Source organism: Poecile atricapillus, chromosome 1 (genome assembly GCF_030490865.1).
Source record: "Poecile atricapillus isolate bPoeAtr1 chromosome 1, bPoeAtr1.hap1, whole genome shotgun sequence".
Classification (NCBI taxonomy): domain Eukaryota; kingdom Metazoa; phylum Chordata; class Aves; order Passeriformes; family Paridae; genus Poecile; species Poecile atricapillus.
The window spans coordinates 170,611,176-170,755,354 of record NC_081249.1 but is presented as its reverse complement, the minus strand read 5'-3'; the positions used below and the strand labels follow the sequence as shown (position 1 = coordinate 170,755,354).

General features: G+C 40.1%; 5 protein-coding genes across 15 annotated transcripts in view; 3 read left to right on the top strand and 2 right to left on the bottom strand.

Annotated features, from left to right (window-relative positions):
* The window catches only part of MOK (MOK protein kinase), a 17,564-nt gene extending 6,969 nt beyond the window's left edge, over window positions 1–10,595 (top strand). Inside the window, 7 exon segments of the mRNA XM_058853218.1 lie at window positions 250–289; window positions 775–835; window positions 1,700–1,869; window positions 4,182–4,195; window positions 4,198–4,280; window positions 8,257–8,341; window positions 8,465–10,595. Of these exon segments, the coding sequence (XP_058709201.1) occupies window positions 250–289; window positions 775–835; window positions 1,700–1,869; window positions 4,182–4,195; window positions 4,198–4,280; window positions 8,257–8,328 (440 nt within the window). The 3' untranslated portion in view covers window positions 8,329–8,341; window positions 8,465–10,595.
* Window positions 10,596–11,592: 997 nt separating this feature from the next.
* Window positions 11,593–57,779, bottom strand: WDR20 (WD repeat domain 20). Of its 11 annotated transcripts, XR_009279557.1 has the most exons (6): window positions 57,466–57,777; window positions 29,534–29,716; window positions 23,691–24,968; window positions 18,659–18,789; window positions 13,976–14,352; window positions 11,593–12,578 (listed from the first exon to the last, which is right to left on the bottom strand). XR_009279557.1 is itself a non-coding variant. In XM_058857190.1 (5 exons), exons 1-4 carry the CDS (start codon window positions 57,712–57,714, stop codon window positions 18,700–18,702), a joined length of 1,800 nt encoding a protein of 599 aa, XP_058713173.1. In that variant the 5' UTR covers window positions 57,715–57,777; the 3' UTR covers window positions 11,593–12,578; window positions 18,659–18,699. The 11 variants fall into 11 exon arrangements, 5 of the variants coding, with proteins under 5 accessions (XP_058713173.1, XP_058713514.1, XP_058713292.1 ...); XR_009279576.1 differs by lacking the exon at window positions 18,659–18,789; XR_009279605.1 differs by lacking the exons at window positions 13,976–14,352; window positions 18,659–18,789 and adding an exon at window positions 21,889–21,955 and having other exon boundaries at window positions 57,466–57,776.
* A 20,196-nt stretch (window positions 57,780–77,975) lies between these two features.
* On the top strand, window positions 77,976–84,883 carry HSP90AA1 (heat shock protein 90 alpha family class A member 1). Its single transcript, XM_058857022.1, has 11 exons — window positions 77,976–78,172; window positions 79,899–80,057; window positions 80,151–80,517; window positions 80,965–81,098; window positions 81,594–81,902; window positions 82,006–82,171; window positions 82,429–82,619; window positions 82,754–82,901; window positions 83,254–83,522; window positions 83,644–83,977; window positions 84,137–84,883. The coding sequence occupies exons 2-11, from the start codon at window positions 79,899–79,901 to the stop codon at window positions 84,244–84,246; spliced, it is 2,187 nt and encodes a 728-aa protein (XP_058713005.1). The 5' UTR covers window positions 77,976–78,172; the 3' UTR covers window positions 84,247–84,883.
* A 1,877-nt stretch (window positions 84,884–86,760) lies between these two features.
* On the top strand, window positions 86,761–92,800 carry LOC131588918 (uncharacterized). Its single transcript, XM_058858023.1, has 5 exons — window positions 86,761–88,272; window positions 88,766–88,836; window positions 89,488–89,541; window positions 91,083–91,142; window positions 91,337–92,800. The coding sequence occupies exons 1-5, from the start codon at window positions 88,212–88,214 to the stop codon at window positions 91,793–91,795; spliced, it is 705 nt and encodes a 234-aa protein (XP_058714006.1). The 5' UTR covers window positions 86,761–88,211; the 3' UTR covers window positions 91,796–92,800.
* A 1,965-nt stretch (window positions 92,801–94,765) lies between these two features.
* Window positions 94,766–139,954, bottom strand: DYNC1H1 (dynein cytoplasmic 1 heavy chain 1). The gene is made up of 78 exons (XM_058856889.1): window positions 139,609–139,954; window positions 136,889–136,976; window positions 136,112–136,285; window positions 135,645–135,900; window positions 134,538–134,724; window positions 134,091–134,362; window positions 133,754–133,981; window positions 132,220–133,296; window positions 131,734–131,913; window positions 130,658–130,807; window positions 130,263–130,409; window positions 129,982–130,122; window positions 129,673–129,849; window positions 129,461–129,571; window positions 129,259–129,378; window positions 128,787–129,026; window positions 128,100–128,255; window positions 127,629–127,742; window positions 126,905–127,015; window positions 126,616–126,825; window positions 126,075–126,221; window positions 125,689–125,855; window positions 124,812–124,985; window positions 123,954–124,119; window positions 123,685–123,873; window positions 123,415–123,603; window positions 122,453–122,735; window positions 121,024–121,124; window positions 119,358–119,517; window positions 118,848–119,091; window positions 118,486–118,669; window positions 117,798–118,010; window positions 117,391–117,629; window positions 117,124–117,280; window positions 116,503–116,730; window positions 116,034–116,264; window positions 115,782–115,922; window positions 115,304–115,537; window positions 114,525–114,731; window positions 114,308–114,429; window positions 113,793–113,958; window positions 113,390–113,553; window positions 112,998–113,127; window positions 112,091–112,224; window positions 111,718–111,832; window positions 111,432–111,593; window positions 111,141–111,355; window positions 110,850–111,054; window positions 110,540–110,713; window positions 110,319–110,438; window positions 110,071–110,191; window positions 109,270–109,465; window positions 108,509–108,626; window positions 107,353–107,568; window positions 106,592–106,804; window positions 106,281–106,408; window positions 105,719–105,872; window positions 104,857–105,003; window positions 104,623–104,773; window positions 104,199–104,452; window positions 103,915–104,049; window positions 103,726–103,820; window positions 103,459–103,633; window positions 102,562–102,637; window positions 101,339–101,499; window positions 100,976–101,087; window positions 100,833–100,893; window positions 100,346–100,469; window positions 99,903–100,016; window positions 99,449–99,619; window positions 99,085–99,302; window positions 98,791–98,894; window positions 98,204–98,415; window positions 97,578–97,731; window positions 96,593–96,735; window positions 96,040–96,208; window positions 95,553–95,680; window positions 94,766–95,146 (listed from the first exon to the last, which is right to left on the bottom strand). The coding sequence occupies exons 1-78, from the start codon at window positions 139,877–139,879 to the stop codon at window positions 95,018–95,020; spliced, it is 13,950 nt and encodes a 4,649-aa protein (XP_058712872.1). The 5' UTR covers window positions 139,880–139,954; the 3' UTR covers window positions 94,766–95,017.
* Window positions 139,955–144,179: the final 4,225 nt, after the last annotated feature.

The following is a 144,179-nucleotide window of genomic DNA, read 5'->3' as shown; positions in this document are numbered from 1 at the left end:
TGAGCTGTTCTGGTTGAAATATAAATTATGTCAGAATTTGAGTGGAAAATGAATTACAAAGCTAGCTATAAATGACAGAAGTAGTATAATTGAAAAAGGTGATATCAATGCACCTCTGGAAGCTGAAGACTATGGTATTTGTATTTTATTTGTTCTTTACTAAAAAGGACTCACACAACTTGAAATTTTATTCTAGGAAGGAGAAAGTCATTGCCTGAAAAAAAAAAAATCAGGAACAACATGTACCAGACATGGAAGAGATATGGAAGTCTCTAGATTGCATACATAGGTAAAAGACCTGGTTCAGCAACAGCTTTACAGCAAATGTAGCATACATTTATTTCAGGATCTTTTCTAGGCAGAAACAGAATTGTCTGGGGCAGCAGCTGACTGCTGCAGGGAGAGAAAAGGCCATGGCCCAGATAAATCTTTGCCTGCAGCAAAGCCCTGGGAGAGCAGAGGCAGAGCTGCTGCCAGCACCCCAAAGGAGCTCTAGTACCTGCTGCAGGAAGCCCTCCTGCGAGGGGATGGCCCTTGCAACCCTCTGGTAGCCCTGGTGATAGCAGAAGCAGAAAGCCTGGCCTCTCCTTTCTGGACTTGCCCATTCCCCATTCCCATATCTGTAGCTGTTGTCTCACCATGATGGCAAAATTTAATTTTTTACTATTCTGTTGATAAGTTTGGAAAAAGTGCTGGTTTCTTTAAGTATTTTTTTTACAAATAACTGGAAGCACTGGTAATGTTTATCTTTTTGCTGTGTTTGTATTAGTACAGAAATGTGATCTTTCAGAGAGATGAGCAACAAGAAAACATAATAATAAAGGAAATTAATTCTGTGTGAGGATATTTAACTAGAAGTGAAGTATATAAGTAATTTTCTCTTTACACTGAGAAGGTAATGAATATTTCTTCATGAATAAAAGTACATTTTCTTAAGAAATACATAGACAGTTATTGTATTCCTGATCTAAGGAAATGAGCAAACAATCTTTCTACTTGCTAAAACCTGAAATGACTGAGATGCCTTACACCCTGCATGTGTTCCCCCAACCTAAAAACCTGCTCTTTAGCCTCTTTTAATATATATTTCCCTTTCTGTGTTAATCTAGATACAGGAAATAGGGTTCAGTTTTGCAGCTCTTTCTTTCTACATTCAATTCCTACATTTAGTGGAAGTTACACATACAAAAGAGAGCAGAAGATGGTGGCTTCAGAAGATTTAATTGTAACCATCTCTCCTGACAGTTCTGGAAAGTTATTTTGCTAATGTTTGAAAAGCAAGGAATTTTAAATTCAGTTTATGAAATTTTATTTTCTGAAGATAATTTTTTCTTTTGAGTCATAGAAGTGTACAGGAGAAGCCAAAGACACATATTATATCACTGCTAAACAGAAGAACTCTAATAACTTAATCTAGATGTCCTATTTAGCAGCCTTTTCTCCTGTGATAGTCCCTATGCTCTTATACCTTTCTTTTCATGATGTACAGAACAGTATTTGCAGGACACAGGTATCTTCATGCCTGGAGCTACTTACTATTTTAATGCAGCTTTACTGCTGTGATACTTCTACCCTTGATTTTGTAAAGTTTCTTCTTAAATAAATCTGTGATTTCTTTTACGATGACTATTTTACAGTCATTACTTGAATATTTTACTGCTTGTAATTTGTGGAAACACTTTATTTATTTTTGCAGCAGAACACCCTGAAGTTAAGAGATTTTGGATCTTGTAGGAGTATCTATTCTCAGCAGGCACACAGTACTTCCCCACGCTGGTACTGAGCACCTGAATGTTTGCTTACAAATGGGCTCTAGAGTTACAAAATTGGCATGTGGAGTCCTGGCTGTGTTTTCTATGAAATCACAGGGTACTGTGTTCAGTGGAGGGTTTTGCTTATCATTAATCAAGATAACCAAAGGTAAAAAACTCAAATTATGAGCATGTGATTTGGGTAATATGATCTTCATTTCCAAAGATTTGTAGAAGAAGCTTCTGTGCTTGGTCTGCAGGGTTCATGAGGCAGTAAGTCTGTCTGGTCCAGCACTCTCTTCACCCTGTGGTAGGTTAGTAGTAAAGCAGTTCAAGAGAACACAGTACAAATAAAAGTGATTTACAAAGAAACCTTTTTGAACATTTTTGCCCCAATGGCTTCGTATTTAGTAAAAATCTATTTTCTCTGCTTTATCTCTGTGTAGAGTATGGCTCATTTCCTCTCATGAGCATCACAAACTATCCTTAGTCTTGTTAATGCACTTAATGGTAAAATATTTCTCACTTTTTTTGGACTTACTAATACATTCTGCAAAAACAGAGGAGATTGGAGAATACACTCCCTCTGATTTACAACTTCGATTTATAGTACAGGGTGTCCAAGACCCCTGTGCCCTTAAGATCTTGTGTGCTGTTATATTTTGAAATCAGGTTCTGATGAAGGAAGATTTCAGGAAAACACTAATTAACATTTTTGGTGATGATCAAACTATAACTCAAAAAATTTGTCACTGGTCTTCAAGAAAAAAGGAAAAATAGCCACCATGAGTATTTCTCCAATATCTTTGTGCCCTAGCAACAGCAGCAGTTCGTTATTCTCCTCCCACACTGCTGTCTCTGATATGCAACCAGGACTGATAACATTTGCTTTGCTTTTTTTCCTCCTCCACATGGCAAGTGCAGCTGCTGCCATCACCATCACATTAAATGACAACCATTATGCTTTGCCTGCTAACTTGTAGAAACATTTCTACTTCTCTAGCCAGAAAATGTTAAAAGAAAAATCCCAAGTGTGGCAGTACTCTTGCAAAGTAAATTGGGACAAAAAGCTTTAAGAATGCTTAGTTTTCTAATTTCAGCTTGAATCAGCTGGGCTTTGTAGCTTTGTAAGAAAATTACATACTGCAGACTTAAGTTTTCTTAGGGAAGACACCCAAACCTTGAAGATATTTCCTTGTAGTTTCAGCTTAATGTGAAAAACTTCACTCTGCAACCACTGAACATTTTGAGAGACCTTCTAGGTGTGTTCAGAGAAAGTTTATGTTTATTGGATGTTTATTGGAATATAATGAATTTAAAGAGATACAGTCTTGCCAAACCAAAGGCAATTATGGACAGGTTTGTTTCTTTTTCAGTGCCTCCTACAGTTGTTGCTGTTGAATGGTTGCATAAGCCTTTATGCTTTACAACACATTGTATAAGAACTTTTAGTCTTTTACTCGGCCATGCTGATCTTTCAAATCTTGTTTCCCTTTCTGTTCCCTATAAATCATGGTTCCTGGATTGCACTTTTCAGTGGATTGCAGTTGCTTTCGACTTAGTTACAGTTTTACATTTGACGACAGCACGTTTTTCAGTTCACACAGAAGCTAGTCCCAGCTGCATGTCTTGATGCAGCTGCACAATGTGAATCAGATCTTTTCTCTCCTTCCTCTACTCTAAGCTTTCTGAAGACACTCAGAGCAGTGTGCAGCCAGCTGTTTCATTGAATTTGCAAACAGTTAAAAAGAAGTTTCTCACATCTACAAAGGGGATGAGTGTTTTGCTTTCAAGAGTCATGTGCTACTGAAGTGTTTCTTAAATTATAAGCCCAAGGAAAAAAGCAACAAGTGCAGGAAATAAATGTTAGTGGAACTGACTAAAGTCAGATTGCTCTAATATGATAACAATGTTTTCAAGGACTCTGCGCAAGTGAGGATCAAGCTCAGGAATGCAGTTCAAATTATCATCTTTCCAGTGTTGCTGGTTTTAAAGAACCTGTTTGTTAGGAATGGAGTATTAAAAATATATTTCAATGTGTGCATGCACAACAAGAGGGACTGCTTGATTCTTGTCTTAAAATGAGGAGAACACATGGTCTTCTAGGGTGTTCCACTTTACTAGAAGCAAACACAATTCCAGATCCATTGCCCTTCACAAGGGATGATCTCTTTACATATTTTGCCCCAAACCAGCAGAGGAGGGCAGCTACAGATTTCTCTTTAACAACCCAAGCTACTCCTTCAATCCAAACCAGCAGCTGTGTTGCTCTGCTGCTCACATTATCCTCCAGTTGTTGAAAGGTATTAAACTGTGCACAAATGAATAATTCTAACATGTTCTCTTCCTCATAAAAGGGTTTTTTTTAATCAAAAGTGACAGTTAAACTGTGCCTCTTCTCTATTACTAATAACATTTCTTACCTTGCAGTTTCCAGCCTCTTTTCTTGGATCTAATGAGCTGGACCACATTTCAAAAATCCATGAAGTGATAGGCACTTCTGGTAACAAAACTCCAGAAGTTCAAGCAGTAAGTATGCACTCCCATAGTTATTAATCTCATTGTTTCAATATCCACAATAGAGCTGTACAGCTATGTGCAATTTCTGCTCAGGGAGCCACCACAAAAACCTAAATCTGTGGTGACTCAAGACGGTGTCTTCTATCCCTACCCAGAGACATTCACCCATTCATGAGCCTTACAGGCAGAGTAAAGGATATTTGAGCCTATCTTGATCTTATTTGGCCTTTTAATTCCATAGTATCTTTAAGGCCAGGGACATACATTTTTAGGAAAGTAATGGGTTTTTTTTCAAGTACTGCTTACTTTTCCCTAATGAATGATTACCTAAATCAAGTGAATGCTTTCTTTTTAGTAAACTGAAATCCTCTCTGAATATGCATGACTAAATGTTTTTCTCAGCTTGCTTAACAAGGTCAAAGAATTTTGAGTTTTGAATCCTCCCTTTAAAGAAAGGAAAAGGAAAGTCTTCTCTTGTGTACAAATTGCCTTTCAAAGGTTTCTATTTCCTGTATGCAATGATAAAATATGACCCCTGTGAGAGAACTGCTCCCCATCAAACCTTATAGCACCCTTATTTTCAAGAACTCTGGCAAGTAACTTCAAATCATTTCCATTTTGAAGACTAAAGTCAAAAGGTGAGGGGAATATTGTGTCTATGTTTCAAGTGGCGTGAAATTAAATTTGTTTCCAGTGCTAGTCCTTGTTTTGTCAACCATGAACATAATTCAGCCAACACAGTTCTTTGCATTGAGTCCAAACCTTACCTAAAACACTACTGATGCTTGTCTCTAGTATTCTTTTTGCCCCAACCTTTTTAAGACAGCCAATACATGAGCTTTAACCATGTACAGAAAATTAAGACTAGTAGAAAATACATCAGGGCAAATACCTCAGTATTTGTGGTAAATTTCAAAGGCAAGTCCAAGACAGGTAGTATTTAAGTGGAAGAACTGTCACCCTATTTAGAGAAAGTAATTTGTAGCACTAAGCTTGTTAGCTAGAAACAAATGTTTTAACTTAAGCTGATTACTTGGGTTTATTCTGTCTGCCTAAACACAGATCTTTATTTGGTCTGATGCAGTTCCCCCTCCCCCCAAATCCCTGACATACACGAGTTAGAATTAGAAGCTCTGATACATCATAATCCCCTTGGTAGACTCTTGTTAGAGTTGCTGTTACTTAAAGGGTCAGCTCCACCTTTGTTTTTAAATATCATCATCCTGTTTTTGATATCAGCCTTGAGTTAAAAAGTTTTCCAGATGAAGTGTGGCAGAGACAGAAACTATGCTTTTGTCTTTTCAAGGCTTCAGTCTACAATTTGAGCAAATAAAAATATATATAGTTTTTTTAAACTTAATTATCCTGTATATAGATGATATCAGGGAAAATTCTAAATGTGTATTTGACATGAAATAAAAAATAATATCTGATTAAAAATTCTGGCAGGGTAAAACCCTGTTTACATATCAGCTATGTGAAAAATACTCTATGTATTCACTTGCTGTATCAACGAAGTGAGGTAGAAGTTAATACCACATAGAAAACTTTCAAATACAGGTTTTTCTCAAAAAAACCCCCTCAAAAACCTCCACAAACTAGCAAAGAACAATTATAAATTATTTTCTGCTGTGCATTCAGCTTTGAAAGCATTAACTCTCCTTCTACAGGAGAAACCACTTTTCCCACAAATTTAGTTCTGGGGTTCATCAGTGTAGGTTTTCTAAAATGTTCCTTTAGGCAAGATTTCAAGAAACATCAAGTAAGACAAGTAATTTTTAAAAAGGAACGAGGTGAAGCTGTAATTGGCTGAGGGCTTTTTAATTTCTGATTATTTGGGTTTTCTCTTCTAATTGTATTCCTTAAGATGTTCTCAGAAAGAAATTGAATCTTGTTTATGTATTTTAAAAACATTCTCTTAGGAAAGTCCAGGAGAAAAACCAAATCAACAACATGGGCCTCCACTGGGAGAATTACCAAAATTAAATTTTTCTGGAGCAGCCAAATTGATTTCCTGTCCTACTCCTACATTGCATTCCATTTTCTGGGGACCTAAGGAAGATGGTGGAACCCCTATGTTCCAGTCTGTCAGATTTATTGGATCAAACATTGAGGTGTAGTCTCTCACTTTCCCACTAAAGCACATTTGAAACTTCTGTTGTTTCTTCAACAGTCTGAGAAACAGAAGGCACTTGAGTCTTCCCTGAAACATTTCCATTTGCCTGCTACAGAAGGAATAGAAGTGAGGAAAAGGCTGGCTATGCAGTGAGAGAGACCCAGTCATGCTTCTGTTAGAGATCTAACAAGAACAGCAGTGCCTGACTTTACCTGACAATTTGTAGGAAAACCCCACAAGGTTTGAGGGCTGCTTTCCTACCATTTTGATACTCTGTTCCTGAAGGGGGTCAATATTTAATTAAAGCATTGTTCTGGCAGAGCACAGAGAGTGTTCTGCATTGAACTTCCTAAGTACTTGTTCTTTAGAATCTGGTGGAGGAGGAGGTTGGTTAAAAATAACATGAAAGGATTCTTTTGAGCTCAAGTATTAGGAATGGAATGTTATCTACAGAATTTAAGTTTTCAAATTGTATTACAAATGACAGCTAACTGCTGTATTATTTTTTAGACTTAAGGGTTTGGCTTTTTTTGGGTTTTTTTTTTTCAGTTAGCTTTGGAAATTATTCCCCTCCTGTATTCAGTAATTTCCACCTTAGGTTTTACTGAGAATGTGCAAATTGTGCAGTCATATGAGATACTTTATTTTGATGCAGTTTCTGTGACTGCTGAGTATTTTTATGTAACTATAATCTAACTCAAAGCTAAACCAACTTTTTAGCTTATTCAAAAGCAAGTAAAACTTAGTTTCCAACTAAAAAATAGTTTGCTTCAAGCATTAACATTAAATAAGATCTTAACATTAATTGAAAGTCTTAACAGGGACTGATATTACAGCCAGTTGCTTAAAAGAGCAGTAAAAGCACATAGTTCATCGTGCTTCAGAAATCTGGCAAGGAGATCATCAGTAAAAATTCAACAGAATATTTCCTATTGCTAAATAGGATCATCTTTATCTTACTAGGAAAGAGTCTTTATTCCAAATTGATACTATTGATTTTCAAATTCCTGTGATCAAAAAATGTGCATTAATTAATTTGCAATACTTAAATTTGGTGATGTGCTATAGAACAGTTTTGTTATTTAGAAAACAAAAGTCTGTGCAAGTCATACTTGGCTGGGGGTTAAAAATCTTCTGCCTACCAAGTGTGCAGGCAGGACAGGTTTGGCAAATAACTTTTTTGGAGGTTTTAATAGTTGTAAGAGTTACTCTGCTTATAATTGGGAAGTGATCATAATTTTTTTTCCATAACCAAGCACTGGTGCTGCTGTTGGAAAACCCAGCCATAAGCAGGAGGGAAAGGGCATTTTGTGTGAGAGGTACTGCTGTAGGGAGGCACCATAGAAAATCGGGCACTGGGGAGAGGCACATCACATCCAAGTCACTTAGCCAGCCCTTAGGCGTCAATTTGAGATCTGTGCTCTAGATCCAGACTATTTATTCTAACCAATTAAGATGCACAATGCAGTAAAATCCAGGTTAACATAAAGATCTTGTAAGAGTAAAAATTATACCTGTTATGTTCTCGTCTCTCCTTCTGAGATTCCACAAAATGTGCATTTGTGAAAATTATTCTTCTCACTCACTTTGAGGTCTTCCATTAAGTGGATGCTTTGCTGTGGTTTGTTGATTGGCAGATTGTTTTTGTAAGAGGCATCTCAACACTTGTAGGGTTCTGTTGTGACTGGAATAGTTCCTAATCCTTGTTCAGGTCAACTTTGGACATTTTTGACAACTTTGAGCATGCCCAAATTCCACACTGTAGCTTTTCCGTGCAGAGAAACTTACAAGACTCAAGTTCTTTATTAATCCTTTGACATCTACTGCTTAAAAAACACTTGTCTAACTTATGTTTGTCTTCATGTTTAGAAGATGGTATTATTATCACGCACTGTACTGAGGATCAACGTGACATTTGTAAGAAGATTCTTGAAAATGTGAAAATAATCTCAAGGTAATAGTGGTGCAGATTGTGGGAGTATTAGATATTGATTCGAATTTGACTATCCAAGTATCATGCACCTGCATCATGTACAATGCACTGTTTACATGCTCAATTTATGTCATTTCTTCCTAGCAAACTTTCAGAATCTCAACAGCAAGAATGGAAAAACATCTCAGCCCTGGCAAGAATTTTTATAGAATAAGACTAAAGCACTTGAACAAGGCTCTGCAGGGAAACCTCTACTGCTGTTACTTGCACTAGGTGTGCTAAAAGAAGAGAAGATTTCTCTTAGTAGGACTGAACAAATACATGACCCAAGTTTTAGTGGAGGAAGTGCTTTCTACCAGTAGAGTGAGAACACTCTAACAAAGGGAAACAGCAGAACACATTGGTACAGCTAACTACTTCTTGTCATTTTAGTGAACCTCCTGCTGCATGGATGCTGCTTTCCTCCAGTTCCAAGCAAAGAGTGTTCTCCTGAACATAGTATCTCAAAGTGCAGTGAAGGTATGCAAAACCACAGTGACTGGCTGAGTTTTCCTGTTCTATTTCAGTTAATCATCTCCCCACGTCTGTATGCTTTCATGTTAGCAGCTCTTACTGACAGAACTTCAACAAGGCAGTACAGTATTTGTCTGAATACATAACATAGGGGTTTTTTTTATAGACAGACAGACAAAGATATGTGAAAGGTGTGATGCTACACTTAGAAAATGAAATTAAGGACTGCAGGTCTATAGGCAGGCAATGCCATGCAACAGTAACCTCCAAGTTCTTACCTTTGGAACACTAAGCAAACAGTCCCATCAGCTTATCCAGTGCTTTTTGCAGAGAGGAAGATGGTGAGTTGCTTAGTGCTGATATATTTAGAGTTGAGCATAATGAGTAGCATTAAAATTGATGGTCTAAAAATAGGTAACTAACTGGATCCATGGGAGCTTACTCTCCACTGTTTATTTCTTACCAAAAAAGAAGACAAATCCTACTACCCACATTTGATGGATTGTTCTGACTCAGATCTCTTGCCTAGCACTGTACAGGAGGTCAAAGCTCAGATTATCAAAACTATATTTCTGATGAGATACATTAATTGTATTGGTTGCTTCCTGTAATCTGTTTCTGGAAGCCTCAAACCACAGATGCTGAAGTTTAAGTATTTTGACTAAAAAATATAAAATTCCATTAAACTATGTTTTCACAAGGTACCTCTCTGATTTCAAAAGTGTTACTGCCACTGTTTGCTTCCCTAAGTAATATATCAGGTAGGTGTATTCATATACCAGGAAAAATATGAAGTCAGAATTTTTGTAAGTTTTAACCAGGAGAGAAAAGGCTGCCAGAATAACATCTTGTGTATTATCACATTCTCTGTATCTGGGGCAGTCAGTTATAATGAGAATGGCAATTTCATGTTCAAGAGATCATTTTTGTTGTAAAATTGCAAATTCAAAGTGAAGAACCACATTAGATTCTTCTTCCATTTTTTTTATGCTTTCAGGTGGATCTTACTCAGTTTGGCACATACAGTACCTCAAGAATATTTATTTCCTAACAAGTTCTTTGCTGTTAGACCTCTGTAGACAACTTACACTTCTCTGGCTGTTGGATGAATAGGCAAACTTGAGTTTTTCCACCTGCTTTATAGTTAAAATACACCCAATTTAAACTATGAACTGGCAAATATAGTTCCTAAAGTTCCATACTGAGATGATCTGTGTTCTGCTCACTTTTAATTATTTTTTTAATGTAGTAGGAAAAATATTTTTATTAAAAGCTGTATCTACAGTAGAGGTCTTAAGTTCCTTCCAGGTAAGTTATTAGTATACTGTTTCTTACTAAAAGAATTTTTTTTCCATATGGAATAGAGTGTGGTGTGGGCAGTTCAAGCTTCTAGATGACTGCCCTAATAGTAAAGAAGAAGCTGAAAAAAGAAAACACACACACATTCCTTGTGTGCTGCTGGACTATGGTTTGTGGCAGGGACATACTCTGCCAACACGGATGTGAGTAGCTGCTGTTGTTCCCCTGATGTTGGATATTGAAATTCTTTCCCCACTGGTTTTGTATTTTTCTGGCTAAAGGAAAAAATTCTTTTAAAGTTATTGCATATTTTCTCAACTGTTTCATTTTGACTGAGACCATATGAAGCACTTACACAGAAGAAGTCTACGGGGAGATAACTACACTAGTTTTCAGTGATGAGGTTTATCTGTATTTTAACAGTTAAACCCACTATGTTAATAAAACAACTTCTGAAAAACAATCCTGCTCAGTTTCAGTATTTTCCCCATACCTTGTATTTTAGAAGAAGACAGATAAGAATTAAAAAGCACAGCTCCATCTTGAATAAAGTAGGGAACTAATTCCCGGCTTATAAATGGATCTGGCAGTTCTCTACACGCTGTCTGCATTGCAAGGATAAGACTTAGTTACAAGCTGCTGCAGTTGCTTCTGCCCAAATGTTCATTCATTTCCTGAAAACAAATCACTGCTCATGCCAGAATATGTCTTAAGTTTACTTTAATTAAAAAAATACTACCCAGCTTTACTGCTGGAGAGCAGGAAGGACATGATCATGTGCCCAGATACAGTATGTGCACCCTCAGGCAAGTTCATGGTCCTGGGCAAGCAGCCTCTGTTCTACTCTGCCTGCAGGATTCTGCAAATCCCAATTGTGAACATTGCTACATAAGATAAAGGGAAACATATGATGGATGCTTCTCTTTTCTGTCATTCCAGGGCTGGACATAGAGGGTTAATCTTTGCAAGAACTACTGAAAACAAGTTCAGTGGTGTGTTGACTGATTAAAAATGACAAGTGTTTAGACAAGCAGCATTAACCTCTGCAAATCCATGGATGTGTCTATCCCAATCACATTTACCAGTTTAAGACCACTGAATTATAAATGAGATGCCTGATGTAAGACAAATGAGTCTCAGAAATGCTACTCCAATATGTTAACCCAGTTTCTGATTGACAAGTCAGAAAGTGTGTACAGCTGCTGCTGTGGGATCTTCCACTTCCCAGCTCCAAATGCAGGGGACTACACGATAACAAAATCCTTACCCCATGAAGTTGCCTGTCTGTGAGATTGCTGCCAATGACGTATTTAAACTGCAGGATGTGTTTGGAGATAAGCCATTAAGAACAAGAACAGAACAATTGTCTTTCACTTTCCTAATTGAAATTAAATTCTATTAAATATGAAGCAATGTTCTAGGTGAGATATTTTTGAAAGGAATTTGTTCTACAAAGTATAGATAGTATTTCTGTACCAAACATTTAATTCAACAAAGAATTGGTTACATCAAAAGTGATTGGATTTGAACAGAAAGTAAACAAAAATGCATATTCAAGATAGTTTAATATGTATTTTCTGAATTAGAAATATCACTTTCTTAAATGAATGAGAATTTCTAGTGTAATGATCCATTACTCCCCTTTCCCATCACTGAATTACATTATTTATACATATAATACAGAGCCGATTGCAGTTGGAAACAACAATATTAAAATAAATGTTTAATAGATACAAAGGATCTTTTTTCCACAACATAGTTTTTCTGGTGTCTGGACACCAATTTTAAAGTAATTCTCTATAAGCATTAAACTATTTAAGTGCAAAACAATTTTGTTTTAAAAAAATCTATGATTGCAGCATCCATCTTCCTGAAAAACATTTTGAAGCCAGAAAGTAATGACTTTCATTTTCCATGAGTGCATTCCAGGCTGTCTTCTAGCCATCTCTGGTTAAAAAAATCAGTGCAAAATAAACAATGGTGAAGTACTAGTTTAACCATTGAACTTACTTGAATTTAAGAAACATATCTTATTTTACACTATATATATATATATATATATCTTATATATTTATAGAGAGATTAAATTACACTGGACTTGAAAAGTATAAAGAAAACAAAAATGTTACTACTTTTTCCTGCAGCACTAAAGGAAGCTTTTTGCTTTTTCTCCAATGCAAACTCTTCCTTGGGTGAGCAGCCTAGCAGGATCAGCTGTAGTGAGAACTCCTTACATTTGTCCTTTCCAAGTCACTATGTGATTCACATAATTCCATCTTTACACTCTGCCACATTATAATTTGTGATGCTCTTTGCCTGAAGAACAGCTCCTGGTTCCACTGTCATTACTTCTTGTCCTGCGTTCAGAGATTTGCTAGCAGTAGTGTGATGGCTATACTACAGTTCCACTTGGAGAATTGGCCTGGTTTTGGGATGACAATAAACCCTGCAAACAAAGCAGTTTACATTAATCCAGCAAGAGAACCTGACATGAATTTTATAAAGTTCTTAAACTGAACCTACAATGAGTACAGTTGATTTTTACCAACACCTGCTTACTTCAGACATCAGCACCTTCTCGCCTACAAAGGCTCTAAGTCACCACGGTCTCAGTCAAGCAGCACACAAAGAGCTCTCAGACGGGAAGAAACGTGTGCGTTTATGACACAGAATGGATCTGATCCCAGCATTTGGTTTAATCTACCTTGCACTCAAGAGTCATAGTGAACTGTGAAACTTTAATAATCATACACCAAAAAAGTGATCAGCATTTTACTGGAGTGGTGTCAAACAAACCTATTCCAGTATCAGTATGTTTGACACCTGACGATACAGGGAAACGGTCCATCTCTTCTATGTGATTGAGTATTACAAGCGTTGAATAGAAAAATAGATTGTCTAACCAAATATTTGTTTTGGTAATTTGAAAACAGAATGAAACGCTGACGAGAGTTCAGTAAAGATTTCCTATTACAATTTAAGTTCACACTTGGGAAAACTTGGTACCAGCTCTTCTAACTACCCTGCCATTCAAATCAAAAGACTTATTTCACACACTGCCCCATGACTGTACAGTGCCCCTCACTACACAGAGGCTGCTTCTCTGGATTAAGGCAACCACACCTTATGGATTAAACCTATGGATACCAATGGGCAGATTTCATTTCAGCTTTATGCACAGTAGCCCCTTTTTAATCATTCACATAAAAGTAACTTTATCAGGCTTATTTAGGAAAAGCTTATTGTCAAAATACAATTTAGCCTTCTTATAAGGTCATTAGTTCTACTGAGTGCCAGCATGCCAAGGAGCATGCTGGCAGCTGGAAGCACACTGGAAGCTGGAAGCACACCAGCAAGTATCCCCATGCAACTCCTCACCTCATAGGTATGATAAATGCACTTTCAGCAAGTCCTCTAAGCAGCTCCCAGCTTATGGTCTTACCTCAAAATTAAGATCATGGGACTCAGATCCATCAAACTAGACAAGATCAGGCAGCAATTAGAATACAGACAGAAGACAGAATTATGTCACTTCTTCAGAATCTACAGGAGCTCTTTCACACTTGGATCCAAGAACTGAGAGGTCATGATGCGGGAAGTAAACCCGGACCTCAGAAGAGGTGGAAAGATGGGAAAGAGGGCCAAACTGACTGGATTGAAGTAATCAAACTTCTGTTAAAACCAAAGCCGTTTTTAAAAAAATCATCTGATCATTTCAGACACGTCATGAACCTGGATAGTCTGGAGGATTTATGGCAGACTGTGTATTTGCATATGGTCCATATGATATTTAGATATAACAAAGCACGTGGCACTTTTCTTGGTGCCTTCCACAGACCTCACCTGAAAGAATGTGAACGCCTTTATTTGTTTATGCAGGGAATATCTGATTCAAACACTGATGAGGTAGACTGAAGTGGGTTGTTCTTTACACTTGACATTCAGGATGTGCAAAGATCCTGCATATTTCATGAGAACAAAAGGTTTCCTAGTTGCTACTTAAGGACTAAATGGTGAAAGAAGGCAGAACTTTAGAGCAAACAAGCCACTGAAGCACTTCTGAAATTTTTACCAGGGAAGCTTTGTTGGAAAGTGATATGGTTCAATCAGAATTCACTAGTTCATTACTGAAGCATTCTTCACAAGTCTATTAAATCCAGCAGCAACTGGAAGGTCTTTCTTGTCAGAAGATTACATCCACTAAGCAACTTTGAAGTACCCTGGAAAAAGACATCCAAAGGTATTATTTTCAGTCTTAATTAAATCAGCAATCCAAACTGTTCATATGCAAATATGTGCTTTATAAGCACACAGGAAACTCTAGGGATGGCATAATGTCAAGTCTTTTTCAGCAGGCTCATAACCACCCTATACAGGAGAAATTAGCCTTATTCTAGCATTGGATTTACATTGTAACACAACCAATTGTTGGGAAACAAAACAAAGAGTTACTTTCCTAGGACTCCTCTAGAAACTGGCAGCACATACTGAAATTCAGTGCAGAGCCTTATTCCCTGTGAATTACCAGCCACTCTAGAATGCAAGTTCCAAGACTAGGAACAAGGAGTCAGTCCTGGTTACATTTCAGAGGCAGTGAATGCTCCCTGCTTTGAAGACCAGCAGCTCAGTGCAGATGGCTTTCAGTGAGTACTAGGAATTCCTTGTATTTCAGTCCTTGCTCTGAATTAATTCTGCAACTCTGAGCAGGCAAGCCAGAGGAACACCAAAGTGGAAATAACCTCAAGACCAGTATCCTTTCCTCATGCAGATGGAACAAATGTATGCAAGTACTGCCTTAAAACTTGGACTAGGCTGTGATGCCATTCAGAAATTCACTCCCAGGGGAGAGACCATAAAGTTTGTGAGTTCTTCCAAGTGCTTTACTTCAGAAGATATCTTAGATGTTCATACAAGAAAAGCAAGAGTATGAATTTGTTTTTTAGGCATGTTTCACCAAAGTGGAGAATTCTCAGTGGGTCCTGATTAAAACAAAAATTCTACAGAATTTTGCCATTGTATCAGTGTTCCAAGCAAGGCTATTCAGAAGGTTGTGTTTGGTGTAACACAGGAGACATGGGAAAATAACCTAAGAAAAGCAAGTGAGGGCTCAAATAAAGTTACTGCTTTGATTCACAAACTCACACTTAAGTCTCATCTGTGATACAAAGGGTATGGGATTGGAACATCGTAATTACATCCTCCGCAAGAATATGATGGGTAAGGCAATGAAAAAATATAAAAAGCTCTTGCCTGTAAATAAAGAAGAAAGCCATTAGAGTATTGTGCTTTCTGTGACAGAACCACCCAGTCTGGTCAATCAGGTGGGAAAAGATGGAACAAAAGCTGCAGCAAATTATTAGAGCAACAGCCAAGTCAGCCCATTTAACAGCTGTGACAGGAAACATGGAAGAGCAGAGCTACAACAGCTGCAGCTCTGCCGCATGGTGTAGCAGCTTCAGGCTTAAGCACAAATAAATCCCACTGAGCAAGCAACAGGAACAAATTAAGACATTGCTCAAAGTTTTGTAAATAAATGTAGTGTTTTATTAGCAGTAGTATTTTGTCAGCATATGAGGCTAGCAGGTGTGGGAAATGGAAGAGTTACGCGAACCAAGACAAGAATTTAGTAAAGCAATATTCGTCCCAACCTCAGAGAGGGAGCTGCTGTCCCATCTGCCATCTTAATAGGACATTCCACAGCTGAGCCATGCAGCTTTCAGAGGATGGGGTCATTTTTCTTAAGTCAATTAGTGCTGTGAGTATTTAACACAGGCTGCTTCAGCACTAGCTGCTAGGGCTATCCTGTTTATCCGTGCTTTCTCTGACTTCCTGAAACACAAAGGACTTTGCATATCTGGTAAAAATATGCTGGCTTGGGTAGGAATGAAAAGCCATGACAAATACAACCAGGAAGGCCATTTGCACCCGAAGTTCACAGCACTCATTGCTGGGATCTGTTTGCTGCAGCAGCATGAACACAAACCCTCCTCCCCATTTAAGGGGTTGTGAGGAAAGGGGTATATTTTTAAAAATTCCACATATAATCCAGGCAAAAGTCTGGGGCTCTTTTGCAAAGACATGAAACATAAGGTTTCGGAAGAGAAACTAAATCTATGAATGATCAGCATGTAATTGCTGTATTAAAAAATAAATAAAAAAATAAAAAAATCAGGAAGATACTGCAATACCAAGTAAGCAAAAAGTCAACAGTAGACACTGAGTTAATATTTTCTTAATTTAAATTAGAAGAGATTTAATTGGAGCCAAAGGTACAATCATACATAATTTCACTAATCTGGATAATAAATGGCAAGTTTGGACACGCAAGCAGGATACAGAAAGTGCATGTCTCCTTCAGGGAAACAGTTCCACTGGCACTCAGAACACACTGCATGTCAAATTCTGCTCATCTTTCTACTTTCTGGTTTGAAATTGAAAGGCAGAAAAAATAAAGCAAAGGGTCCAACGTAACAAGCAATTAAATGTAAAAAAAGAAGTCTCATAGTACACTTCACTAATAAAATTAAACTAATTAATGTATGGCTGAATTAACAAATGCCCATACAAGAATGTTACTGGTTTGTTAAACCATTTGTACTATTGCCAGTATATAAAATAATGGGAAATTATTATTTGAAAAATATTCCAGGATAGTTTATTCTTGACCAGAACTGTGATATTCCTGGAGTAATTAGGGTTATTAGGCAACTGGGGTTACAAAGTAATCTGGACCAACAGCTTTGCTTGAGAAAAGAGCCCATGGTCCATTATGGTGTTTGAGCAATAATATGGCAAAAGCAAAGTGAGATTTCTCACATTTGTTTAAAATTCTGTAGTTAAATCAGCTGAATTGGTTTTAAGATTTGGATGAACAAAATCTTCACGTTTCTCATCCAAATGAATAAGTGTTTAACACCAAAGGTTTTTGAACTGCATATGCTCAATAAATTAGATATTAATCTCTCATGGAGTAATAAAATTAACTAACTGAAACTGCTAAGGAAAGCACATGCTGTTCATTCATATAACATGCTACAGAAATATTTTGTATGTGATTTAGGGGGATACAGCAAAGCTGATACCTGTCTTTACACAGTTTGTGTGTTCACTAAATGGTCTTTTAAATTCCATTTGCCTTTTTCTTTTTTCTTCTCTGTTCTGATAACATTACACAAAAGTATAAATACATAAACCATTTGACACCAGATCTGTAGCACCAGGACTGTAGCACCTTTAGGGTTTCACTTGCAACTTCTCCTCTGCATATATAAAGGGGTTTTCTCTTAACAGAGGTCACTGTCAACCAAATTCAAGGCTGGCAGAAAACCATCAGTAGCTAAAAATCTGTCCAGTGGCACCAGGTGAATGGAAGATACGCAGGTCCAAGAGAGGAAAAAAAAAATTAAGATGCAACTACCTGGGTGCTTGAAAATGCACAAAACGCTTTTGCCAGCAGAAACCTGACCTGGCTTGAAAAATAGGACCTTAAGCTTCATTCAAGTAGTAAGGGCTTACATGCTTTAAAACTGTTGTTTCTCTACTTTCCTCAAACTACAAAATTCAGTAAGATGTAAAATTTTCAGTTTAGAAAATAATGAAATTGAGATAAACCAGGGAAAACCTCAGGGAAAAGCATATGACTTAAGGCAACCCCATGTGAGTTAGCTGTAAAGTGACTGTAGTCTTAACAGAAGAAAGGAGCTAAATGAATTTGTTAAGATTGAGCAGCACCTACCTAAAATCCAGCTTAAAAACCCAGAAAATAATATGATCTTGCAAGTTATTTCCTTGACAAGTTTGTGCAACATTATTAAAGGCAAGTAAAATGAAACCTTCACATTTCAAGGCATATTTTGCCAAATATCTTCTCTGACCACAAAACCGGTGGAAGTTTCAGGCTCACAATGACTAACTATTGAGAGTCAATAACCAGTTCTTGCATCATTTGATATAACTGGATATTCCAGAAGCGTTCAAGCAGATTACATTTTTGTTCCTTCACTAGCCTCTGTTCTTAAATATGCATCTATATTCTATGTATAGATCGTCACAATGGTTAATCAATACCTTTGAAGTACCACAAAGTTCTCAAGTTTACGTAAGATGATTGCTTCAGCTTCAGAGTATTTTTGCATAAGACACAAACAAGAGTCCTCCCTGTCAGACTGGACTCGAAGTAACTCACTTTTACACTGAAATTCCACAAAAATGCCTCTGAAACACTAGTAAATAGCATTTGTTTGGCTCCTTCTTTGTTAACAAAGAATCACTGCTGCAAAGGTGAGACAATCCCTAACCCCTCAAATGGAAGGGCAACATCTGAAATCTTCACCTAAATTTGCTCCCAGAAATTTTGCAGCCAAAGTTTTAGACTAGTTTATTTTAGTTCAGATGAGTTTCATTCTAGACTATTTTTTTTCCAGACAGAAAATGCTTGAATCATTTGTATGCACCATATCCTCAGGGCTGTAAATTCAACAACCATTAGGTAGACACCAAGATCTAAAGCTGGAATAAAGAACATACCCTGCACCAGAGTCCACAGAGGAAAGAGCTCCTGTAGAGTCCTAGAAGGAATGACGACACTCTGCCCCAGCTCCTACCGGACAGGTGTGCAGAGAGAATCTAGATACAGCCATGTCTGTGTTCTGCTGAATCTGAGTTTAAACAAGGTTTGAAAAGTGGTTTGGTAAGTATTCTGTTTAATGTTACTCTAGCTCTAAAAAAAATAGCTACCATAAGTCATGACCTTATCATCAAGATTTAAACATCAAAACATCTGCACAGTCTTGAGATGAATTGAAACATTTTCTCAGAGCAGGTTACAGATGTGATCAACTTCTTAAAGCATGGCAAGTTAACAGTTTCATTGTGGCTATTTGTTCAGCACAGTGTGAGAACGTAAGACCACCTAAGCACTGCAAGATAAATTAAAACTCAAATGTGGAAAGGACTATTGAAAGTTATCTACATTTACAGTTCAATCACACATTTTTATTTAACATCAGTATACAGAGGACAACCCCAGCAAGTTATTTTGTAATGTCAAGTATTTAGTAAAGTTCTTCAGCTGTAACAGTGACAATAGAACAGCTAAAAATAAGCAGTATGAAACAAACATGATCTTCTTAAAATTATAAATATACCAACAATACTTCTTAAAGCTTAATTATTGCAACAGTTAAATTAACAATAGTTCATGTTAGAAAGGCTCTATGAAATTTATTCAAGTTGTCAAGAAATTAGATGGAAGTGTAAAAAGGAAATACATATGAATTTTACTTTTGATTTTCACTAAAGGTAGTCAATACAATTTTGTACAGTATCACCTAACATGTCAATCTTTAACAAACTCCAGTATACAGAATCATAAAATGCAGAAAAAATAGTTTAATCTTTACATGTAAATTGACAGTAAATTAACTGACACAAATTTTATTATTGTAACATAAGCAGGCCAGCATTTTAAATATGAATTTAGTAGTTTTATGTTGTTAAAGGGGCAGACAAATACAGTCATTCCAGGTACATACTCAAATTTTAAGAGGTGATAATTCAGAACATGGGTTTTCTAGAAAGTGTTTAGTAAAAGTCATGTTATTTCCTAATCCAGACATATCCTCATCATAAAGCCTTTACAGGGTTATGATCTCTCCTGGCTTTACTGGAGCCACTTGTCACACCTCCTCACACACGCGCACACACACATACCTTGCTATAAATATCACACCAGTGTACTCTAGGTTTAATTTACCCTGATAATGTGGGTATGCCATGTGCAACTTTGCTACTGTGCACATTACAGAAAGCTTCAAATTTTAGCATGGTAACCTGAAGTCGTATAGCTGTGTTTCAGTTTAACTATAATCATCCCTGAAGTTTATACAGATACCGTATCACGTTGAAAGAAATCTATTTGATAGTACTTAAATACCAGCAATTGAACTTCAATTGTAATGATGAAATGCTCCTTTCCACTGAGGAAGAATTAGTATGTATAGCTGCTCGTCTCACTCAAATATAGTACATGAATGTGTAAGTACTTTCACTAAAACAGAAGTCATACTAAAACATGATACTGTACTACAATTGTAGTTAACTAGAAAATTCAAGGATGTTATAATTTAAGTCTAACTTTTCCTGTACAATAAATCAAATAAATAAATTTCATGTGCATTTGTTTTACAAAGTGGTAGGATGCTTCTCTTGCTAGGTTATACACTGCCATTTCACCTGGGGGTACTTCTGGCCAATCTTACCTTGAGCTTTCTGACACAGGGAACTCACCAGCGACTTTCATTCACATAAAATGGAATCGCTGTACAGACAGTGGTCAGTTCTAAAGTCCAACACAGAAATCACAGAAGTAGTTACTCTGACCACCGAGTTCAGAGAAGACTTATTTTGCATATCCAAGTACCACTTTGGTGTTTTGTGGGTTGGTTTTGTTGGGGTTTTTTAATTGTTTCTGCAGATATTGTAATTCAGTTTGACATAGCTATAAAGATAGCAAATGAAGTTTACTTTTGTTCCTTCCAAATTCTGTTTCTAAATTTCCAGATTAATCCAACAATTCTGTAATCCCATTTAGACTTCCCATCAGGGCCTGGGAAAGACAGGGGTGAGAGATGACAGCTAATTGTCACCATGTTGAGAAGAAAAGCTCATACTCTTGTTAAGGCAACCTATTTTTCTGACCGCCCTGAACCTTCTCTCACAGAAACCAGCTCACAAAAAGGAAAAAAAAAAATAAAAAAATTGAAACTAATGAACCCTGAGCCTCATCCAACTTGTTTCTAATTGAATTTTGCCATTCACTTCGCTTCACTGACTGGGAGTTGGCAGAGCAGTTCTGGAAGTGCAGTGCAAGAATGGTACATCCTGTGAGGAAGCTCAAGGTATGATTTTGTACACACCGAAACAGTAATTTGGAAAGTTTATAAACAAACTGTCAGGACACTGTCAGCATTGTACAGACTATCAGCTATCACAGGGATCATGGCTGAAGAGACACTTCTGGATTTGTTTTCCACTCAGGGCAGCACAAGCCAAACCAGAAAAATAAACAGAACTTGTCATACACTGTCCAATTATCCAGCCTATGTTTTGATGGCTGTTGGAAATGAGAGGGAAATGTAGCACTGGCTCAATGGAAATTACATTAGACACTGCAAGCCTCCTTTGCTTTTCCATCCAATTCTTTCTTTAGGCTGGCAGTGGCATCAATTTAATGAAGGCCTTTTGAGGCAATGATGGAAACAGCAGCAAGATTCAGAAGCTTTCACTCTATAGAGTTGGCAGACAAAAAAGTGACAGAGCTTTAAGATCACTTGGGGAGCCATATGTCAAAGGAAGACTAGAAATAGCAACTTTTAACCCCAGAACAATGGGACATCCTAGGATAAAACAGCTGGTGAAACAGAAATGATGGTATATAACCCAGTAAGAAAGACATCACCATGAGTGTTTTATACTTTGACAATTCTCATTAAATAAAATTAAGTGCTTTCCTATAAACAAAAAGGATGCCCATAATGTCCTTCTGGCACAAGTATTTTCCTAACAAAGCCCTGTAAACATGCCACCAAAATTTAGTTTTTACCAGCAGAGTGAGCTCACTAAAAATGCAAGTGAAATCAGAAAAACAAATTAATTTGAAAATTTCTAAGTAAATACATCCTAAAGAAAATGGCATTTACATCAGTGTGCAATATATTAATTTTGAAAGTGATAACTTCAGCATGAAAATTACTTACCTGTAGTTAAAGTTTTCCATATTGGCCAATACATAAATCCTGATTTTTGGTACTGCATACTTTATCTCTGAAATATTTGAAATGTCATATTCCAAATCAAAGTCAATACACGAAAATATTTAAGTTATACTTAGTCTAACAAAACCCACCTCAGCCACTGAAAATAAACGTGACAGAGTAGTGTTTAATAGTATGCAAAGGAGTTTTAGTACAAAAAGAAAATGTAGCTCACAATAGCAATCTGAGGCACTGCTGTAATTAGTAAGATGTGAAGTGCACTGAGTCACAAAAGTATAATTGCTTTAATACTTTCATTTTGAGCAAACATTTTAAATAATTTAGTGTTTTAAGGGAGTGCTTTTTTTTTTTTTTTTTAATTAATGCTGGATTTGTAGTTCTCAGGCAAAAAATACTTTTAGGTAACACTTTCCTCCCTTCTCTGATAAAGGAGCTTTCAATTTTAAGTTTTTAGATTCAACCTTAAATATGCATAAAGATGCAGAACAGACACAGATTCTTATGCATACCTACATTGTGACAAATTTGGTAAGATCTCAAAAAAGCCTACATTATACAAACAATTTTAAGAAAAATTATTGAGTTTTACTTGCGAGTTTATAGTAATGAAGATGTGGTATCTAAATATATACAGTACCTCTACTTCAAAAGTCAGATTTATGAACCAAATGGTTAAAATCTAACAAACAACAGATTTTCATTTAAGCTGCCCAACATGGCATTATTTGGGTATTACCAGATAATTTCTTTTACTTCAGGTGATAATCTACATTCCCTTTCAGAAATTTTCACAAAAATAATGGTTCTTTTCCTCAATTCAGCTCTGGAAATGTTTTCATAGCTGTATTCCTTTGAACTGTTACTGGCTGGCAGAGTTATTGTAGCACAAAGTACTTTTTAATGTAAGAATCACCACATTCAGCTTCAGTCAAAATTTAGCTATCTATACATTGGAGAGAAGAAAAATAAAATATAGGTGTTCAAGTGCATCAACATCAAGAGTGAAAACTAGTAATAGACTAATGTAGGTTCAGCTGATGGAACAGGTGCCATCAAAAACACGAGCTTGTAGTGGTTTAACTGCCTAACAAACCTGACAGGAACAGAATACTGAAACTACTGAGAGAAAGCTTGCAGGATTATCCCTAACTTAAATACATAAATCAAAACCTGGCTAAAATTAGAGTTCCTTGATAATACTGATTCACAATTCAAGAGCATAAACTACAGTCAGTACAGGGCTCACAAATCTGTGCATAAAATGGCTGATGTTTTAATAAGAAATGGTTTCACATTAATGGCAGGCCACCACAGAGAAGTATGGAGGAATAAAACACTTTGGTTTTCATTTTTTCAGAGGCTCACGTTTCTCATTAGACTTAGAAGCAGCAGCTTTTCATAAGCTACTCTCATTGGGAGTGCTTATTTTGTAGAAAGCATTAGAAGGATTATGATTATTTTAGTGTTTGACAGGTTTTACTTCAATTTTTACATAAATAGCTTTCACCATATTGTGGTTATGCTTAAGTATAAGAACACTGATCAATAGTTTAGATGCACAGTATTTATTTCTTCTGCTGGAAGGCAACTATATTTAATAATTGTATCCAAGACACTTCAAATCATTCAGAAATATGGCATGCAGTATCCAAAAGTATGGCTCTGAGGATATTTTTTTTACATTAAGCATAAAGAAATTTTATATTCAACATTCATTATATTTCAAGAAAACTATCTATTCAGAGTTCTAGTTCTTTGATGCAGCATTAAGGATTAAAACTTACCACTTTACCAGGCCTTGCCCATGTGCAAATAAATCCCTCCTGACAAGCAGTGACTATACAGTCTTCAAGAAAAATTAACACAGTCAGTCTTTCATGTGCTATCTTTTTACAGATAAGAGGCTCTAACAAGGGAACATCTTCCATTCGGGGACAGAGAGGTGTTCCCAAAGTTTTAGCTGGGTCCGTTTTGGTTTTAGTAACTAGGTTCAGTTTGTCACTGCTCTTGCTAGATATATGTCCCATGCTATGGTTTCTCTTGTGATCTTTTTCATGGTGTCTTTCCTTCCGATCGTGTAGCGATAAGGTTGCAAATTTACTAACGCCAGAAGCAATGGCACCATCCATGACACTGCTTTTACTGCCAGCGTTTGAGACTGCAGAGTGTGGAAGGCTGTTTGACCGTGGAAGAGGAGGGGGTACAGAGTTTCCAGGTGTTGTGATACTGTTTCCATTACTTCCTGGGTTAGTTCCACCACTTCCTGCAGGTGGACTTGTGGCATTCATGACATTTGTATGTGTCCTTGCTCTTGAGAGAGGTTGGTGGGGGAAGAGGATATCTTCTGTAAGATCCCACAAACAGAGCTGTGTGTCCTGGCCTACTGAACCAAATCTGTATGTAACACTTACTGGACGACTGTCTGTAGAGTTCCTTTTGGATAGTCTAGATTGCGTGCTATTTGCTCGATCTCTGCCAAAATGAAGGTCTTGGAAATCCTCATCACTTCCGCTAAATTCCATCGGGTCACTCTCTTCTACACTAGTGGTATATGGATCAAACGCAACAACACTGACCCACGATTTATGTCCGTGGCCTCTCGCTATAACTCGACAGTCCACGAAAGACCAAACTGTCACCAAGTCATCCTCTCCGCCTGTCACTATGTATTTCCCATCGGGGCTCCAACACACACATAGCAATCCTCCAAAGTAGCTTTTCATTGTACCATGCAATTCCACTGAATCAAAGTTAAACACGCGAAGAAAACCATCCTGGCTCACACACGCCAAGAACTTCCCATCAGGGGAAAAGGCAAATTCATTCAGGGCCCCCTCACCTACTGTCCATTTAAGCAGAGGGTTTCTTGTGGATTTACTCTTGCAAGTATGCACTGCAAAACTCTCTCCTTGTTTAAGTAGCTGGTAGTGCGGGGCTGTGGTACCACAAGTGTGCTCCACGTTATACAAGTACATATTGCCACTGGAATGAGCTACTAGGAAAAGGCTTTCCGAACCTGGTACCCATTTTACACAGGTTACTCGGGACTTGTCTATTAGTCTCTGTGAAAAACAAAGAAAATACACATCAGAAACTCTGAAAATTAAAGTTTTCATTATTACCTGTAAATCTGAGCTTTCTGGGGGATTAGGAGCAATACTTAAATAAACTTAACTTTTTAGACAAGAACTATGTTACTGTATTTGCAAATATTTATCAGGCAGTAAAGAGGGAATTATTTTCAGACAGTGCTTTCAAAGGTTACTATTATGGCCCAGTCACATTCCACAAAGACCATACTTCAGTTGAGCCAATCTGTTACAAATCTAAAGGCAGTGCTCTTTGGTTTACTTTTCCCTGTGTAGGTTGAAGAGCATGAGACGGAAACAAGAAAACCTTGAATAAGCTAAAGGGAAAAAAGGCAGTTACTCATCTGTATTATACAGCAAACAGGTTACAAATCAACAGCAATAAATTTAGGGCTCTGATTTTATCTGAAATCACAAATAAAATCCAACCTCTGAAAAAACTCTACTAGCTTTTACTGATTCAGGGAGCAAAGGCTGCATACACAGTGACCCTGTAATCATGTGGCTGGAAAGTCAGTAGGTAAATGCAAGGGGCTGGGTGAATTCACAGGGCACCACAAACTTTTCACCTTGGAATCCCCAACCTCCCATTATTTTTCTTTCAATAGCCAAGGACCTGTCAATACTCTGTTACCACTTGATTAAGCACTTTCCTTAAAACAAAACATTTTAATAGAATTCATCACTGCAAAAGAATGCAGACACATTAAACAAACATTCCTGGTCATAATGTCTTCAATGATCTAAGAACTGAGAGCTAAAGTTTGACTCCTTTGAATACTGTAGTTATGGTGGACTTCCACAACTTACCATGTTCTCCATGGCACCACTCAACTGCAACTTGCAGACAAGTAATTCTTTACAAGCACATTCAAGATTTGTATTTGGCATATTGATTGTAAGCAGAAAGAAGAGCTGAGCTACACAAAAGGTAAGAGTGCAAATATAAAGAGCCTAAGGAATACCAGAAAAAGTTACAAATGCCCTAAAACAAAGAAGAAAAAAGAACTCACCCAAAACTTTGCTATGCTGTTTACACACAAAAACCTCAAATTAATGGCTAATGCATTAACTGTAATCTGTTGTGGAACTGTCACTGGAAAGCAGGAACTGGCCATTTTAGATTACACTTCTGCTACTCTCAACCTTGATGTAAAACCAGAAAGCCTCTCTCTTGCAATTTCTCATTGGTTAAAACAGCTATGGTGTATTTGAGAGATGTAACTAAACATGGCAACGTTCCTTCAAATTGAATAGTTATAAAATAATACAGTCTGTGGTTCTGTTGTGATATTTTAACTAGTTTGTCATGTATTCACTGATATATATCACGCATGTCTCAATAATGATGGTATCAGAAACATCAGAGAGAAAATGACCTGGCACATACCAGGAGAACATGGGCAGGGAACACCAGCCCAGATGGTTTCCCATAGGCACCAGTCTTCTCATTGCCAATGTGGCAACAAAAGCAAAACTTGCTCTCTACCGAAGCAGCTCAATCTGACATACAACCTCTACTTAAGAGCACCTGCTCAACTTCTATACCAGAAATGGCACTTTATGTCCATAACCATGCTGGGCTACATGATCCTAAGTACTGCAGAGAAACCTGCAAACCTGATCTTTACTTCAAGGAGGCTATGAAAAATGGAAGATTACAATTTGCAATGAGAACAGATCAGCTAATGGGAGACAAGATGCAGAGACACTTTAACCTGACATGCACAAGTAACTACAATGCCTCCCCTTCTCAAGATAAAAATTCTGAAGTTATGATTTTTGGGAGTTTTAGAAGCTTTCAACTGGGTTCACAAAGTTCTGCAGCACAACAAAGCCAGACCTGCAGTCAGTAGGAGTAGCAGATGCATTACAAGAATGGCAGTGTCAGCAAATCAGTGAAGGATGTGAGATAAAGAGCTTATGTTCAGTTTGACAGAAAAATAGTAAGTGAAGAAGCTTCACTCAGCAGTCAGGAACATGAGCCAAGATTATCTTGGTCATGTTTTGAAGAACTTGAAGGGACAGAATTACAGGCACAGGCCACAAAGGACTGAAAAACCTGAGGCAACCAACTACAACCTGGAAACAACTGAATCTGCGTGGTATTTTCTTACTCCCCAAACGAGTCAAATATATCAGTGGTTTAATTTTGACACAGCTGGAAGGAGTACCACTGTGGATACACACGGATTTAGGCAGGCAGCCACAAGCTGCACAGGATCTATCACTCACCTCAGCCTTTTAAGTCCCTATCATCTTCTACATCAATAGAATTTTTTAAAAAATTAATAACAAGTTAAGACTATGCTAGGGCTATTGCATTTTATGTTCAACATAACCTATCATAACAGGTTGATTTATTTAATGTATCATATATATTCTGATTGCTATTCTGTTTGCTCTACCACAGCTGAACTGTGGCTAGTCAAAGCAGAACTTTGGGCTACCTGAAGCACCAAATTGCTCACAGGATAGGTGGTGAATTCTATTACCTCTAGCATGACAATGTAGAACAATGTTAACACTCATTTAGACCATCCTGTACCTACAGTTATTCTGACTATCTAAATTCAAAATATATTCAAAATCCAAAAGGCACCTTCATCTTGAAGCAAATGAGCTGGTTCAAACATCAGTGCTCACTAATGTTTCTCTGAAAGGGGTTTTGAATACAAGCCAGAACTTACAAACACATCTAAGGCAAACTTCAATACTGTAATTGACAGAATAAAAACATATATATAAGTTTTAGAGTTGGTTGTAACTGCAGATAAGGTCAGCGAATTTGTCATTTAACTGTAGCCTACTGTGTGTGTAGTTTTGGTAGCACTGAGCAAATCCTTACATTAGCTTGGCAGAAGAAAAATCACCTCACTTACATTTCCACTGAACTGTCAAAGGGCGTAGTTCCATCATACTGAAGTAATCTGCCTATAGTACAGACAAAAAGCAATACTGGCTGATGGAAGTGACTTCAATGCTTCCAACATTTGGGGAATACCACAGGAACTATTCAGCCTGCAACACAGCTTTGCACTGTAGTCACCAGACAGTAAATGCCATCAAAGCCTGGAAACGTGCACTGTGCCTTGATGTAAGTATCCCACCAGAAGGTTCTTTAAAGGAACCGCAGCTCAGGTACAGGTGTGGGAACTACTCTGTGATATGAAACCAGCTGTTTAGAGTATGTCTGCTACCCTTCTTAATAGTTAGAATATTATCATACAAGAATAAATAAGACACTTTTTGGGGCGGCTGGATGGGGGTGGTAGGACAATGCTAAAATGAACATTTCAACTACTTACACAGAGGTTTCTACCAACAGACAAAAGATTCATTAAAAGATTCTCCAGCACTATTTCCCACTCAAGCAGAGACACAGCATTTGGGACAAGGCCAGGTAGGAAGAAAAACGCCCCTCTTCTGATCTACATGTAGCTACTTTTAGAAAGCTGAGGAGGAATTAGATCTAATTATAAAACATCCCCAGTGAGAACAATACTTCAATCTTCTTTGCACAAGAAAGGAGCAAGGCAACACATCTCTCTGAGGTGGGAAAGGTATACTTTGAAAGCTGAGCAAGGCTTAACTTCATCTGTAACGTTCTAATCCAGTTTTGAAATCTCAAAAAAGAAAAGAAAAACAAACAACAAACAAGAGACATGCAAACCTCTCTACAGAGCTGGATTAAAACAAAAAAAGGAGCAAAAGAATAGTTCTTCCCTTCCCCCCCCCCCCCAAAAAAAAAACCACCTCCACCAGACCACCCAAATTCCCACAGCTTATCCTCTGCAGAAAATGCTATCACAAGTTACTGGACTTCTTTCCTTATTAGCATCTGGACACACTCCTCTAAGAATGTCAGTGCTACCAGATACTCAGAGCCAGTCATCCTGTAACTTGGCATTAGTGCTCCCCATAGTACTCTTTCTATCTTTCCATCTGCTTTTTCTGCTACTATGCAATATGGAGAGTTTCCTTCCAAACATCACATGGCCAAGACCTCACAAACCCTCAGCATTCCTGTGCATTCAGCTTTATATCCTACTCTTATCCAAGCAAGCCTTTAGGAATATTTGATATAGGCAGTTTCTGCTGTAATGTCCCAACCATAAAAATTTGTATTTTTAACTTATCATAAGTTAAAAAGACTGAGTTGAATAGTGGCTTAACATTTTCTTCTTCATTGGCAACCTGAAGCCCCAGAAGCAACTGAATTCAGACCACATGCAGCAACATTTAGATTTGTAGACCTTATTTCCATCTCTAAACTGTTCTCAACTCTAGTTACAGTTTTACCCAAACTAGAAAATCCTAATTTTTAATCTTAAACCCCACAAGATGCCTTTATCTTTTCACAATGAATAACATTTTAATGTAAGTACTCCAAGCCAACAGAACAGCTGAAAAACAAAGGCAGTGACTGAACAATAAGCTACACAGGCAAATAGAGCCAGATCTACTGAACTTTGAAAATCTAGGAACTTCAATATCACAGATACATTGCATGCAACAATATTAAGATTTCTACTTACTTCCTCATTAAATAATTTGCTAGTTTCTTTTTTAATAGGGTCTATAAGTTGGACCTGGCCTGCAGAGAAGCCCACTAGTAGAGACACACTTTCTGCTGTGGCTGTTAAGTGATTGAAGTCATGGCATGTAGGCTGTGTTCCTTTGTATATCCTTTTGTCTATTGGTTTACTCAAGTCCGCAGCCTGCAAAGAGAGCAAACAGAATTCAGACAGTTTATCACAATGTGTGCACATAACCACATCTATTTGAAAGTAACGTTTATACCACACAACAATTTATGCAGTCACAAAACCCTACTTTAAAAAGCATTTATGAGACCTCCAAGATCTTATCAAAGTATTTCTCTCTATTACACAAGTACACGAACTACACCTGCCCTTGCACATACAGCACATGACAAACCAATGACAAGCACTCAGTAGCACCAAGGCTCCTGTGAGTCCTCAAGATACCAGAAGGCTTCTCCTGTCACAAAAGCCATCACAGAGACAAAGTATCTTCTAATTTTCTAGTAGCACATTCTCAGTACTGAGTACAACCAATTTTGCATTAAAAATACCATATTCTCAATCACACAATTCTTGAACTGTAAGTCTATCCTTTAACAACAGGTAAACAAATGATATTATTCTCCTAATCACAAAAAATTATCAACCAGCTCTAAAGAGAGCATTTTCTAGGAAGTGACTGAAGATACTGATACTTTGATTATAAAATACATTTTACACTGCTGAGCTACAAAGTAATTTGCTTCTGAAAACAAAATTCAAATATAGCTCAGACAAAATAAGTGCTAACAAAACTGAGGAATTTCAATATAAACAAATTAAGATATAGCACTAAGCGTCAGAATAATCAAAAGGAACAGAAAAGCAATTTTAAAGGCTCCCTCGCTTGTGTCACCCCTGTTTATCCCCATATCATTTCTGAACAGACAACTAAATCTTTCATCATCCAGAGATTAAACCCCACACATTTAATATGCAAGATCATACATCAGGTTCAACCTTGTTTTTTAACCTCCCTATTTACTAGGTTCAGAGTCTGTAATTAGAAATCTGCAGATACTCAACAACATTACAGGCCTCAGATGTAGCTGTGATTTGGGGCTCAGATTCTAATTTTGATATATACTTTTTCAGTATATTTAGTCAGAGGAAATCAGGCCAGCAATTAAAATAAACAAGCTTCACATAAAACAGAATTGCTCCAGAGCATTAAACCTTGGAGGATGAGGTCTGAAGAGCAGCAGATCTTTGGTATTCATAGAGCTACACCAAGAGAAACTAGACCTGTCAGTAGGGAAAAATTCTAACCAGCTACACAGGTGAGCCATTTCCAAGGCAAATTTAACTACAGGATATGCATGACAAGCATTTATACACAACAATATTAAAGTTGCACTTATGTTTTGCAGCATATATTATAAACCAGTTTAATCAGGTATACGGTCTCCTGGTTAAAAACTCCAAAATGAGATGATGTATTACAATTTCTAAAGTCAGCAGACAAAAAAGTTACTCCCCAGAGTCCTGAGATCCATTATAAGCTAAAAGAGAATATTACCAATGCCTCTTCAAGGAGAAATTAAATAGAATACTAGCTCTACTGGGAGATGGCAGGATAATGTGCATGCCTGCCACAGAGCATTCACAGGCTGATTGTAAATTTGTGATCTGAATCTGAAAGATCAAACACTAAAGGCCTTAAAGTTACGTCTTAGACTGTGCAACATTCCCTTAGCCTGTATCACTACAAACAAGTGATGACAAGAGAGAACTCCCAGAACTGGGGTAGCATTTCTGTCTGGAAGAGCAAGCTACACAAACACATAGCCATACCTCAAATAAATGCAGAACTAAAGCAAGCCTATCAGACTTGAAGTTCTTTCCTCTGGACAGACGTTACAGGAGGACTCAATGCCTAAGAACAAAGATCCATTCTAAAGTAAATACAACTTGGCCTGAATCATGCTGAATGACCAGAGCACCACAGACTCTCCCAGCCAGCAGAGGATACAGGCATTACCACCTTCTTTTGAATCCTCACTGTCCCTTTAAGCAGGAAAGAACCAATAGCTGGCTATGTTCAAACTATACCTTGCTCTTTTGTCTGGGCAAGGTTTTACATCACTAGCTTTTGTTTTTGTTGTCCAACAACTTTGGTGTGACTGAAGTTCCCCATCTCTTGAAATTGTGTGGTAACAGACCTAGCAACACATGAAATTCTGATAAATTAAATCTAAGCACATACTTCACTGTGCTTATTCTAGCTGTTCTCTGGGAACCAGATGGCACTGAGAATCTGTCTGAACTTAAATGAAGTATAAATAAACTAATTCAACCCAGAATTAACCAGGCTTCTGCTGACAGGGATGCCCCGCCTTTTATTTACATGCAGCTACTGCTTTCAGTTACAGCATAGTTGTCTCATGGAGGTAAGTCAAATTTACAAGCACTAAAGTACTGCTTCGGTCTAGATCTCTCTTACTTGAAAGAGAGTAGAATCAATGGGCACAGGAACTAGGAGACATTTTCTTTATTTCTGCATGGAGGTTGCTATTGGATTGTGCTAAGAACAAGGAAAGTGCATACTCATAAAGTTCAATCATGCCTGGGACGCAGTGTTTCATCAGCTCACCACTAAACCCATTTGCTATTTTGTGAAAGATGTGATTGTCAGAGAAAAGCTTTTACATGAGATCTGTGTCCATAAAAAACTGTCAAATCCTCGGATCTGACACGCTACTGAACAAGGTGATACGAACTGCCCCCCACTTAGAAGTGGTGATGTACTTTGAAAAAACCCAGAAAACTCCTGGGATTAAGTATGACCAGGCATGGAGGTTAAAAGCACAGGAGCAGACACCCTCAACCACAGCAGCTGGCAGCAAGCTATTTGCACATTTCCTGTACCAATGCCTTTAAAATTTTCTTCTGAAAAACACTCAGCACTATTCCAGCCTGTCCACTCTGAGAAACTTCCTCAATTGTGGATGATTCATGATGAGAGCAACACTTTCAGTAATCACGAATGAAAGCAGAGTGGGGCAGCTGATGCAAGGCAAGGAATATCAAGGCCATCCTTACCTGTGCAATCCTTCATCTTGCTAATCAAGACTGGGACCAGCACCTTGGCCAACTGACACCTGTGCTAAAAGTCTGTTCCTTCCAATATACAGAGGTACTGTACCCCTGGGCTAAGAGACATGGAGTAACAGCTTTTAGACAACAGAAACCTCACACACCTGTATAAAGCCAGCAACACAGCTGAACAAAATTGCTGTACCTTGAGCATCAGCAGCTTCCAAGTCCTGTCCCTGAACTGATTAAAACTCTACCTTAACAGAACCTCACACTTGCTCACAGAAGAAAAATTGAACATTTAGGTTTGTGTGATGAATTCATATTCTAGAAATAAAACATGAACCATGTAACTGTTTGGGGGACTTCCTACTCTCATTTAGTTAACTCTCAAAGTACACTATTTTAGCAAAATTATTCCCACTCCGCTGGGGGGGGGGGGGGGGGGGAGGGAGGGAGGGAAGAAAAATAATATAACAGTCTAACAGTAGCCCATTCACCCTGGATTCACGACTTCCAGTAGAAGGGCAGTCAAATGGAACATATTAATCACAGCTTTAACTACGTTAAGAAAAAAATGACAGAAAAAAGCCAACAAAAAACACTTGGTTTAGTCTGAAGCAAATATTTAAGTATTCAGAGTCTGATGTCTGAAATGTCTGATTAGAATGAGCATCAATAACCTTGGTTCTGTAGCTGTACGTAATTCTAAGGTCAAACCCAAAGATTAATATCTACCCAAGATTTATTTTATTGATCCAAGACTTAGAGCTTTCATAATAAGATTGCCTAAACAGTAAATCATATTATTTTAAGTCAGCATTTAATCACACTCCTTGACAGATGCTATTTCTTTTCTTTTCCTAACTAACAGCTAATTGCAGCTTTCTGAAATTTTACTTGAATGAAATGTGTCATACATGTTACAATTCTTTCCAAGCTGAAAACATTGCCACAATATTAAATTAATTGCTTTGTTAATTTATTCCAGGTAATTTCAACTGTATTCATCAAAAGGTTTCCATTAGATACTTAACAATATTTAATATTGCATTTACCAGGAGACTGGCTTTCAATGGGTCATAGCTGCTAGTGAGATTGAGACAGAATAGTGAAGTATTTAATAAAAATTTTACTGCCAAAAATCCTCTTAAGGAAATCTCTCTTGTCCAGAGAATTAATTGATTTTGAACATCAGATCACAGATTGGGTATATATGTACAGCTCTAGTGCACAATAAAAGAGAAGACACGCAGAACCAAGACAGTGTACTTTTGAAAAAACAATTTCCTCTGTATTTCTGGAGCTTGGAATTCCTAACTGATTACCTGTAACTTGCTATCTCTTCCACACCTTGCTGTCCAGGGATTTAATAGTCCCTGGTCTAGAAACAGAACAATTTGAGAAAGCTGTGCTTGTTACAATGCTGTACAAGTAACAGAAGAAATCGACTCTTAGAATTATTACTAAGTGAGTTTCTTTGAACTTCACAGCTGCTCTTTAAAACTTAGCTGCAAAAAGAGGCAAGGCAACCTTGCTGAAGTCCTCTGCTTTACAGCATCTCCTGTGAACAGGACAGAACCCTCCCTGACTTGCTCACTGCATTAGTAAGGACAGGAAAAACTAAACTTGTTTATTCTTCCTCCTTGTCTGTGTTGGTCTCCTTCTCCTTCCTGCAGAGCTAGCTGAAGGAGAGAGAACACTGAGAAACACGGGAAAGCTGAGTTATCCCAGGCACTTCTGTAGAATTTTCTGGCCAACTCCATTCCTTGTTTATGTACACAAATTTCTGACAGAAATACCAGTGTCAATACTTCACACTGGAAATCTCTCTATTACCACAGGAGTAAATGTCTGGATTTTTTTGTTTTATAGCCCAAATACAGGTCACTTAACATCATCAACAAAATAATTTGTAGTTACATCACTGTTGTTTCAAGCTGATCTGATCTCACAGCTGACCCTGCTTGGGGCAGGTTAGACTGGAGACTCTCAGAGGCTCCTTCCAACCTGAATAGCCCTGGAATCATAAGCTTAGGATCAACCAAAGCAGCAGCAACAGGGCCACTCCCAGCTTACTTAACAGGTCTGGTTTGCATCCTAAAGGAACTTCAGGAAGCAAGAAATCTCCAGGAATAAGTTGGTTGTCTTTCCCTCTAAAGACCACTGATGTAGGGCAAAAGTTCTGCTTAGTTTATATAAAATACACAACAGAAAATCCAGGCAACACTTCCTGCAAGTACAAAGCCCTAACAAAACACTCTTCAGTGCAGCTGACAGTGCCACAGCCTGTCAGAAGCAAACTGGCTGCTACAAATATAACTGCATGTAAGCTGACAGACTGCTGATTTGGCTTTCTCAGTAGAAAGTTTAAAGTCTGGCAAGAACTCACATCATCCCTTCAGGTTCACAAATCTTTCAGGTAGTGTACAGGTCAACACATGTTCAGTTCAGAGGCCCCCTCAAAAACTTAAAATAGTTTAAAAAGCTTCTCAGCTTTCACTTAAAAACCAAAAGGAAAGAAGAAAAAAAAAAGGTAAAAATACTCATTAAGATTCAATAAAAAGCCAGCAGACAATCACCACTTGTAAAGCTTCCCTATTTATAGCCACAATAGGTTTCTTAAAGGTAAGGACAGTTTCTTAAATAAATGAGAGCTGCTTTTTCCATACCTGAGTGATGTGCTTAGTTTCAAGGGTTGCATAATAGGTGTTGTGTGTACACAGAGTAGCTCTAAATGTCTCCTGAGCCTTGCAAAGCCATTAATGCTAAGGGAATTTTAGGTCTTTATATTGCATTCAATGTACCTGCTTTATATTAAAGTCACATTTCCAAACTTCAATAACAATATTATTTTTAGTTTTGCACTTAAAATTCGGCTGAACTTTCAACTCCATGAATTGAAGCATCAGTAGCTTGCCACTTATAATAGTTTCTCATAAATGGGTTCCTGTATCTTTGCAGAAGGTTTTTTGTAAGTTACAAAGCACTTGATTAAATGCTGAACAGGAACACTTAAGACATGTGACAGTTTCTAGGATACTCTGTAAGAACAGCTCTGCTAGTGAAACAGGGACACCAAGTAATTTTATTTAACCTAATTTTTTTTCAGTGTTCCACACAATTCATCCATAACAAAGTCTTAAAGATCAATTTTGTACAAAGCCGCTTGCAAATTTGTGAAGCTACTTGATATTCTTCTCCCTTCTAGATTTAATTCCCACTTGGGGCCATACAAGACATACATGACTTTTGAAAGGAGAAAAACATTACTTAATAAGATTTAATCATTTATTCATACAGCAGACAACTATGATCATCTACATTCAGAGAAAAGCTCTAGACCAGATAACTGGAAATAAATCCATGTTTAGGCAGAGATCAGTGCGGTTTTCTGAAGGATTCAATAAAATAATCATATTCTGTTTCCAGAAGAATTACTCTAAGCACTCAAATAGAGCAAAGAGCACACACTGGTTTGAAATAAATATATGTCATATTAACTGAACTGATGGTTATATAATTGGCAAGATCAAGAAAGTAGATGTGAACACGACAAAGAATGCACATAAAGGACTGCGATTTACAGCTTATCGTAACAATGTTAACTCCACTTTAGTAAGGCCATAAACCAAATCATTTCTGTGGCTACAGTATAGATCAGCACATTATTTTGGAAGTTGTCTAAGGTAAAAGTACCAGGCTATCAATAACCCTAGAAAAAGGTAGATACTTTTATTTTTAAGAAGTGTTCAAAACCTCAGAAAAGCAGACTCAAATAAAAAAATTGTTTGCAAGTCCCCACTCACTTCACAGGTGTATACAGCATCAACTCACTTTTTGTTTATAAGACTGAGCAAAGGGCATTAAACAGGAATATTAACACATTTGAACTGCTGCAGGCCAAGGAGGCTAAGGGAAGTTGAAACAAGGTTTTGAACCCCTCCACACAAAAATCCGTCTGTCTTCTGAGCACAGAATGTTGCTGCTGCCTCCTCCTGTCATAACCTAAGAGAGGTCTGAAGTCCCTGAAACTGTTCCTTTAGAAACTTAAAGCATCTTCAATTCAAGGTGTTATTACCTGGTAAAATTTTCACCCATGCTAACATTGCTTCTTTAGAGTGGAAGACCAAAACACACAACTTGTGACGGTGCTGTTCCAAGAGCCAGGTCAGACCCAAATTGTTCTAATGAAATGACCATGACACAGCTCTCCAGAGCACATTCTGGTCAGTCCTGACAAGGTCTGAGAGTTTAATATCTCCAAAAGAAACCAAATGGTTTTCTCCCACTCCACAAAGTTGACCAGAAGCACTTCAAGCAACTCCAGTAATCTTCAGCTGCACTGCAATCAAGCCATTAAAACTTCAGGCAAGTGACAGGACACTGTAACTTTTCTAAAGGTGTTTGTTTCTCCATGTTTAACAAAGCAAATTTTTTATTATACCTGCAGAAGAAAACCTGCTCCTTTTGGTCACTAAAAGCACTTGAATTACACACTTACAACACTGATTTACTATGCGACAAAAAGAATATGTGAGCTCTTATTTGCTCTTGAGCCTCTAAATTACCCCTCAGAAACCCACACCGAAGAGCTAACAAAAGAGGTATTCCACAGCTCCTTTTGCAAAGTTCTGCTCATCATGGGTGCCAGTTAATGACATGATCAACTCAAAAATTGAGACGATGAATTCAGTGTTATGTGTCTGGTCACAATAAATCTGTAAACAGGTTGGTTAAACAACTCTGAATAAAGTCACTGTATCACACATTCCCAAAAGACATGAACTGAATTAGATGTTCTATTTTGGTTTAAGCAATTACTTGCCTTCTTTTTTAATGGGAAGAAGGGAGAAGAAGCTCTGATATCAGCATTATTGTCTCTTCCCAGTGCCTGGTATGCAGAACTTTGGCTCTACTCTAACTCAGCCTGCTGGCTAAAAACCTCTCCAGCAGAACCCTGATTCAGAATCACGTATGTTGTGCATGTGATGCAAACACCTTCCTCCTCTTCTCCCCCTACTCAGCTCTTTTTAAGAGCATATGTAAGAAAGAGATCTCACTGTGAAGTTTTAAGTTCAAAATAATGATCTCTTGGGGCTATTTATAAACCATGGGTGACAGGTCACATTTTTACACTGGTCTCCCCCTCGTTGGCTTAACAATTAAGACACAGATTTAACAAGTCATAGCACATACATACTTCATAATCATGGACTCTAAACTGGACTTTTTTGGCAGGACTTTTCACTTCAGTACCATTTCTTCAAAAGTGGATAGATACATGTTCCCGAAGTTAACTTATGAAGTCAGCTGCACTAATGGATTATTTTCCATCCTAGATTTCTTTCATGAAGCCATTTAAATTGCAAATGTGGAAGTTTAATAACCGTTAGAGGATTTTATTTTTTTTGCATTAACTACTGTATGGAATTGAAAAAATTGCCAGATTTTAACTCCCACTTCCTATTCATTATTCACTTATATTAGAGAAGCAAGGTACCTGATGAGTTAATATGTGGAAAAAAGTGTCAGTTCTGAATTTTGTTCCCCTCTGATTTTACTGAACACCGTCTTGTTCCCAAGGAAGAGACAATGATGTCTAACATTCCTCATATACACAGCACATATATTTATTACTAGAGTAAGCAGTCCTGTCCTCAGTATTTACACAAAAGTTTTCAGATGTCACAATTTTCACCACTTCTCTGAATATCTCTGTAATAATACATCTTTATAGACCTGCAAGAAGAGATGGACCTACTGATTTATAAAATCCTGTATTCTTGTTCCTAATATTCTTCTTCGCTCCATTTCTTAAAGAAAGAAGTATTTATAAGAACTCAAGTACCAATCAGTTATGGCAATCTCCAATATCAATCCCCTCTTTTTGTGTAGGGGCTCCAAACTGAGTCATCTTTTCCTCCACTTGTACCACCAAGAGATTAGTGGGAACACATACTGCTGCTCATTCAAGTAGCCTAACTGCATCTCCCAAGTTTCTTACAGTTGCCTCTTGCCAGCTAGTCAGCTAAATCAGTCTGTCTTCAACTTCTGCTGCTCTTCCCATTTTACTTTTTTTCCTGAAGTTACAGATATACCACATAACTATAAATCACCATATGTTACATTTAATGGGAGGAAACATTTTATTTACTGAGGCTAATCAGTGGCACATCTTTTTCTGTGGCCTCTAAATTCTTACTTTCCTTTGAGTTAAGCCCTAGTATAATCTTCCAGATGTTTTCATGTTCCACTTTTGTTTTAATTAAAAAAGTGCTCTGTAAGTCCTTTTTAAAGAGGTCAACAAAAAGCAGATCAACCTGTAATTCAATATAACCATTACTGTTCACAACAAGAACTCCTGAACACCATTTCATAAACCGTTTGTTCCATCACCTCCAACATTTCATGTTCCAGTAACACTACTTCCCAGTTATAACCACAGCAAGCCTCCCTTTCCAAGAGACCATGTATTATAAAGACACAGGCAAATTCATCATAGTTTCTCAATAATAACCTAAACTGCTTTCCCTGAGCCTCCAACTGCCTACCATAATCTCCAATCCATGTTATGCAATGCATAAAGTGATGAGGTAGAGTCACATGTTAGGGTAGGTGCTCACGATCACAATGCCCAACTCCAGCTCTAACCTTGATCTTCAGGAAGTCTTTAAAAGTAGCATCTCCCTCAAGCCACAGATTGGCTTTCTGTGGAATGGCTTCCCTTTGGGGAATGAGACTTCAGAAAAGATACGTGGAAATATACATAGTAATCATTTACATTGAGAAAGAGAAAAATATCTGCATGATTTGCATGTGACCACACCTATGGAAAACTGTACAGCAAGTCACATGCAAAAGGATCAGATTTTGCCACAACATCCTGACAGGACTACAATACTAAATACTGTGCTCACAGTAAGCTGATTACACACGGAACTTATCAAACTGAAAATCACTACATTAAAATACTCACATAAAAATCTTGGTTACAGGTAGCAAGCCTTAAGACAAACAACAGTAAGAAAGTGAATTAAATATGGCAAGATATTTAATATAAACAAGGAATTAAAGGATATATATGCAATTTGGAACATAGACAAACCATTAAACACAGAGAGATCATACATATATACACACACATCACATATGTGATCTAACATACATATAATCATTAACACAGGCAAATTTTAGAGAGATAAAACTGAGTCATCTGTGAAACAAAGCACTGCACACTGAAAATATGTCAACCTTGATTACAGTACTTAAGCAATGCAATTCCTCTGTCTTCAAGAGGCTACTGTATTCACTCAGTGCCCTTACAGTTAGAGGGCAAGCCAACAAAGAATCTCACTCTTCCGTGCTTGTGAATATTGCCTCTTTTGTGCAAAACTCTGGACTGGCAATTAAGATTTGCTTAATAAAATAGGATTTTAAAATTCTATTATTTGGGAAACAGACTCTAATAAATTATAAACAAGTATATTTGCTCTCTATAGTGATTACTTCAGTTCACAAGTTTTCTTTTGTGTGTCTTAGTTTCCAAACTTTGGCATGAATTTCCTACTGTGTTTGCCATGGTAACCAAGCAGCCCAAGCCTCTACTTGAAATTCTACTTGAAACTGTTTAGCATTGCATATTGATTGATACATTAATATCATAAAGTACTCCAAAGAGTAAAGCAGACATTCTCATACTGGAGAACCACCTTGAGAACAAACCTCAAAGGATTTTTGCTGCAGTTTAAAATGGCAGGGTAGTAGGGAAACTTCTTTGGCAAAGATGTACATAAAAAGCTAGCAAATAAAGAGAATACACTCACATGAGAGAAAAGGAGTATATTCAATTTATAAGGAGCTACATTAGAACAGCAGTCTCTATCTGACATTATCTTCTCCCCGTGAAAGAAGAGTTTGAATTCATGTCAGAAAGGAGAATTTGCTCCAGGAGTGCATTTGAATGAGAAAAGACTGTTTCCTGTATTAAAGCTTGTTCCCGTGGTGGAAAACTGTTCTGTTCCAGTGCAAGAGGGGCCAGGTAACTGGCTAACTTGAAGTTCAAGGATTAACACTAGCAGGGCAAAGCCAAAGCACAGTTGCTTGCTTCTTTTAGTTTCCATTTTTAAGAAAGATCTTTCTTCAAACATATCTCTCAATCACAGGATCACAAGAAAACATCTGTTTTAAGCACACAGAACCTCTTCCAATTCCTACAAAACCTACCAAATACCTCAGCATAGTAAAATTTTATATAAAAGTAAGTACAAAACAGATTAGGAAAACCTGAAAAAAAACCAGACTTAATGCTCATATTTTTCAGTCTCACTACACCATATGATTAAAAAAAAAAATAAGGGCTGGCTGGTCAGCAGTTAAAATCTCATCCTTTACTCTGCTCATGGTTTACAACAGGGTGAATAGTTATGACCTTCAACACTGCTGTATAAATGGAGACTTGGAATACAGAAAACTACCTCCAAGAATATACAAAATACAAAATCCGCTCCTAAACCTTCCCCACAAAATTACTGAGATACTCCAGTATCCATTTAGCTACCATTAAATATCTCCTGCTCTTTCCATGCTATCTGCCAAGTGAGCTGTACATCCCCTTTTTCACTGAACATTACTGCCTCCAGCTCCTCAGTCTCTTACAGTCCTTTCCTCTCCTGATCTGAAAGCCAGTAAGGTGGCCTCACTGGGTACCACACAGAGAGTTGGATTTGTATCACTAAAAATAAATTGCCTTCACTCTGTTCATCTGGCTCAGCCCTAAGAAGCTTCTGGAGGAAACGTTCTGCCTCTTGCTAAAACCTATTCTGTACCTCCCTTAGGGACTGCAGCCTTTCACACCACAGTATTTTTGTTCTGCAGTTCAACTATTAGTAATTGCTTACAGCAGGGCTGGTCAAAAAGCAGGATTCTTCTAAATTAATAGTAAATTTTGAATGATTTGGATTTGTGGGAGATCTGGTAATGTCTCATATATCCAGGGAAGGTTTCATATTATATATTCTCTCCTTTCCTCTCTTCTTCCTTTTAGTGGGACAAAAAGGATATTTAGTGACTGCTTTGCTCAGAAAATTAAAATTCCACACTTCTTTCTCCAGTTTTACATTAGACACCATCCTCTTCTAGTAGCAGGAGTTAAAAATCACCTAACACAAGCAACCAGAATTTCATACAATATTAAAGCCATCTTCTCAATGCCTAGTACAATGGCACTAAAGACATTCTTTATTTCTATTGGTAAACCTCATTTGGTACATCTTTGAATAGCATTTATGTCCTCCAGCCTTCAACAGCTGTATCAAAAGCTGGCTCAGCTTGTAATCAACACTACACTATGTTTATCATCTTTTCAAAGTTTTATTGCTGAAGCAAAAATTCCCTATGGATTTTTTTCAATGAATTTTCACTTCATCTTTGGTTGAGATATGAGCTTGTTTCTCCTTATAAAGTAACTCTGATTATGAACAGTGATGCATCCCGAAGTTAATATGAGCACCATGTATGTGCTCTTGTTTCTCTGTATCAGCATCTCAACAATTAAATTATTTCCAAAACCAGTCCTAGAAGACCTTAGCTTGAAGGTCTCCTCCCAATGGTTGTCTCAGATATAAAGAACTAAGCTTGTAATTCTCTGATCATTTTGCAACAGAATTTCCAAGTTCTAAAATTCCCTCATTTTAAATATTTAATATATGGATGTGAATTTCCACTTCATTCAAGGATATGAACTTAGTAAGTTACAACTCTCCTTTACTACCAAAGTGTTACACTACAAAGGCTGAGCACCTGAACTTCAAATAAAGCTGTCTATATATACACACGTTATACATTAATGTTTTCCCACCACAGGGAGACAACATTTTACTTTCAGCAAAATAATAAAGAATCCCTAACAGAGAAATCTATAATGTAAGAATTTCAAAAGCTAAAACTGAAAGGGGATTTTTTTGTTGTTGTTGTTGTGGTGGGGTATGTGCTCAATATGCACTCCTGCAAGTTCTTCTCTATCAGAATACAATCCAGGATAAGCCTTGCAAAAATACCTGCTTGTCACTCAGCCAAAGGCAGCCAGAAGGTTTTTAACAGGAATTTTCACTGTTCGGAATAGAGTGAATTAAAAAGCAGCTGATTTCAGAATAGCACAGAGCACTCCAAATATTCACAGACACTAAATAAAGTTCATGCTGGAATACTACTTATGGACTGTCACAAGCTGTGTAAAGAACACATCACCTTCTGTAAAGGCTGGAAGGCATTGAAGCACACATTTTAGTCTCTTCACTTTTGAGGAACTGAGAAAATGAAGTATACTGTAACAATTCTCTCTTTCCTTCACTACACTTCATAATTAAGTTCTTCAAGTCTCACTTAAAATTTATGCTTTGTTAACTATAATTCATTTCTCAATAGTTACAATTTAGTACCTTATAAGAGATTCATAGCTCTTAAGTAAAAAAGTAATAGTTACCTTTCTGATCTTTTTCTTGCTCCTTATTCTCCAGTGGATCCCTTTACTTCCTCCTACTCCTACAGTCTAGTCACACTGTTGCCTACAATCATAATCAGTCCTTTCTCACCTGTTTTTAACACTGAGTGAGGCATAATTCAGATGAGCTTACCAGAGTTAAAAATACATGTACTAGATGTAAGAAACAAATTAAAATAAGGAAAATATGTATGTAAATATCAAATGGATTTCAAGTAAAACCACACATTCTGGCACAATTCAGCAGCTGTTCTCATTCAGTTCACACACTCAGTTGCAATACTCATTAAACACTAAGTAAGTTACTTTCACTGGGAATTTGTTTAAATTGGCCCAGCTCTGCAAGTAAAACTGGTTAAAAAATCATACCTGTTAAAGGCAACACTTATTTAAATTAGAGCTGGCAGACTGCTTTTAGATGGCACCCAAAACATGGAACAAACTGGAAACGTTGCATGACTTAATGGTAGCGTCATCTCTGAGCTGATCACCTGCTCCCCATGCACACACACAAAAGTTACCTGACCTGTTGGACCTGTGTTCTTGTCAGTCACACTCAAAGCCATTACTTTCACTTTACCTTTGAATCCTATTCTTTTCTTTTCTAAAACATTGGTATGGTTTTGTTAGAATATTGTAAAAATGCACTTGTGCAATACCTATCAACAGCAAACATTGAGGCTGACTGACAAAAGCAAAAGCTGATTTTGTTTTTCTTTCACGTGATCAGACATCTGAGGTATCTTTAAAATACTTAACACAAAATTAAGTGTCCTATTAAAAAACACTCTTGTAGCTTCATCACTTAAGTCGTTAAAGTAAGTATTTAAACAAAAAACCAAAAGACTTTAAACATGAAAAGAAAAGGGAAAAAAAAATCTGTCTGATTCAGGGAATCAGCATTACAACTTATCTAAATTGATTTACTTGAAGTTTGCAAGCTATTGTATGTTTACAATTATTATTTAATTAGAACAGATTCAGTTCCATATACACTTGTCAACAGGCAGAAGTGGAATAGAAATTCATACTGCATAACAATATATTCAATATAACTCCATTCATTATACTAATAACATACAGGCAAATAGTTGCAGGTTGAGTTTCCACCAGTCTACCACACCGCTATCCATCTCAGAAAGTTTCTCCCATTCCGTTTTCAGCTCATAAGAAGAAAAGCTATTTCTTTAGGAAGAAAAAAAAATTAAAAGGCAAGAGCAGCAAAAGCTGAGGATTATCCGTTGCTATAACAAAACAATGTTTTAGTCCAACAGTGTAAACTCAGTGCTTGGAAGAAAAAAATTACCTGCTAAGGAAAGCAGTCTGAATAATTGTACCCTGCATTGCTCTGTTGCTATAGAAACTTACTTCACCGTAGCAGTTAATTGCTAATCAATTTATAATTTTTCACTACAAGCTCAATAGAAGTCAAATGCAACACTGTCATGTCTGTCCAGCAAGGCCAAATTATGTCTTTTCTGGCTACTGTTGGATTTTGCAAGCCCTAAAGGAATGTGGGACATTTTTGATAGTGTTTTTATCAAGCTCATAATTCCATCATGTTTCAGCATGTTAAGAAAATATTACTAGAATAAAGCCCTAATTACTTTAGTACTAAAAATAAGATGGAGCTGGCTCTTATCCTAAGAGCACCAGAACAGACCCACAGAAGTTACATAAATAAAATACTGCACAAATGTATAACCTGTGCTCCAAAACCAGGATGAGGTCCATTGGTTTATGCTTTTTGTGGTAATATACAGTAACATACAGATGAAATAACATATTTGCTCTAACTATTGTCCTGCAGTTGTTAATTTGCAATGCATCTTCCTTCTGGGGCTGAAGACATTTCATTACAAGCCAGCCCAACAACATGAAAAGTGTTGCAAAACAAACATAGCTACTAGCGAACGAATATCAAGGACCAAATCCCTAAAATAAATATAGTGAACTCTGATTTCCCACAATCCCATGTGTACAAGTTCTATGATATCACCCAGTCTGAAAAGCAGAATCCTCCCTCAGAATTTTTAGAACAAAAGGCAGTATGTTCCAAATTCAGGCACTAGCTTTCTCAATAAAAATATTTCTTTTAAAGTAAGCTAAGTATTTAGATATTTTAAGGAATAATAAGTGTTGGCAGTTTCACTGGCATAGATATTATGTGGAAAAAACCCACAACCTTTTGCCTGCTATTAATAATTTTCTTTAAAAATTACCATCAAAGGGCTAAAAGTATTCCACATACCAAATGGCCACACAGCACTGTCTCTTTCCTCAGGCTGATTTTTGTCTCAAGCGTAGGAGGGAGTGATCAGACTGTCTATTGTCACCGACAGACCTCACAGACACAGTGCTGCCCACTGAGGGGCCAGTGCCCGCATGTCCAGCATTTTGCTAAAGGTCCTCCCAGGAGACTGTGACGACCTCCAACACAGCCCAGCTATTAAATCATCCCACCCACTGATATGGGCATACTGATACCAGGCACACTAGGGATCTCTGCTGTCAAAAATAATCATACCTTTAACTGATGTCACACACTGTCCAAATCTAAACTCTCCTTTATATCAATGGCACTGCAAGTACCACAGCTGCAAGATACCTACTAATCAGAGGAGACAGACATGAAGAAAGGTTCCCAGATCAGTGAAGAGAAAGCACAGCAAAAGCTGTTTCTAGGCTCCTAAGACTGGGCTTCTCCAGGCCCTGATCTTACTAGCATTCCCCTTTGTCTCTCTCTTATGTACACATGCCTCTATCAGTTTATGACTACCAAAACACAATACACAGATCGACCAGATCAATGCCAGTCCAACATATTTTTGCAGAAGGTGTGTGGTGTGCTGACCCTGGCTGGATGCCAACACCCTCAAAGATGCCCTATCACTCCCCTCCCCAACTGGACGGAGGAGAAAACAATATAGTGAAAGGTTCGTGAGCTAAGGATTGGAAGAGATCACTCACCTATTACTGTCATGGGCAAAACAGGCTCAGCTTGGGGAAATTAACTGAATTTATTACTGAGAAACTCAGAGTGAGACAATGAGAAGTAAAAGCAAACCTTAGAACTACCTTCTCCCCAATCCTCCCCTCCTCCTAGCTCTACCTCCTCCTCAGCAACACAGGGAGAAAAAGCAAACGGGGGTTGCGGTCAGTTCATCACATATTGTTCCTGCCACTGCTCAGAGAGAAGTCCTTCCCCTGCTCCAGCGTGGCATCCCTCCCACAGGACAGAGTTCTCCATGAACCTTTCCCATCTGAGTCCTTCAGGCACAGCCTACACCAGTATGAGTCCCAAGTCCTACCAGGAACCTGCCCTACATGGGCACCTCCCTCCATGAGTCCACAGGTCCCTGCCAGGAACCTGCTCCAGCCTGGGCCTCCCGCAGGTTCACAGCCTCCTCTCAGGTATCCACCTGCTCTGATGTGGGTCTGCTCCACAGCTCACAGGTGGAACTCTGCATCCCTGTGGCCCTCCATGGGCTGCAGAAGCACAGCTTGTCTCACCATGGCTCTCACCACGAGCCACAGGGGAATCTCAGCACTGACACCTGGAGCACCTCCTACCCTCCTACCTCCTTCTGCACTGACCTTGGTGTCTGCAGAGCTGTTCCTCTCACATGCTCTCACCCTGCTCTTCTCTGACTGCAAATACATCCACACAATAACTTTTCTCTCCTTAAGTATATTACCACAGAAGTGTTACTACCACTCCTGATTGGCTCAGCCTTGGCCAGCAGCAGGTCCATTATGGTTGCTAAATGCAAGCAGGGAGCACAGTGCCTGTGGAAAAGCAGGCCACATAACTTTCTCAGACTCGCCTGAGAAAGTGGCCTGGGAAATCGTAAGGAGGAATCAAAACAATCCTCAGAGATAGAAGACAGCCTTGCAGGTGCTGTTTGTCAGTTTCTTGTTTTCTTGTAAGAGAAGGTCGAGGGTGATGTACACCACTGACCAATGATGGTGATGTGTTAGTTCACTAACCAGTAAGAATTTTACCTTTCTGTACTTTTCCATATTGGTCTATAAAAGATCTGAGGTAATAAACCTTGCTCTCCTGTTCAACTCAAAAGAGAGTTGTGTTGTGCTTCTTGCCATTCCTAATATATGTGACAGTCCATCCTGGACTTCTCACAGCAGCTTCCAACAGAAGCCCCCAGAACATGGCCATGCAAAGCCAGTACATGGTGTTACCTGTTGTTCACAGGGAACAGAGATGTCAGAGTGCAGCACCTGGAGCAGCTGAGCAAGCTGCCACTGGACTGCTGCAGTAGCTCATTAACCAGTAACTTTGTCACTCTAAAAATGAGAAGTATGGATTGCCTTAAGCATCACTAAAGGCATCTTAACCTGTACATTTGTTTGAGTTCTTTAGAACAGTTGTTTGCCCCATCTTTCTGATTTAGAAGTGCTAACATGTGCCCACGCTTAACTATCCCAGTTCCATCTATGGAATTTACAGAGGCAGCATTTTGGCTAAAACACAGAACTACACTTGAACAGTCACTTCATTGGCACAGAATCTATTCTGCCAGCGTGGTTAGGTCAGAAACATCACCTGGAACAGCATCTTAAAACTCTGAAGGTTTAGCAAATAGTTCATGACACACAGACAGAAGTTATTGTGTACGAGGGACCACAGTTCCACTGCTGAAGGCAGGAGAGGCCATCCCATGTGTTAAACTGATGTGAATGTAACTGGACAGCTGCCTTTAGAGGGGAGGGAGCTTAAGTTCACACCGAAGTAACAGCCAGACATTTCTTGAAGTCATCTGTTGAAATGAACAGTTCATGCTATTAAATAGCAATAATTCTCTAGTCAATACAAGCATTGCACTTTTACAAACTGTATCCTGTATTTCTGAAATTCATCTTTGGGGAAAAAACCTCCTGGATCAATATATCACACTGAACAGGCACACTTTAAAAAAATTACTGTTTAGTTATTTATGGACAGTAAACTAATAATTTGAACTGACATAAAATGACAATGCAAAATGGCCTGCAAAACAGGTAAGAAATACTGCATTTCTGGCAGTATATATCAAATTTCAAAAACGTTATTGCCTAATCATGCAACTATTCCTGACCTCATAAATTATTTTTAAAGACAGACCCTCCTGACACCTTACTTGCAAACAGGTAGCTACTGAAGGTCTCTGGCCCGCTGTCTTATTAAAAAGGCCAAAGAAAAGCAACCTCTAGAAATACTTTCATTTAAAAATGAAGTCTGAAAACAAAATGTAACTGTTCACTCACTATTCTGTAGGAAAGGCAAAAATATGAAGAAAAATGCACACGAAGCCTTCATCTATGGCTTCACAATACAGTAGTAAGTTGATGTTAAGATATAGTGTTTTCCATTCAAACAATTAAAATATGCAAATCCAAACATCTAGACTATAATTTAAATCTTAGTAATGTGACTTAAAAACCAAATAATTGCAAAATTATTTTTCTATAGTAGTGACAGTTACTAATAGAAAACCAGTAAAACCAAGACAACAAAAGAAGTCCTTTAAAACTTGTGCCAAAATTTCCTTTCAATGATAGCTTCAAACATGCATCACAGTCATGCTCTAATACCCACCTCAAATATCAAGAAAACCTGCAAAAAAACTTTCTAAAAGTCTTAGAAGAACCATACAAAAAATACTTAGAAATAAACTGCCATAGCTAAAATAGGATGAGACTACAACATTTAGCATTCTGTATTCGTTATGGTTACATTTTTAAGTTAGGAAAAGAAGACATTTATGTTACTCGGATTCACAGTTATCCCTGTGACTGTAGCCCTGGGTAGGCTAAAGTGTCCTTAAGGCATTGTTTAAATAGTTTATTTCACCAGACTTGTGGGTTTTTAACCCACAGTTCAATGTATATTGCTATCCATTCTCTCTTCTGTTGTCATTGCTCCTCCTTTCTTTAGCTGTAAGGGAGCATTAAAACCATAAACTTGAGTCCTCTCCAACTTTCAGATAATATCACTTCCCTGAAAAAAATGTATCTAAACCTCTTGCTAAATAGTATTTTTTTAATTAGTAGGAAACTGGGGATAATGAAGTTTGTTTATAACATGCAATGTTTTCTCCCTACACCAGTGTACTCCTAAGCTAAATTTCTTGCTTAGACTAGTATTTTGTCTGATACAGCACTTCACAGTCTCTAGTTGTACAAAAATTATACATTGTTAAACCAACAACTTCTTAATACAGTCACCTTCCAATCCCACACAGAGTTAAAAAGTAGTAATAAAAATTATAAATATTATTTTTTTACCATTACAGCCACATGTAAACATTATGATTAACTTATGAAATTAAAGAACAAATATAGCTGGTAAACCAAAACTGAAATCAATTTGCAGAAAGTATCTATTAGAGATCTATCATTCCATTATGAACAGCTGGACTGAATAATGCATGAGAAATCCCAAAGGAAGTTACAACACTGCCACTGGAAAGGTTTCAATTGCAACAGCTGGTGGTCCTGCCCACAAAGACCAGGGGGCTGCATCCATTGCACCAACAGCTGCTCAACAGGAGCCAAACAGGCAACAGCAGCTGCTTTGTTTTAAGGAGCAAGAAATGGGTGGGATGCAGATGTTAAAAAATGGGCTGTCTATTCACTGGGGCCTAAAAGTGAAGTGAGGTAAGGAAGGGAAAATACTATTTCCCAGAAGGACACAACCAAATATTATTACTTAAAGTTTAGCACATTTAATGATACTGTTTCTTTTCCTTAAGCCTTCTAAGAGGACAGATAATGGAAATATTAGGCACTATTTTGCACTAAATGGCACCACTTTCAAATAATAATTTGTCCAAGTGTGTCAACTCATAGTCATGACAACTGGATAGGAAGTGGCCTTTGGGTACACGTCCTCCACAGGAAAATACTTCAGATGGTTCCCTTTAGCCAGAAAACTACAATAATACTTCAAACTAGGGCATTAAATTTGATTCTAGAATGTCAAACAAGACAATTATTGCTGGCAATCCTCTCAGAGGTGGGTCTAGGTAGCCTTTATTTGGAGTTTGAGGCACCTTCAGTGTACATTTTAACTATTAACAGTTAACTATTTAAATGTTTTGCAGACTCCCAGATGTGAACGTATAATGCAAACTCCTTGTAATTGAAGCATGTAACAAACACTTACAAATATTCTGACAAAGCTGCCCCATAAAACTTCCCACAGGCACAGAAGTGTTTGTTACAAATGACCCCTCTTTGCATCTGTGAAGCATTATGACTAAAATTTTGTCAATTTGCAAAGAGTAAGTGCCACAATTATTGGCTTTACACTAACTTAATTTCCCCAACTGAATTCATGCAAGTGCAATATTACCACAAATGCACTTCAATACAAAACCCTCCAAAATTTTAACTGCCATGGTAAAAAAACCCAACCAAAGACACATACAAAAACTCACTGCCTATAAAATACTGCATCCCAATGTGGGGGTTTGGCCAGCACAGCATCCATTGTCAAACACACCAGCCAAACAAGCAGTCATAGACAAATGAAGTTACCTCAGAGAGCAATCCTTTAGCCAACACAGTGCAAGAGCTCACAGAAGTCAAACAGTTGTGATATGGGCTTGAAGCACAGCCTATGACAAGAAAAAGCACTACAGACTAATATCACTGCCTACATAAAAATCATCTTGCAAGCTCTGTCAACCATAGATATTTCATCTTCCTCCAGAGCAAGAAACATTTAACAGTGTAACTGTCATTTTAAAGCAGCTTTTTAGTGTTTTTATCTTACTCTAGCCAGTCCAAGTTGCTCTGCATAAGCCTCAAAACAAAAATTAATCACTGAAAGCTACCTACACATCTGTAATCTACATTAACTCTTCACTGTTTCCCTCAGCAGTGTTGTTGAAAAAAAAGGCATTACTAAAAATTCTACCCTTCAGGAAAGAATACAGGAGTATTTTGTAACATGTCTGTCAATCCCTAGTACAGCCCAACTAGAATTGGGAAAGATAGTTATCTATCTACATCACAGAACTCAAAGTGGTAAATACATCCATCCATTAAACACCTGAAACAAATTTCCAAGAGGCTCTCAAATACCTTCACAACCACAGATCAAGAGGTAAAAGTATTACCGATCTAGCCGCAATACCTCCATGAGACTGGCTAGTCCAGTCCCAATATAACTATTACCCAATACAAAGAGAAGAAAGAAAAAAAAAAAAACTCAGCAAGAAATTAAGGAATTTCTTGAAAAAAATAAATCTACAACACCCTTTTAAAGATGGACAGAATAGAGTCACATCCGAAACACCTGAGAAATGTGAAGCATCAGCAGCAAATCCATTAGATTTTTAAGTTTTGTGAGAGATTTTCATTAATAGATGAGGGTACACATCAAATTTGTGATTAACATCAAGACTGGAAGGATTTTTTGCATTATGCAGCACAGAACTGGAAATAAAACCACTCTATAATAATCTTAATAGAACAAAATTCAACAAAAATGCTACATGGCATTTATAAACATCAACAAAAATGAAGACATGGATAAAAATGGAGAAAAGCAGCAATATGATAAGAAACAATCCAAGTGAGTCATCACTATAAGCAGGATTCAAAAATGTCAACACTATTCAATATGTTAGCAAGAATATTAAGACAGACAAAGCAAGCAACAATTCTCCCTTGCTCTGTACTGAAGTCACAGTGCAAGCACTGGGTCTAGGTCTAGTTTAAGTACCACTAATACAAGACACCAGGAGCCAACAGAGGAGAGCAATGAAACATTTGGAACTCATGATCCGAGAAGAATGGTTTAAAGAGCTGGATTTATTTTCCTTAGGAAAACTGAGTGAATAAATAAACAAGTTTTTAAATATGAAAAAGTCAAAGGCAATAGTCAACTGTCCTTTATGTCCACACTAAATAACTGCATTCAGCCTGGTTTGCTTTCTCTTTTTTCCCTGAACGCAAAGTTTAGTCCGATATTGGAGGAAGAAGAAAGAACACCAAAAGATGTTATTGAAGAAAACTGTGGAAGTCTTGTTACTGCAAGTGTAAGAACCGGTCACTAAGGTAGGTATATTTCCCTCTGCTTCAGCCCTACTGTGTCTTCCATGATCCTTACAAACATCAGCATTTTTATAGCTCATACATGCTATGTACATCATTTTCAGAGGCCTGGCACAGCTTAGTTTTCTCTAAGCATACAGTAATATAAACTCACATTCCCACCACATCTTGAGAAAACGTGATGGTTTTATCCACACATCCCAGCTTCCAACCTAGAACTGCCTCACACTGCTCTTCTCAGAGCAGTATATTAAGCACAGTGACAAATGACACCCATTATCATTCTGTCATTGCAACAAGTTCCCAGGTGAACAGCCCAGAGAATGAAAGTCACTACCAAGGATAACACTCCTCAACTGCACAACAAATCAAGCCAGACTTACAAAAAGTTATTCTGAGAACTGTAAAGGAAGGAATCCTATACATCAGTCTTTTTACTGATAAGCAGGGACTACCAGTATGCCAACTCTCAATAAAAGAAGTTGAGATATGAGATTATTTTCATCCTAGTACAAATGTAATTTCCAAGACATTTGCTCAGTGAAAGCTTAAAAAGACAGTCAACAAATTCTGCCCTCCATGCCTCCATCAACCTGTGCTTATCACTTATGTATGTTTCTAATCTAACACTACTGCAACATCCTGTAATATTCCATAGTTATTAACAGACTGCTGCTTTAGGTAGCTGCAAGAAAAAAGTCAAACTAAAGGCAAAGCCTCTTCTTGCAACAAGGTGATTTCAAAACTTGAAACGACCAATATTAAGAAAGTCTGCCAAACATTACCGAAGAATAGATAGCCAGAACTCAACTATACAATGCAAAAGGTTTTACATCATATAATAAGCTGAACTATACACTCAAATTTCACAACTTGCCGATATATTACATAAAAATCAGGACTGTGCACCATGCAACACTATTGCGAATACATACTTGTATTGCAATGACGGTTGCAAATTAATTTGCCTAGAAACTTTTACAACATATAGAGAATAACACATCATCACACACACAACTTCTGTAAGAAAAATGCACAAGGTTCCTAGTGAAAAGGGAAAAGGAATTGATAGTTAATGTCAGCAGCAATCTGGAAAGCCTTGCCCTGTCAGTCATTCCTAAGGCAAAGAAGATAATATAGCACTCTCCTTTTCCAGCCTAATGAATCAACTAATAAATCATTTTGCAAAGCTAGCCACAAACCATATTCGAGTTCTTCAAGACTGTCTCATAAACAAAAATCAAGTAACAGCCCTCACCCCGGATTAGGGGCTGCCAGAAACAGCAACCCACCAAGAGCATCAGAGCATCAAAACTTGAACAATTTTTGAATTAAGTTATAATCTCACTCCATGAAAAGGAAAATGCCTAAAATAACAGGAAAAGCTTCATTTAACACCTATAATTCTCTTAATCAAAATCAAATCAACAATCCCTCAGGAACAGATAATTCCAAAACTGACTTAAGGCTGAAGCAGAGGCTTTATTCAGGAGAGAACTCCTAAGGCAGTGGATCCAAGCAGACAGTCCAGGCCACTGAAGGGGGTAGTGCCCCTCCAACCCTTTCCTTGCTGTCACTGCACTCCAAGTACAGTGTACTAATCGACCCCAAGATGACACTGCTCAACTCACCAAATCAAGAGGAAATCTGCTCAGAACAACTGCAAATAATTTTTGCTGCTGGTTTAGCAAGCTGAACTAGCTCAAACAGAGGCTGAGCACTGTCAGTGACAAGGAGATAGGAGCATACTGCCAAGAGCATCCTATACTGCCAGTCCATCATTTACAGCTGTCACTAGATCAGCTGAGTTCATGAAAACTTACCCATTCTGGTTAATATGAGATCATTGCACACCTCTAACCTTAAAGCCAAAGTAAAGCAGGACTGAAAGGGAAAGTCCATTGACACTCAGTGCTGTTAAGAACAATTATATACTTATCTAAGTAAAGCAACCACATCTCATTCCATCATTTTAATTTCTTACTAAACTACAGGTCCGTGTCTTTTTCTTTTCAGTGGATCCAAATCAGAAAACAGGAGTTTTCTGGAGGTCTGCATTGCTTTATAAAACAAAGAGAGCTGCAATGTTTCATTACAAAAAAAAAATGCACTGGATCATAATTGATGTGCTTTGTATGACACAGAAAACATGAAACACGGTAAAATGATTCATGACAGTAGTAAAATTTAGTAGTAACATGGAGACATAAAATAGTAAAAACTCAGCTTCCTTCTCAAAGAGGTGAAGAACAAAGTTGGGAAAAAATACCTTTTTGCTTTGAAAAGTCTCAAGACACAGCTTGAAATGCTGTCCCAAACTCCTGTCTCTCTACCAAACCATTAGTATTGGTGTGAAAATACACAATCTCCACACCACTGTCCCGGACCCCAGATCGAACTTCTCCACCAAGTGCCTTGGAAGAACGATAAAGGTTACCTGGAAACATTTTTCTTTATGTAAATTAAATCTCCTAAGACAACACACACATCAGCAGTTCACTTAAAAAGGTGACTTACAAACCAGATATAGCAGACACAAAGCATTTAGGATTTAAGGGAAACTAAAAGAAGAAAGATTAGCATTACTGATGTCAAGAAATATCCTTCCAAGTGGTATCTTTGGCTCAATATTAAGTTATTTATTCTTAAGTATCATTCATGGCTTAAGTGTTACTCTTCCTTAATGTGTATGGATCTGTAATGGATTACTGATGCAAGAATTATCTCAGTATCTAACAGACACAATCACTTAAAATACAGCCTTGGTGTTTTTTTCACTCATTTTAAGGAAAATATAGCATTTTCCCATCAAGAAAAGAAGTCTTTAAAAAGATTGTTTAAAAAAAAGGGAAGAAAAAAAACCTAAAAAGACAAAATCACAGTTTATATATTCACAGCTGATACATTCACACAGCTTCATTAAATTAAACTCAATATTCTAATATGACTTGGCCAGAATGAAAATCACAATCTTAAAGTAATCATGGAAATTTTTTACGGGTTACATAAATAATTATGAACTAACAGCTAAAACTGAAGTTATCAACACCTGTATTATGCCAAGGAGCACAAATAGGTTGGTCTTAAACAGATCAAATCCCTCTCCCCATCCTGCTCCCAGGAACAGGAAGGAACACAGAATGTGATAGTCTGCCCAGTTTAAGGCAGAATTACATCCTGTCCATTTAGGTAACAATAGCTCTCTCCCCTTTATGATAGCCACAAGATAGAACTTTTGATTCTGAAAAGTTCACATGATCAGTTGACAGACTGTCAGCCTGTTCCTGTTTCACTTTCGTGCACAGTTATTCCAACTGAAGCTCCAAAATAAATTCCAAAGCAGCAAGTATTTCAGATTTAAGCCAGACCATCTTCCCATTCTCATTTAAAGAGTTTTCCTTAGAGTCAATCTATTTCAGCTCTTTCTTTAGGTTCACTTTACTAAAGTATTATACATATAGAATATACAGTATTATTTTAGATAGTTAATACTGTAAAAGGTCACTGAGATGAATTCTGTCCTAACAATGTGTATGTTTTACTCTATTCAGAGAAAAAAGTATTTCACGCTGTCACAGGTATAAATGCCTCAGAGCTTGTGAGTTCACAAACTCAAATTTCTCAGTTACTGTATATCATACCAGCAGCTTTTAGCATCTAAAAAGATACCAAATACCCAGCTCAAGATTTTTGTTATTTGGTATAATTATTCCATTCCTTATTGTCAACGAGGTTCCAGGCTTTAGATTTTTATTTTTCAGAAGTGTGGCAAGAGATGACTAAGAGAACCTGCAAGAATCACATGTATCATTACTAAACTACATAAAGGCCTGCTCTGTGAGCTAAGTAAGAGAACTCTACAGCTGTTTTACATGCAAAAAACAAACAGAGCAGGACCTAAACACAGCAACAACTTAGGATAGAAATTTTCAGAGATACTGCTCCTCAGATACCTTGTAAAGATAGCAACTGCTTGTAAATAGCAAATACTGTTTGATACTAAATACTCCTTGTATGCTTAATGAACCCGTTGTCCAAGCATTATTTGAAACATACTATTATTAAAATTCATTAAAGGGTGAAAGTAAAATACACACGGACACGCTTTTCTATATAATTATACAAGACATATCAGATCTGCTAGGTCACAGTGAACAAACAACCATGTAGACTTTAAACTTTTGCTGGTGCTGGCATTTTATATAAAGTAGGAGTGCTAGGGGCACTACCCTAGGACACAGCAGATTCAGGTATTATTCCTCGCTCATCCACGAGCTTCCTGCACAGCTTTGTGTGAGTCTCCAGCTCTCTGTGCTCTCATCCCATTTTGAATGGTGGGCTAAGAGCTGGAAGATTTCAAGGTACTCACATGATGGCAGCTGAGACTCAAGCATGTAAAATAATGAACACCCACTATTTGAAACAAAACAGAAAGCTGACATTCATTATACATGTGTTTACATCTGTTAGTAGTGACATGCGTTCACCTAGCAAATTCCAAATTGTTCTCTGAATCCCGCAAAATCAAGGGTTTGTTCTTAAATATGGTGACCTGAGAGATCAAATGTCTGCACTGTCCTGCATTCAATAACGACAAGCAAGGAGTTTCTCTCTCAAGTACCTCAATCTTTCCTTCCTGCAAAAGCAACTTTCTCTCCGTCAATTATCTGACATTTAAGGCTCATCTCATTACACCACTCCCATTTAAAAACAAGTCTAATATCACCCCCACTTGTAAGTCATAACAAAGGCCTAAAACGGCACTGAATGCTTTAGCCATTCAGCCAAAGCTAGGAAGATCCTGGAAGCAGGGATTTGACACCACCGTAATCACAACAAGCATTAGTGTGTCCAGCAAATTCTGACCTGAAGCAGCAGGTGAAGGAGGCCCAGGGAGGGAAAGCCAACCCTGATTCCCGAACGACAAGGAGGCCCCAAGCGATCGCATCCCTGCACAGGGCCCACACACACAGCTCCCGCCGGTGACACCGTATCTGGAGCAGCCCCGAGCACCGACCCAGCGCCGATGCCCTCACACCGCCCTCGGCCCAGGCCTGCTCTCCCCCTCCCCAGCCGCTACCTGGTTAATCGGGAGATCGGCTGGAGCCGAGGAGCCGCCGGCCCCACGGCCGCGGGGAGGGGGGACAGCGAGGGAGGGGCGGCCCGGGCTCCGTCCCCCGCCCCCGGCGCGGCCCCGCGGCCCTGGGGCTCCCGCACCCTGGCGGGCGGGCGGCGCGGAGCCCCCGCCACTCCCCGCCCCATCCCGGCGGGGGAGCCCCGGTACCTTGCGGACCCCCTTGTAGATGTAGAAGTAGAGCTCCCGGCCCACATTGAAGCAGAGCCGGTCCCCGTTGCCGCTCTGGTCGTTGACGTTGACGAAGGAGACGCGGACGGGGTTGGAGCCCTGCGAGTTGAAGGGCACGCGGTTAGGCCGGCTGTACTCCGAGTGGCTCAGCAGCTTGTACAGCCCCTCCCGGGTGGTGAACTGGGTCTTAATCTCGTTCATCTCCTTCCCACCTCCCTCCGCCGCCATCTTGGAAAGGAGCGCTCATCCTGCCCCAGTGCCCGGATGTGCCGACACTGCGCAGCCGCCGGCGCGCGCGCGGCCCCTGCGCGCGGGGGCGACACGAGGGGGCGGGGCCGGCGGGGCCTGTTTACCGCGCGACTGCGCGCGCGCCGGGCCCGCGCTGGGGGCGTGGAAAGGGGCGGGGCCTGAGCGGGAGTTACGGAGTGGCCGAGGGGTCGGGCGGGGAGGGGACGCCGTGCTCAGCCTCCCTGCGCCTGCGGGGTCACCCCGAGTGCTCCGGGATGTCTCCAGGGAGCGGGACCCCACACCCTCTCTGGGCAGCGTGTTCCAGAGTGTGGTCACCGCACAGTAAAGTTGTTCCTCATGTTCTGGTGGAACTTCCCTGTACATCCGTTGCTGCCTGTGGCACCACCGAGAAGAGCCTGGCTGTCCTCTGACACCTTTCCTTTGGATATTTATACACATTGATGAGGTACCCTCGCAGTCAGCTTTTCTCAGGGTGGGACAGGCCCAGCTCCGTCAGCCTTTCTTCATAAGAGAGATGCTCCAGTCCTTTAATCATTTTTGTAGCTCTCCCCTGGACCCAGTCCGGGAACTCCACATGTCCCTCGTGCTGTAGAGCCCAGAGCTGGACACAGCAGTGCACATGTGGCATCAGCGGGGTCACCCAACATGGTGGCTCCACGGGGAAGCTGCTCTGAAGAATGGGAGAGAGGAGGAGGAGGGAGCAGGGGCTTTGTGTGCCCACAGGGACCTGCCACCTGAGCATGTGGGCATCTGTGCCAGCACAGCATGGAGTGAGGTGGTCCCCGCTGCTGGAGGTGCCAGAACAGAGCCAGGAGGTGTCCATGTGCAGTGCTGGTTTGGGGGCGATGACTCCCAGGTGAGAGCCCCCACTCATATCACAGTGAGGCATCACAACCCTGGCCATCTCCATTGGATCGTTTGCCCCTGGCCAGCTTTGCCCACAGGATACTTGCCAGTGCCTGGAAGTCTGGTGAGGTTCCTGCTGTGAGAGTCTGTCAGTTTAGGGACAGCTAATCCAGGTGTGCAGCTGTGCTTTGACACTTCACGCCAAGCTCAGACTGTCCCTGATGGAGATGGTACCTTCATCCCTCCAGCTCCGCACCAGTCTCCAACCTGCTGCAGGCAGAGCCAGGCCTGGGAGTTGGCCTGAGGTGTGAACCTGAAAAACTGGTTATCGGCTCACTCACCTCATTGTTCTGATCATCCTGCAGCCATCCAGCCAGCTGTGTTGCATGGTGAGCCAGATCGATATCAGATGGAAGTGGCACAGGGTTGGGAAGGATTGTATTCACTGGGCAGGGAGGCAGCACTGTTCCTTCTGACAGCAGTTTCAGCTTTAAGAGTTTGTCTGATTACAGCCTCATGACTGACTCAAACTGATCTAAGACTGATCTTCAGCTGTAAAAAAAAAAAAGCTTTTGGCCCCTCCTCTACAGGTATTTCCATTACCTGCCTTGCATCAGTTCTAGTAATCATGCAACCAAAAGGTGAGTCAGATCCACCTGAAAATTAACACACACACAGAAATTATGAGTTCTCAGGTAAGCAAAGTTGATCGGCAATCAGGCTGATTCAACCACAAAACTGCTGGAGCCAAAATAAGGAAGAAGTTGGGAATGTGCAATTAGGGGAAGGTAAGCAGCATGGAATTAGATATCCTATATTAACAATAAAAAACACACTTTCAAGCTATAGTTTCCTGCTTTAGCTGTGCCTCTCTAATGCGACTGCTTCCAAAGGCATTGTACTATTCTCTTCTTTCTGGACTATGACTATCTGCTGCTTCTTCCTGTACCAGCCACAGTGCTCTCCTGACCCCATGGGGAGCCATTTCTGAAAGGTAAATGGATAGACAATTAAACTCCTTGCAAATGTGAAATGAATATGGTTAAATTAAAAACACTGACTGCTTAAGGGAATAGACAGCAGGACCTTCCTTCTTTCCATTTGATCAGCTCAGCTGAAGTAGTCCACTCTTCTAGACTACAGGGGGTTAAAAGGATTTAGTTTCAAGTCAATTTAATTCAAAGAGATTTTGTTTGTAGCTGAATCCTGTCTTGCTGTATTTTTTTGCTAATATTTTGACCATCAAAATATTAGCAAAAGATAGCTAGGAGACATGAAACAGCCAAAGATCTCCAGAACAGAGTATGTATCTGAGTCAATATCTGAACAAGTACAGATAATTAGTCTTCTAAAAGGCCAGGTATTGAAGATTTGCTTGAAATTCTTAAGATAAAGCCAATCAATAATGACCAATAGATCTCATCAGCTTATCAGCCAGTCCTGGCAGATGGTATTGATGACTTCCTAAAAGCACATAAAGTAGGTAAGCAGCCCTACAATTTTTTTTTTTTAAATCATCTTAAGAGTGATTGTTTCATAAAGAAATTTCATTAATGGATTTCCAGAGACAGAGAACATTTTCAGTCACCAAAAAAGAGCAAGAACAACAAGGATCTCTAAATAGTAATATTCAAAACAGATAAGGATGTAATGACAACAAAATAAAAAAAAAATTAAAAAAAACAGAAGCGTTGCTCCAAGCAGGCATACTCAGTATGTCTTGTTCATTACCCACTGACAACATTGGATAGATCACTTTGAAGAAGAAAGGAGACAACTTTCATAGAGGGACTGTGTGGAATGCAAATCCTACTGTAACCACAGCAGGCCATCTGTCACTGATGGAATGAGTGTGATCCAAAGAATAAACAAAGTTAACAAGTACCTGGTTATCAGCAGTACATGATGGTGCAGAAAGTCAAAGAATTGATGTAGTGTTTAACATTTATAAGAAACATCAATAAAAGCTACTGAGAGATTCCATGGAGAATCCATGACAAATACTCATTTTAAAAACACAGCTGCAAGTCACAAGAACACTATTGTACAGCCCCATCAACAATGCTCATCAAATACTAGGAGAAAAAGAGATTACAGTGGTAAGTCCTATGAAAAAATTCCCTGTACCACTTGAAAATTCTTCTGTTTCAACCTAACTGAGCGAGGATGATAGTTCTGAAATGAGGACACCCCAGATCAGTTGTTTTGTATGCATCACACAACCAATAAATTTAAGTCAGTCGCAATCACTGCTGTATTGTACCTTTACTTTTTGCAAATTGTTTTGGCAAATTGGAAAACAGACATGAGCAAAATTCACTAACAGTAATAAAAGTGTGGTCCTTTGAGATTGCTTTATGTAGGCCATAAATTGGTCCTTCAACTTCTCAGAATGTAATATTAATAGTGCTTTTACTGGATTTGAAGAACCTACAATACAAATACAGTTATGAACAAAACTCTCCTTTTTTTGAATTTGAATGCCATCTATCACTTCCCAAAATGTACAGCAACTGGTATCAGCTTTTACCAGCTTTTCTGACACAAAAAAAAAAAAAAAAAAAGAGGAAGGTGATTACACCCATACTCTATCAGGCAACCTATCTATTCCAGCATGCACTGCCTGCAGATTATCCTGCAGAAATTGAGACCATCTCTGTACTATCTGTCAACTTTAGCAGGTCTGTCAAGTCTTTCTGGGACTTCTGATGCCCAAAACAATTTAGGTATTTAGTGTGACTGGCTTAAGAGTCAAGAGAGTCAAAAGCTCTGGAATGTGTCAAATTTTAATAACTTTTGAATGTGTGTGAGTTGCTAACAGAGGTACAGACGTGTAATGAACACATCTGAGCTAGGCAAAAGATTGGTGATGGTGAGAGGATGGCATGCAAGTTCCATTTAATATGGGGAGAAGAAAAAGGATGGCAGTGTTGGAAATATATTTCCAAGTACTTACATGGTCTTTAAAGTACATTTAACTTGCTTTCATCATGAGAACTTATTGTTTTTGGCATAGTTTCACAGGTCCTTATTTGCATTAGGAATCTCTTCTTAACCACTGCATACATTTAACATTAAATACGTCAGGTAATGCATTATGTATTAGGAAGTGAAAGGGTGTTACCAAGGAAGTTTCTGCTCTATTAGAACACATGACATGTTGTTTATACTTTTGTCCCTCCACAAGAAGAGCAAGAGCATGTGATACATTTTGTTTTCCTAGTGGGGGGGTTAATTACTGAGAAACAAATGGGTACTCTTGGACATTTGGCTAGAAGGAGGCAAGGAAAAATGAGTCTGCTTTGTAGCTGGGGTAGGATGATGGGTGAACTCTGTTGTGTCTTTGGAAAACTTCATTCTGTTCTTTGCAATCAGGTCTCTGTGAGTTGTCTCCTGAAAAAGTACCTTGCCTCCATAGCCAGGAGTGCTGTTCTTGTCAACAACAGTTATTATCTTAGGGCTATAGTTGTCCTGGAAATTATGTTCTCTGAAGATAAAACTGAGATATTGAATTTAATTTAAATTCTATGGAAAGCTGGAGAGATTTATTTGATATACCAACAAATAACTTGTGTTTCTAAGATGTTCTGCAGCATTATATGTTTCTCAAAACTCCCTAAATAGGGAAGACATTATCCATATATACAGTACTGCTGTAATCAGCTGAGGAATGACAACCTGGGAATAAATAAGGTCTGATTGTTGGCCAGCAGCAGCAACTCAGTTTCTCACAAAACTGGAATTTCGAGACAGTTTTGCAGTGTGAGAATGCAGTGCCATTGAGAAAGCCAAGAACACTCCTAAGTTCGGTCTGCAATTGACCCTTGCATGTTTGTAATTCAAGAAACAATAAATTCAGCGAATATGTGTTTCAAAATTATTTTCTCATTCATCAGAACTGGCTATTTCACTTAGCTGGTTTTCATTGGGAAACTTGTGGTTACCAAGTTACAATAATGCATTGTTGGTTACAGATGGGTCTTGCAGGTCTGCCAAGCAACCAGCATTTGGTGTGAGCAACAGTGAGTTAACAGCCATCCATGCAAGAAAAGTGGGTGCCAGGGTGTGATTCAGGAGTCCCTAAGCAGAACATGAAATGAGGAAAGCTGAGAAAGGTGTCTTTGGAAAGAACAGACTTTAACAGTCAAGGAAAGGGAGGCATTACCAGCATTAAAAATAAAAAAAAATATGTGACTCAGTTTTAAAGGTTACCAGATTCAGGAGCCTCTGAACATTTTGCACTTAAGACAGGTATGTGCATGTGTATCTTAAGTTTATGCCAGTTTTTTCAGTCTCCCCCAGGTCATGTACCTAGCTGATGGTGCCATCTTTCTCTGTTTCTTTGGTGTATTACTCAAAGAGGAATTGAAAACTTGTTAGCACATTCTTCATTCCTTTAGCACCTTTCTCACATCTCAAAGGTTGCAAAGAGCTTCAGAAAAAGCATGGTTAACTGCTTTCTGTCCAGTCAGAGAAGGAGATTCTTCATCAGTGTCACAAGCATAATTTAATTTCCATGGCTCGAATGACTGTCTCCAAATTGTTTTAGATGAAGCACTGAAGCTTTAGATAAATGATCATCTAATGGGAATTTTTATGAGTTTTTCCATAAGCTCACTGAAGCATGGGAGCTCTGGATACTGCACAGCACTGGCTGTTCATTCAGCCAGAATCATTGCACATTTAAAGAAAGAAGAGCTTATTTCCCTGAATTATGTGCTGGCTCCATTCTGATCATCATTATGTGCTGACTTCATTATGGTCATGTGGTCACTGATTTTCATTTTCAAGTCAGGAAGGGCATAAGTTAAATTCACAAGGCTTTGCCATCCATCTGGTATCCAGAACTTATTCATAGATAGGAAGATAATGTGTAACCTTTTAGATAAAACTTACCAGTAGAGTTTTTTTCCATCGAAAGTGCAATAGTTTTTTTATGATTGGGGTTTTGTCATCTACCAAGACAAAACATCTACCCTTTCTCTGAGGAGAAAGGGTATTTATTATTATGAGATATGTATTCTTACATCATTACCATATGTACCTTATAATTTCATCACACACATAATTTAATTCATTGTAAAAAATTACCATTACTCAGGCCTTCAGCAGCCTAAATGCCTGTCTAAATGGAAGTCTGACTTTCTCAATTCCTAATGAGACTTGTTCAGTTTCTCTCTCCTCACTTTCTCTTGATGCATGCATAAAGCAAGGGATGGTATTACTAAAGAAAAGTGTGATTTAGAAGATTACCTGTGTAGAGTAGGCTCTTGGGTCCCTGCTTTTCTGGTTTATCTGAAATTATCATCGTTATGCAGCTCATACAATATGGTTCTCATTTAACAAGCACTTATCAGTAATCTGTGTGATCAAGTATGCACATTCTTGTGACATTCCTTGTCTTTAGCCTCCATCTTTCTAAGGCTGAGTGCTAGGTATAACAAGATCTATGTCATTTTCCAATAGCTGCTCTGTTGGTTGAAATAAATCCTGCCTGAAGTCTGTTCACTGTCATTTTTTTCTTCTCATGAGTAGGTATAACAAGCTAAAATCAAATATAGGGTAGATGCATATTAAATCTTCATGTATTTTCCTTGTTTTCAATAGTAAAAATGAAAGAATTGCTTCTCATAGACACAGTAAAATACAGAGAGCACTAGTCTGACATCTTTCACAGGCAATTACTTTCAATTTTCAAATACTAACTTCCTGATTCAATGATTAGACACAGATGAGGATGTTTGATAGATGCACTGGCATACAGGTATTTCCTTTTTATTTTTTTAATCAGTTAACTAAAACTCTACTGTGATGTCTAAATATGTGGAATCTCTACAGGAAAATAAATATGGGGGATGGATTTGTGAGACAGGATCAGTCTCTGTGTCAGGGTACCAAAGGAGAAGGGAGAGCTGTGCATATTTATAAGAAACCTGATTTTTACAACCTTCATTTATTTAAACATAGATAAAAACATAATAATGAGGAACTGATCTCAACACAAACCTTCAATTTTTATATATATGGTTTTATAGTTGTTTAGAGTTTTTAAAGACTTAAAAATAAGCAAGTCTGATCTAACCTACAGATTTTCTCAGCTATGGGATCTGGGGTGGGAGAGAATTGTTGAATAGTTAAACATATGATTCATGGAAAGTTAATGTAACAAAGTATCTATTAAAAATAATGGACTCATTGAAGGGCTTAACTTAGAAAAAAGAAACCAAACAACTTTTGTAAGGTTAAAACTCCTGTGCTATATACACAAATATATATTGCTCTCTCTACCCATCTCTATGTTTGTTCAATATGACTCCTATAGAGAATATTTATATTTGCTGTATTAGCCCCATCTGGTGAGTCCTAACAGCATTGCAAACTGGGCAAAGTGTTGCTGCACTCTCATGTCCCAGCTCTTAGGTGGGTGGCAGGGCTTGCATGGAGACCTCCAGATTCCTCCCTTTGCCCACTACAGCAACAGCACAAGCACCCAGGAGGAATCCTCATTAGCATGGCAGTGCCACGGTTCATAAGCTTCTCTTTTGCTTTAATGGATTAATCTCACGAGTCAGGGTGTTACTCTCTTCATTTGCATCCAGAAACACGTACAGCCCATCAGTGCACTTGAGTCACCCCCATTCACAAGAAATCTTCCATTTCTGATCCTTGGTGCCAAGGCCATATGTGCCAGGGCTGAAGCAGCTGTTCCTACAGAGACTCTACCTTTCAATGTTCTTCTGGGAGGGCTGTGGTCCGCTTTCTGTAATTACAGATGTCACTAATTGTAACTAATTGTGGGATGTCACCCACAGTTAGTTCATTTCAGAGCAGCTGTTAGTGGACACTGTAATGGGCAACCTGCTGCAGGTGGCCCTACTTGAGCAGAGAGAGAGGAGGTGTCCTCCAGAGGTTCCTCCCTATCTCAAACACTCCATCATTCTGTAAGTTTACCCTTAACGTTATAATTTATTTTTGTGCAATATTGATATGAATCAACACTGTTTCAAGCAGGAAGCATTTTACTTACCTTGTAAGTTTTTTACCTTGTGTAAAAATAAACTTTTATAAAACTCTTTTGAAGTGCATGATGTTAATTTCTCAACAAGAAACAAGAAGGCTGCTTGCCTCTAGTACGTGGGATAGCAAACCCTGCCAGTCTTTGATATATGGTAGGTCAGAATAAGACACTCCACAGCTGCCTTGCCTTGCTCTGTGCCTAAGGAGTCTTGTTCAGTTTCTCTCTACTCTCCTTTTCTTGCTGCATGTCTAAACCAAGGGATGGGCTGATTTTATTTATTTTTTATTTTTTTAGTGGCTTGAAGGTTACCTACATTAATTCTGTAGAAAGATGAGTGATGACAACGATTCTTTAACTGCCAGACTTAGCTGATGAAGATTAGTTGCTGTTCTAATCTAAGCTGATATGTGGCTATAGTGTGTTTCTTTCCATCACTTCCCTCTGGAAAATTCAAACATAATCTCATCATAATATTTCTAGTCAGTTTAAATTATAATTTATTCTGTTTCTTGTCTCCTTTCCTTCCCACAACTGTGACAGGAGAGAACTGGGGCAAAATAAAAACAGCTAGTAGACAGACACAAGGGCCTTGTGGTCATTTTTCATGAAAGGTGAAAAAAAGGGGATTGTTTAAGCATAACTTAAATAGGAACAGGAAATAGTAGCCTATCTTAAGGAGGATATCTACATATTTAGGTGGTTTCAGACTTGGTATCTGTTAAATGATCAAGAGAAGGGCATTTACACTATAACATGTCCCTTCAATAAAATGTGTTTCCTTGCAGTGTTAATCTGGCTTGAAGGGACTAGAAACAAATTTGTGTTAGTCCCATCGTTGTACCAACTAAGCCAATATCTCTTATTTCCCAGAGAACTTTCAAGCTTATTTTTAAAATTAAAGAGTTACCTCAGAGTATTCCTGTTGAGGTAGTGTTTCAGTTAAAGGAGAGTGAAAATCTTGTGTTTGTTATTTTGTCATAACTGCAAAATTTTATCTTGGGATGTCCCAGAATGTACAAGCAAAACTAATTTGTGATAATAAATCAAAGCCTGTGATGACCTTTTTTACTTTATAATACAATCCAACATGGCTGTATTAAAAGGGCTACAGATTTCCTCTTGATTAAATAATTATTCATTCTATGTTATCTTAATCTTAAGTAAGAAATCAGGGAAAAATGAAAAATCTAAAATGTACACTGGATTATTAAAGATATATCTGAAACAATAATTAAGTTTCTCTGCCCTATGGTCTCAAGACAAGTTATTTGTATTTTTTCAGTTTAAAAACACATCTGCCACCGTCAAGTGTATGTGTAGGTGTAAATCCAGTGGGGTTTCAACTCTATCCTTATTAACACTGAATCTGTGCAAACTGAAGATTAGCTCATGGATGAATAGAAGATGACTCTTGCCTTCCAGGCTGCAATAACTGCTCATCAACACTTTCTATTCCAGCAAGAAAAACTTCCTGATGGAGGCAGTTAGCAAACCATTGGTTGTAAGTAATCTGGCTATTAATGTGACTCAGCCAGTAAAACACTGCCTGGATTCTTAACTGTAACCCTGAGAATGCTCAAGCCTTCTCTTGTGATCCCTGGCCAGAACAAGGCTGTGGCTGATCCTAACAAGCTGGGTTCTGGGTTTGACAGGCCTGACAAGCACAACTGCATTCTGACCATCACAGATTCATGCACAGGACAACCAAAGCTGATCCCATGACTACTGTGAGGTCCAGTAGAGGAGCTTCTAGAGAAACGTGGCTTGTGCTGGTGTCTCTGGGAATGGTCAGGTTGGGGTCAGCTTCTTCTCTGCCTCCCTGGTTGCAAACGTGACAGTGATCACAAAGCAAGGACAGGCAGTAGGAAAGTCACCTTCATTCCAGGCTTCTTGCTGTCATTGATAATGGTAAAAGTTTGTCAACAGAATTTGCTGTTCTCTGTCTCATGGCTGGTGAGAGTTAAGTGGACATTTTGCAGAGCAGAGTGGGAGCACAGGTGCACAGTCTGATGGAGCAGGATCTCTACCTTTAGCAGCAAATTTGCCTGCCTGGGTAATTATCATTGAACTCTGTGCAGCAGAGAATGAATGAGCATCACACAATACAGCACTGCTGCTGTGTTTCATTTCTAGTATGTGTAACACTTAAAGAGAAAGGTCAAACTTAATGAATTCTGCATTATAGACTCCCTCTTGCAGTTCATATGTTGTATTGCTGTGCTTCATGAAGGCTTTGAAAGATGGGGGAAATACACATTGAAATAGTATACTTGCTTCAGTTGTTGCATTTGTTGGAGCACAGAACAGATACAGAACACCAGCTCAGCATTATCAGGTAATCAGTGATGATTAAGAATTTATTACAATTGTATTAACCCTTAATTTCAGAAAAAGGTTGCTATTTGTCCGTTTGTGCTGTCACTAAAACTCAGGTATTTCCTTCATGGGGAACCACATGACTGTAAAACAAAGATTATCCTATATCTGAAGGAAGACCAAAGAGAATACTTGGGAAAAAGGCAAATCAAAGAAATTGTGAAGAAGCATTCTCAATTCATCAGCTATCCAATTACACTCTTTGTAAGTGCCTTGTTTGAGATGCTAATTGTACATGCTTTGAAACACTAGTTGCATACCTAATGTCCTTGCATCATTCTCAGATGCTACTAGTACAACATTAACTAAGATGTCTCTGTACTGCCAGAATTAACATTTGCAAGAAGCACTCTTTATTGTGTGATAATTTCTTCGTTTGCTTTCCTAATAAGCTCTGAAAGAGTATTGCCTATGTAGGACGATATGTATGCATCAGTCTAGATGCTGAGCTTCCCATTCACCAACCCAGCGGAAATCTTATAAAGATAACACTTATCTTAGTGGATTTAGTGAGATACAGTTCATGCTTTTGTTAAAATCTGGACTACTTGGCAATGAGACTACATGCTTGTAGCTGAAGATCATAATTATGCAGGTGAAGCAATAAACTCTGATTATGAATTTTACATTGATATATACTAAAGCTGTGCTTTCGGGGGCAAAGATGTTTCCTGACATATTTAGATATGCTTCTGAAAGAGGTCTGGCTGGCAGTGACTAACTAGTAATTCTGGATTTTAAGCCAGACTCTAGTTCCAAAAGTGAGAACAGATGAGAAGGCAATTTAGGAAGGTACTTCGAATGCCAGGTGCATCAGTATTATTTAATGAATTAATTCTGCAAAACTCCAAAGCCAAGTTGGAAATACTTGGAAATTACAGGTCTCACATGATCTATAATTATGTTTATTCATACAAACCCAAGGACACGCAGGGAAGTTCATCAAGATGGAAATAACATGCAAATTAAATAATATGATAGGAATGTGACTTGCAGAGGTTTCTAGAAAAAGAATGCCCTCCTGTAATTTTCTGTCTTGAACTACAAAGGAGAAGGAAGCCAAGCTATCATGGTTATTTTTAGTATAAATTCAGAACTGTATTTCTGTCAGATGAAACAAACTTGAGCAGTTCTATAGAGCCACAGCCAAGAGAGATATTTCATTTTGAACAAATGGTCTGAGGAAACACAATTTTAGGGTAGTCATTAGAAAGAGCAGCTATGCCCTGAGGAAGAAAAGCCAAAAAATCCCTTCTTTTACTATCCCAATCTTTTGGTGCCCCTTTGCTTTACTTTGCTTTGTAGATCTACTGTGAAGGACAGCCAAAACAAGAAACAGAAATTGCATTCTGTCGTAATTTTATTTATAGTTTTGCTTTATAATAAAGAACTTGACTGGTTAGAGTGAACTTGCTGATTTTATTTTAAACACTAGACATTTAAAAAGTAATTTGAATTTGACAAAATAAAAGTACTTTCACTCTTCCAGATATATCTAATCCAAATAAAGCAGAGATGAAGAAATCCTGGGCTGTCAGTGTCGGAAACAGTTTTAAGTTTGTCAGTCACAAGAGTCATTGCAACTCCCACAGTGCTGAAAGACCTCTTCTGGAGGGGTTTTCTTCCTTGTTTTGTTTTGTCAGTGATGGGGGGGAAAAAGGCAGAGGTATCTGCCATCACCCCTCTGGAAATAACCTGGTGACTTCCAGTAGCTGTGGTCTGTCCTACTTTCCCAGAGCAGAGCAGCTGCATTATACTGACCTGCATATTAACTGGCTAAGAATACCCTCGGCTCAGCTGACTGCAAAGCAGGATTTCAGCATAAGGAGCCAAGTTACATCAGAAGATTTGCCTCAGTATGGCAGGAAGCATCTCCTTGAAAGAGATGAAACCCGATTTTTCCATCTAATTCACTATGCCTGGTTCCTGTAGCACACAGATAAATTTGTAATGATTAATCAAGTACTTACACAGCTCTTGACAAAATTTCTCCAAGTACCTACTCACAGTCAGCTTTAATCAGAATATCTTACTGCTACTATTCTTTTTTTTTTCCAACATTCTTTTGTGGAGAGGAAGCTGGGATTCAGAGTTCTTCTGGTTTTTCACAAGAAATAAATCTTTTGATCTGTCTGACACAGCAAGAAAATAACATTGAATTGCGCCTAAGCAGAGTGTTCATCACAGATAGTTGTTAAGCTTTAATCTGTGATTATCTGAAAGAACTCCATAATTTTAGTACCTTGGTTTTTTTCCCATCAATATCTTGCTAATAAAATGGAAGTACTGTCTGTAATATGAAAAAAAAGGGCCTACCCAGAATATATGGACAAATTTTGATTAATTTCTTGCCTTTTTTTTTTTTTTACAAGTATAGAGCATCAAGTTATGGAGCATTTCCTGTTTGAAGTACTAGAAGAATCAACCTGATTGACATCTATTTTAAATGGTCACAATCTCCCATCCTGAAAAATGTGGATCCTGAGCTTGAAGATTTTTAAAATTTCCATGACCTCTAAGACCTTTATTGAAACATGCTTCATGATGAAATTTGAATCCTCTAGGTGTGTAGCAGACTCACAGTATAGCACACAGCATATACTGAATTCTGAATAGCTGACTTCAAGTATTTTTTCACAGTTATTGCAGCACAGCACAATTACCAAGGTGACAATAACAAATTTTTTCCAAGTTCTCTGGACTGTGAGGTATTCTGCCTGGACACCTCTTCAAAGGACTGACAAAAATCAGCCTTGGCCAAGGCTTCTTACAGATCTTTTTCACAGAACTCCTTTTGTACTGGTCAGATCCAACTTGGCTGTGTGACATCAGAACTACTTTTGACCTATAATTGTGACTTAATAAATAATTATAAATCCTCCATGCAAATTCTTTCTAGAGTCAGGTTTATCAGATTAACACAAATTTAAGCAGTTGTTCTGCAAGAGTCTTCAATTCTTTCTATTTCTATGCCCTCTTTAAAGTGGAATGATTGAGGTTATTGCACACTCAGTATCCTCAATAAAAATGTGTAATTGATTTTCTTTAACCTAGTTCACCCTGACTCCAGCTATCACTGCTTAGTAAACCTACTTTCTCAGCTCTTTACACAACTAAAATTCCATTCACAACTAAATCTGAAAGTGTGATCTCCAGACTAGATTGCTCTCTCTTTCCCTGTGATTTCTAAGGTAAACCTGTCCATGAAGTTTTTTCTCTTTGTTTCTAGGAAATGTACTTATAAAGAAGAAGATGCTTTGGAAGTGTTCTTGAACTATGAAGGCCTTTCCAACAATTTTCTTCTTCCTTTTGCTGAAGTCACCAGAGCAATTTGATCCCAAAGGTATCTCCTTTATATAAAATCTTCCTAACTCAAAAATACATGATCTTTCTTATCTGCTTAAAATGCCTAACTAGAACTTACCTTCTGTGCCTCTATTTAAAATGAATTGAAAATTTATTTCCTACTGTCAACTCCTCTTTCATGTCATAATCACCTAACTTTGAAAAGTCATCTGTCATCAGCAATTTGCAAAATCAATACTATTGCATCAAGAATGTTAGTGAAGTACAGAACTCATGCTTTGTGACATAATTACCAATAGTATCCAACATTTAGAAGGTGGCTTGAAGGAGAGTTTTGTCTCCAAATCTACCACACACAAAATAAAGTATGTAAGTGCTCTACACATACCTACACTTGACAGCAAATATGCAAGAGTGCTCAGCTGCTATAGGTACTAAACCCCCAACCCTTACTGTTATACTGAATTAATCCCCTAGAACTTGAGTATGTACAGGGAAAAAAGTGTCAGGTTTATTTCCACGCTTGCTGATACCAGGGCTCTATGAAGTTATTTTTCTAACACTGTAACTTTACCATCATTATTGTTTTTAACATCTTCATGGGAAGTCTAGGGTTTTGTTTGTCTAGGGACTTCTTACTTCAAACCTTCTGCTGTCTGTAAGGGCTTTTTCTCCAAGTTTCTTGTCCTTCTGAATTAGGATCTATTGAAACTTATGCCTATGAATACAACAAAGCTCTTAACCATGGATAATAAGTTATAGCTGCCACCATACCTCTTGTTCTCCCTCCAAAGTTAACAGTTTTATATAACTGTTCCTGATTTAAGGGAGCTCTGACAGACATGACATTCTCCTGTCACTCTCCAAGCCATGTAACTGTGTGCCCTGGTTTTTTGGTCCCATGCTAGACAGAGGCCGCACACATTTCCACAAACAGGTACTGCAGTCATCTTACAATGTTCTTAAAACAAAGAGCAGAACCAGAGAGTGAAAGAAACACTTTTAACTTGGTGGAAGACAAAGTGTCTTGTATAGCTCAGTTGGCATAGGTATCATACTTGATCTATATCTATAATTTCAGCTAAGAAGTACATAATTATGTAATTGTTCCAGGAAAGTGTAAAACATTATATAAGGTCTAAAACTATAAAGAAAATATGCTTTGTTGCAGTCATAAGGGAATACCAAGATGAGGAAAAATTTAAAATATCAAATTTGAGTTGTTATAAAGCTAACCTATTAATTTTGTAACAAACAAACATAAAGTAATTTATGATAAGACTGAACAATTGTTCTGGGACCTTATTAATGTCCCACGAATCCAGGCCTTTCCATGCTCATTCTCTCAGCTTTCCTATGCAGCTAAGCTTTACATATCTATATAAATGTTATATAATAGATATATAATATAAATTATATTTTACATTTGTTAGTAGTGGAATTGTCGACTTCTGCTATAACAAATATATTCTTGTTCAACAGTAAGTCCCTTTAGAATTCCTTCTGAGAGAAATGACTGATGGTTTTCACAGTCCCTGACACATACTTCAAGAACTATAAACTCTTAGGGAAAAAGAATGTACACAGAGCCCATGGTCCATGCAATTATTGCTGCCACCTGCAGTTCCACAGTACAACTACATTGTATGAGATCGATTCTGTTCTTTGCCTCTTAAGTAGCTTCTTCACCAGAAAAATATTTCTTCTAAGTGACTATCGATCCTATTTCTAATATAAATCACCTTTTTTTGTAACCTACAGATCTTATGATCACTTTAGCTTCCAGCAAGCAATGAGAAAGCACAAAAGAAGAGCCTGGGAAATTGTTTTAAGAAAACATGAAGCTTTGCTCAGACAGATATCCATTCCCAGCTTTACATTTCATTATGATAACACATATTTTACATGCATAATTCCATGTGTTAAAGCAAACTAGACATATATTACCACATCTTTCTACTTACATCATTCTTCTGAAATCTACTGTTAAGCAGTTTCAGTTGCTGCTGCTTTGTTTTCCTTCAGTAATCCCTGAAGCACTGAGATAACATGACAAAACTGTCTCAGAACTCAAACAAAATTAATTTTAAAGCAATGCTATAAAAGCATTAAGGCTACAACACCAAACACTCAGAAGTTAAGTTAAATGCTGGAATTCAAATACTCTATGCAAATGTTTTTAAATTTGTTTGTGGCTTGTAAAAAACAAAAAAATCTTCTTCAGCAATACAGAAAAAACCTCTGATTGAATTAAGAATAAATCCCTGTGTTTCTTGGGTGTTATTTCAACACTTTGAACATTAAATTACTTCCTTTCAGCCAACTTTCACTTTGTTCTTTTTAAATATTACAACTTTCACATAGCAAGGAGTTATATGAAATTGTGTAATTAAAGATTCTATTAGGATGCAAATGTATACAGAGAACAAGTATGGGACTAATCCTTAGGAAACCAGGAAATGCACAATGGAGGCTTTCTGCTAAGGAGTGTCCTGTTGGTGAGTCGGGGTCAGCTGTCCCAGCTGTGTCCCCTCACAGCTCCTTGTGCCACCCCAGCCTCCTTGCTGGGGGTCAGTGTGAGGAGCACAAAAGGCCTTGGTGATGTCCAAACACTGCTCAGCAATAACAAAAACATCTCTGAGTTGTCAACACTGTTTTCAGCACGAATTCAAAATATAACACCATGCTGGCTGCTGTGAAGAAAATTAACTCTACCCCAACAAAAACCAGCACATTTTCTTGGTTGAAGAATGGGTCTATCTCGCTCAGAATTTCCTCCAAAATTAACTCTGACACGTACCAAGTTTGGAACCAGTCTTTTTTTCTATTTTTCTTCTTGCCTAAAAGTGAAGCAATACAAAAACTGGGATCAGTTAAAATAGAGTAACCATAGGAACAAAGTGTCTATATTTGCTAGCCCTCACTGCATAACTGAACCAAAAGGATACAGGTTATTCACAAGTCATGAAGAAAATATGTGTTTTACACAGGCACAGAAGAACTCAGATTAAGCAGAGCTAGGAAAACTTAGATGGGTTGGTATGAGATGACATGCTCCCAGTGCACTTGTCAAACAACTTTGACAAAAGAAATCAGTCACTTTTGAAAGCTGAATAATACAACCACAAAAGAGAAAACAGAATGATGTGACTGGAGATTAGACAGAATAAAGGCATGTGATCCTGCAGACATATGCAAAACCTCCCAGAGGTCTTCACATGCTTGAAATGACATACATCCCTAAGTCTGAATCACTGGACTCACATTAATCGAGACATTAGAAAGGAAAATACTTTCTTAAATATCTTGAATATTTTTATAAAAGCGGCACCCCTAAAATTCTGCACACCTCTAAAGGAGAGCAGACAAGTAAATTTAGTAGGATATTGCTTGATAAAATGCTTGGACAGATTTCCATATATTGCAATATGTTCTCTGAAGTACAGAAATTATTTGGATGCAAATACATTTTAGAAAGTGTTTCAGTCAATGCAGTCTGAATGTAAGAAAGTTTCAGCCTAATAGGCTCATTCTACAGAATTTATACTCTACCATGACTATTTTTTAATCTAAGATAAAACATGAAAGTTACTTCATTATGCCTGAGTGTAACTGCCACACTTTATTAGGACAGTGGTAAAGAGCCACTAGGCTGCTTTATGGAAGCAGACAACCAAAGCAGCTGTCAGATCACTCAAATCATAGTCCCTGTGCAAAGAAAGGAACTTGCCGTACTCAAGAAAGCATTTTGATGCACATTATTTCCTACAGGCATATATGTTTGAGAGAAAGGAAGAGAAATGCATGGAGAAGCACCTCAAAATCAAACTTGAAGAGAGTACAGGAAAAAAACAGCTGAAGTAAGTACCAAGAAGGTGACCCAGACATAAGTGCAGAACTTCTGAGGCTGAGTGTTGGCTGAAATCCAGCTTTTTCAGTAACTTAGAACAGTGAGCAAATAACCTCACCCTTACAGTCTGATTTCTCCTATGGGCTGAGCAGCAGCTCATCTATACACCCTTTTATGTTGTTGACACCACAATTAGTTTTTCCACCAAATTAAAATAACCTGCAGGATCCTGTATTTTGGCCAACTGCTTGGGTCAGAGCTGGAGCACCTGGATTTAGAAGGGCAGAGTCCTTTAAGACATTGCAGTACAACACATGTACTGATCCAGATACTGCAGGAACTGCAGCAAGACAAGCTGTAATTTTAATTCTTTGGTGTTCCTACATGTTTTACACATGTACTTAATATATCTTGTCAGAATACTGAAAACTCCCTGAAAACATAATGCTACAACAAAATCAAGCCAGTGGACCCCAATTCAGATCAGCCTGTCTGGGTTAAAACTGCAGGATAACCAATGCAAAGGACATTAAGTTCAGCATGAGGATTTTTGATTAAATGTGTTAATGGATCTAAGTATTGGAATATCTAATTCATGCTAGCCAGTCTATTTCAAATGCTCAACTTGGAGAAGGGCAGGTTAAGCAACTTGAACTTCAATTCCCTGAAGTCAGACAGATGTTGAACTAGACAGGAGTCTGGGGCACATCAAAGAGCCAAAAGAAAATGGAAAGAAGTTGCACCTGAGATCAATTTTTGCAACAGAAGCAATGTTATTTTTACTCCTCAAATAAATAGCTATTCTTTAGAGGAAGGAGATTTGTCTAGATTCATGCTTACATCAGTGCACAATTTTAACATGTAGTTTCTCTTGGTATTTATATCCTTGAAAGTGGATCAGCTCCAAGAAGAAAGTTTCAGAAGTCTGGTCTGGAACACATGGGATGCAGATCATTCTCCTGAGATGCGAAAGATCTGCATTTAACTCCCTGCTCCCAATCAGGTCATTCAGGATATAAAAATACCCGCCCTGCTAAATGCTGCAATCACAGAGCTGCTGGGTATAATGAGACGTGTACATATCAAAGCCTTTAGACAGGATATGTAAATGTATGCATAATGGTGTCTCTTGCAGTGCCCTTTGAACATCAACTGAGATTTCCCAGATGAACTGGCAAAGGCCATGTTCAGGCTGAGAATCCCAGCAGGTTTCAGGCTGTGGGCTATTACAAACCAAACAGCAGTGGCCTACGCCCCATGTCTACTATTAGCACTGAAATCCTTAAGTAACTGCATAGCTATGTAGGTCTGCTGAGCCGCTTGGATTTGGTCCCACGGCTCTTTTTACCCTGTGCAAGTGTACAGACTGAGAGGCAGAATTTTGTTAACTCACAGACTTATACCTGCTGCGTGAGAACCGGTATTGCTTTCCCTGAGCAGGCGAAACGCGTTACCACAGCATCCCTAAGCTGTGATTCACCCGGCTACGCCCGGCAGCGCGGCCGGATCCTGCCGGGCGAGCAGGGCAAGGAGAGCGGCGCCGCCCTCCCGCAGCCCCTCATCCCAGCCGAGGGGATGGCAGCACCTGATGTACCAGCACTGCTGCACACCTAAATCTGCAGGCCAACACAACTGCACACCTCCACCTGTGCACACACACAGCCACACAACTGCACACCTGTGCACACAGCCACACAACTGCACACCTCCACCTGTGCACACACACAGCCACACAACTGCACACCTGGACACACACAGCCACACAACTGCACACCTCCACACACACAGCCACACAACTGCACACCTGCACACACACAGCCACACAACTGCACACCTGTACACACACAGCCACACAACTGCACACCTGTGCACACACACAGCCACACAACTGCACACCTCCACCTGTGCACACACACAGCCACACAACTGCACACCTGCGCACACACAGCCACACAACTGCACACCTCCACCTGTGCACACACACAGCCACACAACTGCACACCTGTACACACACAGCCACACAACTGCACACCTGTAAACACACAGCCACACTCCTGCACACCTCCATCTGTGCACACACACAGCCACAGAACTGCACACCTCCACCTGTGCACACACACAACTGCACACCTGCACACACACAGCCACACTCCTGCACACCTCCACCTGTCCACCCCCGCGCAGCTGCACCTCTGCACACCTGCACGCCCGCACTCCTGCACAGCCACATATCTTAAATCCATAACTTAAATCCTTGAGCTCGCACAGCTAAACCTACATACCTGCGCACCCGCACCCCACACCCTCACACACCCGCACCCCTGCGCTCCCGCACAGCCGCACGCCGGCGCACCGGCCACGCAGCAGAGACGGGGGTTCAGCACGGGGAGAGAGAGGGTGGTCCTGGACCCGAACCCCAGCCCTAGACCGTTCTCGGCAGGAGGAGGGGGGGGCTCCCCGAGTTTTCCAGGCCTTTCCCTGCCGCTCCGCGGGGGCGGGGAGAGGACGGAGGAGAACTGGGGGGAAGAGACCCCGGCCCCACCCCCTTCTAGGACGTTCGGAGTGGGGCTCGGCAGCGAGTGACGTCATCCGGTCCGCAAGCAACCGCCCCGGGCCCCGCCCCTTCACCGCCGGCCCGCGCGGCCCCCGCGCTTGCGCCCGCCTCCTTCCTGCCTCCCCCCTCCCCGCGGATTCCCGGCCCAGCCAATCGCTGGAGGCGCAGCGGGGCGGGGCGGGGGGAGCGCGCGCGCTCGCGCCCATTCAGCCGCCGGCCCCGCGGCGCCTGTCGCGGACAGCTGCGATTGGCTGCGAGCGGCGCGGCCCCGCCCCTCGGCCGGCTTGTTCCGCCCCCGCCTCGCGGCCCCCTCCTCGCGCCCCCCCGCGCCAGCGGTGAAGGTTCCCGATGGTTCTGGAAGGAGGCGGATCCCGCCGTATATAAATCGGGCGGGCTGTGGGGAGCGCGCACTAGTGAGGTTATAGCGGAGCGTGAGAGCCGTGTCACAGCGCCACCGAGGAGAGCAGCACCCCTTCCCCCTGCCAAGGTGAGCGGTGGGGGTGGTAGCCGGCGGTGGATCGGCGCAGGGAGTGTTTTCCGACCGAACCCTGGGGCTCGGTGGTTGAGGGCGCGGGGCTCGGGTTCGGAGTTGGGTGGGGGTGGGGTGTGCTGCACGAGCCGCGTGGCGCAGGTCGTGCTTTCCTCCGTGTATTTTTAGATCCTGGGAAAAAGTGATTTGGGCTCATAGTCTGGGTATGGCTGAGAAAGAGCGGTATTGATAATTCTGAACCCAGATGGATAAATTTGTGTTCTTGCAGCAATGGCGGCAGAGGTGGGCAAATCCTTGGGGGGATCTGGTATTGTAGCGGACCTGGGGGTGTAGGCGGCGGTCAGGGAAGGCTGTTCTTGTCCCGGGGTGCAGCTGCAGCGCCGCCTCCGCTTCGCAGCGTGCTCGGGAGGGCTATGGGAGGCTGAGGTATCAGCGGAGGTACCGGGTGGCTGGAGATTCACTTTCAATGAAGGCACCCAGCCATGAGCGTGCAAAATGGAGGAGCTGCGGTGGTGGGGGGAGGGTGCTCCGGACCGGGAAGGTGGCGGGGGCGAGAGAGGGAACGAAAGGAGTCAGGAGTAGGAGAAGGGAGCGCCGGCGGTGGGGAAAGAAATAGAGGCTAGAGGGAGAATGAACTGAGTTATTGTGGGGGGAAGGCGCGGGGGCCAGAGAAAAGGAGTGCCAAGAGTGAAGGGGGGGGGAAGAGTGGGGGCGGCAGGAAGGAAGGAGCGGGAGAAAAGCGGAATGTAGGCGGGAAAGAAAGGGGGATGGGGAGAAAGGAGCAGCGTGAAGGGGCAGGAGTGTGGGGGCAAGGAAGCGAGGCCGGGAGCGGGCTCGGGGGCTGCTCGGCACCGCAGCGCTTGGGGGGGGGGGGGGTGGGAATGCGCGGGCGGGGCTGAGGGGGGCAGGGAAGGCTCTGGCAGTTTCTAGAACGTCTGGTGGTACCGGCGGGCGCCGCCAGGGGGCGCTGCGCCGCCGCCGCCGCTCGGGGGCGCGGTCCCGGCGCGGGCGGGGGAGCCGGGGCCGCCCCGCGGCGGTGGCCGGGCCTGCGCCCTGCGGCCGCGCCGCTTCCTTCTGTAGCCATTCGAGTCGGGTTGCGGTTGGATGAATCTCCCTGGGGCGAAATCCGCCGCCCCTGAGGTTTGGCTCCCGTAGCACGGGGGACAAACGGGGTCAGCAGGTACCCGGTGAAGGCCGGGTATTGATTAATGTAAATATTTGTCCAGAGAAACGGGTCCGACGGAGCAGTGTTGGTACATAAATGAGAGCTGTGTATAGTGTTCGCTGCTGGATGTGATAGATGTGTATGAGAAGTAATAGGGGGATGCGAATAAGAGAGAGCCCAAGTAAAAGTTTCAGGTATTTCTGTGAGAAGGAAAAATAAAGGTCCTGTACTAACCTATAAATTAAGGAAGGAGAGAGGAAAAGTGCTGTCTTACCCTAAGTGCTTTAAGGTAAAGTGAGTGTAAAGGAAGCCTGTAGTAAAAGTTCTGTCGTATATCTTCTGCATTCCTTAAAATTCCTGAATGATTACTGGTTGGGAATAGGACTTAGGAAGGTAGTCTCTTTGGGTTTTTCCTTAATATATGTGTGTTCAGTAACTACTGAAAGCACGTGGTTAAAAAACTTGATTTCAGAATGCCATTGTTACTGCCTGCCAGAGGATATGTTACCTAAGCTGTTCCGGATGGAATTTCAACTCCTCCTTCTTCTTCCTTCACAGATGCCGGAAGCTGTGCAAACTCAGGACCAACCAATGGAGGAGGAGGTGGAGACCTTTGCCTTTCAGGCTGAGATTGCTCAGTTGATGTCTCTGATCATCAACACTTTTTACTCTAATAAGGAAATCTTCCTTCGTGAGCTGATTTCCAATTCCTCAGATGTAAGTAACAAAATTAGTTTGGTTAATTCTGACAATTACTGAAATTTTCAAGGAATAGCCAGGGAATGTTAAAGCCTGTCTGTTCTTTTACAGGCTCTGGATAAGATAAGATATGAAAGCTTGACTGACCCAAGCAAGCTGGATTCTGGAAAAGAGCTGAAAATTAACCTGATTCCAAACAAGCATGATCGCACTCTTACCATTGTTGATACTGGCATTGGGATGACCAAAGCTGACCTGGTCAACAACCTTGGTACCATTGCCAAGTCTGGCACCAAGGCTTTCATGGAAGCCCTGCAGGCAGGGGCTGATATCTCCATGATTGGTCAGTTTGGTGTTGGCTTCTACTCCGCCTACCTGGTTGCTGAAAAGGTGACAGTGATCACCAAGCACAACGATGATGAGCAGTACGCTTGGGAGTCCTCGGCTGGAGGGTCCTTCACTGTCAGACTGGATAATGGTGAGTGTTCAGTGTTCTTGCTCAATGATGATTTTTAAAGATGCTTGGCAATGATACGTAGTCGGCCTTGGAAAGGACACAACATAAAAAGAATATGAGTAATGCATCATATCTTGCTGTTCTAGTTGGCATAATTCAGTGTACATTGAATGCCCAGGTAATTGGTGCATTAAGCTTTCAAAGCTTAAAACATGAAAAAATATTAATAAAATTTCAACCATGTATGCAGAGTCTTCAAAGACTCTGAACAGAGTAGTAAACACGTTCTGAAGCTTGTTTGAAATACATGCAGGGTACAGTAAACTTGAGAAAGTGTAACCTAGGCTGTTAATTTATATGGAGGCTTCGTTTTCCTACTGGTGAAAATGTGGCTGATGGAGCACTGTGTTTTTAAAGTGTTACGATAAGTCCGCTGCAGCAAAGTAAAGCATGTAAACTCTATTCTAGGTGAACCTCTGGGCCGTGGAACAAAAGTCATCCTGCATCTTAAAGAAGATCAAACTGAATACCTGGAAGAGCGGCGAATCAAGGAAATCGTGAAGAAGCACTCTCAGTTCATTGGCTACCCAATTACACTCTTTGTACGTACCTTACATTAAATGCTACACAAGTATCACCACTTTAACATGCGAGAGTTTGTGTAAGAAAGAGCACAAGATCTTTCTTTCTGTAAGATCTTTCTTTGGTTAGTTTTGGTTTCTCCAAATACGTTATATAGAGGAATTCTGGGGAGGTGCAGTTCTATTACTTAAAACTATTTCACAGGACTAGATGGAAAAAAAACATTTTCTAAGCCAATAATGTTGGTTACCAAATGATTAATTCATCTTGGTGTTATTGTTGAGTCATTCAGCATAGTGAAAGTGAACAGTAAGAACTTTGCTAATAGCCCATGGAGACAACCACCACTTGGTGTCAGCACCCAGAATGAGAGTCCTTGGAGTGTGGATTGGGCAGCTTGACACTGTGTTCGTGAAATTTCCTGGCTTTGTGAGGCTGCAAGGGGTGGGTACCTTAGAACTGTTACTTAGTAAATTTACAGCTTTTGGAATTCAACTACTGATGCTGTTCTGTAGGTGGAGAAGGAGCGTGATAAGGAGGTGAGCGATGATGAGGCTGAGGAAAAGGAAGAGGAAAAAGAAGAGAAGGAAGAAAAGACAGAAGATAAACCAGAGATTGAGGATGTTGGTTCTGATGAAGAAGAAGAGAAGAAGGATGGAGATAAGAAGAAGAAGAAGAAGATCAAGGAGAAGTACATTGATCAGGAAGAGCTCAACAAGACCAAGCCCATTTGGACCAGGAACCCAGATGACATAACCAATGAGGAATATGGAGAATTCTACAAGAGTCTGACTAATGACTGGGAAGACCACCTGGCTGTCAAAGTAAGTTTCTTGACATTTGTGTCTGGCTTTTGGAGAGCTGTTACACGATTATTGCAGTGGAACCATGCAAATGGACTAAAACGATCATCTTGCTTTCTCACAGCACTTCTCTGTGGAAGGGCAGCTGGAATTCAGGGCTCTCCTCTTTGTCCCACGGCGTGCACCCTTCGATCTGTTTGAGAACAGGAAGAAGAAGAACAACATCAAACTGTATGTGCGCAGAGTTTTCATCATGGACAACTGTGAGGAACTGATCCCTGAATATCTGAGTGAGTATAATTGTGGGGAAAACGTTGCCTAAGAGGTTAGAACTGCTTAGCTATTCTGTAGTTTCCTTTTGTATGTAAAGAAATTGGGAAAGGGGGAAGATTTCAATTCCAAACAGTTGTTGAGCAGTAATTCCTTAATTCATGTTTACTGGAGTTCTTCAGAAACAAATCCATAATTTCTAATGGGCAGAGCCACATGTAGGTAGAGGGACCAGTCATACGTGAAACTAACAAAGATGTTTCTGTCATTTTTGCAGATTTCATGAGAGGTGTGGTAGACTCTGAGGATTTACCTCTGAATATTTCTCGTGAGATGCTGCAGCAAAGCAAGATCCTGAAAGTGATCCGTAAGAACTTGGTGAAGAAGTGCTTGGAACTTTTCACTGAGCTGGCTGAAGACAAGGAGAACTACAAGAAGTTCTACGAGCAGTTCTCCAAGAACATCAAGGTTTGTATTCTTTCTGCTGAACAGTGTGGATATTTGCACGTGCAGATTGTTCTTGTGCCTGAGCTACTAAACTAGCACAGTTCAGTATTTACTTGAGGGAATCACTTAGGAATTTTTCTTCCTGCTTATTGTAGCTTGGCATCCATGAGGACTCGCAGAACCGCAAGAAGCTCTCAGAATTACTGAGGTACTACACATCTGCATCTGGTGATGAGATGGTTTCTCTGAAGGATTACTGCACTCGGATGAAGGAAAACCAGAAACATGTCTACTATATCACTGGTGAGTTGGGAGCTGAAATGGTCTGAAATGCCCACACTGTGTGTAGGTTTATCTTCTGGGGGACTTACAGATGCTGTTACAGGGTTCCAAATTCCCTTGCTTGGCAGTAATGGGAGGGAAACATTTCTTTACCTGGGACTCTGGGAAATGGAAATTGGGTTCAAAATAAGTTCAGAGTATTTAGATGCTGGAGTGTCAGTTTAAACAGCTAGAGTGGCTTTGGGCTGTCTGTGCCCATTTTTTTTCCTGTGGTTGGGATGTGAAGCACCACAGCTGCTGCATAGGCTCTGCAGAAGCTGAACAAGCTGCTGCTTGTGCTGAGGCTTACCTGTGGTGCTGTTGTGTGTTGCAGGTGAAACAAAGGATCAGGTGGCCAACTCTGCTTTTGTGGAGCGTCTTCGCAAGCATGGGCTGGAAGTCATCTACATGATTGAGCCTATTGATGAATACTGTGTGCAGCAGCTGAAGGAATTTGAAGGCAAGACCCTGGTTTCTGTAACAAAAGAGGGCTTGGAGCTTCCGGAAGATGAGGAAGAGAAAAAGAAGCAGGAGGAGAAGAAAGCAAAGTTTGAAAATCTTTGCAAGATAATGAAAGATATCCTTGAAAAGAAAGTAGAAAAGGTAAAAGTAGTGCCTTGTTTACATGTGCGTAAAAGTGCAATCTAAAGAGAATTTAGGGTAAATCAGTTTTACTTGTTAAAATGCTTAAATTGCAAACTTGTGCTTTGTATTCCCTCTGCAGGTTGTTGTGTCCAATCGTTTAGTTACTTCTCCCTGCTGCATTGTAACAAGTACATATGGCTGGACAGCCAACATGGAGAGGATTATGAAAGCCCAGGCATTAAGGGACAACTCTACAATGGGATACATGGCAGCAAAGAAACACCTGGAGATTAATCCTGATCATTCCATCATTGAAACACTGAGGCAGAAAGCAGAGGCTGATAAGAATGACAAGTCTGTGAAGGATCTTGTCATCCTGCTGTATGAGACAGCACTCCTGTCCTCTGGCTTCAGCTTAGAAGACCCTCAGACACATGCCAACCGCATTTATAGAATGATCAAACTTGGGCTGGGTAAGTTCCCAAATCTGTCCTGGCTCAAGTGAACTTGGGTGTATTGTCTTGGTGTCCTGCTTGGTAGTGTGGGAAGTGAGCCCTTCAGGTGCTGTGCTGTGGAGGTGAAATGTTCGTGTTGTGTTGTCAGCACTAACGGGGTGTGTGTTTCCTGCACAGGCATTGATGAAGATGACACTGCTGCAGAAGAAGCCAGTCCAGCAGTCACTGAGGAGATGCCACCTCTTGAAGGAGATGATGACACATCACGCATGGAGGAGGTGGATTAAACCAGTTTACAGGAACTCATGAATGTTTCCTTGGCTAATATGAATAAGTTATATTTTGTATATTATGAATGTTACCTGCCAAAAAAAAATCTTTGACACTTTGTCTGCATTCCCTCTTTATATTTATTTTCAAAGATGTTATACCTTTATTTTTGTTACATTGCTTTTTCAGCTGATGTGAGATACAAATGCCATTGAGGGAATATTTTCTTTAACACTGTACAACCCTAAACAGGCAAGTAAGGAGTTAGTTATTTTTGTCTGTATTAGCTGGTTGCAGGTGGCAGGGTTTTTGACTTATTCTTAATTGCCAGAAATGTGGAAAGAAGTAACGAAGATGGGAAGACATCAGGGTGTTCAAGTTTGTTTAGTGTTCCACAGCTCTTCAACTCTTACGTGTCTAACATACAGTACCTAGTAACTAGGTATCTAGGAGAGCTGAATCTCTTGGGGAAGCTTTAATCCTTCTGCTCCTAACAAGGTCTTGATGTTTAAAGTTGTTTTTTATACTGTTCAAGGATTCTGGATTGCACTCTACCATAGAATAGAATCCACTGTAAATCTCTATTGTGACTTATGCAACTCTGCATGTACAGTTCAAACCTAGAACTGTAAGAATAAAAGTGTTAAGAATTGAGCTGTGTCACTGACTTGTCTGTTCACACCGGAACAAAACTGCTCTGCCTATGCCCACAGGAGTTGCTGTGCTGGAGCCTGAGCTCCAACTGCTGTGCTTTAATTAATAGGGTGTGCTTGGTGAACCCACTACAAACCAGAGCTGGAAATGTCTCTGGAAAAGTGGTTATTACACATCACACAGCCTGCCAGGGAATACTTGGTTGTGCTGTATTCTGTGTTCCTTGGCATTTGTCTTACAATAGCAAAGAGAAATTCTTAGTGAGCAGCTCCATCCAGCAATGTGCCCTTTTTGCTGGCTTTAAGCAGATTGTATTTGGTATTGTTAACAGCTTAAATTCTGTGAACTCATTTGAGAGGAGGAGGGAGAGGGGTTAAAGGGCAAAACCTGTTTCCTGCAAACTAATTTAAAGTAACTTGTGCAAGTTCTGGCTTCCTGAGGAGATCTTTATGTTAAAGCAACATTCTGAGGGTAGGGAGTCGTCAATCCCTGTTCTCTGGGTAGGCTGGGGTAGTGGGTACGCTGCAAGCTGCAAGAACTCAAGCTGGTGTTCATATGTCAGTTCACTAGACTTGAGGTAATGATATTGTTCCAGATCTGAATTTTCTCATGAGAAACAAGATGGGATGTGAATATCAACTGCTTTGATGCTGCTTACACAGTTCCTGGAGGCTGAATGTGTGTAACAAGTGAGGCATTGTTTTCCACATCACATTCTATATCAAAATGTGTTCAAAATCATTTCAAATTACAGTTGCCTCATAATAGTGCAGAAAAAACTGGTGCCTGCATGTCAGTGAAAGCAGCATTGTCAAAGCAACGCTGTCATTTCTTTGGGCAGAGGGGCAGGAGCTGTGGTTCCCCCTCAGCCCTGCCTGGGGACTGTGAGGTGTGCTTTGAACTCGAGTGTGTCCCTGTGTCCCGGCAGGAGCTGTCTGCTCACCCTGGCTGAGGCCTGTGTTCCATCCGCACCCCTCACAGTGGTGGATGTGCTGCTGCTGTGGGATCAAACATGGCATCAAGCCAGATGCAGGAAGGGAGTTAGGGTTTCTAATGTGTGCACCAGTATTGACTTTCAGTTTGGTGTGGGTGGCAGAAGCAATGATAGAAGGGAAAGGCTTCCTTCTGTGATACTCAGTATTGGAAGTTAGCAGGAGAGCAAAATTCATCAGTCTTTAGGTTCTTGTTCAAGGCCTCAGTGTCAAAAAACCTGATTCAATTGTATTGTATCAAAACTAAGGGAGGTTCTAAGGTATGTGTGACTTGTGACTAAAATATTTTACAAAATCTTCCATAATGTGAAAAAATGGTGAAAATACCTTCCAGTTAGTAACACTGGGATTTAAAACATCCAGTGACAATGCTGAAGACTTCTTCATTGCTCAGTGATGGCACAAGTCCTAACCTCTCTTGAAAACTAATACATCTTTAAGAAAATAATTCAGGTGAAACTTGCTATCTCCAGCATTTTTCCCCTGATAACGTGTTGTTGAGTCATGCCCTGTGTTACACGGAGCAGCCAGACCATAAGAAAGCCTGGACTCAAGGGAAATCAGAGCATTTTGGGGCTGGCATGAGTTCTGTGCAGGGCCCTGAGCAGTGGGAAATGATGGGGATGAGCCCTGGAGCGAGCGTTGCTGCACTTCTGTGACCCTTGGCCACCACCTCGTTCACGCTGCAGCCGCAGGGCTCAGCGATGGCATCACCTGTGTGCTCTGGGAGCTGGACAGCCGAGATCTCCCTTGGAATTGTGTGACTGGAGCTGCTGCCTGGCCCTGCCCAGAAGGGTGCAGGGAGCGGGTGTGCTGTGGGAGCCTTGTGCTGTGGGAGCCTTGTGCTGTGGGAGCCTTGTGCTGTGGGAGCCTTGTGCTGTGGGAGCCTTGGGCTGTGGGAGCCTTGGGCTGTGCTCACCCTTGCAGCCACCATTTCATCTGCAGCCCCTCACAGACCAACCAGCCCGTGGAGCCCAGGGCCTTGATGCTAACAGCTGCTGCCTGGAAAGAATTTGTAGCTTATTTTGGGCAGGCTTTTGTGGGAGTAATGACTCCCAGCCCTGTAGCTGGGTGAAGCAGGATGATCATTTGTGCTTATTCAGCTCAGCTGGTGCTGCAGGTACTAACACAGCCCCTTAACTCCCAGTTCAGTGGTGGGAGGTGCTGCGGGGTGGTGAGTGAGATTCTTGGTTGTTGTGTTTGCAAAATGGTTGGAGATTCTGAAGAGAGGGAGTTTTAGCAGGGGTAGAAAAGGCAGGTCTCTGTGAGGAAAAGAGATGTAAGCAACAGGATCTAGAGCATCTGGAGGCAGAAGTGGAGTGAAGGTTTGTGGGGCTTGTGAGCTGCTCCTGGTACAGATGCTGTCACTGTCACCCCCACTGGGACTTGTTCCTGGTGCCTTTTCAGAGCAGCAACCCACTGCTGGCTTTAGAGTGAGATGTTTGTTTTGCTGAGGTTTTTATACAGTAGTACCTTCTGCACTGTGCAGAAAGATGCAAGAAAGCTAGCTAGGAAAGAGATAATGGGAAGAATAGGAAATTTTATTTGGAAGAAATAGTTCCTCATTTCCTATAAAAAGAACAAGAAGAAAGGGGATGGAGATATGGCTTTAAAAGGGTCAAATCAGATCTGCTTCCTTGTGAAAAACAAAGTAGTTTTCCAGTAACTCTGAAAAAATACTGTTCCTGGTGTTTAAAAACAGTCAAATGGCTGTGCTGGATTGTAAGTGATTAAGAAGGATGCTCAGAAAGTTTTTTGTGTTCAGCTACAACTGTCCCTCTGCTACAGGGAGATCATCTGCTCCAGCAAATCACAGGAACATCTTCGCTCATCCTGCCTGCCTCTGGAGGGAAGAGAGGGGCTCCCCTTGACTGCTGACTCTTCTGCCACCCTGAGGGTCGTGTGAAGGAAACCGGGCTCCAGAAAATAAATTGGTGAGAGCGGAGGGGAAATGTCACATCCCTGGCTGCCAGGCTTTGCAGACTGGATGTGTGTGCATATGTGTGTTTTTAAATATATATAATATATGTATTTATATATATTATATTTATATTGATATATGTGTGTATATGTATTTTACATGCACACTTGGGAAATGTAGTGACTAAAGGAGTGCAAGCCCCACAGAGTCAGCGCTGCTGCAGAACAGCCTGGAGCCTTGCAAGTGGCACAAAGGGCCATGGGAGGGTTTCACTCTCGAGTTTTCTTATTTCTTGCTTATTTTCCTCTCTTCCAAAGGAGCAGCTCTCCAGGTGGAGGAGGTTGAGCAGGGCCTGTGAGGGTGGAGGCGTGGGCCAGCCAATAAAGCTGGAGAGGCTTGAGGTGCTGGGATCGGGATGGCCTCGGTGAGGAAGAGGCAGCGGAGGAAGAGGAGGGAGACTGGGCAGGCCATGGAGGGTATGGAAGGGAGGGAGCCTCTGTAAGAGAGTCCTGAACTGGGGAGGGGGATGTGTGAGCATAGAGGGAATGAATTTTGGGAGTGGGGAACTGGAACAGAGGGCTGGCTTATGGCACAGCTTTGCATTTATCCCTCTCTAGTTTGGTTGGCTATCTTGAGCACAAATGCTTCTTTAAGGATTCAGAAAATTTGTTGTGCCTAAAAGAAAAAAAAAAACAACAATAAAACCCTCTATGGTCTGGTATAAGCTTCTTCAAAAAAAATTATATTTTCCCAATGCTGTATGAAGGACCAATAGATGAAATCTTGTGGTAGAAGACAGTGGCTGCTTCTTACTTATTTTTAAACAGAAGCTGCCTTTGATTAGAGCTTAAAACAGATTATGTGAAGGACTGATCAGTTTTTCTAGCATGAAGGGAGTAGTCATGTCTAGGCATTTTATCTCAGAGAAGGTTTTCTCTAATGTGCTCTCCTACCCTCTGCCTGTTTCAGTACATGCTCAGGAAAAGGAGGAGTCTGTTAAAAGCCCAGACTGCATAGAAAGACTGGCACGAAAATACATGGTAACTTTTCTAATTGCTGCTTCTGTACCTACACCTTTTAAAATACCATTCAGAAAGTGTTTGTTGGTTTGCCCTTGGCCTGATGATCAGCAGCTGGCTGAGCTGGAAAAGAGTGAATGAAGAACAGGTGTGGATGAATTAATTTAAATGGGAGGGATGGAAGTAACTCCTCTATTTCTGCCCTGCCCTCTGGGGACCAAGGGAGCTCTTTGTTTGTAAGGTCTCTTTCTAAGTAAGAGCTTTAGAAAAAACGAGGGTGTTTTGAGTCATTTATCTGCAGTTACATTTCTGAGCTGTAGGGCCACCAAATGCAAAGAAACAAACAGAACCACGGTGCAAACTGAAAAATGTTTTGTAAAGTTACTCACAAGCCTGAAGAAACCATTCTTAGCAAGTGTGAGACATGTTCTGGTCTGCTTCCCTTTGTGGTTTTGGGGGTGAGAAGCGATGAGAGAGGCTTCTATTTTCCCCTTGAGTCTCACTTGCACTAGCCAACCAGCGCCACAACTGTGGGATATTTGGAAAGACAAGCTGGCTTCAGATGGGGAAGCTTTGGAGAGGCTCGGCAGCTACAGCTGGTACTAGAACTTCAGCTTGAAGCTGCAGTAACTTCTGCTTTGAGTGGCATTTCTTTCCCTTCCTCCTCTGCAGCAGAAGTGCACAGTGGAGTCAAGCACGGAGTCTGAGTCTGAAGCCAGGGCAGAGGTAAGGACTGACTCTCAAGTGTTCTGATGGTGATGTAATTCCCTGATGTGTATTAAAATCTTCCTTCAGCCTCAATAGGGAGCATCCAAGCCATGTTGTCGAGCTGTTGATTTTGCAGCTGGAAAATAACCTAAAACTACCCCAATCCAAATACCACCCATTCCATCAGGCTCTTTCTTACAGCTGTTACTAACTTTAGAAAAGTTGATTCTAAGGGGATTCTAAGCAGAAAAGAGACAGTGTTTTAGGCAGACAAATGCTAAAAAAGTGCTAACCTGGACTGCTCCTGGTGGTTAACTTTCTGCAGCTCTAGTCCACTGGGATTTCTACAGCCCTGGGTGGTGAACCTCTACCTTCTGACTGTCCCTTTTGGAAAAGATTAAGAGCAGCTCTGTTGCTGTGGCAGTTAGTTATGGATATTGGTAACTATTTGAACATTGTTCTATCAAACTGGTGTGTTTAATGCTGATGAAAAAAGACCTGATGCTGGAGTGGAGAACAAAATACTTAATTTGTGGGTAAAACTGGAATTGATGCTCACGGTTGGTCTATGTGAATCACTGTGCTTTGTGACTTGGAGAAGCTGCCTGCCAGGAATCTGCCACCATTTATCTTCCAGGAAGGTCAGGGCAAGGCTGGAGTTGTCTGTGTTCTCCTGGGAGAAACCAGGTTGGAATTCCAGCTGTGTGATGGCTGGACAGGGTGGAAGAGGGGCTTGCACAAGTCTCAGCCTAAACAAAGAGCTGGCTGCTCTCACCGAGGGTGCTGAGGCAGGTGCCAAGGCAGTCCTGGGGATCTCTGTGCTCTTTGGAGAAGCAGAAGGGCTTTGTGGGGGTGTCTCTGTCCTTGAGGCAGCACAAAAATACACAGTCACAAACGGGCTTGGACTTCAGCTCCTCTGATAAAGCCTTTGGTTTCCTGTTGAGCCCAGATTCCTGAGTCCTGCTTTATCTCAGCTGTGCTCAGTTCTCCCCCTTCCCACTGGAAGCATCACAGCACTGACTGGCAGTGTATTCTCTGAGCACCTGTGGTGGGTCCTTTTCAAGAACCTTCCCACTTTTCTTGCTGTTAATTTCTTTCCCTTTGTGAGACTTGGTACCTGGGATTTACATTCTAAAGGGAGTCTCCCTATGTGGCTTTTTAAAAAAAATTATTAGACCCAGACTCTAAGCATTGTTTCAAGATTTCAAATCATCCCCATGTGAAAGAAAAAAAGGGCCTGAGTTGGGAGGGAAGCTCTCTAAACTCTGAATTGTATCCTGATTACAATTACTTAAGTGCTGTTTTGGTTTATTTTTCTGGTGGTATGTCATTACTTACTGTTCTCTTTAGTGCAAGGCTTTAAGTGCACTAAGACTTACCATTTGCTCTATTTTAGGTCAATTTTACCAAACCTTTAAGTTAGACAGAGACACACTTTTTGTCTTTTAGCAAAGTGACAATCTGGCTTCCTCTTCTCTAGGATTTCCACCTATTCTGTTGTTCATTTGGTAACTTATGGGAACAAGACTTATAAACCTTTGCTAACTTGTCTTAAATAGGTTGTGCCTAGTCCACTTGCTGGAGGACTTAAGAAAGTGAAGGAATCCAGAGGACTACAAGTAGGTTTTGGGTATTACATAGTTCCAAAAACTAAAATGGAGGCACGAGTGTGTGGATAAACAGAAAAGATTCCACATAAGTCTGTGACTTAGGTTGAAAGCAATTTTAAAATCCATTGTATGTTGAATCATTTGGTTTGTTTTGGTTTTTTTTAAGGACAAAAATCCACCATGTTTAGAGATGTTTATTTTAGTTTTTAGATCCTTATGACGGTGATTCAGAAGATGCATCTGTTCACACTGACTGTGGTATAAAAGATACACCATGGCCAAACAGTGCCTCAAAAGCAATGCCTTTGGAGAATGCTGATACTTCAGAAGATGAACGATCCTTCCCTAATCCTCCAAATGTCAGTGACATTCAGGCAGTAAATTACTGTAGAGAAGCCCTGGAGCTTCCTGGCCTCGAGCAGGATCTGCTGCAAACCCCTGAGCCGCCTCCAGCCACAGAAGCATTTACCCCCATGGGGCTGACACCTGACCACGCCTTACCGATGGTTATTAACCCTTCAGTCTCCGCGGATCTCCCTGCAATCCCGGCTGACACTGATGGCACAATGGCCAAGCAGCCCATAATTAAAAGAAAACAAAGGATTCCTACTCCAGAGGATGCTAGTGAAAAACTAAAGAGAAAGAAATTCCGTGCAACTTAATCTAAGGGATGAATAAATAATTGGACAAACTGTTCTGAAGGATCATTCTGGTAGAGATTTCTTTTGCAGAGCGTAGTGTGCCTGAACTAAACAGGCTGCCTCAAGCCTGTTACAAATGCACTGCGCGCTGTACAGTAAGCTCTGACATCCACCTGAAAAACAGAGTCAAGCAAGTTGTCTGGCAATTCCAGTGAAAATTAGCAAAGGTACATCTACAGCATGACAGATAAGCTTGGGGCCCAGGTCCTCTGGGAGCACCAGCCCCAGCTCCTGTGTGCAGTACCTGGAGGCAGCTGCTCAGTTTCAGTGTAATTTCACCAACACTGACAAGGGTTTGTCGAGGAGGGAAAGGAGAATGACCCCTTGGCTGCAATTTGCTTCAATAGCTATGGCTTGTCTGGCACCTGCTTCATGTCATGTTTGGCTCTTGCTGTATCTGACCTCCCTCTGAGTGATGAACGACACAGGTTTGACTACCAACATCTGAACTGACTGCAAGTGCCACAATCCAGCGTTTATCTTCTTCAAAGGGGGAGAAATTGTCTAGTTGCTGCTAACACAGCTGCCCCACAGCTGTTCCTGCCTCTTTTGACCAATGTTTTGGGCAGTTTCTGTGTAGCTGCCAGATCAGTGTTTACAATGTGATGTGGAACACATTAGCTCAGAGCTTCTGAAAGCAATTGTTCAGGAGCTGCAGGAGTGGCGCCCACAGATGGGAGGCCAGTTAGGGAGCAAAAACTATCTCTGATCTCCCTCTCCTATATAGTGATTGCTTTAATCAGGTTTGGAATCTGGGTAGTCCATTTGTGTGGGAGGGGAACTACTAACTATGAAAGTATAATGATGGCTTGAAAGATGTTAGTACCAGCAACTTGCTACAACATTTGTTCTGTACAACTGGCAGAGAATTTTAGTTTCCAGTTTCTTTTGTAAGATGGAAAGCCACTAAAAATATTATTTAACTGCTCGCATTGCACCCTTCCACCTGTATATTTATTTTATTAAAGCAACTTTTCTTTCATCCTTATTCCCACAGTTGGAAATGTTTTTTAATCAGCTTGGAACGTAAATGGTTTAACAGTAAGTTTCAGAGGCCTTTGCCCCAAGACAGAAGGCAGTGTGGTTGCCCCTTGACTTGTCCAGAGGCAGAGATGCTGCATGGAAACTGTGAAGTTAATTGAAAAAATCCCAAACAAGCCAACAACCAACCAATTGTAGCTATAGATTTGTGTGTACTACAACTAGGCTACAGCTCTCTCTGGAATGAAGACTTGTGCAAAGCTTAAGACTACAATGCTGTCATGCAGCGAAGCCCCTCATTTGAAATCCTAGCTTTTCAACACTCTAGCTCTCAGCCCCATCAGCTAAATAAAACTGAACCCTCTGACCTTCAAACTGCTGCCAAAAACCCTAAATCTACCTCAAGAGGATTTCACTTAAAGTAGTTGTTTCACACAGGAAAAAACATGATAGGAGAGAACTAAGTGGAAGGGTATGCAACATGGGACAGTATCTACTCATTGGATTATGTTTATTCAGTATGAGAATCCAGTTGTGGATTAACTTGTGAAGTGAAACTGCATCTTTTGTTAATTCAGGCTTAATACAGAAGTTAACATAAAAGAGCTAAAGAGTTTGGGAAGCTCAAGGTCTTGGATACTTGAGACTCTTGATTGCATCAGCATTTGCTGATAGGTGGAACTGGTTCAGGCAGAGTTTTAACAGTAGGTGTAAGTGGTACCACAGCCCAGGTCTATGAGCTGTGCACAAATAGCAGTTGCTGAGAGGAAGGTGCAAGCTAATACTTCATACTGCAGCTGGTACCCAGAGCACACTGCTAGCAGGAGGTGCTTTTTTCTGTACAATGTAATTGAAAAGATGCTGGAGGCAGTGATACCAGTTTCAGACATATTCTGGTACTGGAGAGCAAAGTCTCTCAGAGAGGCTGAAACAAAGCAAAGGCATTATAATTACAACTCATCTTGGATCTTGATGCATGTAGTTCTCATCTCTGATACAACTGGGTAAGAACTGCACAAAGATTACATAATTCACTGTTCTGGGATTCACACCTTTTAAGGTAACAAAACCAGCCATGACAGTTCAATCTTAGAGATTAACTTTGCAAAACAGCAGGGAGAGGGCAGACAGTATAATTCCGTTTTAGTAAACTGCAAGCATTGACCAAAACAAGTATGTGAGGCAGCCTGAGATAGCAATTTTTCCTCCCAGTACAGGCTTGTATTGTAGAAGCCTTTATCACAGAAAAATACTAGAGCTGATGAAAGTCACTGCTTTCACAGGAGCAATCACTGAAGGAAGGGGCTCCCAGGATTTCAGTTTCGAGGTCAGAAAGTTGTGTACCCACATTCTTCACACACATCTTTGAACACTTGACTTTAGCCGTGGTCAGAGAGGACAGCTGTTCTGAGAGGATGGTCAGAAAGGTACAAATGCTTAGCCAGTGAATTCAGGATCAGAAAAAGCAAGAAAATGCCCAAACAAGCAGCAACTCTCAGCTTCCCTAATTTAGTAATAGTTGGTCACATGTGAGAGTCTCAAATAATATTGTAACTCCTTGTGTAAGCATTTAATAGCCTTCTCTTGGGTTACTGAAACATGAATCTGAAGATGTATTTCACCATAAAAGCAGTTTGAGAGAGGAAGCTCTGTGGTCAATAGGATAAGAAAGTTTAGTTGAGGATGCTCCAGCTTCTCAGTGCATTGTAGCAGCTTACTTCAAGTAAGACCCAGTCCATTGCAAGTAATTGATGCAATGGCCTGAATTATCTCAGCAGGTGTCAGGCTTTGTGTTGTACTGCAGTACAGACTTACATTCCAAGGTTCCTGTTACTGGAGGTTAGAGCTTGAAGAGCAATTAATAGTTATTCTCTGAAAAGATCACAGGTATAGGTTGTCCAGACCAAAACCATCACTAAGAATTAGGTTAACAGAAATAGACAGTCAAAATTTTTGCAATGTATTTTATTTAATATAACATAATCCATCAAATATCATATCTACCAATAACCACCTAAAAATCTTATTCAATTTTCCTTCAAAGAAATCTCTCTGGCCTATCAGCTTCCCAATGCACCATCGCCTTTCCAGCCAACTTGACACAAATCCATCTGCTGAACTACCCTGATTACAAAAGTACAGGTGAGCACTACATAGAAGACTGACACTTACTATAACATTAACCAGTGAAAATAAATTTGTTCACTCAGTGCAGAGAACTGCAACACCACGCTCATAGAAGCTGCGGGGATCTTCCTTAGTGGCTATTTCAAAGTCAACGGTGAAAATCAGATCAGCACGAGTGAAGTTCAGATAAACTGGTAAAGTAACCTGGGGAAAAACATGAATATAGAAGAGTTCTGTAAGAGAGCTGAAGAGTGTCACAGGTTTCTGTAACACTATATGGTACCAATGAGATGGGAATTTAGTCTCAGATAACTCAGTGCACAAAATATGAGGAAAAACCCCAAGACTTAAATTCACAGATGCTGCTATAGCTATAAATTTGAGTTTTGAACTGAACATCATTTTTGGATGCCTCTCCTTTTTTCCATCTACAAAGGAAAGACATGGTCAGCACTAGGTCTGTTTGGTGCTAGCCCCAAAATCAGATGCCAACTGACACCAAGAGTAATTAGAGAACACCAATTTCATTTGTTGTGCCTGGTACAAGTATCCATAAAGCCTTAGGAAAAAAAATTGCTAGGGATGTCGAAATATTTTCATCAATACTTACAACATTTGCTTTTTTATCAGCATTTGTCTGCTTGATCCAGCGAAGCTGTGTAATGGGCAGGACTGTTGAAATAGCATTCGAAAGTGACAGCTTGTTGTTACTGCATGTAGCTCCCTGAAGCTTCAGGCCTGCAAATTGCAATATAATTTAGAGTTCTAAGACCTTTCATACATCCAAAGGCTGTCTCCCTCTGTATCATTTAAGGGCTAAGTCCACTAAATGAGAAGTATTTCATACTGAAAAATAAAGAGCTTGTAGGTGATACACTATGCAATACCACTTCAATATACACTGACCCCAGTCTTGAGATTTTTTAGCATTGTAAATAGTTCCCTAATAACTAGTATCAAATTAATCTGAAAATACTTTCAGAAAGTGTGTATTAACTTTAGCAACAACAGCATCTTTTTCATTTCACATAGCCAATTTAATACCAGAAGCTTCTGAAAACATTTCAGAGCAAGGTCCCTATTTCAGCTAGGTTTACCTGTGACTCCAAAGCTGCAGGCATCCAGGACTGCATTCTGGGTAGTTGTAACATTGACCTCAAGACAGAGTTCTTCAAGGGACCAACTGTTTGCTTGGGCAACATACTGTCTTGTAGCAGTAATATATGCCTCTGGTACAAACAGGCCACCCAGGCACACATGGATGTTCTGTTTAAGGGGGGAAAATACAGGGGAAAAAAGTATTTCAGCTGCAGTATTAATTAATGACTATTATAAATACTTCAGCAATCTGTTTACACTAAGATATTCCTGCTACTACTGGAACACAATGTAACTGCTAAGATGCTTTTTACTCTAAGGCTTTGTCTCCTGTTATTCCACAACACTAATGCTCCCTCTGATCTCTGTGCAGTTAGCCTGCTAAGCCTCATCAGGCTGTGATCAGGAGATGCTCAGCATTATTTACAGACATTTCAGAGAACATTGACTCAAGTTCATTGACAGAGGAGCTATTTAGAAGTCCTGATGTGAAGACTCCAGGAAGTAGTTACACAGCTCCACCAATAAGCACGAGAAGTCAGCACAAGATACCTTCAGTTCTTTTGCTCCACCAGATGCAGCTGCCTGGGAAATATTCTGGAGCTGTTTAATGCGCTCACTGAAGTCAGACACCCACTGGATAACAGTCATACCAGCTGGCACTGTGTAATGAGACCAGCTACGTGGCAAAATACCTACAAAGATGTGATTAGAATTAAGTTTTGCTCATACACAGTGTTGAAATAACACACTATATTGAAACTTTGAACACTTGGACTAGAATATCAACCTCTATTTTAAAAAGCCCTTCAGTAAGTGAAAGCACTTTGAAAGATTACAGAGCAGATGGCCTCCAGGTCTACTCGGTATTTAAAATACCACCCAGTTACAGACACCCTTCAAAAGCAGCTGCAGGTACACACAGCTATTTACTGCAAGACCTAATCTTCAACTCTGCATGAAGATTTGAGTTCTTTAGAAAATACTGAAGATGTCAAGTATCTGTGTTTCAGAAAATGCTTTTGTTCAAATCACCATATATTACAACATGCATCATGTCTGTGAAAATTCCACATGTATGTACAATCTTTAAATATAAATTCAGAGAACTTGAATATTTTCTAGGAGATCTTACAGGACCAATACTACTCATTTGGTGGAATAATTAACTTTGTTCTGTCATAAGTGAGAAATTGTGAGAATTTCTCTCTGAATCTGAATAAGATTTCAGCCTAGAAATTAAGCTGCTAATATAAATTGTACAAAAAAGCCTCATAATATTACTACCAAAACCTAACTATTATATTATTATTACTATACCCTAATTATTAGGCTATTATCAACCTCAACTTGAAATCTCATACCAAGCCAATGGGAATTTTATGCTCAGCTTTAAGTATTACTTGTGTCAAATGGCAGTCTATCCACATTTTTCTACCATTTTTGGTTTTTTTCCTAAGCTGCTGACCACAGCAGCCTCTTACAGAGTGCAAGAAGCAAAGAGAGCGCTGGGAGATGCTAATTTGAATTCCCATACCTTTCACCAGCTCATTTATCAGTGTACGCAAATAGTTGGTTTGTTTCTTTTTCCCTTCACACACTTGAACCACGTCTGCCAGGTCCTGACGAACATCCTGGAGCAGCTTAGCTCCCATTTTCACCTCTCTCTCAAAGAACCGGAACAAAGGATCCTGATGGTAAAAACATTCAAAATAAGCTACATATCAAAGTTCTTGCTGGAAAACTGCTATGATAAACAACCCCCAAATTCTGGGGATGGAGCAGTGACACTATGACTACAAGCACTGAACATGAGGATGCAGCCTGTGGTGCAGAAAGTGACTGCAGAAATTGTTTTACAACCAACAATCTCCTCTCCCTGAGAGAAGCAAGAAAGTATAAGCTGCAGTTGAACAATTAATGCAGACTGCCTGGCTAGATTGTTTGCTACTGCATTTCTTCAAATACTATCCAAAAAAACATAAACCAGGTTTTAGGAGCATTTCAAGAAACCCAGCAGGTCATTACGTGGCTGTGGCACTCAAAACCAGCATCAATACAGGTTCCATTGACCCCTCAGCAGTGTAATTGGTGCTTGCAAATCACAATGCACCTGAACTTGTGCTTTTCCTATGCCCATGTTAAATAAAACATAGTTCTTACTTTAATGTTTTCCACGGTCCGCTTCAGATGGTTTAGAGTTTGTGGGATAAGGTGAAGCCAGTTCGAGGCTGTGGTATGCAGTGTTCTCATCCAGGCTGGACGTCCATCTGATGTAGAGTCAGTTCTTGTCTTCTTCTCAGTTTCTGCATAAGCCAGATCATCCTCATCTTCCAGCATCTGCATTTTCAGCATTTTACTGATCATATCTATGCCTAAAACAGAAGATTTGCTGTTAGAGAAGCAGTGGCATCAAGATTAAAACATCCCACTACATGCAAGAACCAGGACTTTCCATTATTCAATCTAGGCCTAAGATTCAGAACTGCCCAGCTGTAGGTGGCTCCAGAAGCTTACAATAAGGCTTTCCAGAACCAAGATAGGAGCTTGCCATCTGGAAGACTAAATGTAACTGGCTTTTTTGATTCACAGGCTCCTGGTCAGGTTTTGCATTACTCAAAAACCAATTATGTTGAGGGAGAAGGAGAAAACTATCAACACTTCAGCGAAATTTGTATTTCCCTTCCGCTTTTTAGTTAAAATGGTGGCCTGACAGTCTATGGAAGACCTTGCTAAAGTTCTATATTTACCTTGTGTGGTGAGAAGAACTTTCTCTGCATTATTTGGCAGTCCCAGCCACGATGGTGTTTGTGTATCTGGGAGCATCTCAACCCACTGGACAAACTCTTCACGCCTGCAAGGCAGAGTTTTAATATTCATTAAAGGGTCTCCTCTGCTAGAATGCCAAGGTAACGATTTGCCTGAGACAGATGTTTACACAGCACAGAAATACAGGTTATGTGCTTGATTTGTTGTTTTTGTGTGCTGTTTTCTAATTTAAAAAAGGCTGTACGTAAGAGGTCAGGATAAGGTAAAAATGATACCTGATTCCATCTGGCATCTGAATATCTTTGTGTCCATCAACCTTGCAAGCCAGTTTGAATTCACTGTCAAAACTTAAGGTAGTGAACAGACGTTCCAAGAAAGTGTTTAACAAACGTTGATCAAATTCATTATCGATACGACCTCCATAGATAGACTGGGCCATCAGTGTCTTCAGTGCAGACCAGGGGATCTTATCAGGGGAAATGTTCTGGCGACCCTGTAATTAGCAGGAAACAATTGTTGAATTGCCAATAGGTTTTTTGTGCCTACTCATTTAACTTCCCTAATTTTTCCAGGACAGACTGTTTTAGTGAAGATCCAAAGTAATCTGTTACCTGTGCCTAAGTACACAACACTACTTGCCTTTGCTGTATCATCCAGCCAGGTATCCACTGTGTCACAGGCAGATCTCAGGTCAGATTCTCCAAACTCATACTTCTTGGACCAACCCAATGGAGCATAGCGCAGGCGCTCTTGGATAATAGCATGGAACCAGGCAAGGAGGAAATATAAACGAGCACGCTCATTTGGAGACTAGAAGTGGGGAGAAAAACAATAGAAAACCAAACAACTGTTACTCAAGTGAACTGATAAAACCAAAGCCTGCTAAAAGACTAGGAAGTATCAGATTTAATGCTAGATTGCTACTGAAACTGAATACATTCTACCAACAGAAAAAGGTACTACTACTTTGCTTGGGTGAGGAGAGAAAAAACACTTCAGGTACATTTTAGTATCTGAGGTTTTATCGTCTAAGGTAAGATTTCAACAAACATGTTCTTCCATTTAGTTTCATCAAGACAAACCACAGCCTCACCTTGCACATCCTAGAAACTGGAATGCTACTGAAGGTCCTCAGCATGTTTGCTTTTACACCAGGAGGAGGCTCAAACACGAAGATTCGGCCAGCACGTAACAAATTCACTGGCACCTAGAGAAGATCAATAAGCTCAAATCCAGCTGCTTTAGCCTTCACTAAATTAAATCCCAGCAGTTTGCATTAGCTTCAAAACCTTATGGTGAGCACATGAAGTACTGCCCTTCTTTTGGAGGTTAGGGGAATCAGCAAAAAGAACAGTATGAAGTTTACAGCTACAATTCAGTTACCAGAGAGCAAGGTTAATAAATGCCCTGACAGGTGTGTATTTTCCCCCTTCTTTACTGCAGAAAGGCAGCTGTGAGAGAACATTCTCTGGGGAGCACTCTTAGCTCTGCAAGCCAGTTACTCTGCCAGATAATCATATTTTAAATCAGTGTTACCTTTGGATTAATCTCCATGGTAAGGAAGAGTCTGAAGCAAGCATGGGGTTGCAGGGAATGTAGTTTCTTTTCTAGTTGCATGAGCCAGCCAGGAGCCAGGTGAACGTTCTTCAGCATTACCCATCTGTGAATTTTTGAAACAGAACAAGTGCTTTTTAGTGAACAACTTACAGATCCTGGCTGTGATCATCACAAAGAGTAACAGAATGGATCAATGCTACAAATTTTCCTCCCTCTTTTAAACTTGACTTCTACATATAATCAGTTATTTTGTATTACAAATAGGTTAACTTTCTTGTTTTGCAGGTACAGCCTACTTTTCCTGAAAATACTTAAACAGAAGATGTTTAAACATGTGCTTGCTGTTACAAACTTAAAAAGATAGGCTTCCTTTGTTTTACTCAGTTTTATCTCTTTAACCAATAGATAACTTCCCCTTTTACCTTTCTACTATACAGTATTCTACTGAAAATGATACAGAACTTACCTTCCAGATTTCACTGCTGTGTTTATTGCTTTATCTGCTTGGTTAAACCCTTCAGCAGAACCTAAAAGACAGAAGGGTTGCTAAATCTCTTACTGCTAACAATTTCATTCATGCTTAGATGTTGAAATAAGGTACGTTCTTACCTATAGCAATAGAAGTAATCTGTGTATTCTGCTCAGCTGCAAGGTCTTCAACATGACCACTGGCATCATAACCAGGCACTGAACACATCAGCACAGGGGTATTTGGTTTCACCTGTGCTCCAAGAAGTTGAAAAGGATATGAATCAATCACTAGATAAATATGAGAATGCAGTAAGTTCAGTGTTTCTTCCATCTGTACAACTAAAACCATTATGTTACTCTTAGTTTTAGTTCAAAAAAAAGAAAAACAATCCACTTCTCATACCAGAGAAGGGTAAGTGTAAGATATATTCACTGGATAGCTTAAGTCACTGTGGAACTCATGCAAGGTAGCACTAAGCATTTCAAAAGTAAGTAGTTTACCTCTGTATCCACAATGTGTGTCAGATCTAAAGGCTGCTCCATAATGGACATGAAAGATTCTCCAAGATTTGTTGAAACAAAGGTATGTGCCATAGCCAACAAACGATCCGGACGGAAGGCCTGGATCAGAAGCAAGCGATGAATTGCCTGTCCAATGGGAGCTGCAAAGAGGAGACAGGATTAGATGGACAGGCAAGAAAACCATTCCTGACACCCTCCTCTCTTCACTTCTCCATTCAATTTCTCCCCATGTTGTTCTGAAGATTATGTATCTAGAAAGTTAATTATCCCTTTGGAAGATCTGATGCAACTTTTTAATGAAATGCTTATGTTCTGTTTTCAATTTGACAACTGAAAAAAAAATTAGCAGCTTCAGATGATTTACAAAATCTACAGGCTAGAATTCTTGACATGAGTGATTTTAATTTCCAGGGACAATAGATCTTTTCACATCTTCTCACTCAAAAAATAATCTGCTCTTCTGCTAGATTTTGAATGCATATACACTTGTCTAGCATGGATAGGGTACATAACCTAGAGCTGCTTCAGTTAATCGTCCAGCAGCTTTGATAAGCAGCTAGTAAATACACGCTTAGAACCCTTAATTTAGAAAGTTACAGAAATGAGATCAGAATGATCAAAGACAGGAAACTCTTCCTAAAGTTACCTTTAGGTGGGGGGAGGAACTGAAAGGCAACAGTTACCCTCAAGTTCTCACTCCTAAGAAGTTAGCTCTGCAACTAATGTAGCAAGAGGTAAGGCTTCATGCTCAGGTACAATTGCAGGTCTAAATACTCAACCAGCCCTGTTCTCAGAAAACCTATGTCTTGGAGCTTTTTAGAGTATTGAGCTATCTCCAGACTGGCAATGACTAAGGTTAATCCAAACTATTATGCAATCTAATGAGATTGTAGAATTACATTTCATCCTCAGTGGAAGACCAGATCACAGGATAAGGTGCAGCAACCAAGTGTAGTAACTCCTGCTTAGAACAGTTGGGTTTTAAAAAACCCAGTGAAAACAAACCAACCCCCCAAAAATCACTCAAACAAGCCAGAACCAAATCCACTAGACTTGAGGTTCTTATACAATCCCAACTTAATAATTTTCTCAACCATTAAGGTCCAAAATGAAATTCTATTTTAGAATTTCTTTTAAAATCATAGTGACTGCTTAGATCAGTACAGTAGGACTGACATGGACAACAGTGCACCTTCACTTACTTGCAGGTTTTTCTTCAGTCCAAAGGTATGGTACAGTCTGTTCTGGGGAACTGCTATCCAGCCAGATACAGAATTGCTGTATTGAAAAAAAAAAATATTTAAAAAACCTTAAGCTGAGTTTCAAGTTATCAGAAATGTACAGCAAGGACATGTAAAACTCAAATTACACTTTGTCTGTTATCCTATCTTTAAACGTGCCAAATCATTTCACTGATAGCCTCCAGCACCCCTGATTCTACAACCTCTATCAAGTTCCAGGCCAAGCTGTATGTTATTCTACCCCAGGGTGAACAGTTTGAGAAAAATTAGATCTAGTAAAGAGAATTCAACTTCTAATATAAAAATTAGGCAGGGCAAACCAAACAGGTACTATTTAAGATATGGACATTAATTTGTGATATACTGTTTCACAGTCAAGACAAAGATGTATTACTCTTTGAACATTTCTGTCATGAGAAGATACAGTATTCAGCAGTGGAATATTATCCAAATCGATTCCACACAGGCATGTCCAAGAGCCCACCACAATGAAGTTAGGTATGGCTGGGGCTGCTCCCCTCTGCTGCACAATTATCACAATAGTGATGCAGCAAAAGATATGCAGCGCTACACTTTCTTCTACCATGGGAACCAAAGGTGGTCAACACAAAGCCAGATGAACAGTGAAACTGTTTCTGAATGATGACAGTGCTGGTCTTTTTACAAGTTTCACAGCTAGGAAAGGAAGGTTATACAAAGGAATTAAGAACATTCATTTCCACAACTACAACTAGTTAATCTTTAGTACTTCCCTTTCCATAGCATGAGCTAACTCGTAGGCATGAAGCTTTTCAAGCAGACACCTGAAAAGCTTAACAAGCTAGTTCAGTGGAGAGACAGACCCTAGCCAACACTTACTTCATCAGCTTGAACTTTTGAAACAAGGTCCTTAAATGCAGGAAGGCAGCTCAACCTCATCATTGCTTCTGTTTGCTCTACAGTCAAACCATTGATTTTAGGGAGAGATGCAGTGTTCAGTACAATCTCCTTCCCTCTCAAGAAGTGCTGGAATTCTGCATCATATGCAGGTTCCCTAATGTTAAGGGAAAAGAAGACTTTAGCTAGATGCTGTCAAGACAGCCCTCCCTTTTTCAACTGAAGTGAAGCAAGAAAACAAGCATTTACCCAATAGTGCCTTTCAGTTTGATCCGGGCCAACAACATGGCAAATGTTATGTGATCCTGGTGCAGCATGCCACGTGCCACTCGATTGAAGGCCACCTAGGAACAAAACAGAGTAGTAGTGTAAGAAGCTTTGAACTCTGACACTTCAAAAATTATTAAAGAATTACATTTATTAATTAAAAAACTGAACCTGAAAAAGATCCTTTGTGATGATTGAGAGACGATGAGTATGGTCTGTAATTCCCTTCAAATTTGGGTTCTCATACAAGACATTGTGATAGATGTCCAAGAAAAACTGGAGGGAGTATTGGTACAGGAAATGTATCTGAAAGAGAAGAGAGTTTATTTTTTCTCTCCACAATCCTGCTGTTTGATAACCAAGACAGTATGCCTACCAAACTGTAATACTGGGCAGTGCCTATTTAGCCTTAACCATTAAACACTCAAAGCACCAGATATAAGAACTCAACCTACCTGTTTCAGTGACTCCATAGTAAAGTAGATACTGCTGCAAGCTGTAGAAAGAGGCAAGTACTGCTGGGAAACAGTCTCCACTTCCTGCATGACTATATCAGTCTCTTCTACTTTTCTGGTGACCTCTGCTGCTTCCTTCTTCAGGTTCTCAAGCGTAGTAATGATGGTGTCATCATCCAGGATGCGTCCCTTCACTTCATTAAGTGCTTGTAGTAGGGATTTTTCCAACTGACGTAAGCGCAGCTGAAATTCACCTGAAATAGAAGAAAAAAAGTTACATTGTACAGATATGTTAAAGAATTATGTGAATTGTATGTACTTTGCCATTGGGCATCCTGCAAAGAGTACAAAGACATTTCACCATTCTAGAGCAAACCCACTGTATTCTTTTAGAACAGGAGGAAGTTAATTTTGGTAAACATACCCTGAAGCTTGAGGAGGTCAGAGCGTTTTTCATCAACATCTGGTCTTTCAGCTTTCAGGACTTCATTCAGACACTGGCTCTGCAAGCTGCTGCGAGTTACTGTGAAGTTCACAAATGTAACACGAGAGCAGAGGTCTGGTGGGAATTCAACCTGTCACAGGAAACATGAAAAACTTTCCTCAGCTCTCTTCACATGCCATTTCTACAAATAGGACAGCTTTTGATTTTACTTACTGTTGGATCTCTGGTGGAAAGGAAGATAACAAAGGATGGTGACAAATCAATATCCTGGTCTCCCAGAGTAATCAGAACTCTGCCTCCAGTTCTTCGGACTTCACGATTCAGAACAGGATTCAGAACTGGATCATAGCTCTCCACATCCTAGAAAGAAGCGTTAAAGACTGTTGTTTGCAAACATTTCAAGCTAAAACTCACAATCCAACAGGAGCTTAAAATTCTGGTAAGCAAACAATTGACAGTTGGTTTGGAATAGGGATCACATTCAGAAGGTATTTGCACTTTAGAGGTCTAGTCGAGCTACACAGGTACAGAAGAGAAGTATAATCAGTGGCTGTAATTTTGTTAACTCTACTGCATGTAAGCCTTATTCTAAAGAGCACAAGCAACAGTTACTGATCTTTTCCATTTCTATACTAAGAAGTTAAAAACATACCCATTTCAAGTAAAAGTCAATTATTCCTATAGTTGCCTATCTCTTCATATTACTGAAATTTCTCCCTCATACTCAGAGTAGATTTAATTCTAGATAACCACATTAGTTGCCATTATCTACAACTAGAGAAAGCACATGAAAATGAACAGATAGACAGGTTGCAAGTCATTTTATTGTAGATCATTTCAAAATAAAAGAATTTGATCTTGAAATGGTGGAAAAGGAAATACCTTCTTCTGATTTTGTAGCTCACTAGTTCTTCTCAGGACTAACAACACATGTATCACTAGTTTACTAGTTAAGTTGCAAATTGAAAATAAAGTTGCCTGCATGTTACTAAGAGAAAAATTGCAAACTTTTCTAATACACAGGACAGAATTCAAGAATTTAAATAGCTTTCTAATACACAATCATGCCACTAACCTGAACTAGAAGTGGGTTACCAAATCTCAAGGCGCTTTCCAAGTTCTTCCTGAAAGCATCATCCAAGAAGCTTGTACGAGTTATCTTACGGTCTTTATATTCATTCATGATAAACTCTGTAGCCTGCCCAGAAGGATCGATGATCAATGGATACCTTAAGTTAATAATAAAACATTTCCATTATTTAGGTTTTAGACAGTGTCTAAACAGTTTTATGAATTTACACTGCATTATTAGTCTCAACTCTAAATCCTTGCTTATTCCTTCACTATGTTGAGGCAGGTTCAATGACTCGCTTCAGTTTTAAAAGGTAAGTTTGCATTTGGTCAACAAAATACCTCAAATAACAAAATAGTTAACTTATTTTAACAGCTAAGCATAACAAAAAAGGTAAGCAAAGATGAATGAGAGTTTTTATGTTTACACATGGTTGAGAAGCTTTTAGGAAAATTAGAGATTCACACCCCAGTGAAACAGTGCTTTGAAGGAGCTACTGTGATTCAATAGGTGCAAATTGCCACGAGAATGTTGCTTAAGAACTTCACATCTTAGAATGCAATACCTGTTAAAGCGCTTGAGCATGATGGCATTCTCAGTGCACAGGTCATCTGCAGGCAGAGAACTTGCTTGCCAGCGCAGCCGCTCATCGGCATTGGAAAGGTACTCGGTCCTTGCGATGTCTGTGCGGAACTGCAGGAAGCAAACACAGTATTTAACTTGACATTCTCCAAACAGCTGGTGAAGACATTTTAAGTAAATGCGGCTCTACAAAGCTGCAGTAGCTTTCAAACAGCCCCATTCTTTACCTAGGAATACTAAAGCTTAACTCCTGTAGTAAATCAATTTACGGTTAACTTATGACTGTATCTTTACCTGGATATTTGCTTGCTGCAAATGGTGAGACCATGTAGTGAACAGATTCTGACGCATCTGCTGATCAAAGTAGCCAGCATAGGCAATAAAAGCTCCTGACAGTAAACAGTCTCCTGCAATAGTGGACATCTGGTTTTTGAAAGTTTCACTTGTCTTCTCCCATCTTTCACGTTCAGCAGAAAGACTCTTCAGAAGAGCAGTGCTACGGTTTACCTAGAAATAAGGGGTGAAGTAGATTCTTAAGATTATAAAATGTTCTTATATTACCAGTCTCTCATAACATTTAAATTCAAACTCAAGGCCCAAGTTAAATTTAAAAGCTCAGAATGAGATTAAATTTGGGCTTCTTCAGTGCTAATTTATTAAGTTGATTCCAACTGTAACTTTGAGGAACTTAAAAGTGCTAAGTACTAGTACAGTAGCAACATACTAATGATGAGATCAAGTTCAAAGCGAAATCCACACTCTCCTCCTTGAAGTCCAGTTAAGACATTACAATCCTATTACATCCACACCTGTTTTCAAAGGCTTTCTAGATATTTTAAACCTTATGAAAGCTGTCTTGTTAATCAAGTAGCAACATGAGTAGGTATTTAACTCCAGACAGGTTTCTTGAGAAGCCTCGTGACACCCAGAGATGAAACAGTTCAAATGCACTACACAGGAGAAGCAACCAAGTCTGCTCTCAAATTCAAAGAATGATTCAATTTTGGACTGTCAAAGATTAAAGAATGAAAAATTATTGGTATATGAAGTCTTACTTTTGCTTCTACAGCAGCCAAGTCTGCCTTAATAGCTTGAGCCTCCGAAATCAGTACTGCATATTCTTCTTTGTAACGAGCAATACTGGCCTCAAGATCACGAATCATTTGCTCCACCTCATTTGCTTTCTGTTGGTTGTCTTTGGCATCATCTTCCAGCTTCTGCAGTTCATTGCGTAGAGGTTCCACTCTTTTCAACATATCAGCATAGTTCAGCTGCAAACAGTAAATAGAACCTTTACACTTTCTAAAATGCCATGTTAACAGGAACCACAGCATGGTGTATATACTATTAACTGCATCTTTTCAAATTTATGTACTTCTGACCCGTGTAAGAATTAATAACTACTTAAGAGAAACTTAGTATTTTTTATCAGTCCCTAGGGCTCTAGTTTAAACTAAGCACAGAAACATAAGTAATTGCTTTTTGCAAGATCCTTGTATTGCTCTGTAGATTTACACAAAGTAATTAAAAAGGTTCAGATCACATTAAGAAGTGCTCAGCATTGTTAACATAAATATTCAATGTGGTGTCCATGCCAGTACTGTGCTAATCTGCCCTTCTTACCAGTGAAATGAGTAAAGCTAAGCCACAGAATATTTAGGACAGGGCCTGTTGGCAAGAATCAAATACAGTCTCTCCAGATCATGCCATTCTAAGCAGGCGCAATTTTAACGAGCCAAGAATTTTGCTGTATTGGAACACCAACAGGCAAGTAAAATAATTCTTGGGTATCTCACTCTGGGGGCAAGATTCCCAAAGCCTATTCCTTTAGGAAACTTATAAGTCTGCCTTGAGTATGTCCTTCTCTGAGGCAAGACAAATGCAGTCTCATTAAGAGGACTGCATTGCATTCTCCAGTGGAGAAGTGTCCTGTCCTGTAGAATGACATCACATACAGAAAGTATCCACCAGTGTTCACTGTAAACATAAAGTTTTTCAGTGCAGAGGCTGTATCACAACTGGCCAATAATTCTCTGACATGGTATTATGTATCCCATAAGCATTCATCTAAACCATTTACCACATTTCTTTGAAGCAAAATCGCTTGCAATACTTAGCTGAATAAAGGCAAATTCAGAGCCTTTAGACATTGCTATGTGCCTTCTGGCTCACTCTTTTCACCTCGCCTTTGCTTCCTCAAGCTGACTTTACCTGTGCAATTGCCCATTTCACCATAGGTCCACAGGCCAGTGATGCTCTGTTTACAATTTCATAGTTGTAACTTGGATTTGACAGATAGTTTTTCTTCATCTTCTCCCGGATGGCATCACTGCAAGGGAAAAATTTTTACAGAGAGCATGAGTACACTATATGTCGGCACACAGGTGCTCAGTATCCCTTTATCTAGCCTGCCTTCCACAGCTGACAAGAAACATTTCCTGTCAGTTTTGCTGAGTAGCAGTTAGGATGTTCAATGTGTTTCAGAAATTACAGCTAACAGGTGATAAAAAAAAAATTATCAGTATTTTAAGATTAGTCATTCACAAACTGCTCAACTCTGCTCTAAAAAAACCGGAGTTGGAGGCAATTCAGGTGTCTCTGGTCTGACCTTCTGCTCACATTTAGAGCCAGCTAGGAAGCTGACCTCCTAAGCTAAATAAAGCCCTCAGCAGCCTGGTCTGTTATTGCTGCAAAACCACTTTCAACCGAGTGTGGCTTTGGACACCAACATACTGCTATGCAACCATGCCATTAAGTCACACAACAAGCAGCTGCTTTTTCCCAGTTGCCATGATACACCTTGGCTTCAGAAGTCTATTTCCTGTACCATCTACATGTTCACCATGTGCAGGAAGCTGGTGTCAAAAGAAGTGAAGTGCTACCAAAGCAATGACACAGAGGGAAGTCCACTTAAAACCTTCTGTTCTTTGTAAATGGTTTGTTCACATAAATATTTCACAGTTGCACTTCACCTGATTTCCTCAGCAGAGAAGTTAACAATGGTTGGAATGAAGTTCTCTCTCATGATGATGGAACGTATTTGCTTCCAGTCAGTGGTGCTTTCACCTAACAGCAGGCAGATGGACTCCAGTGCCAACTTCACTGCTGCAGGTGGATTAGCCATGGAACGGACCTCTACCAGGTGCTGCTTCTTTATTGACTTCACAGCTAACCAGTGCCAGAAAGATAAAAAGTGTTGATTGGGAAGAAAATAAACAGTTAGCAAAGTCCAGCAAAATACCCTAGATTTGTATAAATGCTTCAAAATTCTGAAAAGGAATATGAGGTTATTAGAGAAGCAGATACTACTGAATAACTACTATATTACAAGACACGCTTCCATGAATGTCAACTTGCCAAATGGGCACAGGCAACTTATTCTGCTACCTAAAAATGATTCACTCAAACCAGTGATTTGTCTACCCAGTTTAATGAATGAACAGCTTGACTGTATGCTGTCTGCTCAGCAGCAAGGCAGCACTGGTCTTTCTACAGCTGGTCTGCCAGAAACTATGCCACAAGCCATAGAACGAGCATCAAGAATCGGATTGGTACTATTATACACAGAAGGAAAAAAAAAAAAAAAGCACAAAAATCACAGCCACAGCTCAAAGACTGTGAATATAAAAGGAATTTCTTCAACTCTGTTCAGCCCCATGCTAAAAGCCTACTCTTTTATTAGACAGGACCAACTCGGATCACAAGAAAACACATTCCCACAGACCAACTTTAGATCCAAGACTACAGTGTGATCTCTTGAGGTGCTAACATACCATTCTGAGCTTCAATGACAGCAGGCTCCACCTTGTCAAGATCTTCTTTCACACTCATCTGCTTGTCTGCAATGACCTCCTGCTGCTTGTGCAGCTGTTCCTGAATCTCCTGGCTCATAACCTATAGGGAAATTTTACAGATAAAATACTGCTTTTTAGAATCTGAAATTCTTGCAGTACTTGCTCTGTAGGCTCTGTTTTGTAAATAAAATAATTGCTATGTACAGAGATTTAAAAAAAATTTTTACCTTTTTCTTCTCAGCTTCCTGTTGATCTTTCACCATCTTTTTCAACTTGTCATTGGCTGCTGCATTTTTCACTTCCAGCTCCTGACTCTTTATTCTTAGGTCACGCCGCAATTCCTCCACCTAAGATTGATTGTAAGATGGAAGAGAGAATTCATAATTGAGCATTGAGATCTATTTACTCACTCCAGCTTTATAGAGGTCAAAGTTTTAAAGATACATACCTGATCAACTGTTTCCTTGATTTTTCTAAGACCAACATTCAAATGCATTTGCTGTTCCTCCAGTTCACTTCGCTTCTCATTGAACAAGTTGGCATAATGGTTGATGAAGTCCAAATAGTGGCGTGGTGTGATTGCCATGGTTCTGCCTCCTCGTTTTGCCAACCGAGCATTAGCCTTTAGGGAACAAAGAGTTGTAGAGTATGCACTGTTTTAGAATTTATTTGGATGCCAAGGATTATAGTTTTTAGGAAACTGGTGAATGATGCCATGGCCTAGAGGTAAGTGTAAGTTAAGCAGTGTAATAACATACCTGGTGAAGAGTCTGATGGACAAACACACAGCTATTAACAATAGCCTCCCTATGCGATGGTGGCTGTGGCAATTTATCATACACAACCGGCATGTAATCAGGCACAATGTAATTTGGTTTCTCAAGATCCATTTTGCTTGTGAACTCTTTGCCAACTTGGTACAGTGCCTCAGTTGACCAGTCTCCAAACCAGTTCAAGACACATCTGAAATACAAAGCATTTATGAAGACTTCCCCAAAAGTAGTTTTTTAATGGTACCTGTAAAATATGTTGGAATATGTAGCAATCACCTGTTGAAGAGTGCAGGAGAGGTAGCTGCCCTGTCCTTCAGGCCCTCAGAAGATGGATTCATAGTGAACACTACATGGAGATTGCGAATAACTTGGCTGGTGAACCATTTGTAGAGTTCTTCATGTGAATCTAACATTAAACCTTCTTTCTGTGCTCCTTCTTTACACTGAGTCATGAGGGTAGCATATTCATCTCCTTCAAAGAGACCAGGAACCTAATTCAAAAGACAATTTTGTTGTAGTTTATGGTTGCAAAAAGGTGCAAAAAATATTTACTTAAAATCTTCTTACCTCTCCATTGGCTAGGAGAGTGTTCATTCGCTCCAGGAATCCAGAATCCAAGACGTTTGACTCATCCATAATAAAAGCTATTTTTTCATTTTTACAGCCAGAGCGTCTCAATACTGTCCTAAGGTCTTCATCAAAATCTTCACCTGTGTATTTTCTGTGAACCTGGTAAGTATTAACACTTTGGTCATTAACATTTTGGTTTATCTTTTAATGGGATTTTAGGGGTCAATATATAAGTGGGAGTATTAACTCACAGGTTTTTAGAAGTTAAACTTAGCACACCAACCTTGATCTGGTAGACACTCAAACCATTCATCCAGGCAACAAATCTTGACAGGGTTGTTTTCCCTGCTCCACTGACTCCAATTAGCAGCAAGTGGCCCTGTGGCTGACGGAAGATTCTGAAAAAGAACACAACCAAGTGTGATTGATAAGTGTTAGCAACTTACTGAAGCTTTTCCTAGAACACCTAAGCTTCAAGTTACTACCAAAACTGACACACCTTTCCAGATAGGATCCTGCTATCTGGAGGCTGGCAGTTTATTTTCTATAGACAACAATGAGATCATGCTCCATTACTCTGGACTGAGGCTACTCTGGTTTAGAGTAACCCTAAATACTGTTTATATGAGCAGCACCAGTCAATTATATGAACTTACCGGTCAATTCTTAACACATGATCCAAGACTTCATTGAACAGGACAAGTGGTACATCAAGTTCTTCTTCATAAAAGACCTTAAGCCTAGCCTTCACATAATCTCTCAATTCTTCCTGATCCACTGGAATATAATCCTAAAAAGAACCAGTCAATACAGTATGGAAGGTGAGATTAAGGGAATTTGTTTAGGGGTAAATTTATGAGTACCCAAAAGCAGAACTAGAATACTTAAAGTAGCAATCCTCTACAAAAGCTTAAGAACATTGTACTCATTTAACTTGCACAGGAACATGTCCACTGCCTAGAGTGCCACAGGTAGCAGCATGGGGTTTAAACACTGTATCTACTGAACTTACCATAGGCTGAGCCCATGCTGCCAGTTACCAGACACTGGGAAGTAGCACTACAGACTTACTTCCTTCTCCAATTTATTTTAAACAACTTTTCCTTTCTTTACTATTAGCCAGAGATGGGTAGCAAGCTAGGTGGACCTTTGCCTAAACTCACCAGGATTTGTACAAGTTGCTCAGATGGATCAATTAAGATTATAAGAAACAGGTCACCAGAAAATGTTTAACACCAGTATTGCTCAAGGGTCACTGCCTTATCCAAGAGATTCCATAAGGAATAACTGTCACATGGTAGAGTCACACTATTCTTGAGAAATAGCATTTTATACTGCCTTTACATTCCATGGTAGCTCTTACAGTAGCATTCCTGGCACAGCAGCTACTAACTTTGTGGCAGAGCTCACTTCAGATAATCATAGTAAAAATTTATTGGGGATCAATTTAACAGCATGATGGGCACCGATTGTCACTTTAATACGGTCACAAGAGCTGCATCACTCAGTTGCATCTAACTGATTTAATTTTGGGGTTTATTTTTTTTTTAAATTTTAACTTGCCTTTGACAGCCAGTTGCTGTACAAGATAGGTCTGCTCATTGCCTTTTCTTTGTCAATGTTGGGGAAGTGTTTCAGAGCAACCATGTCAATGTTCTCATCAGTCCAGCGTCTCTCCTCATCTTCCACAAGTCTGGATAAAGAAGTAAGTCAGTGAGTACATTCCTCTGTAATGGGAGGATATGATCACACCACATGGCAGCACTATGAAGTATATTTCTGCTTTGTACAGATACAACTCCCAAGAGAGTCAAGCTGGAGTGAAAGGAAATACTCTCACTGGTATTCCAGCTATTTAACATATAAAGCACACTTCAGTTTGACGTTCTAACGGAAGTTGGCAAGCAGTAGACAACTTTTTATGACTTTGCTTCCCCAGCTCATGAATTTTTTACCTGTCCTGGAAGAGACGTAAGGCTTCGTGGGCCCAAATCCTGATAAGCCCTTCAACTGGTAAGGTTTCTAGTGGTCTTAATGCTTCGAATATACCTCTCACCCACCGAGTCATTTCACGAGGTGAGTAGATGTAGTGTGGCTGCGTGTCTTGAGTGAATCTCTCCTAAAAATTTAAACTTAATTAGTTACTTTATCTTGAAATTGCTCCTTATTTTTTACAGGCCTTGCAATTGCAAGGTATTACTCTGACAGGATAATTTGGTCATTTTTGCCAGAACTCAAGTAATTAGTTGAGTTCTTGTACACATATTATCCATGTGAAAGGCTAACAACACATGTTAAATGATTCATCATAGAAGAAAGCCTTCTAACTGGAGTTTGGAGTTGCACCTAACAAGTTACCTGAGACATTGTGTAGAACTCTACCATAGCAGCAGTGAGAGGTTCTGCATATGTGCGAAGTGATGGGATCAGCCTCAGCATTGCACGATTGAATGTTCCATATATCTGAGTAAGTGAAGCTGGTCCAGGATAGTCCACATAAACCACGGGAACATGTCGCAAAAATCTGAAAGATTAGCATATTACACAGTACAGAAAGTCAAATTAATATCTGTATTCTCTTCATTATCTTTCACCAAAATGAAGTAACTGCTTGATTCAAAATAATCAGCAACTACTGTAGTTGGTTTGACTACTCCCATTCTCAAGTGTTTCAGACAGGTGATTCAACAGCCTAAAACTGAGTCCAGTGCCAGGCTGTCAAGTTAGGAGCCAAGCAGCAGATAGTGCAAAAGCAAGGAACACAATTTCAGCACAGCTGCTGTTAAACAAGTATATTAAGAACAGATTACATAATCAATGCTTCAGTTTTGATTCCTGTACCATTGTTACCTAGGATTTACTAGACGCATTACCTGTGTGACAGAGGTTTTCTTCCAGGATCAGTAGGTGGATTACATGCACCAACAAACTGAATTCTCTCCAGTTTCACCCATGTCTGGTCAGATGTACGGTAGAATCCTCCATGCTCCACCATCTGGAACAAAACCAAAAATAAAATCAAATCAGTGGAACATTTTATTTCCCTATAGGTAGCTGTCGTGATGCAGTAGATTAGGAAGAAAAACAAACCTGTCTAATGAAGGATATGACTCTCTGTGTGCCATACTTATCCATATCTGGCAAGTTGATTTCATCACAGAACAGCACCAGCCACTTTCCTAACTGCACAGGAGCCAGCACCACTCCATTAGGGGTACGCCTGTATTCACAGTAGTGGTCAAAAGTTTTCAACAGCAGTTCTGGAGTGGTAGCACTTGAAAAGTTGAGTCCAACCACCTTAAAAAGAGAATAGTGAAAAAAAAATTAAAATACACTAAGGACTGAAAAAGAGTGTACCAGGAGTCCTGCTATGTTCAGCTGTTCACAACAGAAGTACATATACCATCCACGTTACAGGTATATTGCCACATATATACAGCCATACACAGCCTAGATACTCTTCGCTTCCCACTGCAGGCTTTCAATTTACTGTGCAGCAATGCTTCTTGCCCAGCCCTGTATTTTGAACATCACAGCCTCATGTAACTGTCACTCTACACAGAAGAATGAGAGCTACTCTTAAACATTTGCACAGGTTTTTAACTGAACACTCAACACAGGCAGAAATGTTCCTGAAGTGGCAAGGGAAGAAAGCAGCTTTAGGCTAAGGAACTTGAGAAATGAAATTGTTTTCTCCTCAACATGATTTTTATTTTTTGCTATATATACACATGACCAACTGAGGTTGGTTGAGTTCTGGCTAGGAAATAAATTCCATGCTATCTTTAATCTTAAGAAGGTTAAAGACTTGCTACTACTCTGTAATTCACACACCCATGTACCCACACACGCACACAACTCTCGTGTACCTCCATGTCAGGCAGAGCTCTGAGAGCACTGAAGAGGGTCATGGTCTTTCCAGAACCTGGTGGGCCACAGAGCACCAGAGGTTTGTGTTCTGCCAGCCAAGTGTACAGCAATGCTTCATGGCGAACTGTATCTAGGGTTGGCACTACAACATCAGGAGCTGCAACTTTGTGTGTTTCAACTTCAATCTGAGGAACTTTGGATTGCCATGGCACCCATTCACCTGTAATGGACACCTAGAAGCACAAAAACGTGATTAGACAATTTAGAACAGGAATCCAGTTCAACCTTAATTAAACTGATTTTTTTAAGTGACATCAAATTTGATGTGTTTATTTAAACAAGCAGCCTGTTTGCTGGAGTGTGAAAATGTAAAATTTAAGACAGTCTAGAAGTTTATTCTCCAGGTTTGTCTCCAAAACCTAAAGCATGCTTTTAAGAAAATGAAACAGCAACATTTCTAGCACAAGAAAGGTTTACCTCATAATCAATTATAGGTATGTTGGGTGCAGTTGGCAGTGGCACAGTGGTGATCCTCCTAATGTATTCTCCCAGTTCCGCTCTCATTTTCAAACGACTGTCTCCGGAAAGAGACCACAGTATCGCATAGACCAGGTACCTCTGGAAGAAGCAACAACAGCAGCTATTGGTTTTAGAGTAATGGAACGAAGCTCAGTGAGTAACTCAAATCTAGGCAAACACAGAAGCCATGTAGCAGCAGATTGCACTTACCTGGATGTAACGCTCCAGCTGGTCGATCTGCATGGGGAAGTCAGGATGGTTGGCATTGTACTGGGCCACGTTGCGGCAAGCCTGGTGCAACATGGAGAACAGAGAGCCAAGGCAGCGCAGGCGGGTGAGGTCCATGATGTGCTCCAGCTTGAAAGCGTGTTCAAGTGCTTTGGTTACCAGGCCGTTGGATGTGAAATATGGCTGCATTATTGTTGCAGCATCTCTCTGAATCTGTTGGGGGAGACAAACACTGCTCTAAGCATTTGCTTCTCATTTGACTACCAGGCAGAAAGAAAAAAAACATTGTTTAAGGTTTGCAATGCTTCATATTTAAAAAAAGAAAAGAAAAAAAAAATATGTAAAGAGGAAGTCAGATTTTCTATGACAGGCTGTCATAAATTCTACGTATGCTGTACCTGTGAGACAAGCATTTTTACTACTTTATTCCATAATGTAATCTAAGTTATACCTGCAACATTGGGGATGCTGCTTCTTCTCCTTCATCTTCTTTGCCCTTTCGCCTGCGCTGAGCTTCCTCCTCACCTTCATCCAGAGGAATGCTTCTTAGTCTGGCCAAGAAGTTATTGAATATCATGTCTGTACTGAGAACATCCTCACTGAACCAGACCATACCACACCTTGACACAGTAGCCAAAGTGGCGTATTTCAGATCCTGTACTTCAAACATAATACGCACCTGAAAAACAGAAATTTAAAACAACACTTATGAGTAAAAACAACCAACCAAGATCAAAACAGTACAAAAACCCTTTCCCTGAAAAAAGAGACCTTTTAAAATATGCAAATTTGTATTTAGACTCTGAATAATCAACATCAGTTGATTATTCAACAAGTTCATCATTATTGACTTTTACCATAAGATTTATATAATTCACATTTTGTCTTACAGGGTCAGAGTAAGTGTAACATGAAATGTTTCCACAAAAACCCCTTACCCCAGCAAACTGCAATCTGAACTCAGTATTACTTTGCTTGTGATGAGAAAGAGGCACAACACTAGCATATATTAAATTAAAGCAACAAGCTTATATACAGCACATAAACACAATGTAAAAAAAAGTAACATTACATTTGGTGGGAGGCTGAGACGTTCTCCATTTGGCAGAGTCAGAAGTTTGTTGTCATCCAGAACAGAGTTCAAGTTCTCAACCCATTCAGGGTCTACATCACCATCAAAGATAATCCACTGACGTTTTTGTAGTTCACCTCTCACATTGTCTATGATTCTATATTAAATGAAATATTCATTGAAGTAGAGAATTAAGACTCAGTAAGGTGAGGTTATCCTAGGTACAAATGTTCCAGCCATTTTGTATTTATGCTATTAAAAACTTACTTTCTCAGGACATGTGTAAACAAGCCATCTGTCCATTCCCTGGTGTTTGGATCCAAAGTACCATAGAGGTGATCTTTGCTGATTGCTTTTGGATCTATAATGTGAGCAACACCTTCCACACCCTCCAGCCGTTCAAGGGCCTTCAGAAGTACTCTCCAGGCCATGCTCTTTCCACTTCCAGAGGGACCAACCATCATCAAACCATGATTTATCTGTGTAATCTGATACAGCTGAAGAACCTGTGACACAAGAAATAACGTACCAATTAACTTCAGCAGTTAATCTAAGCTTTTAGGTATTGTTTGTTTAAGACAAGAAAAATTTAAAAGCTTTTGACTCCATAATATAAAAGGAAATTTAGTCTTATACATAAATTTCAGTTCCACATTTTCAGTTTTATATTTTACCTTTTCAACCCACATGCCACCAACTTCTTCTCCATCACCATAGGTAAGGTACATTTCCTGACACACTTTCTTAAGTTCCTCTCTCAAGGCTGTCATTTCTCCACGGTGATACTGTACTCCAGGGAATACATCAGAAAGGAGACTGAACAGCAGTGGAATGTCTTCTGCAACCAGTTTTGGTACCATAGTTTCACATACACTTTGGATCAGGATCTGCAGAGAGAGAGTCACATTTCATTGAAGATTTTTTTGTAAGTTCGCTTTACCAAATGTGTTTGACAAGGAATACTTCACTAAATATTTTATCGATTAAGTATGAGACCAGGGTAGTCTTAGTCAAAACAGCTATTGATTTGGTTTCAACTTTGGAACTACCAAATGATTTCCTGTTGATCTGCAGTTTATAAGTCTTTCTTATGTCTCTTCATTATGCTTTTGGAATTAATTGCTGAAGATGCTGAGTAGCAGTAAGTGTCATGGATGCACCACCTCCTGTGAATGCATTTTTCATTATGATTCAGGGACTTAGAAGTCATGTTTAACTTGGTGATTTCAAGCTATCAAATTACCTTTGGTAGCTAACATTATTTTGTTCACATGGCTTAATACTAAATGGTAAACACTGAAGGATTACTTTCACTATTTAGTGTGCATCCTCTATCACAGAAGAATTTTGCACACACATTACCTCTTGCTCTGGCAAGTTCTCAGCAATTTCTCCCTCATCAACAACTTCACCACGCTCTTCCTTCTCCCGCTTTATCTTCTGAATCCTCTCCCTCTTCACATTTCCTGCACTAACCAGAACACTCTTCAGTGCTCTCAGGCCAAAATCATAGTGACTTTGGGAGGACAGCTGCTCATCACAAAGCCTAAGAAGCAAAAGAGACAAAATACAATTTGATTCTCAGTATGAACCAACATAACACTCATTAAATATAATTTTTTACTTGAAACTATTGCTTAAAATAACTGCTGCACAATGTGCTTAGTGAATTGTAAAGAATATAAGTTCTACTGTTACTGACTGGAGCCAAACTTGTTACTCACTTGAAGAATGGTACAATCTTATTGGCAAGAACTTCAGCAGTACGGAAACCTTGGGAGTACAGCATGACCTGGGCAATCAACTGACGGTCTGGTTTTGTCATTGCCAAGCTACGGAACAACTTCTTCAGATTGTCAGGCAGATTAGATCTGCCTGCATAGCCAGGATTCATGGTGATGAAGATTGCCATGTCAGGGCTCACTTTGACTTGTTTGTTCAGCAGCTCACAGGTAATAGGTGTTGCAGCTGAAAAGAGAGTGCACTTAGTTATACCTGAGTCAGTGATCCATCAGTCTGAGAACTGAAGTCATACATTATTCTATTTTAGTTTCCTATAGTAATGGACAGCAGGTTCTCCAGTACTGCAATTCAAACAATATAAATTTCTATGAACTGAAAGTTACATCAAATATTTAAGTTTTGCAATAAAGTAGCTTCATCTTTACATTATTTGCAAGAAATGTAGCTGAGCAAGAAAACAACATGAAGAACGTTAGAGAAGAATTACATACTCTTGTCATAGTTGGGGTTGGAATGCTCTCGCAAGGCTTCCTGGATGCACTGAACTTGCTGTGAAACTGCAGAGAGCATTCGCTCCTCCAGTCTGTTGAACTCATCAAAGCAGCCCCACGCACCCACTTGGCAAAGTCCCACAAAGATGCGCCCCATTGCCTGCATGGAGAGGGGAAAATTCACTCAATTGCTTCGGCAAAAGGAACAGAGAAGAGCACTTTATACAGTGCATCCAAGGCAGGAAGAAGCTGTGTTTATTTGTAGGTTACTGTATTTGTAGTATTTTAAGAGTTATGAAAGGGTTCTGAAGTTCAGCTTTCACTGCTTCACAGAACTACAGAAGATGATCATAGCTCCCTATTACTCCCTACCGTACTCAGTGTACTGCTCCAAAACAGGCAAACTAAGTCCACTGCATAATGTTTTGCTTGCTGATAACATTAATGTCAGGTGCAGTTCTAGTTCTTTATCACAAGCAGGGTACAAGAATTACAAAACATTTCAGAAGAGCAAATTGGATGGCCAGAGTATGATAACCTTTCTACATAAAGAACAACTTTTAAGGTAAGATTCTGTAGAAGGCAACGTGAAGGAATGTGACGGAAGTCTAGAATCTACTGGTTTCAGATGAATAGGAATCAATTATTGACTGTCTTTTCTACTACAAGAACTTAAGCATCACAAAAAAAAAAAAAGACAAAAAGAAGCTGCTCTTTCATGAAGTGCGTAGTAATAGTGCACAGTGGAACAATTTGGTAAAGATGCTGTAGAACCAAGTGTGCAAGTGGATTTAAGGGAAGAAATGATACATGAAAAAAGGAGCATGAACAGAGTAACACACTTATGCTGGGACATCCTAATTGTCTTAACTGTCAGAGGGAGGAAGGGAGCTGGGGCAAGGAAGGATCACATTATCTGTGATATTAATACTCCCCCTTAGGCATTTTCTTACAGTTACCCCTGTAAGCCAAATGCTGGCTAAATGGAATCCTGATTTGGTCAAAATACAGGTGTACAGAAAAAAATCCACACATGGGCAACCTGTCAGAGTCTGTAAAGTTTAGTGATTCCTTGTCCATTTTTTATATTGTTTTTTATCTATACACTTGACCAAGGTTTTCATCTGAAGAAAATTTGCTGTGTTACAGTTTACAGAGACATCTTATCTGGTTCTAAGTTTGAAGATATCATTGATCTTCAAATATCTGGATAAATTTTCTTAGTTTTGAAGAATTCTTCACATGCTGAGGTAAACTGCACAGCTGTGTTGTAAATAATTTGGTAATAGTACAGCTACTTCAGTAATCTCACTCTCATCTGTTCCTCATTAAACCAGTACTATTAATGCAAACTACATAGTCTAATATACTTCCCTAAAGACAGGCTTAAGTCCCTGCTCCTGTACTTCCTCTTCCTTTCCCTCGATTTGCTGTTACAGAACTACCCATTCAAAAACCCAGAACTCCTGATCTAGCAATGTTCCATCCCACTTCTGCTTTAGGCTTTTTTTTGATTACAGAGGTTCTACATGACCCACAGATACCAGCTCAGTTAGGACTTACACATAATCATCTTGAAAATAAACACTGTTGGCCGTTTCAGGGTTGTGAAAAGATTCCTACTGCTTGTTACTGAAGACTATGTTGTTTTAATCAAACAGCTTACCTGGAAGTCAAATGTTTCATCACAGTTGAAAACCAACACAAAGCGGCCAAGCTGATGTCCAAGAGCTTTAACAGATTCTGTTTTACCAGTACCAGCAGGACCTGTTTTTGAAATGGGATGGACATACTTTAGAGTTTATCATCTGAGTAGCACTGTCGGCTCATGCAATCTGCCAGCATGTGGATTGTGAAGGTGCCTTTTCAAGAGAGTTCAAACAAAACCTAAACTGTTTCACCTTCCCCCAAAAGACTGTTTTGTTCTTCGGTATCTTAGTTATGTGTTCTGCATGTCCACATTAACATTGTATTGTGGGGCTGCACATCCTTTGCCCAGTCCACCCCCTAAACCCCATCCCAGGTCACACTGCAGTCTCAGGAATGCTTGTTAGGCTTTGTCCTACATTAACAGCACCAGTTAACTCCCCTTGAGCTTATCAGAAACCCTCTCTGCACCCACAGCTTCTGCTGTCTAACAAGCTACTGCTGTATTTTTTTTCTGTCTGAACAACAGAGCATGTAGAATAATATTTCTCTTGTTTGACTTTTCAAGAAAAGTTCCAGTAACTACCAACTTGGATTGTGGCCAGGATGGAAATTTACTGCTGACTAGAATCAGTAACTTTGCAGCTCTGTAAACAGTGGTCCTAAGTGAGATACTCTGACATCTTCTGGACTGCAGCATGCAGCATCTCCCTCCCAGTGGGATGCCTTCTGGAGCTTGTGATCCCTCCAGTATGCAATGGAGGATTGCCACTGAAAGCTGACAACTGAACCTGGACTGACCTCCCCCCTCCCTTGACACCCAACCCTGCATTTCTGGAGAGATGCAAAGACATCTGATGTATTTCATTAAACTCAAGGGGAATTTTTTATAGGTATGTCTTTGCACATACTTCATGTCTGTGTGCTTTATGAGTGCTGCCAATTTAGGTCTATAATTAAGCTAAACTTTTAATCAAATTACTGCTGTGCTTATAGAAAATCCTACTGAATAATTTTGTTTTAAATTAATCAATTGTTCAAGTACTGCTATTATTGTATTGTTAGGTAATTACGTGTTGCTAAATCTTTTACACCTAAATTTGATCCAGTCTAAAGCTAAGTTTGGCAAGGGACCCTTGTGACCCAACAGTAGTCTCTCTTACCCCTTTGCACCCCTTACTGTTATCCCTGCTTATCCTTCTGTGTCCCCAGTTTCCACATAAACAATTTTAGATTTTTTAAAATCAGATTTCTCCTTGTGTGCTTTATCTATATATTCTGTAAGTAATACAACGAATCTTGCCATAGAATTTTTTGTGCTTTTACAAATTCGTATTAAACCTGCCTTTGCTGATACCTCACTGGTGATTCTTTAAGTGACCTAAACCACTCATTCTCATATATATTAGAGAAGGTAAGAATTTTATACACTTGTCTCACAAACTTACCAAATGGTGACCCTCCAAGTCTTGCCTCCAGGGCTTGTGTCATTGTCAGGTAGCAGCGGTCAGTGAGAGGAGTCTGCACCAGCTTATCCTGAACCCCAAGGTACTCAAAACCATAGTTGAATTTTGCATTTGCCATCTGAATGGAGAGCTGTTGCAGCACATCTGTCTGCTTTGGGTCAAAGTAGAACCGCATTTGGCTAAGCCACTCGAAGGATTTGGAGTTGTCGATCTTGCTTTTGATCAGTGATCTTGTAACATCTCTCTGGTGCACCAACTCAGTGATCTGGAGAATGAAGTAACTTGTTAAGACCACAACAATAAAAGCCAAGAAAGACATCCTAATAAAGACAGGAATCTACAGCTTCTCAGATTAGCACAGTGAATTGCTATCACTTAGAAATCATGACCTAAAACCTGTCTCTGATTTAAAATCTCTTGCTACAAAGCCAAAACTAATAATATCACCTACTGTTCTTAATGACTTTCCTAGTTTACAGCACAGCACTTTGGCCCAGTTAGCCTGTTAATCCATTACACTACTGAACTTGGTATTTTACTTGCCAGAAACCAGGTATTTCCCTCTAGAAATAACCCAGGATGATTTTAATTCTCCCCCCACCTCCAATCCCTATCCAGAAACAAAAGCACACTATGATTACAATAATAAGCAACTTAATGACAAATTTCACATTTCAATGAAAAAATCAGTAACTTCCATACCTGGAAGATCCAGTTTCAAGATCAATTCACTGAGATAGCCTATAACATGGTATCATGTATTAAGCTGACTAGAGTGAAAAAATACCACCACCTACATTAAGGATCAAGCCTTTAAGTAATTGCTTAATTCGCACAAAATCTCTTCCTGGAGGAATATTAAGTCTTAGACTAATCAATTTTTTCCTTAAAATTTAAATATGCGCACCTGTAAGCCCTGAAAAAGAAAGGAGATTTTTAATTACCAAGTGCTCCAGTTTCCTTCTGCGAAGGGGTGGCTGCTCCATCAGCACAGAGTCTGCCAGGACATTGAGTGTGACCTCAACATTGGCTAGCACAGACTGGAGAGGACTGTTGTCTCCACCTCCACCATTGAGGGCTGTCTCCACGTTCTCAGACCAAGCAATCTGGGCTGACAGCACAACAAGCTGAGCCTGTATAAAAAAACCTCATCAGATAGTTTTCCTTGCTGAAGTAACCAAGTTGCAGTATACTTAAGTGTTCCACATTAATACCTGGTATTTGTCAATCCAAGAGATGTAGACTGCTGGATCAATTGAAGTTGCTTTTCCGAAGATTTCTACTTCAGTAACAGACTCTGCAAGCAACTTAGCAAGGGTCACTCTCATTTCTTTTTCAACAAGAGTGAGCCACTCATTGATCTTGGGATGTTCTGTGATGGAGACAGGTGTTTTGAACAGCACCTGCAAGTATTAAAGGTTTAAGTCATCCCACATTCACCTATTTTCGTAATTTTATTTTGAAAGAAATACTGCAGCTATACCTCCTCTCCTTCACGTGAGGATATTCCAAGAACTACAGAATTGTCTTCATTGAGAATAATGCTAGAAACTCCAGCAAACATTTTCTTGAAGTGTTTCTGTAACTTAGCAACATTTTTGCTGTTTCCAATGATTTCAAGCAAGTCTTCATCACCAACAAAGTAGAACCTATTAATTACATAAAATTAGATCTATATCAGAACTCCAACTATCACTTTTAATTTATAATTTGTGCTTCATCCATGGCCACTACAAGCATTTCCTCAACACTGCAAGAGTGCATGAACCATTTGCTAGCAGTTATACCTCAGTGTTATACCTCAGTGTCCACATTAAGTTCATGTGGTCTGTACCATACAGAAGTGTATACATGCTCCACAGTGTGGATCATTTTCTTTACTTATCCATCTCTGAAATATCCACAGTAGAGTTTGGCACTGAATTGCCTATCAGCAAGGAAGAGCTGCTACTCAGTACCTCCCTAACTCTTACTTTCTCATGCTATGTGACAAACTAGTTGAGAACCACAGGTAAGTCAAAATCAATGACCTAAATACTGGACTGTCACAATTTGGACACTGTACTTCAATCAAATGGCCGAAGAAGCTCTTCAAGTTACAGAAATCAGCTGCAATGGTTCCTTAGGCAATATTCAAATCCTGTAACCAGCCATAGAAGAGCAAGTAAAGGAAGTTTCAGCCCCACTTCCAGAGAAGTAGCTGTAACTGAATTCTGTATATAGACAATACATATTTAAATGGTCGTAACATCTCATATATATGCACCACAGAAGAACTGGCAGAGCAGTAAACCAATTCCTGCACAGAAACTTGAGATTAATTCAGGAGTCAACTGCTTACCGAGGGAAAGAGGACCTCTCCCTTTCCAAGTACTCTCCCAGTGCTTTCTGTATCTTCCCAAGTAAGTCTGCCAGTCTTTCTAATGATCTCTGCACACCTTGAATGTTAAGAACATCCATCACAAGTGGAGATTTGGACACTTTTTTCATGAGTGCCAAAAATTCAGTGCTGATGCTGCAAGTAAAATAACACAATACATTAGTGCAAACTCAGTAACCACAGGCCTACAGAACACTAAAGTTATTTGTCTCTAAATGACCACCCACCACTAATGGTTGCAGCAGCTCTAGGGAGCACAAGCCTAAGTTCCCCAAATTCCTCTCTATTTACCTCAAGCCCACAACAACAAAATCTAACTTCTTTGTAATGTTCAAAGTTAGATTCTTTGTAATGAATCTAACTTCTCTGTAACTACCAAGTCCAGGGCAGGTCTACTTATCTTTACTTCCTGAGGAGATGGATAAATATGATTCTTTGATCTGACTGCAAGTGTGTGGAATGAGTAAGTATGATCAGACCAGTTAAAAAGAGAGGAAGTAAATAATGTTTAAAGGGCGAGATTAAAGGCAGCAGCAACAGAAATCAGCCTGTTTGCTGCAGCCACAATGCCAGAAAAACCCTTGAAGTAACTGACAGGAACTAGCAAGGAAAACCACCTGAGTCCAAATCATCTTCCAAAAATTGTACATCAGCCTGTTTACTATAAGTGTTTTCTGCCATAGTTGCACATCTTGATGAACTTGTATCTACAGCAGCTGTACCAGATAAAAATGCAGTCAGTATTTCAACTCAGAGAGTGCTATAGAGTCATGAAGTTTCAGGCCTGTCCACACAGTGCCCCAAGGGAGGAAAGAAAAGAACAAAATTAAAAAGTTACCTCTGGAACCGCTGGGTCTCCACAGGCAGCAAGTGCTTGATGTCTGCACTGCCAGTAAAGATACCCTCCAGATAGACCCACCGTCTCTGGACATCTATCCAGACATCAAAGAGTGCCATGATACGGTTCAGCTTATCTTCCCAGCTAAGGGCATCTTCCTCAAACACCTGAAGTTTAAACACTGCATGAATATTCATTTTAATATTATTAAGTGTTTGACTGCTAGTAATTATTAGAGGAAACAGTTTTTTCAGAGTTATGCATATACAATTAACAGTCTGTCAGCTTTAAGCAGTGAATATAGCCCCTGCTTACAAAAATAAAAACTAAACAGAAGGGGAAGGCAGAAATAAACAAAAATTCTTTAGCTTTGTTCTCCATTTTACCTTGTAGTATGGTGACAGCTTCATAGCAGACACACTGTTAATGTGCTCCTTGACTTTGTTGAAAAGGTCATCCCATCCACGAATCAAACGACACTTGTTCTGGTAATTGACCAAGTCTAGTTCATAGGTGTTCCACACTTCTCTTATCTGAAGAAAACAATGTTTCAGATATGACATCAATCATTTCTGCTCCAACATGAGCAGAATTTCTACAAAGTAGAAATGAATTACAGTAATCAGATACTATTTTTTTACCTGAAGAATCTGGCTTTACACTCAAGCTTTTGTTAAAAACATTGAGACTATGGTGCAGTTCAAGGTGGGATCTTTGCAGTCATTACCAAGAACTGCTTTTCCCAAATAATGAAAGTTTCAAGAGGGAGTTTACATAGCTTTAAACTATTTCCCAAAACAGAGCAAACCATGGAGTCTTGGCACTTGTTACAACAGCTTAGAGTGACAAGTTTACTACACAAGTAGCAATCTGACAGCAAGCCTCAGGTTTGCTATTACATGCGTACATACAAGAACTGCTACTAGCCTGTTTCAGGAACTCTTCCAAAGCCATCTCTCCCTGAGCCACCAGCAGAACATCTTTGACGATTGCTTCATTTCTCTGTAAATCAACATCCCAGATCTGGCCCAGGGTCAATTCTGAGACAACCCAGTTAACATGAAGCCTCTTCATCAGTTGTTTCCAGTGTCGGTCTTTAAGTGCCTCGGATTTCAGTTCGATAACTAACATGTTTATCTACAGAAGAAAAGAAAGCAAGTTACATCTTTGAACTTAAATATAAAACACATGCATTTTAGAAATGCAGGCAACTTACCTTCATGTAGCCCTTCAGAAGTCTCTGAACATACTCATAAGAGGCATACTGTCGCAAACGGGCAGGGAAGTTTTTCAGCTGGTTCAGCAGACCATCCAAGTTTTGTCGAAGCTGTTAGTAACATAAAATAAATGAAATCTTCCTCTACAATCTTCCTGCACATAGTCATACAAGTTGCTTACACATTTTTCACAGAAACTCTCTCTAATGAGACTTTAGCAACAGGACAGCTATTTTAAGTGTCACCCTTATTTCCCTAAGATGTGGTTATTCTACTGCTGAGAATGTAATTTTATTGGTCTGATTGAGATTTATGATGCAATCTTGTCACAGGCAGTTAGTTTACAGAGGAGTGTTATTTCTGCTCTTTACCTCCGGAGCACTGAGCTAAAATCAATGCTGTTTACTCAACTGTATAATGAAGTTTCTTTAATGAGGTCTAACGGCCTATTTAAAAACATCAGTTTCTTCTCTGTAGATGCAGTCCAATCTCAAACTATGGAAAATGCATAAATTCCCTGTAAAATTACTTAAATTACGACAATCCTGGGAGTATTTTTAGCTTAGCTTCAGAAGAAACATCCTCACAACATACTGAAAAAGGTACCTAAACACTGAAAATGATCCAGATAGACAGTAGAGTATGTCTGTCTCAAGAGGTCTAATTTCTAATTTGCATATACTTGTGTCAGTTATGTTGTTCATGTATACAAAACTGAAGTACCTTGCGAGGCTGTACTGAGACCCAGGGCTGTTCTTTCATTTGATCAATCTGTTCCCAGACCTTAGAGAGTTCAGACCAGACACCTTTGAGATCCTGCAGCTCTTCAAGGGCTACCTGTAATGTATCAAACATCAGCAGTTATTCCTAATTTCTTCGAAGTCAATAGTATGAGTGAGTTAAACAAAATACTTCTTATACATCAAAAACCTTTGGATAGCTTGCCAGTTCAACAGAACTGCAACAGCAAGTGACCAAGTAGAAATTTTCTATCTTGGCTCACATAAGAGTTCCAAAAAATTAAGACAGTCAATGAAGAGATCACAGACAAGCTCTGAAGGCTAGAACTGAGTCAGTGGGGAGACTGTGCCCTGATATTAATACAGTACACACAGCAGTCACTCTCCTGAGGGAGAAAATGACAGAACTGAAACATTTTTATCCAAAGCTGGCAAGTGTGTGAGCCGGCGGTACCTGGACGCGCTCCTCACTGCCACTGAGCAGTCCAGTATCTGTAAGTTCCAGAGCCTCCTTGGCCTTTGCACACTTCTCACGGTCATCCTTCAGCCTGCCGAATTTTCCTTCGTAAATGGTAAGAGCTTGAAGAGCCTCTTCTGGACGTAGATTTCCCTAAAGTGTGCATGGGACACATTAATCCAATAATCCTAGAGTTACGCTGAAGGCATGTTTAAAGTGACGACTAAATATAAATGTTTATTTGTCTAATTTTTTTACATTTCCATTCTGCTGACAATAAGACAACATACTAGTTAGTCCACAATAAGTTTAATTTCTTTTTTACATGCAGTTTTTGGCTTTACCAAAAAGTACTTCGGTGGGGAAAAAGAGCAAAAAGCAGCTTGCTTCTGAATCCTCCTACATGCATACCTCTGACACATACTTGTCTCAGACAAAGCTCTCTTAGTCAATGAAGTAATTTACTTTTCTGCACCTAACAGAGGCCTATGTTTTAAGGGTAAATTTCCCTCTGCAACTATTGCCAAAAATCAAAACAATGACAGATTATTATAGAACCCTTAAAAAAACTTTTGCTATCACCTAAAATGAAAAACTGCAAAAAAGCATAAGAACAAACTCCCTACTTCTTACTGAATGCAGTGAATCTACCTCATTCACTGAATATTAATCATCACTACTTACTGTTACAGGCTTTGTTTTCTCCCAGTCCGTCAGCAAGTCAGTTGTTCGGCTCTCCACTGCACGATCCTCTTGAACTATTTTCATCTGAAGATTTGCTACTTGTTGTTGAATGGCAGAATCCTTCCTACGCATAATGTCATTAAAGGCACCCCATTCTCCTTCGATGTTGTCAATGTACAGCCAAGAGGAAGGAAACTGGAACCTTTGTTTCTCAAGCAAGCGCTGACCATTGCGATAAAGCTACAAGACACAGTGGCTTTAAGTTAAAAAGACAAAACTTAAGCTGCAAGGCTAAATAAACATACTTTAATAAGTTCACTGTAGAGCTCACAGGATTTTTCAAAATATGAAATTTGACTCTGTTTTTAAGAGAACTTGAACATGCTTTTATGATTACGATGAAGCTGCATTTTATGAGTTAAGCCTGACATTTCTACAAGTCAGAATCATTAGCAAAAGACAACAAACATACCTCAACTTGCTTTTCAAACTGTTTGATTTTACGTTTCAAGGACTGCACATATGTGATGAATGTCACAGCATCTGATGTGCTAGCAGTGTCCACAGAATGCTGCTCCAGCTCTTGACGGGACTGTTAAGGGCACAAATTAGCATTTTAGCATTCTACAACAGCTGATCTGAAAGTTAGAAGCTGGAATTAAAGCTTTTCTTACCTTAGAAATTTGTGAATGAAACTCTGTCATATTCTGACCAAGCATTTGGCCAAATTTGCTGAGCACTTCCTTGTGCCAGGAGTCATACTTCAAGTTCACCTTTGATTGTACCTACAAGTGAATGTTACATAATAATTTGTCACCCTTGCTATTTTCTGTTATACATCTATTCTGAAACTCATTTATCACAAGAAATAATTACAATTTCTTACCTTGCCGTAGTCTATGACAACAGGTCCAAACTCCTTTCTGGTTTCTGCATTGTCAAATGTTCCTCTTGCCTTTCTTATCTGAACCAAAAGGGCCTGCCACTTATTCAGGTCTTCTCCAAGACGGTTGTAAATATTTTCAGCCTGCATATCCCACAGACACTGGTACTGCAGCCAAACCTAATGGAGGTATTTCACAATGTTCAGAACTTCTCCAGTGTATTCCAAAAGACGTGTTTCCCTCCAGCCCCAAGGAAAACTGAAATTCCATGTTCTTTTTAGCTGTTCCATTATATCCTGTCAGCCTCCTACCTTGACATACTGCTCCACTTCAGTCACAATTCCCATGACAGCTGAGTATGACTCCTCCAGAGCTGCAGGGCCATCAGGCATCCTTGTCAATGCATTACGATAGAATTTTTCTTCCTCAGACAGCTCATAATGCACTCCAACCTAAGAACCACAGTTATACATGTGATATACATGAACTTCCAGGGCACTCAGGTTTGGTTTTAGATCAACTAATATATTGAAGACAGTTAATTACTAAGTGAAAGCAATTGCTCAGACTTAGACACAGCTTCATTACTTACCTGATATCTCTGGCTTTGAATTCTTGGCAGTGACAGGATTACCATTTTCCAAGAAAACATTTCTTGGTAAAGTTTGTATCTACAGTCTTCGATTGGAGGATTCAAGTATATCACCTGGTTGGTTATTCTTAGTTCATGTACAATGTTCTGCAGAAACAGTAAAAACACCCAGTTTTACTGGCAGATACTGCTTTATATAGACAAGAATTTTGAACTTCAAGAAGCACTTTTCCATTATCAACTTGCACTTAAATGGAAAGAGGGAAATATTTCTCCAAAAACAGATGCAGAAAAAGTATTTATCTTCCATAGAAGCCTCAGAAATAATTTCTGTATTAGTTAATTGACAATAAGGAAAAAAACAACCAACCAAAAAAAAAAAGAGTAAAACTTACTTTGATCTTGGGTTCACCACCAGGCTTATGGCTCACTTGAGGAGCATCTGTATCCATGTCAACTTCTGCTTTGTCATCTGCTTGTCCCAGAAGAACCTGGGTCCAGGCCCTCAGTCCAGCTTGCAAACGAACACCCAGAATTCTTTCAATCTAAAGAAAATGAGGCACACTGGAGGAAAAAACTGCATATTCACTGCATGAAGATCCCCACATCCAATATATTCTGACAAGCACACTACAGCACCTCAAAGAACCACGTGCTCCTTTACTAAGCCATTCCAGCACCAGAAAGGGCTTACAAGAATTGGAGGGACTGTTTACTAGGGCTTGTAGCAATAAGACGGGGAATAATGGCTCTAAACTGAAAGAAAGGAGGTTTAAATTTAGGTATTAGGGTGGTGAAACACTGGAACTGGTTGCCCAGAGAAATTATGGATGTCCCATCCCTGGAAGTGTTCCAGGCCAAGCTAGATGGGGCTTTGAGCTACCAAATCAGTGCCATCACTGCCCACGAAATGGGGCCGCAACTAGATGATTTTTAAGGCCTCTACCAACCCAAACCATTCCAGGATTAAAGAGGTTTAGGAGTTTTGGTAAATTTGCACTGAATAAAATTCAAAGCTTCTCTTGGTCCTCATGGACTTTAATGTAATTAAACAATTTGAACTGTATTGAAGTTGGCCTAGTGACCAGTGATCTGAAACTTAATAGGCAGAAAGAAACAATATAAGGGCAACAAGTCTTTGCTACCAGGATAGCAAATTTCCACCACCCTTTATCTACTTTGCTTCCCAGCATCCTCTAGGCCATCACACTCTATCAAACTTTTTCCTTCAAAAGATCAAACTCCCCTCGAATTAATTGATCCCAAAGGTCAACAGCAAAAAAACCCCAACACAGGTCTTGCATCTTCTGCATACAAAAATACCCTGAAATTTTCAGGGAATGAGAATTTAGTCTCTGGTATGACTATGAAAGTCACTCTGGATGACTATAAAGACAATAATCAAAATATATTTTGCATCTGAATAAAATGTTACCGCTAAACATATACCACTCCTTGATCTCAAACCTACCTCCATATCCAACTTATTGACCCAGATTGGCAAATTTGAGTATGAATGAAGATTTAAATCATCCACAGCTTTCTGAACTCTGTTCAATATTTCAGAGAAAGTCTTGTGATCATACATGCATGTTTCCAATGATCTCACTTCCAGGTCTATCTTCTCTTCAATAATGAGCAGATCATCCACCTAAGATAGTTTAGGAAAAGTGGGATGTTTAGTTTGACAGGTTAGGTCAAGGAAACAATTAACAATATTCAGTAACAGTTAATCCTGTATCTTTATCTGGATGCAGCAATCCATCGATTTTAGCAATATCAAATGAAAATAGTACTGCTAATAGCAATTTTAGCACTACTAAAATTCCATTCAGTCAGCTACTTAGTGCAAGAGCTGCAGAACTGGTTCTCAGCTATCCAATGACACTTTCAGATAACCACACATTACTGAATTACAAATGTAAAAGTTTTGCAGATTTTCACAGATAACACAAACCTTTTCCTGGAAACTGAAGACAGTCTCAGCCAACCGCTGTACATACGGATCAAGTTTGTATGATTCCCACACAAGTGCAATTCCTTCTGCAATCAAAGCCTGCACCTCTTTCTTCAAGCCAGCGACCAGCAGTGAGATAGTATTACGCTCTTCTACTTTCTCACACGTTCGCTCGTATGTGCGGACACTTTCAATGAGAGAAATAGCAAATGGATAGAGCTGGTTTGCTTGGTGAGCTTTGTTGACAATTGCTAGTGGGACACGGAAACCAAGCCACTTCAGGTTTCGGACTTCTTTTGAAAGTGTGATTATTTCTGGGAGAAAGTTGACTTTCAGTTTCAGGACATTTCCAGTTCGACCTCGAACACGAGTGCTTTCAATGGTGAAGATGCGACCAGACACACCAAGGTTGCGCTGCTGAACTTTTCTTGCCCAGTCATCAAAGATCTCCTGAGTGTTGAGCTTCATGCGAAAGCTATCTCCATCCTGCTTTAGCTTCTGACCTTCCACATGGTTCTCCCAGCCTTTGCCAAGGACATCCTCCACACGCTTCATGTAAGCAGTGAGCTGCCTGTCAATCTGTTTTGCCCAAATTATAGACCCAGACACAGGAGGCAAGTCACGAACGTGACTCATTTTACATGCTTGACTCTGTGGGTATTGTACTTTAAACTTGTCATGAAGAGACTCGATATCATCTTTCACACGCTGGATCAATTGTGTTTGGTACTCACGAATGGCACCGCGAATGTGAGGTCTGACAAACAAGGCGTTAAACCGGGAGAAGATTCTGAACATTTCATTGGCATTCTTTGCTGTACCGAGCTGGTCTCTCAAACGGGCTGTTATTCTTGTTTCAACTCTATCAATTCTTTCATCGTAGCGCTTCATTGCTGCCTCCCAGGCTTCTGTACCTTCTTTGGAAACATCCAACCCATCTACTTCCTTAACATTCTCGTATGCAAGATTGACTTCTTCAATTGCATTAGCATCTGCAGCATCAAACAGGACTTCTGCTACTTTCATATCCTGTGGTTCAGGTACCTCTCCTTGATTTTGCTGGGCAACAGCTGTTACCTGCATTAGAATCACAGTTTAGTGAGTTGGATACTTCAAAATTTCCCTGGAAATAGCAAGATGCAGTTGGTTCTAAAAAACACTGCACCAACCCCCTAACAATCAGTGATAAATTCTTAACAAACTTTCAGTCATACTTCAGAATTAACTTCCAGTAGGAACAGGGCAAGACAGTTGCTTTACAAACTTCCACTACTGTGCGGCATAATCTTATTTTCCACTGTGGTTTAGCCAAGTTCAAGGATTTAAATACTTATTAATCTCCTCTTGTGTTATGTCTGGATTTGCTGAGTTTATTAACATGAGCATTTATTATGAAATGCAAATCAGAATTAAAGCTAAGCCTATTAGCGAGGGCTCAAAACTAAACATGGAAATATTTGTGCTGGTAACTTCAAGTAATAGTAACAACTTTGAAGAAGCCACACAAATTTTGTTTGGTAACAACCAAGATTACCTGAGGTCGCAAGACTCTCACAATGACTGCTCTCAGCTGCTCATGCTGACGCCTGAATTTCCTCATTTGATCAAGACGACTCTGGAGTTTCCTGTGAGCAGGATTGATGCGCCACACCATCTTCAGATTCTCTTCCCTTTTTCTCTTCACGATATCTCTCAGCAGAACTTGCAGCTTCTCATATTCATCATCCCAGGTTTGGAATACTTCAAAACATGCAACCATTACCTAAAAAAAGTTTTAGAACAGGAACTTTAGCTCCCAAATTAAATGCTTCCTGAGAGTCACAGTCCAATGCAAAAATCCAGCAACCAGTATCACAAAGCCATGAACACACCTTCTCAAATTCCTCATAGGCCACATGCATCAGTTTTCTGGTTCCCAACACTTTAAGCAGCTGAGAGCTCAGATCTCTTGAAATAGCCTCCACTAAACGCAATGCCCTTTGGATTGGGTATTTTGTGTTCCTGATTTTTCTCAAATGTGTAAATATTGCAACAAGGGCCTGCCTGATTTTGTCCAGCTCCGTAGCAGACAACAAGTCATTCAGTGGAAAGTCTTTCATCAGTGGATTATAGTCATTCACAGTTTCCAGCGCCTGTTTCAGACCTAAATGGAAAAGATTTTGAATATAACTTTTCATTTCATTGACCAAAATCTCTACCTCTAACTAGTCCAAGGTTCCTCTAAACAGCATTGTTCTTTGTACCAGAATGTTCAAGTCTTGTAACAGTTTAAGTTCTGTAGGACATTTGAGAAAAACGTTATTGAACAGATATTTTACCTGTGTCAGTATCAAAGCTGACAGTTGCATGAAAACGTTTGCCATGTTTCAGGATGTCCAGAGTCAGCAGAACTTCTGGACTTTCACGTTTTTCCTGAATGCGGTACAGAGCCCTTTCCAAATTCAACCAGAAGCTTATCTCCTGCAATGCAGTGCCTGATGCAGGATCTCGATCTAATTTGGTCACCTTCAAAGTAATGGAGGGAAAGAGAAGAAAGAAAAATTTAATTTGTGCACTTTCAACTGTAAAAACTTGCTGTTACTAAATATAATTTAAACATGCAACAACTGCCAGGTTTTAATAATCCAACCTCAGTTTTGGCACTCATTCTTTGAAAGGTGTAGGATCTACATGCAACAAATGATAAGTTTAATTCCAGAAATCTTAAGGGTTGGTTTTAGGATGCTCATGTAACAATCTTCAGCACAGTCTAAAAATGTCACCTGGCTGCTTTCCTGAACAGTGTCTGTATTCTGGTTAAAAGCAGATGAGCCAGGCAAGTTAACAAATGTTTCATGCTTGTAAGAAAGAAAAGACAACACTGTTCAATGAGCAAAAGGTGTTTCCTGTGCACAGAGGCAAAAAATTCAGACTAGTATCACAGATGCTGTTTTTGAGTAACAACAACAGACCAGCAGTTCTTCTGAAAAGTATCAGGCAGAAGTATGAGATTACAAGATAGGCCTGCAGCAACCATTGTGAAGTGGTTGTGGATGCACCAGGGGCAAATAACAAAACAGGCCAATCAGATGTGATTGAGATGTTCCTCTGAATCTGCTGTAAGGATTTTGAAGAACAGTTACAAATTTCACAGGGTTACTGCCAGTTCCTTGAGTCTATTACAATATGTACAACATAGTCACACTCTTGGTTATTTGTAAAACAATTTAGACTAGATTCCAAATTTAGACTAGGCTTAGCCTAATTTTAGACTAGACTTAGCCTAATTTAGACCCCTGTCTCTTGGTGACTCAAAAATCTGGTCTCAGATCTTCAGAATATCCTGCACTAAGCAGCATTTTACCAGTTAATCTGGGAAGAAGATACACAGTACTACATAGAAGTTCTTATTACTTAGTTGCTTTTTTTCCCTGTTCTTTGGTTACCTTTTGTATTTCTCTAATCCAGCGGTTGACTCCAGACTGTAATTGATTCAGGAACAATGGATCCTCAGCCTTCTCACCAAAATCTGTAACTTTTGGTTTTTCCCCACGTTCATAACACTGCTTGGCAACATTAGTAATGGTTGCATGAATTGGCAGACTGATCTCTGGAATTTCGATATTCTGTTGCAAATGCAAGAGGCCCATTTCAAGCTCTGCAATCTTTTTTTCAACTGAAGGAGCCATCTTATCTCCATCCCTGAAAAAGCACAGATGTTTCCATATAAGAAGGCAAACCAAAAACCATACATAACACAGTCAGAGCTGAACTGCTTCCAGAGTCAGCAACAGCATCATACACAACTGTGCTTAAACAATTCACGTGATTCACTTTTTGTTTTTTTTTTTTTAATCATTAAACACTTCCTTTAGTTCATTAACACAGAAATGCAGAATTTATACTGAATTACCTGTCTGCTTTGCCAGATTCTCGGATATAGGACTTGAAAAAGGGAGCAACAGCATTGCTAATGAAAGAGTGCAAAGTTTCATATGGAGAATCTTCACTGAGAGTGAGCACTCTGAGCTGAGAAGACACTGGTTTGTCGGCATCGATCACTGCTGTACGTTTGATGAACGCCAGGCTATGGAACAGAGAAGAGTTACTAACCAGTCATTTGAAACTTAAGTGACACAACAGCTTTAATCTGACTGCAAGTCTAGGAGTCAAATGGTAATCTGTGTCATCATACTTCACAATTCTTCTTCTAACAGACTAGAATACAAGTCTTCCAAATAAATACATCTTTACAGTTCAAGCAAGCTGAGCTATCAATAAGGACTCTGATGTAGGGGCACGCTAAAGAAAAAACACATTTTGCAAAGCTTCAGAGTAAAATATGCATCAAGATAATTGACAAATGTAAGAGGCAGACATAACCAAAGAATATTGAACTCAAGTTGTGTATGTTACAGCTCCATGTATGCCAAAATTAATAAAACTTTGTTTCTTTAACCCCAGAGCTAGAAGTCCTAGGTCCACTCCTTTCAGCCACATGACACACCCTTTTTTTGGCAGAGCCTCTGATAAAAACAGCCTTGAAAAGCTATTGTGCCACTTGAACAAAAACACTGCCTGAAAGCACTAGGTACACCGGAGGTCAATTTGTAGGTAAAGTAGGAAAATCTGCTTGTGCGGGTTTTACATATATAGAGTAGAAACGTTAAGATCTATTTTATTAATTCACCTGTTTGACTTTATTCCATAATGAATGTCAGTGCTGATACTGTAGGAAATGAACTCTTTTTCCTCTTCTCCTTCATCTCCCACATCCTCTGCAAGAAAATACAGTATGTAACTAATATTTAATTTCTAACACATCTGTCACTCCTTCTCAACTACCTTCTGCTATTACCAGACTATTTTCTAACCTTTAAGTTCCACACCAACTTAATTAACTAAATTAGGTCAAATGTAGCTTTGCAATATCTCTCAGATGCAGAATGGGTTCATTGTCTTTAAACAAAACTCCATTAAGATTTAGGTTGCTATAAAAATAATAAAACATTATAATAAATGAATTATAACTCACATTCTGAGGGAGAAATCTGCAATACAGAACGTACATTTCTTTGCAGATATGTTGCCAGGACAACTATGCTTCACTGAGAACATTTAACAGCTGCTTTTTTCTTTCAAAGGTGGCTTTTTATTTTCAGACATCTACTTTGGAAATGATTTGGAAATTCAAGTCTCTGAACGAGAAAAAAAATCTCTTGACAGAACAAAAAGCTAAGCTATGGGAAGTGTTCAGGCATTAGCACAGCCAGTGCATCACAGATGATGTAATTGCTGGGGATGCAGGCAGTCCTGCTGCAATGCAGTGATTTCAGCACAGAAGGTTACACCCTGTTGGGGGACACACTCTGACTGGACACAATACAGCAGACTGTCCTGTTCTGATTTCCTTCAGCCCTTAGGAGATACAGCCTCAGGGTGTCATATTTGTGGCCCCAAGCAACAGAACCCTGGTCACAGAACGACACAGCACTTGAGACCGCAGGAACCTGTATGTGAGCAGCTGGCAGGCTGGGGAGCTAGTGATACCAGAGGGCAGCTTTCATTATGCAGAAATAAGGCTTCTGTTTTATTGTACTTGTAATCAATAATCTACTTCACCTTATGCAGTCCATGGACAAGCTTCAATAGTAATAACATTTTTTAATAGTGTGAGAGCTCTCCGTATGCTGCTGGAAGTTGCAGATCTGTTAAGTTTGAACACCTGGCTGTCATTCATAAAATACACTCTGCCCAAATAACTGCTATCAAACCAGAAGATATGGACAGAAACGGCTTCTGTGCATCATAAATTAGTATTTGGATTTTGAAAGATGTAATGAGTCTTTTAATTTCTTTTTATGCACACATATATAACAATATCTATGCCATGAGCCTGGAGACAACTGATCACCACTATCTTTATTGCTTCCAACCTGAAGCAGTGATAGCCATTCTCATGATCCAGGCATAGCAAAAGTGTAGGAATCATCTGCATTAATATTAAAGGATTTTCTTTACATCTTATGAAACACTGCATCATGAATGCATAAAGACAGCTGTTCTTTTGTTCTCTTCAAGAAAATTAACCCTACTGAAAAAGAAGACTCAAACTGTGAAAGGGGACAGAGGAGAATAATCTGGAAATAGGCAAAAAATAAACAATGATGGGATATTTTTAAGCAAGATCTGAAGTTTACAGTGAATAGACAGTGAATGAAAGAACCTTCTTGATGTTTCTCTCTATGTGCTGCAATTGCAGGGCATATATCAGGATGTTAAACTGTTTCTGTTGACATGTTAAGTAATGCAATATGAAATACGACTTTATTAGGATTTGAAATATACAAGACCAGAACCACCAGCACACTAGGAGAAGCAATCCAGAAGCTTAATAGTAGAATTTTGCAAGCTCACGCTGGCAGTCAGGTAGCCATTTGCAGACTGTAGGGGCTTGTTTAATAGTAAAAGTCTGCACTACTGATGAAACCTAGCTGTATTTTCTCACTACTCATTAGGCTGCATTCTGTGACAGTAAGAGCTTATTTAGCAATAGATCTGTTGACAAGTCATTTTCGAAATAAACAGTGAGTTACAGTAGCATGTGAATAACAAAGACACTCAAGCCAGTCTCAGCTTAGCTGCAGTATTTCATGCAGCATTTGATGAGGTTCCGAGCGCAAGCAGCACGGTCACCTGGCTTTGTTAACTAAACAAAGCCACGATAAAGTCCACATCTTCATTTGTCAACTATGGGAACTCTCTAATCAACCAAGAAACGATGCTTTTTAGAGGTCGATTCAGGCTGGGGGTTCTCGTTTTCCCTTTATCTGGGGTTTTGACGCTCTTGTTCTGTTTCAGAGCGGCTATCTGCCTCGGCCAAGAGGTCACTTCCCCGGCAGCCTGGCTGCCGCAGGAGCGCTGTCACGGCCGACTGATGAAGCACTTTGGGTGCCTTTCCAAGCAGGACCGGCCGCAGCCGCAGCTCAGCAAATCTGGGCCCACAGCCTGCCAGCAGCCCCGCCGCGCACCCGCCTGGGCCCCGGACCGCGGAACAAAGGCGGCGGGGGAGGCCGGGCCGGCCGGCGAGACCCGCCCAAACCCGGTCTGTGCCGCCGCCGTCGGCCAAGCCCGACAGCAAACCCGCAGTGCCCAGCCCGGCGATTCCCGGCCGGGGCCGCGCTGAGGCGGAGCGGCCCCGCAGTGCCCAGCCCGGCGATTCCCGGCCGGGGCCGCGCTGAGGCGGAGCGGGGCCGCAGTGCCCGGCCCGGCGATTCCCGGCCGGGGCCGCGCTGAGGCGGAGCGGGGCCGCGGCCACGACGGAGGCGCGCCCCTCCCACCCGCGGCAGGGCGGCGGCTGTGGCCGGCAGCGGCCATTTTGCCACCGCGGCGACTCCGCTCCCGCCTCACCTTTGAGCGTGGAGCGCTCCACCAGCACCGTGTGGACCTGCGGGTCGGAGAGGAACTTGCGCATATGCTCCAGGGCGCCCTTCTCTTCCAGCGCCGCTTCCAGCGCCGCCGGCGCCTCGCCGCCATCCTCCAGCAGCAGTGGCACCAGCTTGCGCAGGTGCTTCTGCAGTACCGACACGTCGGCTACGTTCAGCACCGCCGAGCCCGACACCTCCATGCCGCCTTCCTCGCCGCCGGGGCCGCCGCCCCCGCCGCCGCCGGAGTCAGACATACCGAGGCAGAGGGACACCGGCCGGCACCGCGCTCCGCCCGCCTGACCGCGCCCCGGCTGAGCCCGCCCGCCGCGCCGCCAGCCCCGCCCGGCCGCGCCGCGGGGGAGCCTGGGACGGGCGGCCCGGCCCGCCCCGCTCCGCCCGCCGGCCCCGCCTGGGCAGCGCCCGCTCCCGGCCACCCCCCCATTCTTCGAATCGTGGAACGGTTTAATTCGGGGGAGATCTTAAAAATCACCTGTTTCCAGCTCGCCTGCCATAGGCAACAACACCTTCTACTAGACCAGGCTGCTCAGGGCCCCATACAAAATGGCCTAGAGCACTGCCAGGGATGGGCATCCACAGCTTCTCTGGGCAGCCCGTTCCAGTGCTTCGCCATCTTCACTGTAAAGAGCATCCTAATAGCTAATCTAAACCTACTCTCATTCAGTTTGAATCCATTCCCCCACTGTTCCGTCACTATAAATTCTTGTAAAAAGCTCCTTTGCGTCTTTCTTGTAAATTCCTTTCAATTACTGAAGGGTTCCCAGCAGGAAACCCTTTCACAACGGTTTTATCAGAGTGGTTTATTCTGGAAGGAGAGGGCGGGATGCGAGCGGAAAGGGGAAGGCAACATCCTCCCCCTCACTGCTCTGGCAGCAGCACCCGCGAGAGATGTGTTTTGCTGCTGCGGCCTCCTTACCCGGAAGATAAAGAAAAATTAACCCAGAAGCCATAAGGTCAGGTGGCAAAAATGACATATTCCCGTGAAGAAAGCAGCAGGCCAACTGCAAGGCTTCTTCAGCGAAGTATCTCCAGTTCTGGGTATGCTTTACATACCCAGCCCAGTCAGCCAGCTGTGTTAATTACAATTTAATGAATCCAGCACTCAAACCATGAATCCCAGTCTTTTGTGACACAGCTTCCCAAAAGCAAAAGACATAAAAGGAGACAGGGACAAAGAGTACATCAGTGAGAAAGGGGATTTTAATTAAAAATGAGAAAATTAAAAAAATTAATTTTTAAAAATTCCTAAACATCTGTTACAGCCACCACATCCCAATGTATGTTTGGCTGATCAAGGCATTAGATGAGTTTAACTCACTGCTGCTGAGATGGACAATCCTGTTCCTCTTCACCCATACTAGTCCCGGGTCCTGGTTGCCATTTGGAGGTGTCTGAGAGAGGGGAGGGGGCAGTGAAGTTCCAAAGCAACTCCACTGACTCCCCAAAAGTACACTAGAGGTGTCCCATTGACTGAAACTCCAGTTTTTGCTTGTATGGAGGTAGAAAAGGGCATGTTGGCCCCAAAAGAAAAGCAAAGCAACCATACAAAACTGTGTCTGAACCTCCCATGCATTTCCTCAAGAGATAGACAAGGAAATGCAGAGACCCACAGGCCCAGATCTGTTCGGATGTACTGCCCAAGAAATAAGGAAGCTGGGGTGGAGTATCTTGCCTGGTAAAGGAAGACCTGATCTCTAAGTCTCTACACAAGAGTGAGCATTAAACTGCGTATGTCCAGCTACGACACTAGAAATCTGGAAAGCCCACCCACATATCTCAGCTCCTCCATTTCTACCAAGGGAAAAAGCATGCCACGCCTAGGCAGGCTCCTAAAGCATTTATCAGGCCAGTTTAACTTTGAAAAAATCGATTTCTTAAGTAATAAAAATCTCCAACATTCTTGTCTGGAAGAAAAATTATTTGTTCAGCAACTTTCAACTGCAAGCACCAAAACTAACAGAGGTGATTGTTTATTGATGAGTCAAACCTATTTAAACCCCTCCCCCCACCCCAGAAGGTAAGAATGTTTCAATGAAGAAAAATAATGGTAGATAATTCTCTGAATACTCTGTCCATAGAATGGTTATTGAGACAGTGTTTAATAGAACACTTACACATTTCAATTTTCCAAAGTTGAGTTTGCTCACACCTGTTAGAGTCAGAGGCACAGACTGTGTGCCCTTATCTCTGATACCTGGCTCTGACATACAAGAAAGCACTGAATTTCACATAACACCATGGAGACAAGTGTTAAATAGAAAAACTAGGAGTGAGAGTGTGTAACTTTTAAAGCTCTTTTAAAAAACAAGACAAGATGGAGGATTTAGGGTTGTCTCTTCCTTTTTCTTCTTCTAAGGATTTTTGGGTAGTAATAAGTGATTGGATAAAAAGCGCTGCAGTGCAGCACACAGCTATCGAGTCATTGGATCACTAAAAAAAATAATTTACTTGGAATTTGTTAATTGGATAAATAGACATATCAAAGACCTTGAAGTTCTCTGTTAACTATTTTGCACCTTTCTTAGTGCATGTAGCTCCTTGTACCCTGTATACATGTAATATAGATAAGAGAAAAATAAACAACTAAGTCCGAACAGGAGAAAACTGCCTCTCTCATCAATCTCAGTCCAAGGGGGAAAAGAACCCAGCCACCAGTGTTGCAGCCCAACACCACCTCATCATTCTTCTACGTGCAGGTTGTTCCAAGGTTGTGTTTCATATGAAAAACAGTACTAACTTTGCATAGCTGTCTGAATTCCACCACGGCTATCCAGTATCTGGTCTTGGCTGTCAAGCCTTCCAGTGTGGGGAGAATTTGCTTTCTTACATTCACATAGTAAGCACCAGTATAGGCCAAGCACCCAAAACCCACAGGCTAAATTAACATTCTAGATGTGGAGATGTTCATTAAAAGGGTGTTGATAATATTCCTAAGCAGTCTAGATATATCTCAAGTGTAACCTGGCATTTCTTTGGAGGTGAGCTCAAGCAAGCTCAAGTTGTTCCAAGTACTGGCATGCTTGTTCTTCTGGAGCAGTTGCAGTCCTCATCTGCTGCGCCAAACTGTCACAGAATTTTTGTAGCTTACAAAGCAATATACAGTATCTCACTGCTGTAAAACTGTTGCCAGGAAGAAATGCAGATAAGGAAAATAAGGAAGTAGAAGAAAGGACAAGGATAGGAAATAAAATTTCATGTAAATACTTATATATATTGCTGCTGCCTTGCAGAGGAAGTAGGGTCAAAAAACCGTCAACAAGGCTCATCTTAATGTAGGTTTTATAATGAGAAATGCTCCCTATGCAACAAGTCTTGAATTCTGATATCTAAGTCTTAGGCAACTTGCAACTTAAAGCCAGTGTAGGTAGAGACTTTGTATTCCTTTAATCACTTCAGCCTTATCTACTATGCTAAAGGGAGCAGGAGGAAGATGCAAATTAAGTTAAAAGAAATTAAAGCAGAGACAAGACAAACTAGTTTTTTTACACAAGTTCTCTTCTGCAGTCAAAGCCTACAGAGAGAGAAAAGGCTTCACTTGCCCAATCAGGGTGAAAAATAAATTGCCTTGATGAGGTTCTAGTTAATTATGGACATCCTTTTCCTGGGCACATGGAAGACCTGGCACTTCTTACAGGTGTGAGAAGCCACTGAAATCAGCCATCCAAAGGGCAATATTGCCAATATGACGCATTTCCTACATAATTTAACTAAAGACGTGTATTTTAGAGAATCATAATGAGAACAGGACTTGTCAAGATACAAGACTTACTTCTGGCAAATGTAATACAATGTATGTAGAAAGAAAACCTAATTTGGTAGTATTTGAGACTAAAAACAAAGGAAAAAACCCAACAAATAACCATTAGAGCAAATCACTTCCTTTCCAATCTCTAATCCTCTTGCAGTTTTAATTCTACAGCAAGTGTACTAGAAAAATGACTGTGGCAAGGTCTTAATTCTAGCATGAATCCTCTCAGTGCGGTTTTTTGGATCACAAAAACACCTAAAATAGCTCAAGGCAATTATGTGACTGCCCTCTTCCCTCCTCACCACAGGGTCACTGCTTACAAACCTTCCCGATGCAGTCCCCACATGCCTGGCCCCAGCGAGAGCCTGCTGCAGCCGTGCTGCTCTTCAGTGAGGTGAGGCGGGAGTAATACACTGCCTTCTTACTCCACAGTAAATTCTCCCTTGGGAATTTGTTCATACAAAATGTTTAACTACATCTAAGTTTTATTTCTTAAAGGGCTCAAGCCACATCTCCTCATCTCCTCATAGAAAAGAAACTATAATCCAGGGAGACAGTGATATGGTAATTAGAATGGCATTTTTTAATTAGCTATACACAGTCAGAATCTCTACAATCACTGTGCACAGTAAGGACAAGATCCAATGGGCAGAAGTGCTCCACTTTTAGGTGGGTGGCCCAAAAGGGGATACAAAACACTGGGATAACCTGAAATCACAGCTATCTCCTTTAAGTATGATTCTGAGGTGCACAAAGCAAATTAACACATCCCCAAACACAAGCAATAT

Coding starts and splice junctions, on each gene's coding strand:
- WDR20 (XM_058857190.1), bottom strand. CDS start 57,714: ATGGCGGCGGAGGGAGGTGGGAAGGAGATGAACGAGATTAAGACCCAG. Junction 24,969..29,533: donor GCAAATTATTTAATGAGGAA/GTAAGTAGAAAT, acceptor TGTTTTTCACAG/AGACTAATAGACAAGTCCCG. Junction 18,790..23,690: donor GGGCAAGGCCTGGTAAAGTG/GTAAGTTTTAAT, acceptor GTTTAAACTCAG/ATTCAGCAGAACACAGACAT.
- HSP90AA1 (XM_058857022.1), top strand. CDS start 79,899: ATGCCGGAAGCTGTGCAAACTCAGGACCAACCAATGGAGGAGGAGGTG. Junction 81,903..82,005: donor AAGACCACCTGGCTGTCAAA/GTAAGTTTCTTG, acceptor GCTTTCTCACAG/CACTTCTCTGTGGAAGGGCA. Junction 82,172..82,428: donor ACTGATCCCTGAATATCTGA/GTGAGTATAATT, acceptor TCATTTTTGCAG/ATTTCATGAGAGGTGTGGTA.
- LOC131588918 (XM_058858023.1), top strand. CDS start 88,212: ATGGCCTCGGTGAGGAAGAGGCAGCGGAGGAAGAGGAGGGAGACTGGG. Junction 88,273..88,765: donor GACTGGGCAGGCCATGGAGG/GTATGGAAGGGA, acceptor TGCCTGTTTCAG/TACATGCTCAGGAAAAGGAG. Junction 88,837..89,487: donor GACTGGCACGAAAATACATG/GTAACTTTTCTA, acceptor CCTCCTCTGCAG/CAGAAGTGCACAGTGGAGTC.
- DYNC1H1 (XM_058856889.1), bottom strand. CDS start 139,879: ATGTCTGACTCCGGCGGCGGCGGGGGCGGCGGCCCCGGCGGCGAGGAA. Junction 125,856..126,074: donor AGCTGTCACCATACTACAAG/GTAAAATGGAGA, acceptor TTTAAACTTCAG/GTGTTTGAGGAAGATGCCCT. Junction 95,147..95,552: donor CTGATAAAAAAGCAAATGTT/GTAAGTATTGAT, acceptor GTTTTTCCCCAG/GTTACTTTACCAGTTTATCT.